Here is a 141,095-nt window from a genome sequence, read left to right on the forward strand (position 1 = left end):
TAGCTTGAGCCCTTTCCTCATGACTTTACATGTCCCGCACTCTGGGATGATCAAGAACAGATCCTGCCACTCCTCTGGAGGACAGCCTTTCAAGACTTTGAAGAGCGTTGTCCTATTTTCCCTCAGTCTTCCTTTCTGAAGGCTAAAACATGCCCAGTTCTTTCGGTTTCTCCTCTAAGGGCTTGATTTCCAGCCCCCTTGTTGCCCTCCTCTGAACTTTTTCCAATTTGCTGCCAACATTCTTGGGGTGGTGTCCAGAAGGTCCATACACCCATTTGTGCTTTCCGGGGATGAGGAATTGAGGCACGAGACTTCTTGTCAAAGTCAGACTTCGGTCGCCTCAGTGACTCAACTCAGACGCAACTCGATGACTCCAACTCAACTCCCAACTCAGAACCCACCCACACCTCCTTTTCTTCTGAGGAAAAAATCTTGTTTTTTAATCGGAACTCAGGGTACCAAAGAATCAGACACGGGACTTGGTGCCAAAGACTTAGCATCGGACTTCGGACTCAGACCCAAGGACGCTGTCATAACTACGGATGTCACCTTGAACTTATAATTGCCCACACAAACACTTTCTCCCACCACCCATCCTTTTTCCACTGGATGAAAAAAGTTCTCTATGGTGGTGAATAGCGATCTAACTGAGAAAACTTTTGAGAAAAGAAGACTGAGAGATGATGATAGCACTTTTCAAATACGTGCAAGGTTTTTGTCCAGAGGAGGTGCAGAATCTATTCTCAATCATCCCAGAGTGCAAGACACGTAATAAGGGGCTCAAGTCACTGGAAGCCACATTTAGTCTAAATATCGGAGGGGGGGATCTCAACTGTTAGAGCAGTATGACAATGGAACCCATGATCTTGAGAAGTGATAAGAATTCCAACACTTGAGACATTCAAAAGAAAATTGGACAACCCCCTGTTAGATTCCTTGATTGAGCAGCGGGTTGGACTCTATGGCCTCCTAGGCCCCTTCCAACTCAATAATATTATGATTCTATTAACACTTGGGGATGGGGAATAAACAGTTAAACAACCAATTAACTCTTTATAATATCAGTAAAGAAGGCAAGGGACTGCCTAATTTTATATACTTTATTATTCCATTTTAGCTTGCCTTTTTTTTAAAAAAAGAAAAATCTATTGATAGTTTTGAAGAACTAACATGTGCCACATCTTGTTGTACTAAACGTGCCCGAGCTGTGGTTCCCAACCTTGAGTCTCCAGATGTTTTTGGACTACAACTCCCAGAAGCCTTCACCACTCACTGTGCTGGCGATGCTTTGTGAGAGTTGTAACCCAAGAACATCTGGGGAGCCACAGTTGGGAACCACAGTTCTCAATTACAGTGGTGCCTCGCTTAGCGATCGCTCCGTTGAGCGATGAAATTGCTTTGCGATGGACTTTTGGCCATCGCTGGAGCAATCGCTTAGCGATGTCCTCTATGGCTAAAATTCGCTTTGTGATGATCGCGGGGGAGCGATCATGGCAAAGCGAACTTTTTTAAACAGCTGAGCGGCGGTTCCAAAATGGCTGCCACAAAAACAAAATGGCCACCGCTGTTTTGCCTCGCTGTAGAGGCACCCAAAATGGCCACCGCTATGGAGGAATTTTGCTTTAAGGTAAGTTTTTAGCCCATAGGAACGTATTAAACACGTTTTTATAAGTTCCTATGGGCTTTTTAAAATTGCTTAGCGATTAAATCATTTAGCGATGTTTTTTCCTGCACAGATTAACATCGCTTCTTCAGAGGTTTGGAAAGTCTTTTTTTTAACCAGATTAGGACTCATAAAATTGCGCATCCAGGCTCACTGTCATCCTTAGGGGTGGGATGTTGCTGCCAGCCTTGTGCAACCGGATGGCTCATGAGTCACCATGAGGCTGTCTGACCACCATGGCCTACCATGGTCCAGATGGCACCACGGGCGGGAGTACGTGCCCTCCCCAGTCTCTCCTCTCCTTTTGAGTATTTCTGGTGTGCCCGGGATTGCCCAGGACTGAAAGCCACCTTGCAGACAAAAATCACACCGTCTCTTCTTTGATTCCCACTTCTTCCTAAGATTTGCCTGCCCACCTAGAACCTCAGCTGTTCTCCGAGACTTAAGCCACGACCTTAAGCAAGGGCTACTCTAGGTACAACTCTCAAGTACAGTCACCTTGACTAGGGGGTTCTGGGAGCTAAAGTCCAAAAACTAACACGTTTCTTCTTCTGCCAGCCACATACGAAGACTGGCTCAGCACTACAGCCCAGGAGAGGTACTTTATACCAGTGGTCCCCAACCTTTTTAGCCCCGTGGACCGGCTGGGGAAGGTAGGCACACATGTGCGAAGGACTATACACTCTTGCGCACATGCTCATGTGGAAAGTAGTGGGGTGCTCATATGGGCACGCACATGCTAATGCACATACGCAAAGGGCGACGCAGCACTCATGCGGGTGCGCTCACACTCACGCACAGGCGCAAACGGTCAATGCCAGGGGCCGTGCATGCAGGGCCTGGCCAGCTCAGGCCACGGAGCGGCACCAGGCCACAGACCGGTGGTTGGGGACCTCTGCTCTAGACAACAGACAAATGTTTCACTCTGTCATCTCCACCTGAATCAAGGTTTATGTTCCTAGCTATTCATTGACGAGGCCTACTCTGACCTTGATTTCCATGTCTTTTTTTATAATGCTGTTTCCTTTCTTCCTGATCCAGTTCTAAGTTCATGAAATAGTCTTTATCTGAGAGCCCGGTTATATCAGCAATAAGAACTACCGTTATATTGAGTATAACATTATTTAAATCAATCCATTAATCCCCAGCCACGCGAAGCACGGGTAAACTTGATTTATTTGGATTAGAAAGCGAGGGATTTTTTTTCAACTGGCCAGCAGGAGCTTTTTAAAATACCCCAGGTTCTAAATCGATTCATTTCAATTCAGTTTGGAGGTTGTGAATTTGTGTCTATATGGATTTGGGGTGCCATGAGCTCCGCGTTTTTTCCTCCCCGATGTTTAAAAATGGTTTATTACAATGTTTAGCGATGCATTGCTTACCACACTGTTACAGCAAACAGTGAAAAAAACCCTGCTTTACCCCCTTCTTCTCTGGCTGCTCCAGCTCCATCGGCACGCCTTGGATACACAACCAAGAACCTCTGGACAGGCAACCCTCTCCATGGGATCTGACTTTAATTACAATAAATACATCAAAATAATTCAAATCAAAGTGAAAATACCTACCAATTTAAATACCATGTGACTTTATATCCATATTTTTAAAAAGATCAGAACTGGAATTCATGTCAATCGGCAGCGTGACTAAGCCCTCAAATACATCCTTACTTCATTTTACCACTGCATATGTCTTCATGTTGTATTATACCAGCAAAGACCAGCTGATGAACACCAAATGTGTCCTCTGTCAAATGTTTGGCCGAATCATCTCACATACATGTCATGGGATCATTCTTTCCATGTTCGAACACAGCGGTTCCCAACCTTGGTTAACCCAGGTACAGTGGTGCCCCGCATAGCAACGTTAATCCATTCCAGGATTAACGTTGCTATCCGGATTCATCGCTATGCGCGGGGGGGGGGGAAACCCATAGGAACGCATTAAACTCTGTTTAATGCGTTCCTAGTGGGGAAAAACTCACTGGTAAGCGAAGATTCCCCCATCTGGCCGCCATTTTTGCTGCCCGGTAAGCGAGGGCAGGGCGCGAAAACGCTGCGGCCGGCCATTTTCTGCACCTGGCGGCCATTTTGGAACCGCTGATCAGCTGCTTTCTAAACATCACAATGCGAAGATCGGTAAGTGAAACGCTTACCGATCATCGCAATGCGATGTTTAGCCTATCTAAACACTGCAATGTGATCGCGCCGCTATGAGGATTCGTCGTTAAACGGTGTGCTCGTTAAGCGAGGCACCACTGTATTCTTGGACTGCAACTCCCAGAAACTCCAGCTAACACAGCTGGTGGTGAAGGCTTCTGGGAGTTGCAGTCCAAAAACAATTGGGTCACCTAAGGTTGGGAACCACTGTTATAACACACAACTTGCATACAGATCAAACTCTTGTGAATAATGGGAAATTCCCACCCAACCGCTTCCTTAATCCTTCTTGGGACCAGCCAAGGAGGTTGAGTATAAATATAGAACAGGGGCAGGCACATTTTTTTTGAATCGGGAGCCATTTCCCTGCCCCCAGGAATTCTGGGGGGTCATTCCAGCCTTTCTAGAGAAAACCAGATCATTTCTGATCACTTTTCTTTTTTTAATTTTTAACCAGGGGAGGAGGGGAGGGAAATTTTAGCTTAAATGAATTGTAGCAAGCTTCACATGTTGGTCTAAAGGAGAAATGTGCCCATCCCTACTTTTTTAAGGGAAAAAAACCCTTCTAGTGATGCAGTGGAACAAAGTTCTGAAAGGCCCGATTTCATAGCATTTTCAGTGCATTCTACTTTCACGCAAGAACAAGACCCTAATTAATTTCTCTCACATCCTTGCTGCAGACAATGCTTTTTCAACAACAATAAGGATGTTCTAAAGTTGCATTTAAACAGAGCAGTAGGGTGGGAGGGGGAAAAAAGAGATAGAGAAACAGAGATTACACACATGGCTTTATTCTGGCCAATAAAGGATATAGAGGAGATTATTTATTTATTTTTATTTATTTATTGTCATTGTAAGTATATACACAGTATACCCATACAATGAAATTCACATAATGTGTTACACATTATGCCATGTGTAAGGGGTTTCAGACACATTGAAATAGAGGACTAACTGACTGAGTATCTGTTTGTCATCTTACACTCCCTGCATATTACAGGGTCCTTCTACAAGGTCACGATCTCCATTTCAGTTCAGTGATAAGCACCAACATGCTATGCAGGACGAGAAGGCCTTTATCGCGTAAAGTAATCCATAAGTACCACGCCAATCTCTCCTTTTAGGCATCCACGTGGAGAAAGTAGCAATATCCAGTAATGGACTTCTTTCTATTGCTTTCCTGTGCTGTGAATTGGAAATCCACAAATATGTATACCATGATGCAGAGTTTTGAATTTCTGGTAAAATTCCTTTTGCTATGCAATAGAAGCACAGGATAGAGACCAAATTGCTAACATACGCTGGATTATGGAGAAAGCCAGGGAGTTCCAGGAAAAACATCTACAGTGGTGCCTCGCATAGCGACGTTAATCCGTGTAGCAAAAATCGCTGCTAAGCGATTTCGTCGCTATGCGATTTTTAAAAGCCCATAGAAACGCATTAAAACCTGTTTAATGCGTTCCTATGGGCAAAAAACTGACCTTAAAGCAAAGATCCTCCATATGGCGGCCATTTTCACTGCCTCTAAAGCGAGGAATCCACCCGAAAACACAGCGGGCGGCCATTTTTTTTACCCGGCAGCCATTTGGAACCGCCAATCAGCTGTTTAAAAATCATCGCTTTGCAATGATCGGTAAGCGAAACAGGGAACTGATGATTGCAAAGCGAAAAAAATGCATAGGAAACATCACAATGCGATCGCTTTTGCGATCGCAAAAAGTTTGTCACTATGCGGTTTTGTCGCTAAACGGAGCGCCCGTTAAGCGAGGCATCACTGTACTTGTGCTTCATTGACTACCCAGAAGCCTTTGACTGTGTGGGCCAAAGCAAACTATGGCAACTCCTTAAAGAAATGGGAGTGCCTTGCTACCTTATCTATCTCCTGAGTAATCTATATGTGGGACAGGAAGCAACAGTTAGAACTGGATATGGAACAACAGATTGGTTCAAAATTGGGAAAGGAGTACGACAAGGCTGTATATTGTCTCCCTGCTTATTTAACTTATATGCAGAATACATCATGCGGAAGGCTGGACTGGAGGAATCACAAGCAGGAATTAAGATTGCCAGAAGAAATATCAACAACCTCAGATATGCAGATGATACCACTCTAATGGCAGAAAGTGAGGAGGAATTAAAGAACCTCTTAATGAGGGTGAAAGAGGAGAGCGCAAAAAATGGTCTGAAGCTCAACATCCAAAAAACTAAGATCATGGCTACTGGCCCCATCACCTCCTGGTAAATAGAAGGAGAAGATATGGAGGCAGTGACAGATTTTACTTTCTTGGGCTCAGTGATCACTGCAGATAGTGACAGCAGCCACAAAATTAAAAGACACCTGCTTCTTGGGAGGAAAGCAATGACAAACCTCGACAACATCTTAAAAAGCAGAGACATCACCTTGCCGACAAAGGTCCACATAGTCAAAGTTACGGTTTTTCTAGTAGTGATGTATGGAAGTGAGAGCTGGACCATAAAGAAGGCTGACCACCGAAGAACTGATGCTTTTGAATTGTGGTGCTGGAGGAGACTGTTGAGAGTCCCCTGGACTGCAAGGAGAACAAACCTATCAATTTTGAAGGAAATCAATCCTGAGTGCTCACTGGAAGGATAGATCCTGAAGCTGAGGCTCCAATCCTTTGGCCATCTCATGAGATGAGAAGACTCCCCGGAAAAGCCCCTGATGTTGGGAAAGTGTGAAGGCAAGAGGAGAAGGGGACAACAGAGGACGAGATGGTTGGACAGTGTCATTGAAACTACCAACATGACTTTGACCCAACTCCGGGAGGCAGTGGAAGACAGGAGGGCCTGGCGTGCTCTGGTCCATGGAGTCATGAAGGGTTGGACATGACTTAACGAGTAAACAACAACAACGAAGAAACACAGAGACTCACAGAGAACAGCTGTATTTTTCCCAGATAGTCCACCCCTTTCTCATTAAGTGGCACTTAAAGTCTGGACAACTCACTCTGAGATATCCATAGGAGAAAGAATAAAATTGTTTCATTACTTACCGTTATGAACAAATGAATGGCAAACAAAGCAACATTTGTTCCCACAGACTAAAAAGAGGGAAAGCAAAACACTCAGAAAGAGAGACAAGGCTCTGTTTGAATTTGAGACAAACTGGATTGTGAGAATTTGAGGATAGGATATTTGGTAGACCTGTACTATAAAGTTATCGATGTAGGTTTACTTTGTTATCAGATACATCTCCAACTTAGCCAGTAGAACCAAGTGAGCCCCTAGCTTCATAACAAGAATTTCACGGAATTTATCTCCTGGAAAGAATTGATTTAACAGGAGTGAATTCCCTTAAAACAATCATTCTGGCTATAAAAGAACCACCAGTCCCTAAAGGTAAAAGCCCTACGGCTGAACCAAAAATTTCCAGTTTGGGCATGGATTGAGGTTAGGCTGGAGCCTGTTTCCGGCACATCATGTGATTGCCAGGGAAGATATCACACTGGACTGCTCCACTGGTAATTCAAATTGTGATCTACTGGCCATCAGTACCTTTCAGCTCACGAGACCATCATCATGATCATCTTAGAACTGCAGAGCTGGAAGGGCCCCTGGCGAGATCCTCAAGTCCATCCCCTGTCAAGGAGGCACCGGTGGGGAATCGAACTCTGGCCCGGCAGTCAGCTACCTAAACCACTGAGATCCCATGCAAACTGTCCGCCACATTCCAATAATACAGAAATGCCAACGGAACCACTTCACTTTGTGGCAAAACAAATGTATTATTCAGCCGTTGTGCGTACATTTTAAGAAATTTGCTCTTGTATTTTGAATGAAAGAACTGGAAAACACATCTGAAGGAGGGCTCTCTATTTCACTCTTGGCCTCTATCAAAAAAAATAACCTTTCCTGCTTCAGACATTGCCTCAGGGTTCCTGTAAGAGAAGTAAAAAGGTAAAGGTAAAGGTTCCCCTTGACAATTTTTGTCCAGTCGTGTTCGACTCTAGGGGGCGGTGCTCATCCCCGTTTCCAAGCCATAGAGCCAGCATTTTGTCCGAAGACAATCTTCCGTGGTCACATGGCCAGTGCGACTTAGACACGGAACGCTGTTACCTTCCCACCGAAGTGGTCCCTATTTATCTACTTGCATTTGCATGCTTTCGAACCGCTAGGTTGGCGGGAGCTGGGACAAGCGACGGGAGCTCACTCCGTCATGTGGATTTGATCTTACGACTGCTTGGTCTTCTGACCCTGCAGCACAGAGGCTTCTGCGGTTTAGCCCGCAGCGCCACCATGTCCCTGCAGTGCCACCACGTCCCTTCCAATAAAGATATATCATAAAGGAAGTTGTTTCTGGCCTTTAAAAAAACAACAACACACACACATAAAGGCATCCACTCAAAAGCTTGTTGTGCGTAGTTCTTTGTTTGTATGATCCATTGGGTTTTGTGCGTGTTTCTTAATATAACTTGTCATGAAACTGCAGGATGAAAACAATCGGTAGCTGTGGAAATGAATACCTTTTTACAGTCTACCAAGGTCAACCTTTTTTGCTTGATGTACTTAACTAACCATGTAAAATATTACATCAGCAAAGCCTACAGGGCACTTAAAGAGAGGCTCCCAATTTACATAATGTCCTCTGTTCGCTGCTCTGTGGTCCTTAAGGGTGTTTAGAATAACGGGCTTGCCGAGAACATATTTAATCCAATCTCATTTTAGCTTTTTGCTCTTTTAAGATTTCAAAAATTAATAAATCCCCCAGATATTCCAAATTACCATGCGCTTTTATAAGCATAACTTTGTAACTTTAACCCATTTATGAACATACCCTTCAGGCATATGTACTAATGAGTAAGAAATAACATTAGAAGTTTAAAAGATGGCTCTCTTTATGAAGTAATGTAGGAAAATCCTGTTAGCTGGATCAAGTACAAAAGTGTGATTTCTTAAAAATAGAAAATCCTTCACAAAATTACTTGTAATTACAATAACCAAAGGATAAAAAGTAAGAATAGTTCAAGTATTGTCATTCTTTTATTGGGGGGGGGGGTATTTTGATGTATATAGGATACAACATGTCACTAAAACCTGAGGTAAAATATTATCCCAAGAGCAGCTGATACATTACACTGTAATGCCAGAGGTAGAAATCAAAAATACTTCCCAATATTTAATACTGAACACACTTTCTGGAGATCATTCCCTGCCCATTTCAACAAGTGATGCCCAGGCACAATGTACTCATTAATTGTGTTAACAGTGTCAGCTCTGTGTGCGTGCGCGTGTGTGTGTGTGCGCGCGTGCACGCGTGCGTGCGTGCGTGCCTCGGGAAAAAATTCTCTATTTGCTCCACCCACAAGGATCCTCTACCCGTCACTTTTAGTCCTTAACTAAATATATTCCTATTTCTAATAAAATATACAGCAAGTCACTTTAAGGCTTTGGATTCATCCTCTGTGGTCAAGCTTTAAGAAAAAATGAGGGAGGCCTGAGCAGGACCGGGGCATGAAGATAGCCCTTCCCACCCCCACGCACTCCCCGCTGCTGCCCTTTGTCCGTGTGCACAAGCGCGTGCCCGCATGAGTGCTGCACCACCCTTTTCGCGTGTGCACGAGCGTGCCCGCACACGCAAGAGAGCGCTCCTTTGTGCATACGTACGAGCGCAGGGGGGTGCCCCGTCTTCCCCGACCGGTCCGCAGGGCTAAAATGGTTGGGGACCGCTGCCATAGACCACAACCCAAGAGTTTCTCTATTTGAACCCCTTGGTTCTGAAGGACTGAGTTCTTTTCTCATTTACTCTCACGCTTAGCTGTCAGCCGTGAATGAGATTCTTTCACAAGGCAATATTCTTGTACAGTGATCTTGCTTCCAGACCCGGCTGGAGAACTGGCTGATAGCACTGAGTGTAGGCATCCTTCAGTCTTGAGAGACTACAGTAACGTGCTCTGAATGGAGGACTTGGAACAGCATCTAGTGTGGCTGAGGAGGCCAATTTGAGAGTGACAATTCCTTCCACACCAAAGACAAATACAATCTGTCCCTTGTCCCGCTCCCTGGTTTTCCTAGTTTTGGGACTGCCTCTTTGCCTCAGCCTGCTGGACCAGGGTCCCTTCAAATTGGGAGAGGCCATGATGCATTGCCTGCCTCCAGGCTGAACGCTCAGATGTCAGGGTTTCCCATCCGTTGAGGTCCATTCCCATGGCCTTCAGATCCCAGTTGTAGATCTGCTTGGATTGCAGCTGTGGTCTCCCTCTGGGGCGATTTCCCTGCACTCATTCTCCATGCAGGAGATCTTTTGGAATCCGACCATCAACCATTCTCATGACATGCCCGAGCCAACATAGACGTCGCTGTTTCAGTAATATATACATGCTAAAATTTCCAGCTCGTTCTAGGACTACTCTATTTGGAACTTTGTCCTGTCAGGTGATACCAAAAGTGCTTCAGAGACAACGCATATGGAAGGTGCTCAGCTTCCTCTCCTGCCGTCCATAAAGGGTCCAGGACTCACTGCAGTACAGGAGTGTGCTCAGGACACAGGCTCTATAGACCTGGATCTTGGTATGTGTCGTCAGCTTCTTATTAAGCCAGACTCTCTTTGTGAGTCTTGAGAACATGGTAGCTGCTTTGCCAATGTGTTTATCCAGCTCAACATGTTTAAAGCATGCACACATTTTTACACATTCTGTACATCCTTTCTCCTAAATGCTGCAGAGGTCTCACAGATGCCCACATTTTTAAGTAATAGTGTGTATCTCCTTGGTGAGATACAGAATTGGTATCTTACCTGACAGGTATTGGTGAGTTAGTTTTCACAAGTTGTTGTTGTTATGTATCGTCAAGTCACATCCAGCTTATGGTGACCCTATGAATGAGAAATCTCCAAAATATCCTGTCCAAAACAGTGCTACTCAGCTATTGTTGTGGATTCCTTTAGAGGGTTAGTGCATCTCATATTTGGTTTTCCTCTTTTCCCAATTTAAAGACGTGATTTCTCACATTTGTTACAGCACGGTTAACAATGGATTCTAGACTCCACTTTTCTGGAAAGGAGCCCTTTGTTTCTCAGTCTACGGGGCATGTGTGCATGTGTGAAGAAGGACACAGATTAACCCAGGTGTTTGGAGTTCTGCTTCACTGTTGTTTTTAGTGTGGTCCAGTCTGGGTAGGTGGGGCTCGTCAGCTATGGAAGGCAGCCCATCTAGGAGAAGGAAAACTCTGATTTCAAACTTCCGCTGCCTTGTGACTATATCCACTGATGGAAAAGGCTTCAGGAATTAACCTAGAGGCAAAATCAGGAGCTGGAGTCCCAAAGGCAGTTCGTGTCATTCTGGCAACTCCTGCGACGTTTCTGGAACCAGTTGTATTGGCTCTTGCCTTTCCATTGGACTATTTCAGCGACATGGAGAGGGGAGATTTGCTGCTTGGGTAACAGCCTGTCCTCTATATCAGTGGTCCCCAACCTTGGGCCTCCAGATGTTCTTGGATTTCAACTCCCAGAAATCCTGGCCAGTAGAGATGGTGGTGAAGGCTTCTGGGAGTTGTAGTCCAAGAACATCTGGAGGCCCAAGGTTGGGGACCACAGCTCTATATTATTTTACCCAGGCTTCGTGCTCTGGAGAGGACACTCCAGCTTCGCATACAGCATGTTACCATAGTCTCTCAAGACTGAAGGATGCCGATGATGATGATGATGATGATGATGATGATGATGATGATGATGATGATGATGATGATGATGATGATGATGATGATGATGAGTCCCTCCTGACTTATGACAACTCAATGAACTAATGACATCCAGAAAGCCCTGTTATTAACAGCCCTGTTTTTTCAAGTATAGGGCGACAACTTTTTAAAATTTAATTTAATATCATTTCATTTCATTTGTGGGCCACCTTTCTCTCTTAAAATTAAAAACATAAGTTAATCATTTAAAAAAAAAAAAAAACAATTAAACCAGACGATAATTAAAATGCAATTGAATAATGAAAAGCGAGTGAGCGTTTAAAACTCTCTTACAATCTTTTCCCCCTCTTGTTTAGCTTATGACCTCCTAAGATTCCCCTCAGACCCAGATCAGATCTGCTTCTGGCAAACCGGGCGTCCCCTCACTGATAAGGACACATCCGGTTTTTCTTTCCCACCCAGTCTGTTGAAGCTCCTCTAGTTTATTCCAGTTTGCGTGAGGTCCATTCAGGAGATCTCGATGAAGGGGAAGCTGTTGTTCGTGAAGGCAACGAGCTGATGGCTTTCCAAGGTGGGCTGGAACAAAATGGTGGTCTCAAAGCCGAGTGGTTGCTGTTAATAAGCCTTCGGCAAGAGATAAGGTGGGCAGATGGGCAAAATGGCACTGGTGGGGTTTTCCTGCTGCCCTGGAAACGGTTCGAACGCGCTGGTTGGATCCTGCTGTTGCCAGCCTGGGATGAATGCATCTTCTAAGTGACTTTTCCAAATTGGGGGGGGGCGGCGGCGCAAATTTATAATGCATGAACGAATGAAGCCAGCAGCTAGCAGCGTCGCTCCTTTCTCTTACAAACTGATGACCGAGGTGCGAGACAATCTGGGAGATGTGATACTTTATTTTTTCCCCTCTCTGCTGGGAAAATCTCGAACACTCCGCCTCTGAAGGAAGAGAGCGACCAGGTGGTGCCCTGCCCTTCCTTGGCCACCCTCGCCCGCCAAGACCTCTCTTGCCAGCCAACAGTTCGGAGTTACCGCAGTTCTGTTCCAAGGAAGGGAACGCCTGGCACCGGGTTGGCTTGAGTTGACACGATTGTTTTATCTAGAGGGAATGGAGTGGGGAATGTGCTACAGATTTTTTTTCTCCCCCCATTAGGTCCGTTCCAAATATGGAAGAAAGAGAAATCACAAAAGTAGGCTCGGAAAGTCCACATTTTCTAGTTCCTTACGAGCCTTCCTGTCTGCCCTCAGAGGCAGCAGGCCTGGCTTCCCTTCCGGCAGCCGGCAGCCGGCAGCCGCCTTTGCCCACGCATGTGTCACACAGTTGATAGGGCGCCACATGCGCAGAATCAGGGCCAGCTCCGGGAAAGGAAGTTGCCCCCCCCTCTCTGTACAGGTGTAGGTGTCTGCTTGGCTTTCTTATCTGCACATGCACACCCCCAACCGGTGGGTGGGGGTTTCCATCCACTTGAGACGGCCATCTCAAAGTCCTGCACTTGAACTCGGAACTCGTCACCCAAAGATTCACACTCGGGCTCAGGACTCGGACTGGAAAGCTTGCTAACAACCCTGCTGGGACCTCCTAAAGAATGGGGAAACAGAGGTGGAGATGGAACGGAGTAATGACCCCTAAAAAGGACTTGCAGGGAATGAGTGAATATCCAGATGTGGGAGCCAAGTATTACAGCACCCCGGTTCAGGATGGCAGTCGTTCCCTTTCCAGGGGTCTCCGTTCTATGCCACTTCAGTTTTCCATTTCTTGGGCTGCCAGACATTCAGTATTCAGCGGCTACCGAGCATTTCCAATCTTGATTGGGCTGTGTGTTCCCCCCCCAAAAAAACAACAAAGGTGTTCTGTGGGTCACGCATGTTCCCATTCCATTTGTGGAGCCTCTCGAGATCTCCAGGCATCTGCTAATTTTGAAACAAAGCACCCGTGTTGCGGACGAAAGAAGAGCCGCCTTTTCACTCCAGAACACATCTCGTTTTCTCCCGGGGTACCTTGATGATCTACAACGAGGGCAGAAGCAGGCGAGATGACAGCTTCTCTCTTAGAAGCGGAGCTGCCTTAAGAAGGACATTTCTTTATCATCCGATGAGTCCTCACAGCTCCACAAGTTGCAGAGTTAGCCTGCTTTGGGTTGGGGTTGCTCCCTAGGAGGTGAACAGTGGGCTTTGTTTGCATGTTGACTGGACAAACACAGTTGTGTTGAAGAAGGAGCCTCAGAAGTGACAACATTTTATCACCTACAACTCATGCATCTGAAAAGGCTCCAGGAAGGCAAACAAAGGGCGTGGAGTTGCCATGCCATCAGATCCTAAAAGCACAGTTAACAGGAGCATGGCTCCTACCTCTGCATGTGGTGATGGTCATGTGTGGAACCACAGAAGTTGTTCACCCCAGCCTTACCTGTGGCTTTTCCATTGAGAGGGAATCCACTCTTCTGGTTGTTGTGGGTTTTTCAGGCTCTTTGGCCGTGTTCTGAAGGTTGTTCTTCCTAACGTTTCGCCAGTCTCTGTGGGGCCGGCATCTTCAGAGGACAGGAGTCAGAACTCTGTCTGTGCTCTGGTGCAGTTTGTCTGGGAGTTGAGTATTTATAGCTGTGGGATCAGCTTTTGTCCTTCTCAGGAGAGAGGGTGAATCCACTCTTCCTTTCTCTGCATATGCCACTGGGAGGAGCATTCAGACATGTGTCTTTCCTCTTAACCTCCCTGTGTTTTGAGCTGTCGAATTGAAAGAGGCAGGCCTTCTAAGGAGGTCAGCTTTGCAAAACCACATGACAGCGTTGGCCCTTGGAAGCACTATGTGGCACTCTGAAGGTTTGTATTTTCCCCCCAAGGGGTAGGAACGTTATCTGAAGTTCCCTTGCCAAAAAGGGTGGATAAATCCTTCCCTTGGATACAAATTAAGCAGGTTGCTGGTTGTGCAATCCAGAGTCGGTGTCCTCAGAGGCCGGGGGAACATCATAATCCGTACGGGGTAAAGGTCTCCTGGTTCCACCCAAGATTCCTCTCTCACACACACTCACACATTGCTGCTGTCGTTTCTGTCCTGTTCATTTGAGCAGAAACCATAATTAGATGTAAGTGGTCTTGTTCCCACAGAAATGAATGGCATCATCTGGAGCAAGGCGATGGTTCCAAACACACACACACGCACACGCACACGCACACGCACACACACACACACACACACACAATTGGCTCCCGGCTCCCTGCAAGTTAGGCAGCAGAGAGCTTGAGCCAGGATCCAGACTTCCAGCAGCCTACTTTTATACTTGGTGAAACACCACACCCAATCCTGTACATCACAACAATGCAGAGAAGGAGGCAGTACAGTCTGTCCTCCAGGCATGATTCCACCAATCAAGTGAATGCACAGGTTAGCTCAGTAGTTTAGGTCTCTGGCTGTGGAGCCACTGGCTGGGAGTTTGATTCTCCCACCGGGCCTTCTGCGAGACGAGCCAACCTGGGTCGCCTTGGGCAAGCTGCACAGTCCCAAGGATGCCCCCAGAAAAAAGGAATGGGGAACCACTTCTGAATATTGTTGGTTGCTGTATGCTAGTGCAACTGGGATTCTTCCCTTTATACTGTAGCCATCTGTGGCAGCAATAATCTGTTACAGAAGGTTTCACAGTCCGCCTAGAATGGACTAGGTGTACCAGAACTGGAGCAAGTAGCTAAAGCAAGAAAAAAAATGCCCCTCCAGTTCCACCAGCATTGGATCTTGTCAAAACACACCACTGGAGTGTCCCTAAAAGTCTGCTTACTTTGCCTGAAAATGTGTTCTCCTCTTTTCTTATGGTGAGCATTGGGAAATGCCCCAACCTCTCATGGGTGAGATGAATACTTTTATTGTCACCTACATGGATGAATCAAGCAAGGATCCATATTGCTGTGTTTTCTAATATATGACACACACCTCTAAGCTGTTCCTAGAATTCTTGAAAGGATTGCTGACAAAAGAGACTCAGCCAAATGCCAAAGACATTTGAGAAATTTCCCAGAATTACCTAATGGGCATAGAGACTACCAGTTCCCTCATCTCTTGCAGCTCCCATGGAGTTTAGACCCTTTTACCTGTTTTCTCTGACTTCTTCACAGGAACAAAATCGCTAAAAGAGACTGCATTTCCCACCTCTGAGAAACTGAAAACTGCTGTGAAGACTTTAATTTGTCAGCTAAAGCCCCCCAAATTCTACCTGAGAGAAATCGTGGAGAATTTTAGGGGCTGAAGTCCAAGAAATCCAAAGGTCCCATGCCTGGTGAAAATCACAATGACTATGGCCAGGTGGACGGAGACTGTCATTTTCTGGCCCACCTCTAGCAGCAAACGTCTTGGGTTTCCCCTGCAGTTGTTCTTAACGAATCCTTCTCATTGCCCCTATGGTTTTGTGAGTGTCGTTGTACCGTAAGTGGCACAACTGTACTACATTCCTTTTGTGTAAGGGGAATCAAAGGCTGCAATTCTATATTGCAGTTGGTCCCTCCTGCCTTTGTTTGCTTATATTATTTTTAAAATGAAATCATGCAGCACTTCTAATTGTGCGTGCTAAACGTTCTAGGCTATTTCCATGTCTCCAAACATGTTTGGATCGGTTTCCCCAGATTTTGACAGATTCCTCTTCTTTTTTGGACGGCAACTCGCAGAATTCCCCAAACAGAATGGGCTTTGTAGTCTAGGAACCGCGAATAGGCCAAGCTCTGGTCTTATCCTGAGGCCTAAGAAACCCATTGCCACTGGAACAACCACTCTGATCTCCAGTCTTCCGCCTCAAAGCGAACGAAGTCTTTAAAAGCTGCTGAGCATACAAAATAAGAAGGTTTAATCTCACTTTTAGTATTAATATAATGTCACCTCGCCTCCCTTCTGCCCTGGCTTAGCACCTTTCTATTTTCCATTCTTTGCCGGAAGATCCAGAGTCAAGCACAACCTCCTTTACGGGCTACCCTGAAGTCTATTGTTTGTTTGTTTGTTTGTTTGTTTGTTTGTTTGTTTGTTTGTTTGTTTGTTTGTTTGTTTGTTTGTTTGTTTGTTTGTTTGTTTGTTTGTTTGTTTGTTTGTTTGTTTCCCAACCGTTCTTGTCTCATCAGTAGCCAATACAATAGTTGATGCCGTGATGCTTGTTTTGAATTATAGGTAAAGGTAAAGGTTCCCCTTGACATTTAGTACAGTCGTGTTCGACTCTAGGGGGCGGTGCTCATCCCCGTTTCCAAGCCATAGAGCCAGCGTTTTGTCCGAAGACAATCTTCCGTGGTCACATGGCCAGTGCGACTTAGACACGGAATGCTGTGACCTTCCCACCGAGGTGGTCCCTATTTATCTACTCACATTTGCATGCTTTCGAACCGCTAGGTTGGCAGGAGCTGGGACAAGCGACGGGCGCTCACTCCGTCGTGTGGATTCGATCTTATGACTGCTTGGTCTTCTGACCCTGCAGCACAGGCTTCTGCGGTTTAGCCCGCAGCGCCACCACGTCCCTCTGTTTTGAATTATAATAATGATCAAATCAGGCTTCATGAACCTTACATAGGGCCTTTCTCTTCTCTCTGTTAAAAATTTGCCTCCTCTTTTTTCTCTCTCTAGCTCAGCCGCTCCCAACCTTGGGCCCCCCATGTGTTTTTGGACAAGAACTCCCAGAACTACTGGCTAGGATGGTGAAGCCTTCTGGGAGTTGTAGTCCAAGAACATCCATAATTCATGGCGGGGAATCGCTGCTTTAGCCGTTAAGTTTTCCACTCCAGGAAGGAACATTTGAACTGGAACCAGAGGTTGCAGGGGTAGCGAGAGATCTTTAAATGCACACACACACACCCATCTGTTTGTTTTGTTTTTCCTTAATGGCTCTGACGAACAGAGTCCTTGTTAATGGCTACTAATCTGTAAACAAAACTCCAGGTCCAGAAAGAATCTCAGCAACCGAGCATCAATTGCAACAGCCTGCATTTAGTTGGAGTTGAATAAATCCACCACACACACAAGAAAGACAGAGAGAGAGAGATGCATATAACATCCAGCTAGCTGGATTAGAGAGGGAGACCTCGTGCTCTAAATCATGATTGTCAATCATTGCCCAGGATTAAGGGATATAGTTTAAAAACCTAAAAAAGGGAGTACTTCCTTTTAACTTCTGCCCACGGTGCATTTCGGATGACGCCGGTGTCTCGCTTGGCAACGGCTTCTTGCTCGAGTCAAGCCTGCCTCCCTTCTGCCAGAGGAGGGAAGTGCACCCCTCCCTTTCAGCTGGGTCCCTCTGCCTGGCTCCCTTTCAGCTGGAATCAAAGGAGAGGGTGGGGGGAACCCTCCATCTTGACCCCCTTGAGCTGCAGCTTTAGGGCATGGCCGCCCCCCCCCTTTTTTAGAGTCGGCAGCCAAGCAGCAACAGGGGCGAGCTGGCTTCAAACGCTGAGTAGATTCGCCTCCCCAACCTCATCCATAGCCTGGCTGCTCCTCTAAAAATGCCAAGCCCTCAAACTAAGAATCGAAGAGAAAATGTCTTAGGTTGCATCATGAATGAGGCCATGTTCAAAAGCAGAAGGCAAGGGGCCTTGGAGTGAACTGGTGCCGTGTGGCCTCTTTTAGGGAGAACAGTCCTTCTTTGGAACAGCCGTCCTCTTCTGGACGGTGTCTCCCTTTGAATGACTCTCCTGTCCAAGAATGACTTAAAGATCAAGAACCAGACTTTTAGCAACCTTTATATGCAGCCTGGAAGAGGTTTGGCTAGGAGGGACCTTTCCCAGCTAGGGAGACTGTCAATCAATCCAGCAGGAACCGATGGTTCGCTCTCTGCCTTAAATTTTGAAGAGAGCTACATCTCTCTGCTTAAGAGTATTTTCCCCTCCTTTTCTGTCTGCTATCCATTAGACTACCAGTTAGTTATATGGTAATCCGCTGGTAGCTATGCTGTTAGTCATGTAGCTATGAGTCAGTTAAGGCCTGTTCATGTAACTGGTCATTTTTCCACAATATGCTGTTTTTCATCTGTTCAGAACTGTGAGTAAATGGAAACCTTTTATTCTTTCTCTTACCAAATGTCTCAGAGTGACATATTGAGACTGTATGTGCCAGTTGATGCGACCACTAGAAAAGGGTGGTCTACTCTGGGGAGACTTGAAGCTAATTCAGCTCTACAGGTCCCTGCATAATCAGCTGTGTAGTTAGAGGTTTTTAGTCAATTTTTTAAAAAAGAGTCCTGCCAAGCTCTAAAGCCAATTCACACAACAGGTGCAATCAGTCGATGATATAGGTTTGCATTTGATCACACTGGGAAGAGTCATTTTGTGGGTGTAATCTCTCTTAAAACAACCCTTCTTTGCATACGTGGTCCAGACCCCATAACTCCACCCCCACTTTAAAAAAAAAAGAGTTGCAAGGTCCGGATTGGGCACGGAGCAGAGGCACGCTGGTCTGTGATTTCCCATGCATTATCTGGTCACCAAAAGGAATCTCAAAGGTGAGATTCAAGCAGTCCGAAACACAAGCTGCATCTCCATCCGATTGCACCCTGAATTTCTCATTCATCTGGACAGCAGACTCACCAGGTATACAGATCACCTGTGCACAGTCTCCCTGGCGTCAGTGAGACACATTCTGATTCTGTTTGTATCATAAAAACCATCTCTTGTACTATATCTATATAAATTAGCACATGAAATTTTATGCAAATCACTGCCCTCTCCTTGTCTTCCGCGATGATTGTCCTAGATTTTGATGATTTGTAAGTAGTACCAAGATTCTTTTGAGCACTGGCAGAAAAGAGTTGGAAAGTAACATATTCTTTTGTGAATAAGATGACCCCATGTATAACACACACCCCACTTCTCTAATCCATAATTAAGAAATATAAGTGGGGCTTAGCAAGTGTAAGGGGAAAAGGATAAAAGCACTGCAGAATCACTTTGATTCCTGCTTTCCCCTCCACTTGTTTTTGTTCTCTCCTCAGCTTACTTCCGTGTATAAGACGACCCTCAATGAGGAAGTGTAGATTTTAGACAAAAGTATAGTCTTATACATGGAAAAAATACGGTATATGGAAGACAGAGGAACCAAATTGGATGTTACGAAGAAAATGTTGTTGAAAGAAGAAAACTTCTTAAGTGCTAAAAGCATACCAAGTGTAATAGCAGGAGCTTTTCACATCTGCTGAAGCTTGTAAAACATTTTGCTCTGTTTTGTGATTGGTCACTGAAAGTTAACAACAACAAAAACAACAAAAACAAAAACAACATGCACTATATCCAAAAAGTAATGTGGACAGATTACATTTACCAGAAAAAATCAGAGGCCGTGGATTACTGCGAATACAGCAGGTAATAGAGGAAGAAAAAGAAGCCTAAATGATTATATCAGTACAAATAGAGAAAAATTACTTAAGGCAATGAAAATGGAGAATATTTTGAAAACAACAGAACCAAAGATTCAATATAAGAAACAACAATTTGAAAATAAACAACTGGAAAAATAAACCTCTACATGGACAACACCTGATAAATATCGATGGAAAGCATGATCATAATTCAACATGGGCATAGCTAAAACTGGGACCCATTAAGAAAGAAATCGAAGGCTAGATTTTCTCTCCACAAGAACAAGCACTCCAAATCAATGTGATGAAAGCTAAGATCCAACGAACTAGTGCTAACAGCAACTGTCGACGCTGCCAAGAAAAAGATGAAACTGTGTTGCACACCTCATCATTAAATGTGCAAGGATGGCACAAACAGATTACAAAGTTAGACATGATAGAGCGGCAAAATTAGTACACTGGTCCTTAGGCAAAAAATATAACTTTCCAGCTTCCAAATACCCATGGGAACATCAGGTAGAGAAGGTGTCAGAAAAGGAGGAAGCCAAGATTTTCTGGGATTTCTGGATCCAAGCAGAGAGACATATTGAACATAACACATCAGTCACAGTAGTAATAGAATGAAGAAATGTCTGCATCACTGACATTGCAATTCCAGGGGATGCCAGAGTTGAAAATAAAGAATTGGCAAAAGTAACAAAATGCAGAGACCTGGCCACTGAAACATCTCGCTTGTGGATGAAAAACACTTCAGTGGTCCCTGTAGTTATTGGGGCTTTGGTAACAATTATTACGAAATTTCACACAGTATTATAAGCAGTTGCAGATCTCAGAAAGAACACCATCAGAGTTATAAAAAAACAGTAATATTGGAATGGCATATATACTTAGCAGATACTTCGGTTCTTGGTTAAAATTTGTATTTGTCATATAATACCAGTCAATGTTTTTATAATTTTGATTGACTATGTCTGGTATAAATAATAATAATAACAATAACAACAACAACAATAATAAGAATAAGAAGAACAAGAACAAGAAGAACAAGAAGATAGGCGGGGTATAAATCAAATAAATAAATAAATAAATAAATAAATAAATAAATAAATAAATAAATAAATAAATAAATAAATAAATAAATAATAGTAGTAGTAGTAGTAGTATGCCATCAAATCAATTCTGACTTATGGCGACCCTTTTCCAGGGTTTTCCAGGTAGACAGTATTCAGAAAGTGGTTTGCCATTCCTTTCCTCTAGGGGGAGTCCTGGGACTGTGCAGCTTGCCCAAGGCCACATAGGCTGGGCTCTTCTCCCTGGAGGTGCAGTGAGGAATCAAACTCCCAACCTCCTATTCCACAACCAGATACCTAAACCACTGAGCTATCCAGCCAGCTTAACATGGCTTTTTATTCCATATACAGTGGTTCCTTGCTTTACGATTGCTCCGTTTAATGAAAAAAACACATTACGATGAACTTTTTGCGATCGCTTTACGGTTTCCTATGGGGGAATTTCGCTTTGCGATGATCGGTTCCCTGCTTCGGGAACCGATTCTTCGCAAAACGATGGTTTCCCAACAGCTGATTGGTGGTTTCAAGATGGCCACCGGGTAAACAAAATAGCGCCCCCCCCCCGCTGTTTTCCGGGACGGATTCCTCACTGCACAAGCAGCGAAAATGGCTGCCCTATGGAGGATCTTCGCTAGAGGGTGAGTTTCCAGCCCATCGGGACGCATTAAACGGGTTTTAATGCATTTCTATGGGCTTTTTAATTTTGCTTTGCAATGTTTTCTCTCTGCAGCGATTTCGCTGGAATGAATTAACATTGTTAAGCGAGGCACCACTATACAATTACTCCAATGCAAATGGATCCTCTCCCTGGGAGTTTATGTGTTTATAGCTCTAAGGTAAAGGTAAAGGTTCCCCTTGACAATTTTTGTCCAGTTGTGTTCGACTCTAGGGGGTGGTGCTCATCCCCGTTTCCAAGCCATAGAGCCAGCGTTTGTCCGAAGGCAATCTTCCGTGGTCACATGGCCAGTGCGACTTAGACACGGAACGCTGTTACCTTCCCACCGAGGTGGTCCCTATTTATCTACTTGCATTTGCATGCTTTCAAACCGCTAGGTTGGCGGGAGCTGGGACAAGTGACGGGCGCTCACTCCGTCGCGTGAATTCGATCTTACGACTGCTTGGTCTTCTGACCCTGCAGCACAGGCTTCTGCGGTTTACCCCACAGCACCACCACGTCCCTTTATAGCTCTAACGACATCTTATGTCTAACATACAGCCCCAGGTGGAGATGCCACATTACTTGGCTTTTAGGTCAAGCTGCAGACCATCAACCAGAGATCAGAAAAGTTACTTTTCTGGGTTTCAGCTCCCACATCTGGGAGCCACTGGCCACTATGCCACATCTCCATCTATCCCATTCAAAACCTTGCAGAGCACGGAAGCTAGTGCAGATGTATTGTACAGATTCTTGACTTTCTCTGCTGAAGCATTGGAAGACAGGGACGTTAATACCAAAAAGATTAGATAAGTCAGCTTTGAGTACTGCAGCCTTTTCTGCTTCTTGCTTCACAGTGTATTAGACTACAAAAAGAAACTGTAGATGATGTGGAAGAATAAGGCTAGCAAAACAAGCTTCTTGAATTACACAACAAGTCAAGGACTTGTGTAGTAGGATCCTCACTTCCAGATAAGAGCCCCCCCCCAACCCTCAAAGGCACTGTAAATTAGCAACAGCAAAAAAGCACTCTCCTTTCCTTTTGTGAAGCAAACACACAGCAAGCATAGGAAAACTAGATGATTGCTAAAAAAAAAAAAAAAAGACATGAACAACCCATCCAGGGCTTCAAATTCCACGCAAACATGTGAGCTGTGCCGTTTTTCACACAAGGCTGCCATTTTTGACACAAAACATCATTCCTGCCAACACAAGAACAGTATCAAGATCACTAGGAAATTCCTTGCCAGGATGAATGCTGCCGATCTCCATTCTTGCCTGAGAGGATGAGACAAGCAGTGATTTACATCCTGGGTGTGTGTGTGTGTGTGGACAGAAAAGGGGGACAGCTGCCCATAAATTAGAGTAAAATAAACCTGTGCTGGTCCTTTAAGGAAAAAGGGGAGGGGGGGCAGAAGCAAAAAAAAACACGGAATCTTATGGACGCCTAACCTTTTAATCTGATTATTGCAACAACATGTTAATTTATGGAGGGGGGGTGTTTGGCACTTTGTTAAATTGCTAACACCCTCGTGAATGGCAGGCTCAACAGGCTGCTTCATTGAATTCATGCAGCCACTTCTGGCAAAGAAATTCCAAATTTGGACTTAATTAATATTCCTCGTCCTGGTTTCCATAGTTTCTTTTTAAACATGAGTACCAGCAGAACCTTGGCAGCAACTTCACCCATATTCTCAGTAATAAGCCCCCTCTATCTGTCAATAAGTATGAAAGAGAAAACATTTTTTGCATACCTAAAGCAGCCAGTCTCGGCTCCGTCTTTTGTCCGCCTCGCGCCCCGCCACCCCACCCCACCCCAATACGTTGGCACAGCTTTCGTTTTGGTTCCCATATTGTTCTTATTATTTTTAAGCGGATCTTTCGTTAATAGATTTATTATTACTATTTTGCTTTGCTCAGCTTAATAGACTTAAAAACACACACAAGCCCAAACAGAAAAAAGAAAAATGAACTATTTCCCCTTTCCTAGAAATCTCTTGCGGTCCCAGAATGGACAGGGAATGTTGTAATTTAGGGTCCTGATGGCAAAATATATTCAGAAGAGGAATGCTCCGGCAGGGTGTCGCCATCTTGCATTCTTAATTTATCACAGCATCTTGAAGGCACCCGTTATCCACTATCCTGGACAAGGCTTTTGAGGATGGGCCCTTGTGTGGCTACTGCCCAGCCTCCCATCCCAGTGTGGCTTGCAGTGGATGATGGGCATCTTCCAGGCCTCACATCTCCCTCCTTACATTGCTTTATCTCTCCATCAGGCCTGGACTGTAGACAGAGAAGCTGAGGTCTTTCATATATAATAGAAAGCACAGAGCCATCCCACATATCTGCTGGATAGCTGAATGGTTTAGGTCTCTAAAGCCAGAGGTTCAGAGTTCGATGCCCCAATGTACAGTGATGCCTCGCAAGACGATTGCCTCACGGGACGATTAACCCGCAAGACGATTGGTTTTTGCAATCGCTGTTGCGCTTTACAAGACGATGTTTTCTATGGACGATTTTCGCAAGATGACGATTTTTCCCCACTGGAATGCATTAAATAGATTTCAGTGCATTCCAATGGGGAACCACGTTCTGCAAGATGATGTTTTCTATGTACGATTTTCACAAGACGACAATTTTTTCCATTGGAACGCATTAAATAGATTTCAATGCATTCCAATGGGGAACCGCATTTCGCAAAACAATGTTTTCACAAGACAGCGTTTTTCGCGGAACAAATTAACATAGTCTTGCAAGGCACCACTGTATATCCTGTCCTCAATAGACCTGTTCAGCATTTGCAAACTCAAGCCTGTGGGAGTCAGGACTGTCTTGTATTTGATTTTTCTCTTTTTCCTGCTGCCTTCAACTTTTCCTAGCAGTATTATCTCTTCCGGAGAATGAGAATAACATCAAAAAATAGAGATGGGAGTTTCATATTCATCTCTCGGGGGAGACAAGTATGAAGCTCATCACCACAGGGAGTCAGTCTAATCAGACCCTCCCCTCCAAAAAATGGGGGCCACTTAATATTAGTGGCACAGTAGTCACAGACGTTGTCCTTCACGCCACACGAATTGCAGAAGTAGCGTGGCTGGGGCTTCCCCGCCTCCCTGCGTGCCGACCAATCTGGCAAGGGGGCGGGATGAAAAGCTCAAGCTGCTGATTTGTCTCCCACGGGAGACAAATATAAAGCCCCCATCTTTAATGAAAACCTCTCTGGGATGAGTCACCCTTAACGATTCCTCAAATGCCCCCCCCCAATGACTGATTCTGAGAACCCGCCATTTTAATTTCCCAAAATGCCTCCACACAAGAATAAATCAGAAGCATTGTGGGAATACTGCGACGTCAAACTGCTGGCCGTTCCTTACCATCAACAAGGAAGTCAGAAGCACCCCATGCGTGAAAGCTTGGAGAATTTGAATGTATGGACAATTCTGTAATTTGCGACCCAAACATAAATAGTACGTTGCCGAGCTGTCCTCCTTACGTAGAGAGGAGCTGGCCATATATTCCTTCCCCTCAGTGGGTTCAAAATCTGCACTTTCCTTGGCCACAAAATCGTTTGCAAAACTCAAAAAATTTCTGGCAAGGTTGTCACATCTTTGGGCCTCAGTATGGAGTTGTATTGCTTTCATAGAATCATAGAATAAAGGTGTTAGAAGGGGCCTATAAGGTCATCGAGTCCACCCCCTCTGCTTTAGCGTGGGAATCCAAATGAAAACGGATCTGACAGAGGGTTGTCCAATTTTCTTTTGAATGCCACCAGTACTGGAGCACTCACCACGTCCCGAGGTCGTTGGATCCATTATCGTACTGCTCTAACAGTTAAGAAGTTTTTCCTGATAGTCAGCCCAAATCTGGCTTCCTGTCGTTTGAGCCCCAGAAAATGTCCCCATTTCTGGTGTGGGTTGCCAGAGGATCTACGTATATAACTGAGATTTATCCAATTCCTAGACCCATTTAGCTGGATGTTCCTTGTGTCTCTTGCACAATCTGCCCTTCCTTGCCACGTTTCTATGACTTGGCTAAGTTTATTTGCTTCAATCACACGAGGAATCTCCACAAAGGTCCACCCCTCGTCTCAGATGTGGCCCTGAAATCTTAGGAAAATGAGTCGCTGCTTCGCTGGCAGCGCTAATTTCCAGGCATGTTGGTCTACGTTGAGACCCTTCTCTTACTGTAGAATGTTTGAAATACCCAGACTTTCTTCAAGAGAAGGAGGAGGGAGGAAAAGGGGGGAGAAAAATCAAGGCAATTATCCTCTTTGGAAAGGAATAATGGCCGCCATGTTGCTGTTAGCCATTCTGGCCCTCCGTACGAGGCAGAGGCGACCGCAGTGAAGCGGGCAGCGTTGAGAACTGTTTCTGAAAAACACAGCACATTTAGATAACACCAAAGGCCTCAATTAAGTGCAGGAAGGCAAGAAGCCTTCCAAAGAGAAAAAGCTCACTGTGAAGGACTATAAGAGCAGCAGCAACAATCCGGGGAACAGACAGAGTCCATTCCGATTGATCGCGGCACCATTTTATATACTGTGTTTGGGCTCCGGAGAAGGTTGAACCCAATCGCACAGTTAAAGCCAGAGGATCTCCGCTTTGAAGAGGAGACTAGTAATTTTTTCCAGCTAGAATGGGAAGGCTTTGCTCTAAATTTCATCCTCCCACCTTCATAAGCCTGCTCCGACTGCTGGCAGCAATTACAGGTTTCAGTGGCAAAATGGGTACATCCTACCTCAGGGCTTCCTGCCCGTCTCTTCATTACCTGGAGGCAGCCAGGTATGATATAAGCCATCCTTTGCACCATCTTTCTGCACAAAAATGAGGTCTGTGCCCCACAAAGGGTAACCCACGCTCACAATATAAGCAGACGTTGGGAGTACCGTCTTCCACTGGAAAAGAGAACGATCCTGCTTTTGAAAGTGTTCTCTGTTTAAAGAGTTGTTAAAGTCTAAATGAAATCCAAAGGCCCCAAATTTTCTTGCAACCGTTACACTGGGGTAAAAGAAATGCCGTAACATATAGCAAACTGTGCTGCCTGTATAACATCCCATAGTGCTTAAAGCACTCTCTGGGCAGTTTATAATTTTTTTATTTATACAGCCTGCACATTGCTGTGTAGACGTACTCACTGTACTGACCTCAGAAAGCTGGAAGGCTGAATCAACCTTGAGCCGGCGGTCAGAATCTGTTGGTATCAAACACTGACCGTAAGCAGAGTTTTGGCTACGATACTACAGTTTAACCACTGTGCCAAGAGGCCACAGGTTGCTGCTAATGAAAGAACCTGCTTCAAGTCTTTGTTTGCTTTTAAAAAAATTAGGATGGCTTCTCATGTGACCTCTAGAACTGAACTGGAGACACTGTAATTAGTGGCAAGCTCATTCATGAAAGAATCTCACATGGGTGTTTTCTTTTCCTTTTCTTTTGGGACAGAAGGAAGTCAACCTTTTAAAAAACGTTGGTTGTTGGGGGAAAGGAGGAAGATTTTTCTACCCCCTCAAAGATGGATTATATAAAGCTTTCAGAAACATGGAGAATGGCAATCAATCAATCAATCAATCAATCCAGGATGGGGCAAAAGTTAGAAATAAAGATGGGCAGGAACTGGTTCATCCCAGTTCATCCCAGTTTGTAAAGATGGTGGCACAGGTGCTGCTGCTCGTCTTTTCTGGCTCCACCAGGCCCAGCATCTTAGCTTCCTGCAGCTCTTCAACTGATCTGCCAGTCCCGGCAAAAGCACAGGCTTCTCTGCCCCCGCCCTCTTGGCTGATCTGCCAATCAGAGAAAAGGGCAGGGCAAAGAAATCTGTGCTCTTGCCCATAACTGGGAGATCAGCTGAGGAGGTGGGGAAAAAAACAAGCCAGCTAGGCCTGGTGAGTGTCTAGATCACATGTGTCACACTCAAGGCCCACGGACCGAATCCAGCCCACCGGGCTGTTTCAGGAAGCCCTTGCAGTGTTGCCTGCTACTGTGCAGCATTCAATACAAAGGCGCTTACTCGGTCACCCATAATGCTCCACAAAGATGCTGGGTATCCACCTGGCGGGATCTATAATCCCAGCATTCCAAGCAGCGAAGAGTCAGAAAGTGATAGCTGAATGAGGAAGATTATATTTAATATGATAAAGAGTAGATACATTGATATAGTCTTACAACCGGCCCATAATGCCGATGCGGCCCAAGAAGAAATTGAGTTTTATACCTCTGGTCTAGATCGACTGAAGAGGTCGGAGGGAGCAGCAGCAGCAACTGTATTTCCACCTTTACGAACCAGAAAGAACTGGGACGAACTGGTTCTTGCCCATCTCTACTTAGAAACTCTTTTTTCGGGGAGGGGGGACTAGAATTCGTAATAACCTCTAGCTTATGGAGGAATGGCTAGCCCCCATATGGAGCTGCTAGCCTCCCACACTAAATGAAACAAAGAAGCTTGTAGTTCAGGATTTCCACGTTTTGTGCAAATGGTTTTACCCAAAGTGGCTTCCCTTTGTGAAGCCCAGCCCACAGGCACACAGCAAGCACAGATGGACTGTACAATGGGTTGAAAAGATGCGACTAACCCACCCGTGGCTTCTAAACTTTGAAAATGAAGCACCAGCCAAGGGGCTTTTCACCCAACGTGCACAAAAATTGTCCACACAAATTTGAGAACTCTCCATGAGAGTGGCGTGTAACACTGTGGCCTTTTACAGGTAAGCGGGGACAGGGGGAGAGATTTAAGGTGCCTCATTCATATGCACAAAAATGAGGCAACCAAGGATTTAGCTCTCTAGCCCACGGGCCACCACGGAATGCAAATCTATTCCATTATTTCTTAAATTAAGACAGAATTGCCTCTTCTCCATTATTCTTTATTCTTTCCCTTCTTTCACAGAGGGGAGAAAGAATGCAGGCTCAGAAAGATAATTCTCCGCAGCTAAGCTAAGTCTTTAATTTTTGTCTCAATGGGGTTCTTGCTTCACACTGACGACAGTTTGGTAGCAATATCAGGCTACCTTTACCTTTTTCCTTTGCCTTCCTTCTTTTCCGCAGGAGCTTTTCAAACACATGGAATTAAATTTTGCATAATCAAGCCCTCAGAAACAGGGTAGAAGTGGTTCTGGTGACAGAGGTATCTTGGAAAACAAGGTTCTTCTAGTATTGGGATGTAACTTGTGTGGGGGATTTTTAAGAGAGGCACTCCGTGGCGGGTGATCTCTGGAGTCGGAATGGTGGGGGAATCCGCTCAGGGTTTTGGTCCGAACTTTACGAGAGCCATCCAAGAGGCTAGATTTATTTGGGGGCTAGTGTTCAGCGCCTTCGACACCTCCTGTAAGATTTAGATTAACCTCCCGGCTCTGTTGCACTGCATTTGCAAAATTGGAGTCGTGGGTATCTACCATTCCTCCTATTTATGACTTATAAGCCAAATAAAAATGTTGACAGATCTGTCCAGTAGGAGAAAATGCCCGGAGGATGGGGTGAGGGAACAGTTTTTCAAGTTTGGTCAAAGATAGAGGAGCATTTGGTCAACCAAATCTTTGGAATATCAACTCCCAGAAGCATAGTCAACAATAAATGATTAAGATGCTTATTGTCCAATATACCAAAAGAGTAGTTTTCCCCCCACACCTGAGATAAAAACAAGTGGGAGCACTTAACTACAATGCAGACAGACAGGTCGTCTAGGGTTACTCTGCAATAACTAATCTATGGGTTGTTGTTGTTTTTAATCCTGTGTTTGTCTAAGACTATTCGCAAGTGACAAATATCTGAACTAGGGACAATACAGTTAAAATCAGCATATTGAAACAGCATAAAAAGTGGCTTAGAAAGCAAAAATACACATGCCATTCTGATATTTATTTATTTTATTTCATTAGCTTTCGATACTATCCCATTAGTGCAATGCTGGGTGGTTCACAACAGGCCGAATAACAGATACCCTGTTTTCCCGAAAATAAGACAGGGTCTTCTATTAATTTTTTGCTCCAAAAAAAACCCAAAAACGCATTAGGGCTTATTTTCAGGGGATGTTTTATTTTTTTTCATGTACAACAATCTACATGTATTCAAATGCAGTCATGTCATCTTCTGGTTGCTGCACAAGGGTGGAGGGCGGGGCTTTACTTAACTGGGGCTTATTTTGGGTGTAGGGTTTATATGACAAGCATCCTGATAAATCCTACTAGGGCTTATTTTCAGGTGAGGTCTTATTTTCAGGGAAACCAGGTAGATAACAAACATGCATGAAACAATAAAAGAGACAAAATCATCAGAAAGCAACAGTATAAAAGCGAAAACAGAGGCAGGGTCCTTATGGACGGCCTCCCTGGTCAATCTTGAACTCCATAGGCTTTACATCACAGGTCGAAATCTGCACCACGCTCTTTAATTTCCGCCCATAAACACCACACAGTGGGTTGAGCAAGCACAGGGAAGTAAAATAGATCACACCTGTGTCATGATCCTTCAGAAATTCTTTGATGGCAAATTCTAATAGGAACCAACAAGACAGCTCAAATTCATGTGTCTTAATTCAATGGTTCTGCTTTTAACCAATGCAGTGTGTCTTGTTTTCTGTCACCACAGGGTTTTCTATGACCGATTTCATCCAACATGTCAACAAAAAAATTTAATCGGTTATATTTCTGCCATGGTTTTGGCTTGATGATTATTCGCTGCCACCACCCTGTAGGAGCATCACATACATACCACACCGGCCTATTTTGCTGAAAATCACATTCCTTGTAATGTCATAAAGGTCCAATCCTTTGTGAGTCACAGGAGATGAAACAGAAATAGCGGCTAAAATCCTGTTGCTCAGGATAGTAAGATCCACCTAGGAGAGGGCCGCTGAATCAGTGGGGGTGAGTCAACTCCTCTCCGAGTTCTGTTGATTCAAATGGGCCTACTTTAGGTGCAACCAACTATGCTGAAATAAGTCTCAATTAGAGTAGGCTTTGGAACATATGAAGGAGTTGACATGAAAACCCCATTGAACCAAGGGCCCCACTCGCTGTGACTTATTACACTAAGGAACAGGATTTCATCCCCAGTAATGATTGACATCTTTTCAACTCATCAACCATAGGCTATGTTCTCTTGGAGGTAATTTATACATAGTATTGTGAGTTGCGCCACCCAAGGCAACAGCAGATACAAGCCATCTCTCTTGTAAAGGTAAAGGTAAAGGTTCCCCTTGACATTTTGTCGTGTCCAACTCTATGGGGCGGTGCTCATCCCGTTTCTCAAGCCGTAGAGCCAGTGCTTGTCCGAAGACAGTTTCCGTTGTCACGTGGCCAGCGTGACTAAGGAATGCCGTTTTACCTTCCCACCAAGGTGGTACCTATTTATCTACTCACATTTGCATGCTTTCGAACTGGCGAGGAGCTGGGACAAAGCGGTGGGAGCTCACTCCGTCGCGTGGATTCGATCTTACGACTGCTGGTCTTCTGACCCTGCAGCACAGGCTTCTGCGGTTTAGCCCGCAGTGCCACCACATCCTGTATTGCGTAGTAATTGAGTAGAGAATAAATTCAAAGTCAGACAAAAACCAGAACAGATGCATCTCCTTCCCCCCCCAAAAAAGAATCAGAGTCAGCAGCCTCAATTGAGTTACATATCTGTGTTTGCCGCTTTCTTTACTGCACACATATTTAGCAACCAACTGAGCAGATCAACAACCAAACAACTGCCTCCAATGGATGGAAGAGAGGGCAAAAACACTCAGCAGACTGGAAGGCACTATATTGGTTAATGCTGCATAAATAGATAATCGCCCCAGTCTATAAAATTTCCTTCCTTGTCGCTCAAATTACAGACAGCTTACAAGGTTGCAAATGAAAGTCCAATACAAAGAACATTCTCCAGGAGAAAATGATCCAAAGGGCAGGTCCTTCTTCTCTATTTCAAGTCTCAATTTAGACAACATCATCAGTGAATACTTTGGGAAAACTGGTGGTTCTGAGCAAATCAGAAACAGAATACTAACCTCTTTTTTATTTTCTCTCCCCCACCTTCCCCCTAAGGAAACTTCCCATCTTTCAATGTTTTTAAAAGTTCGATCTGCTTCCTGTATTGCTACCCCCCCCCCCAGTTTTGCATGCCCCCCTCCTGCTCCTGCAGAACACAGCAATATAAATACTGCTAACTCTGTGGAAATGAATTATTGACAATTTTAATACATGTTGCACAGTACATATTAATATAGAAAAATACATGTTATCAGCACCGTACTGTTGACTGTGTACTAATCCATTCCACCTGCTCAAATATTAGTGCAAATAATTATATATTTGTAATGCATCATTGCTGTCTAGTTGGAATCCATTCCAGCGGAATAAATGTCTCTTCGGAGATGCTGTTTGCCATTATGGGCACAATGTGCCATATTCATACTCAAATTGACTTTGGACGGATAAGTAAGTAGATTGAGGAGCAACCTTCAAAAATCCACTTGTGTGAGACTTAGCAAGTCATTTTAATGAGTTGTTTACAACCAATGAATGTTACCCGAAAAATATTTTTCTTTTTAAAAATAGGGATTACAAAAACAATCACTTTTCATCCAGATTCCTGGTCAGTCTTCAATATGGGTAGTCCCAATAGAGGCATTTACATTGAAAGTGTTAAACCAAGAGGGAGTTCTCCTCACATGTAAAAATTTGTTAACTAGAGATCAAACTGTATATTATCTCCTTGCAAATTTAACGTATATGCAGAATACAACAAATATCAACAACCTCAGATATGCAGATGAAACCACTCTGATGGCAGAAAGTGAGGAGGAATTAAAGAACCTCTTAATGAGGGTAAAAGAGCGCAAAAAGTGGTCTGAAGCTCAACATCAAAAAACTAAGATCATGGCCACTGGTCCCATCACCTCCTGGCAAATAGAAGGGGAAGATATGGAGGCAGTGACAGATTTTACTTTCTTGGGCTCCATGATCACTGCAAATGGTGACAGCAGCTACGAAATTAAAAGACGCCTGCTTCTTGGGAGGAAAGCAATGACAAACCTAGACACCCATAAAAAGCAGAGACATCACCTTGCCAACAAAGTTCCGCATAGCCAAAGCTATGGTTTTTCCAGTAGCGATGTATGGCAGTAAGAGCTGGACCATAAAGAAGGGTGACTGCCGAAGAACTGATGCTTTTGAATGGTGGTGCAGGAGGAGGCTCTTGAGAGTCCCCTGGACTGCAAGGAGAACAAACCTATCCATTTTGAAGGAAATCAACCCTGAGTGCTCACTGGAAGGACAGATCCTGAAGCTAACGCTCCAATACTTTGGCCATCTCATGAGAAGAGAAGACTCCCTGGAGAAGACCCTGATGTTGGGAAAGTGTGAGGGCAAGAGGAGAAGGGGACGACAGAGAACGAGATGGTTGGACAGGGTCATCAAAGCAACCAATATGGACCCAACTCCGGGAGGCAGTGGAAGACAGGAGGCCCTGGCATGCTCTGGTCCAGGGTGTTATGAAGAGTCGGACACGACTTAATGACTAAACAAGAAACAACAGTCTCCAAAAGTCTGCTTCTCAACCTCTTGGGGCAAAAACAACAGCGAGCTAGACCTGAAAGCATGTCTACACAGGCTCAGTTGACGTGAGCAGGAGTGGGCTAAATCAGGTTGCTAGCGGCCGTGGTCCAGTCTGTTCTTAGGTGCTATCCTCACATCCAACCAGTATAGCCAGTCTTCGATCTGGCTCCTCCTGCTCATTTGTTATAGGATGAAGTGGCTCAATTCACTCTGTCTTGCCGGACTGCTAATTGGGGCTGGTTACAGGGAACGTTCTAGCTCCCCTGTTACAGCAGCTCCACTGGCTGCCGATCCATTTCCGGCCTCAATTCAAAGTACTGGTATTTAACCTCTAAAGCCCTAAATGGCTTGAGTCCAAGTGATCTATAATATCGCACCTCCCTCTGTAAGCCTGCCTGGGCATTAAGATCATCAGGAGAGGCCTTTCAATCCCACCACCCTCCCAGGTGTGCTTGGCAAGGACACGGGAGAGAGTGTTCTCGGTGGCTGCTCCCAGACTTTGGAACTCCCTCCCACGGGAAGCCAGGCTGATCCCATCATGGCCGTCCTTCCAAAAGCAGGCAAAGACCTTTCTCTTCAGGCAGGCTTTTCCTTAAAAAAAAAAAATCTGAGACAGATTTTTAAATGGATTGTTGCACTCTGTTGTTTTAAAAGTGCTTTTATATTGACTTCATTTGTCAATTTTAATATAATATTTGTTCAATCCCTTTTAAATCTTTGTGTATTTGTTGTTTTTAGCTTTTGAATATTGTCTCTTTAATGTGATCTGAGCTGCCTTGGGAAGGAAGGAAGGAAGGAAGGAAGGAAGGAAGGAAGGAAGGAAGGAAGGAAGGAAGGAAGGAAGGAAGGAAGGAAGGAAGGAAGAGAAAGAGAGAGGAAGGAAGGAAGGAAGGAAGGAAGGAAGGAAGGAAGGAAGGAAGGAAGAGAAAGAGAGGGGGGAAGGAAGGAAGAGAAAGAGAGAGGGGGGAAGGAAGGAAGGAGGAGGAAGAGAGAGGAAGGAAGGAAGGAAGAGAAAGAGAGAGGAAGGAAGGAAGGAAGGAAGGAAGGAAGAGAAAGAGAGAGGAAGGAAGGAAGGAAGGAAGGAAGGAAGGAAGGAAGGAAGGAAGGAAGGAAGGAAGGAAGGAAGGAAGGAAGGAAGGAAGGAAGGAAGGAAAGCAATCAAGCAAGCTCTAGGGCCAAGCTGGTGCACTCTTAGTGTGATCACTGGAAAAAGGACCAGCCCAACCCAACCCTTCCGCACAGGAGGACAGATGCTCATCTGATCATACACCATGGAGAGAGTATCCTGGTGCCTAAAAATGGAAGGGAAGTTATGTAGCATTCCTCCAACCCAAGCAGGATCCTGATTATGTGACCGATCTCACAACCAGTAAAAGAATACATTTGCAAACACTCCACATTTAGGCGACACAGTAAATCCTCCTCCTCTTTAAACTGCAGAGCTGGAAAGGACCCTCTGGATGATTGAGCCCAGTCCCTCTCAAAGAGGCCCGGTGAGGGAATCGAACACCCAACCTCTGGCTCAACCTCTCAGCTTATCCAGCGGCAACTAACATAACAAGGATTATCGGGCAGAAACTTTTGTGATCTCCAGCCCACTTGCATGGAGGGAGACCTCAGTAGACAGACCTTTACACTTGTATGGAAACTGTATAATACAAATGGAAAAGGCCCAATCGTTTTTTATCTCAACAGTGGTCTTTAAAATTCATTTAACAATCCTTGGGAGATGCCAGGTCGAGATTATCATGGCGATCCTTAGGAGGCATTCAAAGGGCATTGGCAGATTAAATCCAGCAAACCCTCTTCCATTGGTCATGGGTGGACTTAAATTTAACAACGGGAGAAAAAGAAATAGCCATGGTTTGGGAGGAACAACCGGGGGGCGAAATCCGCCCGTCTCCTTTTTTCCTCTGTTCATGCATTTGAAAACTCACATTTCCCCCCCCCCCAAAAAAGAAGACTTTTGCAAATCTCAGTAAATTCTTCAGAAACCATTTATAAAAAAATGTGTTCCCACAACAGCACCAGCCAGAGACCACCAAGTTGTTTGACGTAACTCAAGCTCACTGTCCAGGGGTTTAAGGGGCCGCAGGTCCCATCAAAGCTGGTTGGAGAGCTCAGTGGTTTAGATCTCTAGCTGTGGAGCCCAGAGGTTGGGAGTTCGATTCCCCTGCTGGGCCTCCTGGGAGAAGAGCCAGCCTGTGCAACCTTGGGCCAGCTGCACACAGTCCCAGGGCTCCCCCTAGAGGAAGGGAAGGGGAAACCACTTATTTATATTCTCTATCTAGAAAATCCCGAGAGGGCTCACCATAAGTCAGAATTGACGACAGCACATGATGATGATTATTTTTAAGACCCATTAACGTTAGCCAATGTTGTTGTTGTTTAGTTGTTAAGTCGTGTCCGACTCTTTGTGACCCTATGGAACATAGCACATCAGGCTCTCCTGTCTTCCACTGCCTCCCGTTGGGTCAAATTCATGTTGGTCGCTTCGATGACACTGTCCAACCATCTCGTCCTCTGTCGTCCCCTTCTCCTCTTGCCGTCACATTTGCCCAACTTTAGGGTCTTTTCCAGGGAGTCTTCTCTTCTCATGAGATGGTCAAAGTATGGGAGCCTCAGCTCCAGGATCTGTCCTTCCAGTGAGGACTCAGGGTTGATTTCCTTCAAAATGGATAGGTTTGTTCTTTTTGCAGTCCAGGGGACCTCTAGAGAGTCTCCTCCAGCACCAGAATTCAAAAGCATTAATTCTTCGGCGGTCAGCCTTCTTTACGGTCCAGCTCTCACTTCCATACATCGCTACTGGAAAAACCATAGCTTTGACTATGCGGACATTTGTCAGCAAAGTGATGTCTGTATTTTTAAGATGCTGTCTAGGTTTGTCATTGCTTTCCTCCCAAGAAGCAGGCGTCTTTTAATTTTGTGGCTGCTGTCACCATTTCCAGTGATCATGGAGCCCAAGAAAGTAAAATCTGTCACTGCCTCCATATCTTCCCCTTCTACTTGCCAGGAGGTGATGGGACCAATGGCCGTTATCTTAGTTTTAGTCAATGGCAAAGGGATGATGGGACCTGAAGTCTGACAACATATGGAAAGAACACGTTGCTCATCTTTGCTCTCAGCTACTTTGTGGCCCTACGTCGTAGGGGCTATTTCAGAGGGAAGATCGCTTTAAATCAAAACGATTTTCTTTCCCCTCGGATCTTATCCTAGGCTCAGGGAAATTTATGTGCTTGTGTTTTGAAGAAAATGAGAACCCTATCAAAGTTGGTCCATTGTGCTCTTTAAAATGTTACGGCTGCCTTCTCCCCACTGCCGCCCCTGCCCTTAATGGCTCCCCATCAGCGTGTTTCTAAGCATTTAAATATGCCTTTCTTTCCAGCAGCCCTCCCCCATTCTCCTTCACAATAAATATGTATTTTTTTCCAAGTTGTACGATGGAGTAAGCAACCACTCTGCTTCCCGCAAACCCCCCTCTCCTTCAACTTGAGCATTCATTATTATTACCCCTTCTGTTGTGAGGGAAACAGAATGCAAATACTAAGTTGTGTTAAAAAAATTATAGGACTTGTAAAGCGGGGGGGGGGAATCACATGTGTTATTTTCTACCGTATTGCCAATTTCCCATTTTAACCAATTGGAAGGCGTATAATTACGCACGCCCCCCCTCTCAAGCGTTCACTTGATTGCTGCTCATTAAATGCCAACACTAGGAGAAGTGGCCTTAGAAAAGCAGGCACTTTTAACTCATTACCTGGAGAAAATAAAAAGGCGTTCTTAAAAAATTTAGTTTGTCGATAGTCTTTAAATTATATCAAGGTGCGACTGGAAATATTTTCCTAAATTTTATGCCATAATAGCTATAATACTAGGAAATGCACAGCAGTTTTTTTAAAAAAATTTTTTAAAAACCACCCCTGGAGACCCAAGTTTTTCATTTTTCCCCCAATAACTTTGGCATTATTGGCCTCAAGTGGGGAAGGGTGGTTTGTGCTAAGTCGCCCAGCATCTTGGCCCCAGTTGGTGGGGAAATGAAAGGCAGTTTGTGAAGAAAGGCGGAGAAAGATTACACTTCTGTAAAAATATACTTTTTCCAGTAAAAACTATCTGATTTCTCCCCTCTCTTTTACATGTTAGCATTGCTTACTCATTGCCACAAGGATGTGTTTCCCAAGCTATGTGCCCCTATTCCTCAGAGGGAAAAAAACTAGTAAGGTCACAATATGGTGAAGGAGTCAGGAAATTAAAAGTGCTCAGAAACCCCTGGCCTGCATCAGCAAATACATCAGTCTGAGGGCACATCCAGACAGGAAAATAGCTCACTCTTTGTATCATTTTTAGCGTTGTTTGGTTCAAAACCAAATTATAGCATCCACATTTGTTTTGATTCCGAGCGATCCATGCTATCCCCTTTTAGAGCTATCCCGCTCCTTCTTGGCACATCAATAAGACTACAGTTTCTTTCACATGGTTTGGAGCGCTGGTGGTGGTTCTGTAATCAGTGTGGAAGGTTCGTTCGCAGCCAAATAGAGCTGTGGATGGTGTTATCTGAGGTGACAACCTGCAATGTATGGGGTGGGTTGTGGCCCTGAAAGGGGCACAAAACAATCCTGTCCTCTATTTTCATCTACTCTGCCATTTTATTTTAATCTATTTCGCTATTGATGCAGCACTATTATACTGTATTTGCCAGCTTACAAGATGACTTTTGGCCCTGAAAAACATGCCTCCAAGTGGGGGGGGTCGTCTTATATGCCGGGTGCACTTCCAGCAAACCCTCCCTCTCTCCCAGTGAAGACACTTACCTGGTAGTAAGACCGAGTAGACCGAGCTCCTCCTTGGTAGCCTGGGAACAGCCTGACTCTAGCACTGAAGAGCTGACTGTCGGGAACCAGCAGAGAGGCAGCAGCCATTTTGAGATGCGACCACATGGCTGCTGCCTCTCAAAATGGCTGCCGCCTCTCTGCTGGTTCCCGACAGTCAGCTCTTCGACGCCGATGCTGTCCTTCTTCCAGCAAACCCTCACTCTCTCCCAGCGAAAGGAACCAAAAGCGGCAAAACAAACTCTCCCCATGATGCAGCCAAAGCAGAATCACTCATGCGGAAGAGGGGGTAGTCTTATATGGCAAGTACAGTATATAACAAACTCTACATTTTGACTGGACATGTTGGGGGGTCGTCTTATACGCCCAGTCGCCTTATACGCCAGCAAATACGGTAGGTAAATGAGTTCGATTGGTAGTATTATGTGTACCAGTGCCAGGTAGACGTATCGCTCTTGCGCTATGTCACTTACTTTGCTTAACAACAAAAAAAGGAAAGTTACCATGTCCCACTGAATGACAGCCACAGGAAAAGGCAGGAAAAGAGTGTCATTAATTGAAAGCCGAGTGATCCGAAGACCTGTCTGGACTCTTCTCAAATGAGAATATTGATCAGTGTGAAGGGAAGAATCACTCAAGTGAGAGATAAAATGAATCACACTAAAGCTAATCTTCTAAGTGCAAACCAGACCATTCCAGCTTCTCTCATCTGGACATGCCTTCAGTTTCACTCACAATTTTTTTTAAAAAAATCTCTCTTTCTCTCTCTCTTTTGGGAAAAAAAATGACATGCAGTACCTTTGGTGATGCTGTCGTTGAAAGAAAAACTGAAACAAAATTGTCTTCCATCCCTAGCACAGATGCTCACTCTAATTCTAACTGGATTCAGGATGATAATGCTAGCCCAGATGCTAATCATGGTTTGTATTCATCTACCTCTATTCAACTGGAGTGAGTGTATGGCCCATTCATTGATACTGAGATTAAGGTCTAATTTGTTTCAAGTCCAAATCTATGCAAAATGGCCAGGCAAATTGAATTGACACATTGATTTGGATCGGGGGGGGGGATACAAATCACTTTGGCATGTATGGAGGGTTGGATCTGATTTTCTTCAGTTGTAAACTGCCTAGGGTAGTGGCTGGCACTAAGTCAGCTGGTACAGAAATATTCAAAATAAAATAAACATGTGTACTTACAGCATACTGTGTCAAACCATTTGTTTAGCTAGACCGTTGGTAGCAATTCTACAAGGCTGTCCAGGGCCTGACTCTGAACCTTTGGCTGACCATTTCCTGGCTCAGATGCTGCAGAAGCCAAAATTTGAACCCAGTGCCTTCTGAGAACAAAGTAGGCTACAAAAGGATAACTTTGTCAATATGCCGTTTTGTTCAGTTTCTAGTTTGTTTTATCCCTTTTCTGCATCTGTTTCCTCTTCGTTTTAAAGCTGCACGCAAAGATCTAGGAACCCATCCACCTGCATTTCTAAAACACCATTTCTTATGCACTCTTTGCTAGTGTGCATTTTTGCAAGCAATTGGCCACAATTTTTGTCCATTATTATCACAAAGGCAAGCATTCTTGTGCACACTTGCTTCCCCTATGTACTGTACATGTTTATATACAAGGTTAAATATTGCACTGCAGAATTCAGGGAAGTGCAAATTTCGGCGTGTTTCCGTTTGTGTGTTCTTTCCAAACGTGTCCGGAGATTTCCAAAGGAACTATTCTCAGTTCAGACCAGGGGTCCCCAAACTTCTTCATGATCCCATTTTGCAATAGTCAAGTAACCTGCGGGGGGGGGGGAATAACCCATCATATTTGCATAAAAGGGCATTTTTAATGGGGTAAAGCCATCTCTTCTCAAAATGTAAAAGCTTCTTTCTCTCCCAAAGAGGAAATGGCCTTATGGGCCACAGGCACCCTGCATGGCTCCTTCCCCTGCTTGAGAGAAGTTCACTAGAATTTAGATCTGAAACATGTTTCGGTGTCCCTCTCGCTGGTCTAAAGGACCGTCCATCTCTTACTCTGTTTCTACAGAGTAACAGGAAGAACTGCAGCAAAACATTTGGTGGGAGAACGTGTCCTACGAAGCCAAGGAACACGTATAGGAAGTCCGAAACTTTTTTTCTAAAAAGGGTTAAGAATGTAATTTTCAAGTTTTCTTCTGATGCAATTTGCCAACTTGGGACTCTGGCCAGAAGCTTCTCGGTGGCCATATTGAAATCTGTACCAATTGACTCACACACACACACACACACACACAGAGAGAGAGAGCTGTTTTTTTGCAAAGATTTGCGCCAGTAAGCCAAACCACTGCTTCAAAATGCTGGCGCTCCCATTCAAGAGGTATCCGAGAGGTACCCCTTGGAATCGACATCACAGCGTCCAAACATGGCAGCCGTACAGCCAGCACCTCCTCCAGTGTCCACCAAACCCTTTGTGGCTTTGCCATGGCCAACAAAGAGAGCGATGCAACTGAACAAAGCCGGCACTCTCCCAGAATGCTGGAGAAAGCTTGGCATCCTTTCTTCCTCTCCGGTTTACTACTATAATACGGTGCTTCTTAAAGAGAGAGGGGGAGTGAGAAGGAGAGAAGAAATCTACAGCATTAGAAATCAGCCCCTACATACCAAGCCTGGAGTCATTTAAAAGCTTACGGGAGAAAGATACTCAAGAGACTGAAATGTCAAGAGGAGGCGGTCTCTCTCTAAAGAGGGCAGAGGGAAGATGAACACAGGTTCATGTTCCCCTTCGTGTCACTGATATGCTGATGATGCCCAGCTCAACATCTCCTTTTTTCCATCTGCAGTGGATGCCGTTCCATCCCTTGGATGCTGCCTGGAGGCCATCCTACAAGAACCTGGACAAGACGGAGGTCTTGTGGGTGGGGGCCTCCCCGATGTCAGTGGTTTGGGGAACTCCCTCTCTTTTTTTGGGGTGGTGGTGGCTCTCACCACAAAGAATTCGGTTCGCAGTCTTGGGGGTCCATTTTGACCTTGGCATTTACCATGGAGACTCAGGTAGCGTCTGTGGTTCAGTCCGCCCACTTAGATCTTCGGCGGAATGCCCAGCTGCGTCCTTATCTAGGCGTGGGGGCTGGTCCATGCACTCATAGTCTCAAGAATAGACTACTGTAACACTCTCTACATGGGGCTTCCTTTGAGACTGATGCGGAAGCTTCAGATGGTGAAGGACACGGCGGCCAAGTTATTAATGGGGTGAAAAGATTTCATCATATTTCCCCCGCTCTGGCCACCTTACACTGGCTACCTATCCACTACCGCATCGATTTCAAGGTGTTGATTATTACATATAAAGCCTTAAACGGTTTAGGACCTCGATACCTGGTAGCGCGCCTTCTTCCACCTAGTTCTGCTCGTATCACCCATTTCATTCAGGCCGGGTGGCTGAGGGGTCTAACACCAAGAGAGGTCTGAAGGGGAAAAACTAAAAATCGGGCTGTTTCGGCAGTGGCCCCTCGCCTCTGGAATACCTGCAGAGATCTGCCTGGCTCCCTCGCTGAGGGCCTTTAAGACTAACCTGATGACAATATAGGCAGGCCTTCCCTACAGCCATCACCTAGCCTATTTCTTTCCTCCCCCCCCCCTCTTTTTCTTTTTCTATCTTGGACTTTTTTATGTTTTATGTAAATCCCCCAGAGTAGACACGTTCTAGATGGGCAGTATATACGTTTAATAAATAAATAAATTGTCTTTGGACTGGCTTGAGTGGGATTAAGCACTGTACCCCAAAGTTGACAGTGAAGGAAGCACCCCAAAATTGGTAACCAGAATGTTTGCTGGCCCCATGTAGGTTGGGGAAATTTAGGAGCTGTTATTTTATTAAAAAGTAACTTCCCCCACCTATCATCTCCAATGACTGTACAACTTGAGTCTTTCTTACTCTAACCCTAACCCATCCTTGGCTATGAATGATCATTGCACGAGAGTGCAGCAATGTTGTCGTGCCTGGTACAGCAAATCAACATTCTACCAGGCAATTCTTAAAATGGGGGCAGCCCAAGGGGAAAAAATGTAACTTTGAAACAGGACTTCAGATCAGCACCAAATTTAGCACAGAGGTAGCAGACAGTCTGCTCTTGTGCCAAATTTGGGGAAGTTTGAGTAAAAGTGTTTTGAGTTATGATTTTAGAAATAAAAGCTGTTGTAACCCCCCCCATGCAAAAACAAGCAAGTTTAAACATCCCCAGATTTAAAACAGATTGCATAAACTGAAAAAGACCAATTTGGTTTTCTTGAAAGAGAATGGTCAAATCATGGAATTATAGAATAGTGAAGTTGGCAGGGGCCTATAAGGCCATTAAGTCCAACCCCCTGCTCAATGCCGGAATACAAATCAAAGGATATCTGCCGGGTGGTTGTCTAAGTTTCTTGAATGCCTCCAGCATTGGGCAAGGTAACTGGTTCCACTGTTGTACTGCTCTAGCAGTTAGGAAGTTTTTCTTGATTTTCAACCAAAATCTGGCTGCCCGTCACTTGAGCCCATTGTTGTATGTCCTGCACTCTGGGATGATTGAGAACAGATCCTGCCCCTCCTCAGCAGGACTACCTTTCAAGAATTTGAAAAGTGTTAGCATATCACCCTACCCTTTTTTTTATTTGGAAGGAATCCATACTGCAGGGGCTGAAATATTAATCCTCCAAAAAGGTATTTCAAGAGTTAAACAGCGACTTTCTTATAAACTAAGCATTTGTGGAACAGGCTTACCAGCTAGAATCTTCCAAAGTAGATACAATGCTGCAGCCTCATAGCTAGGAAGAGAGATGTTTGGAGGGTAATGAAAGGTCACAGAAACAGTCAAGAGAGGTTTTCTTTGACAATAAAAAAAACACCACAGGTTTGCTTTAAAGAAAGCAATGCAATCATAGTCCTCCAGAAAGGGCCATTTTGCTATGTATCTCCAGGGGATTAGCACACAACATTTCTCAAAACAGGCTACTGTACAGATACCAGTCTTCAAAGGGAAAGTCAGCTCCAGATCTGGGCAATCTGAACTTTTGATCTCATCACCCAATTAGCTGACTCTCAGGAGGAGGACTTTTTAACTCCTTCCTGGCCAAACACAGATTGGTGCTTGCAAAGGGATTCTATATCTGGCTGTAAAAATATTTTAAACAATATTTTAAAAAGAGAACAAATATTGTGAAGTTCACTTACTTAAGGTGTAAAATTACTGATTTTTGCTTTGTGGGTCGGAACGGTTTTACTTGATACTAGCAAGCTTTGTCCTGTTATATTTCAATCATTTCACCTGCCTTGTCATTATTCAATTGTCTGGTAATTAAAAAAAACACCTCAAAAGGTATGCCATCAAGTCACTTCTGATGTGTGGTAACTGTATGATTTAATGACCTCCAAAATGTCCTATCATTAACAGCTCTGCTCAGATCTTGCAAACCAGCAGCATCTCATGTTAGCTTCTTCTCTCTTCCTTTCCAGTAAGTTCTGCTCAGGTCTTGTAAACAAACAGTCTTGGCTTCTTTTAGTTAGACCACCTGCCTCATATTAGGTCTCTCTTCCTACTGCCCCTCCCTCCCACTTTCCCCAGCAATATTGCCTTTTCCGGTCAGTTCTGTATTCTCATTATATAGCTTCAGTTTTCTCATTTTTGCCCTAGTGGGAATTCAGCCTTGACTTGACTGAACATGGTTTTTTCTGCCTTTCTGGCTGGATGTGGTATGGGCAAGTTTCCCCTCCGACACCACATTGCAAATGGGTTTATTTTTGTTCCTGTCTTTCATGTAGTATGACCTTGCTTTCCAACCTCTATTTCGAAAAGTGAGGGGATGAACATCTTTTGGAAAACATGCACACATGTTCATAGAGCTTTTGGTCTGATATAGCTTTTCTTCCTCAGGTTGCTTACCCCAAGGAAGGGGTTGGAAATTGGAACAAGGTTTCACGTCTGCATTCTGCAATTAAAGGGTTTGTATGTTTCTCCATTCTTTGTGTTGACTTACTCAAACCTTTGCTTTGCCATTTCATGGAGTCCAGAACAGCCCTTCAAAATATTTTGGCACTGAGGGACTATAGGCACATGTAAGCAGTTCTCACTTCTGCCCTCTACAAGAAACACAGAACATCTTCTGGGACATTTATGTTGGAATTTGTGTATCGTGTATGTATATGAATGTTTTTAAAAGCCAGGAATTTAATTTTTTTTTTTTAAGAACCACCTCTAATTTATGGATGTGGAATATTGTGCTTCTGTATCTATGATTCCAAATGCCAGGAAATTGCCCGATAATGATGCACAATATCATGCCTGCGTTGACAGCAGGAAAAAGGATGTCAAGCTTTTTACACAGCAAAGGGCAGCGTGAATGTTGATAAAAACCAATGGCAGCAGTCCAGATGGTCTACAAGGCGTCCTCTTACACTACCTTTCACACCTGCTGAAAAATAGTCCTGACCATTACTTTGTGTTTGGGTGAGAAGTGGTGAATTGATTAGAAGAAAAAAAGGAGTCAGCTTCTGAGATTTTTTCCCCCTTGGTGGGTGTCACATATTTCTACAAAATTTTAAGTTATTCATTGAACAACATTTTGGAGATCAAATGAGGATGTGTTACACAGCCGTAAGGAGATTCAGGTCTATGGTCTGAAATGGCCATGATGTCTTGTCTCTTTCAAGGACCAGGAACTCTCTCCCGCAGGAGGCCGGCCTGGCCCCTTCTTTGCTGTCCTTCCACCCCCACCCCCCGTTTTTTAATGGACGATTGAGCCTTACAGCTTTGGAAGTGTTTTTGTTGTTGCTTTTGTTTGCTGTCTTTTTAGTATGCCTTTTTTATGGCACAGATCGACTTCACGAGCAGAATTGGAGTGTGAAGTTCTTCCTGGTCCTATCGCGGCATCTTCTTTCACGTTGGGATTAAAGGTTCAGAGGCTGGATTTTCTGTCCAAAGCACAGGAGCTCCGGAAGGAAAATGGAAACGGACCCTCCTGGCTGCATCCACCTGCCCCGTGCCCCCAAGTGTTTTCTGTGCCATCGCCCTGTACACCATGTCCTGTCTTGCCATGTCAGGATCCTCTGAACTGTGCAGGTAAAGGACACACAGCAAGAATGCAGCCGCCGGTGACAAAAGGAAGGGGAGACAAAGGGAATGAAATGTGGCCGAGGGAGGAGAAGGAGAAGGAAAGGCAGCATACACAATGAAACAGAGAAGGCTGTTAGAGAACAGGAGCCCCATGTCAGGAACAACCTTCATGCTTCTGGACAGCCACATTTCTCATGTTTTCCCACCTGAAGCACAGCAGAGTCCGTGTTCAATCAAAGCAAATGTCTCCCAAAGAGTGGAAGCAATTCGAAGAAACAATTCAAGCAACAACAAATAAAAGGTAGACAACGCATTTATGCCATGCGCTTGCCTTCACAGGGTGACTATAAAGTGCTACCTTGCAGCGGCTGAAATCCTGTTACTTAGTGTTGTAAGTCACAACTAGAGTAGGCCCACTGAAATCAGTAGAATTCACAGAGAAGATGACTCACCAAAATCCCCAGATTCAATGGGCTTGCTCCACATGCAACTTGCTCCACAAAGCAACAGGATTTTAGCCACTGGGTCCTGAGGGAGAGGTACCATGAACCCTATTTGTTTACAGTGAGAAGTATGAACACGGCCCGTTCCATTTGCAAAAAGGACAAAACAGATTTTTTTTCATTCAGAAAAGAAGTCCAAAAGGATTGTGTGTGTAGAGATGGGCACAAACCCCAGTTAAGTGGTTCGTCCTGGTTTGTTTAGCAGCCCAACAGGTGTTCTAGTGGTTCGGCGCCCCGCCCTCTCCGGAGGGCACCCACTCAGAGGCAGTGTCCGAGGATGCCACGGAACCCCTGTTGGGCCATTAAACAAACTGGTGTTTCGTGCCCATCTCTAGTTGTGCGCACTGCTTCCTTTCTCAAAGACACCGTGTTCTTCCGAACAAACAACAGGAAGCAGCTTTTCAGTGCCTTGACCTCCAGAGACTCTTTATTTCCAAGGAAGATGAAAATGAGACAATAAAAAGGCCCAGTTTAAGTTATGGCTGTTCTTTTTTGTTCTCAACTGCCCCCACCCCCCACCCGTCACAAGCCACTTTCCCCAGCCCTCAAAAATCATATATATATCTCTCTAGCCAGCCAAGTCCCAACAAAGGCTCGGCTTGGCTTCTTCTGGGCTCTCAGGTGAAGTGGCGGCCCAGACGGGCTGATCTGTAGTCAAGGCGGAGCTGTACAAAGGCATGGAGCGTGTTCTTGTCCAGGATGGCCAGCTGCTCTCCTGAGCAGACCTGCTTCAAGTTATCCGGAGCAACAACGAGGAGGTTGCAGAGGGAATGGAGCGTGTCAAACAGCTGCAGCACCAATGCAATCTGCGGCCATAGGGAAAAAACAAAACAAAGCAATACTCAAGCTCGATTTCTCATGCAGCTTCTCAAGGAAGTTAAAATCAGACTGGAAGTTATTAGCCTCAAGTTACAGCCACTCCACCTCTTAAGGCACAGGTATTTTGTTACCTTCTCCAGTGGTGCATTCTCTGAGCAGGAGTTGGGGCTGCCCTTCCCTGCCTCCTCAGGCAGCAGATCACTCAGACAAGGAGGCAGGATGGGAATTCTCCCCACACAGCCAATGAGTGGTCAGCTACCTGAACAGGCAGGGAAGGGCAGCCTGAGCTCCTGGCCCAGAATCCCCATCCTGCCTCCTTGTCAGAGAGGTCGGCTGCCTGAGGAGGTGGAGAAGGGAAGACTGAGCTGCTTGGACTGGAGAGGGAGGTCCCCGGTGGTGCACAAAGAACAGTGAGTGAGCTAGCCAGCGGGGGTGGGAGATGGTGCTGCATGGCAAGCTTTGTATGAAGCACAACAAAGCACTTCATGCCCATCTCTACCCATAATCCTAGCACAAGCCAGAAGCTTAGAAAAGTCACAAACACACCTCCAATCAAACACGCAGGGAAGGGGACCGCATCCTATTTTGTATCTGCCAAATATAACCACCACCAACCTTAAACTCTTTGGCATACTTCCTATACTCGGCCACGTCACAAATGGCCAGCATGCCACCCATACAGCTGTAGGAATATTGCTGGAGGTGCTCATAAATGAGCCGATGGAAACGGACGCCAAATTCCATCAGGACGCTGTCCACATTCTTGCCATCCATGGAACTCCTGATTTTTTCCACTTGCTTTCGGACATAGGCACAGACTTTGGCACAGGCCTGGAAGGGGAAGTGGCGAAGAAAAGGAGCTTGAAAGCCAAGAAATGGCAGGTATTGGACAACATGGGAGTACAACTGATGAAATATCTCTTTTCATTCCTGGGATGTGAAACTTATAGTCACATCAGGTACAAACACCCCAACTGAATTACTGATTTCAGCCTTTACAATAAATAGTAACCCTCCTCCTCCTCACTGTATTATGTTTGCACAAATTGGAAACAATTGAGAAGTGGTTTCCACTTTCCTTCTTCTGGGGGGCACCCTGGGTCTGTACAGCTTGCCTAAGACCACACAGGCTGGCTCTACTCACAGGAAGCATGAGGGAATCAAACTCCCAACCTCTCGCTCCACAGCCAGAGACCTAAACCACCAAGCTAAACTGCTAAATCATGACAGTAAACAATGTGGCTTAGAATACAAGAGGATGAATTTACTGCAACACCCCCGCAAAGAAAAACTGTACGTAGGTCTCGCCTTTGCTTTAAAATTAAAATGATCTCAACAAGTTATGAATGGCTGCAGATGCTGAGCGTTTAGGAACTACCACTGTTCTCCTTTGACTGAAATCACACAAATGGAACTGCATCATAATTCCAAGAACAGTGAATGACAACCTGACTATCAAAGGAGGTGTGTGTATGAGATAAAATATGTACACCATGCAGAGTCAGTGGTGGGCAAAGAAGGGTCGCCAGTGGCAGTCCAATTACCTGCTGTGCCTCTTGCCATTGACTAATCTATATATAGTTACTCACGTTAGTGTACTGAATTAGCACATTGTTCTCATCTTCTGGTTTGAAATCAGTCTTCTTTTGTTCAGCCGCCAAGATGTGCTTCATCTGCCCAATCATGCAATTCAGGGTCCTTCAAAGTTAAAGTACCAGGTGGCAGTTTTAAAGAGAGCATTTCCTTCCCTGAAAAGCCCCAAATCCCTATATTGACACCTTCTAAAGCAACAGCTCACTTGGGGCGCAGTGAGCCTTCCAAAACTGGTGGACCACTGGAGAGTACTTTAAAGGTACAAAAAGACAGTATGTTTTTCAAATGGAAAAGACACAACAAGCTTCATGTCCTAACCACAGCCGTACTGTTTTCATTACGTGCCAGAAATAAACAGCCGATGAAAAAACAGTTGCTTAGCGGTGAACTGAAATAGAAATCTTTATAATCACCTATCAATGCCCATGTCCAGTTTCACCTCCATTTGTTCCGTGATGTCTTTCTTCTTCTGAAGGCATTCAGAGAGCTTAGGGGAAGAGCTGGGACAAATTAAAGAAGAAGACAAGCATGATTGTCATCATCTACCATTGAGCACAATGCACCCAGCAGCAGCCAACACTCTTTGCATGTGGTTAAGCCTTCAAACCTGCAAAGATATGCCGGGTCATCCTTCCTTATACCCTCACCTCTCACAAAAAGAGGCTTCCACACTGCAGGTTCTCCCTTTTCGGTTCAGCTAGGCCATTCCATACCTCTCTGGTATGGAATGGCCTAGCTGAATTGGAAGCGAGAACCTGCTTTTGCATGCCTACGTAGAGGCCACAAGGAGAAAAGCTGTGCATACTTGTCACAACGCAAGAGCCCTGCCATCTAGCTCAGCATCCTGTATCACAAAATCATAGAGCCTCGTGGCGCAGTGGTTAAAACGCTGTACTGCAGCTAAAACTGTGCTCACGACCTGGGGTTCAAATCCCAGGTAGCCAGCTCAAGGTTGACTCAGCCTTCCATCCTTCCGAGGTCGGTAAAATGAGTACCCAGCTTGCTGGGGGGGCAATGTGTAGCCTGTATAATTAAAATTGTAAACCGCCCGGAGAGTGCTTGTAGCGCTATGGGGCGGTATATAAGTCCAATAAATAAATAAATAGAACAACTGAATTGGAAGGGGACTACAAGGCCAATGAGTCCAACCCTCTACTCAAGGCAGGAATCCAAATCAAAGCAGACCTGAAAGAGGGGTGGTTCCATTTTCTCTTGAAGGCCTCTAGCGCTGGAGCGCTCCCCACCTCCCAAGGTCACGAATTCCATTGCTGTATTGCTCTAATGGTTAGGAAGATTTTTTTCTTCTGATATTCAGTCTAAATCTGGCTTCCTGCAGCCTGAGCCATTATTACGAGCCCATTCTTACTGTTTCCTAAGGGAGCAATGAGACCAGCCTCTTGGTCCTCCATGACTTAGTCTAGTTTCAATCATTGGCACCAGCACCAGACGGTCCTGGAAGAAAACTGAGACTCTCTATTTCAAGACAATACACCATTAAATAAACGAAGGCAGGCGGACAGCCCACGAGTCCAGTGTCCAGCCCTCAAAGTGAATACTGGTAAGTATGTACTAGCTGAAGCTGACTTCGCATTTCAGAGTGCAAAAAAAATGCCACACCTGCGTTATTTCTATGCCTTCTGTTCCCAAGAACTCCCAGGAGTCCTGTTTATTTCTTACCTTTACTAGATTTCTTCACTACTTATCTCTGCACACAGTAACTCAAGGCTCATATGTAAACATAACAATATATCACCGGCCTTCGAGCAGCAAAAATCTGGAGACTAGTATGGCAAGTCTGTACATCGGTGTAGCCAATCTACAAAGGTCAGGGTGGCACATAAACCCATCCCTCTATTTATTTATTTGTGTGTTTTTTTTAAACTGAGGAGGCCCACCTCCACCCCCTAGTGGCCAAAAAAAGTTTATTTCAAAAAGCTGGGGACACAGTTTCAGCACACGCAGACACTCCCACCCCAAAATATCAATTGTGATCATGTTGAAGGTGCACAAGGATGCTACACCCAGTCCCCTAAGTTTGTATGCCGACCCCCTGTTCACATTTCGGCAGGCAGCCTTCAGGAGAGGCCTGTAACATATATCTTGTCTATACGAAAACTGTTTGACAGAGTATTATGCACCCCTTTTCCTAACCTCAGAAAATTCTATTCTAGAAGGCATTCTAGGGGGAAAATCATTTTTATTTTACTTCCAAAGAGATGTGTTGCTTCTTGGCTCACAGAGACAACAAACCCCCTACCTAACCAGCGGCATCAGATGGTCATTGAACTGCTTGTCAAAAAGATGAAAAATTGTGTTCGCCTGATTCACAACATCGAGGAAGTAAAGATTTGCATTCTTGGCATCTGGAGAAGGAATCCCTGGCAGCAAATAAATGACACAGGTAACAACGTTAGAATGGGGTTAAGAAAATAATTCACCCAAAGAAATCCTAAATAACTATAGCCTAATCTATCAAACTCCCTGGAAAAGACCCTGATGTTGGGAAAGTGTGAAGGCAAGAGGAGAAGGGGACGACAGACAATGAGATGGTTGGACAGTGTCATCGAAGCTACCAACATCAATTTGACCCAACTCCGGAAGGCAGTGGAAGACAGGGGGGGCTGGCATGCTCTGGTCCATGGGGTCACGAAGAGTCGGACACGACTTAATGACTAAACAACAACAACAATCTTTTCATAGATAAGAATGATTTGAAGCTGTACAAAGTAACGTTATTGATTAACTATTATTTTATAGCTTGTGTGTGAAACTAATGCAAATGATTTCAGCAGCACACCTCTTTTAAACACAGACAGACAGACAGAAAGAAAGAAGTCACATTAAGACCTCTTATTCAAAGGACCTGGTAGAATCTCTCTCTCTCTCTCTCTCTCTCTCTCTCTCTCTGTTAGAAATAAATGTTATGAACGTTGCCCAGACACAGACCAATTTTTTTTCCCAAGCCCATTCCAAGAAGCGCTGCCCCTTTTTGCTCTTATCTCGGCACTCATTCTCAAGAAACGGCAACACATTTTAAACATTGAAAAAGTCCTGGAGCATCAAACAGAAATACAAGCAACGTAGCACTTACCGGCTAGTCCGGTTTCCAGAGCATAATCAATGTGTTCGATGCACAAGAACTCCACCAGCAAAGAGAAAATCCTGAAGGCATTCTTTGGTAAATCTGACGGATCTGAAAGCTTAAAAAGAAAGAAAGCCACTTGCTAGTGTTTCTCTAGTACTGGCACACGAAGAATTAATTAATTAATTAATTAAACTTATCTGCCGCCCACACTACCCAAAGGTCTCTGGGTGGCTTAATGCTGCGCAATTCACTTTGTACGCAGACGGTTTTTCATGGTTTCCAGGCAAGCCAGTGCAACTGAGGGAAGCTAGAGCCACGGGCACACACCATGATTTTGTTCACCTTTCAAGAACCCTAGCCTTAATTTTTGGAAAAGACATTTAAGTCCTTTCAGCAAAGCTTGTACACGTGGAAAATCATCACCACCATCATCTTAGAACTGCACAGCTGGAAGGGGCCCTATGGATCAAGTCCAGCCTTTGTCAAGCAGGGCCGAGTGGGGGAATTGAACTCCCAACCTTAAGGTTCCACAGCTGGATATCTAAACCACAGAGCTATCCCGGAGTTCAGGTGAGCTACATGGGATTGTCCATAAAGCCCTCCTCATTGGTCAGGCTGGCTGATGAGAGTCACATCCCCCACCTTTGTGCTAAAGTCTCAAAACACCTGCCCATCCCATGCCACTCCTACCATGTCTCATAAAATCACACCCCTGCCCCGTCTCTCACCCACCTCTCCCCATCCCCAAGTGTGTCCCTCTTTCCAGACTCAGTGCTATTATCCTTCTCTCCAACAATTTCTCCCAGAGCTGGCAGAAACCAGTTTAAAGACCACAATACTAAAAACCTCAAGCCCAGATTTAATGCATGTCTACAACTATGGAGCCGGAACATAACTGCACCAGAGGACCTGCTTTTTCTTTTTTAAAAAAAGGGATGTGGTCTTGCCTATCCCACCTGCCTAGATCTGGGTTTGGAAAAGCAGAAGTTTTGGAAAAAATTATTTCATGGATTCCTGTTTTTTTTTTTTTTCTACAAACACCAGTTTACAACGTGGCATAGAAGCCAAGAAGATAAAAGTATTGAAGACTGAAAAACAACAAACCAGCAGAATGCAAAACATTCTAAGGTATTTTATATGCACAGACACGCTGCATCCTTGGCACAGTGGTTAAACTGCAGGACTGCAATCAAGACCCTGCTCATAACCTGAGTTCAATCGCGACGGCCTCAGGTAGCTGGCTGAAAGTTCACTGAGCCTTCCATCCGTCTGAGGTCTGTAAAATGAGTACCCAGTTCACTGGCGGGGGGGGGGGGGGGGCAAGTTGTTGCTTGCATAAATATGTTGTTAACCACCCAGAGAGTGCTTTAAGCTTTATGGGACAATATATAAGCAGCATACTATGGTTATGCTCTGGTTCTGGAAAAGCATTAGAGATACTCTGAGGAATTCTTCCACGCACATACACACCCTGTGGCACCTTTCGAAGGCTTGCTTTGTTTCTTGTAAGAGATTAACAACTACATCCTGGGACAGGAGCGTTTCGCCATGGGTATCGATACTTGGTCCCAATGGGAGATTGGTCCGTTGCCGAATTCTCTCTTTGAGGTCCTGAATGCTAGAAAAAGAGGCGCCGTTTATTTAGAAAAACATCTGTCCAAGCCAAGCATCCCCACGGTTCGTTTTTCAGCCACATACAGAATATTATCAGTACATGTTGCCCAAGAATCTGTGTGGTGTAGGGGGGAAATGTTGGACTAAGAATCAGCAGGTGGGGGTTCAAATCCCTGCTAAGCCATGGAAACTCACTGGGTTGGCAATGATAAGACCTTTCCTGGAACATCCGCAAAAAGCCCTATAAGGGTCACCAATAAGCATGATGACAACACATTAAAAACAACATATGACCCACAGCAACTAAATACTTTGAATTATTGATGGGAAACAGTAAATACCGATATTTACCATCAACACCGATCAGCTTAATTGCAATTAAAAATTTGCCCAGCATGTTATCAGGCTATAAAATCCAACCACCCCCCTCTAACCCACGTTCCATCCTCATGTTCACAGAACTTATCGAGAGCTCTGCCTTTGTCTGAAAAGAATTATGTAAGAAAGCTGGAAGGGATATGAGAAAAGGAGACCTGTTTAATGCATGTTAAACAGGTTGCCCATTGCTTTCATCCTCCTATGGTCTCTTAAGCCAACCGATTTTACAGATTTTCATACCGGCAAACCCTATTGGGACACAGCTGTGGGTGGCACATAGAATCACCAAGCAATGGTAACTTTGTGTTCCTACTTTTGTGGCTACACTCTGAAACCACCAGCCTCAATTTCCCTGCCCTGTCTGTGTTAAGTTAGCATGGGGGAGGGAAGCAGGCTCGGTAGCTACACCCCTATTATGGGAAGCCCTTTCTGCTGGAATACTGCCGCAGCCTGGCCAACATCCCAGTGGGTTATGTAATAAGGTTTTTTTAAATTAAAAAATTAGGGTGTACAGCATGCACGTGGTGTGACCGCTAATTTTGTAACATATAAACCAACCTAACAAAGATCAAGAAATTGCAGAATATATATAAATGCCAAACGGTAGAATGCATGGGCTGAATAATGAGACACAAGAAATACCGACTGTCGTGGCTGAGTATTCCAGGTAAAATAAAGGGGAAAGTAGGGTGTGCAGGAGAAGAACTTGTCTGAAGGACCTGGGAGACTGGTTTAGGAGGGACACAACATCACGTGTCAGGACAGCTACGCTGATGTCCAATCCCTGACGGGAGAGGAACAAGATGATGATGGGAGTGAAGAGACTCATTCTTCTCTTCTCCTCCAGTTATTCAGAAGGGATAATTAAATATACTGTAAATTTCAAAATAGACTAAATGAGGTGCTACAGCGGGAAGGCACGCTTGTACAAATAAAATGACTACACTGAACCACTGCAGTGTTTACAGCTTGGCAACTGGGTGTGAGATAATTTACTGGTCATTACTGTCAGTACTACCTGCAAGTTTATACTATGTGTTCGCTAGCACTTTAAGCATAAGATGTACTTGTGGTTTGAGAACACCGGATGCAGCAAAACTGCCGAAATGAAATGGAACTTACCCTCCGCTGCCGATGGCCCTCTTTTGGTGGTTCTTCGAATCATAATAGCGCTGCAAGACCAGCGAGCTCCGGCTTCTCAAATATCCCATTTCCACCTCAATGTAATTCTCCAAGTAGGAAGCGAAGATGGATTTGATAAGCTTAGACAAGAAAGTCTGCTTATCAGTGCCCAAGTTAAACTCCATCAATTTGCTTGAAAGATTAGTCGTCCTTTATGTTAGCAGGACAGGTGGGGGGAGGGGGTTTGAGGGCAGGGAGTGGGAGAGAAGGAAGCAACGTATTTGTAGGAAACGAGACACAGATACAGAACAAGCACAACGTTCATATCCTGAGAGTTCCTGGAGGGTTCTGGCTGCACGGGGCCACAAAGCATTATGAAAGCCAATGCAGGCCTGGTCAATCTCCTGAGATGACTGCAAAAGCAGGAGAGAAATTTGCTACATCCACATTTCCAGTATTTAACTGTGCCTGAGTCTTTTGTATCAGACACAGACAATAGCTTGCAATATTGGCAAGGCTCCCGACACCCTCTTGTGATCAGGCTCTATTTGCAGATTGTTTAGCACAAATTCCATGTACAGGCACTGACCACAGACGGACACATCACAACCATTCTTCATGCTAGTGGCCCCCCTTTGACCTCCCTCTCCAGGGTTCCTTCCCCAAGTGTTGGGTAGGACTGAGCTAAAACTACCTACTAAATACATCCATATCAACATTCTTATCCTGGACCACCAGTAGAGGCCCTTTTTGGTCCATTTCTTCTGCCATGAAAATATTCTGGAAAGAGAGGGTTCCAGCCCTCTACCCTTCCCCACGCCCACCTTCATCTTCCCTTTCCATAGTCTAGCAAAGATCCGCAGGGGTGCATCTGTGCACAGCTGCCTGTGCAAGCACGCAGTACCTGAAACCAACAATAAAAGGAACTCTACAGCTCAAAGAACCAAAGAGGTAACAAAGGAGGACAGAGAGGCAACCCAAAGGAAATAAGCAGAAGGCAGCTTCTCCAGCCCTTACAATTTAATTTATAAACCAGCACCAACCTTGTATATAGTTCATAAAGGCTCTGGAGATACTGTTCTGCATCTGATTTCTTGTGGTCTTCTAGCTGGTCCTTTATATAACTCTGTGAAAGGAAGGCCAATATTTCCAGTCATTTATCTCTGCTAGGCAGGGGAAGCATCTTATTTGTGCACAAACACAGTTGATCCAGTGTGGAGGAACTTCTCACCGAAGCCAACCAAAGAACTACATCTTTTCCACATAATCAATGGAATGTCTCCATCTACCCCTCTTGGTGAAAAACAAAACTTTTTCTCCCCCTGCACAACTCAAATATCACCTGCTCCAACCTGGTTATCACTCCCCCTTTACTCAACATGCCAAAGGTACCGGGAGAGATGAAAACTCACTTTTTAGACTATCCATTAATCAACAGTGGGAATCAACCTCTCAACCTCTGGCATTGTAGCCAGACATCTAAATGACTGAGCTTTACAGCCAACTTAGAATATCCATTAGCAGTGTTATATCTTTTTTCCTTGTTACAAATAAAGTGCCAACAAATCAGAATGCTGTTCTGAGACAGCTGCTGACATCCTATTGTGGAACTCCATGTGGGCAATAGGGATGACATCAGCACCAGCAGCACATAGCCAATGATTTGGGGGTGCACATGACTTCATTGCATTGCGTCTGAGTCGTGTGCACCCTAAAACTGCCTTTAATCAGCTGTGATCTGCCTGCCGTTAATCAGCAGCAGTTTACCACTGCTCATGATGTCACCCCCTCTGCAGGCATGAAGCTGCTCAACAGGATTTCAGCCAGTGAATACAGGTGTACACACAGTGGTTAAACTGCTGCACTGCAGCCAAAACTGTGCTCATGACCTGGGGTTCGGTCCCAGGTAGCAAGCTCAGCCTTCTGTCCGTCTGAGGTCGGTAAATTGAGTACCCAGCTGGCGGGGGGGGGGGCAATGTGTAGCCTGCATAATTAACTTGTAAACTGCCCAGAGAGTGCTATAAGCGCTATGGGGCAGTATATAAGCAGCACACTTTGTTTTGCTTTTTTGCTACATACAGAACGTCAAGGCTCTAAACTTAATTCCACACTGCTCCTCTGTCCTTCACCATGTTCTAGGATGCAGGCAGACAAGAAATTCCCAATCCCAGAGTTAAAGCAAACATGCCTTAATTTCAGCTTGGTTTACCATTGCCTAGATGTTCTTTTCATTTTTTAAAATTATTATTCACAGGTTTTTGTTATTTTTATTACTGTTGCTCTTAGCCACCCAGTAGAGTGCTCTGTTACTAGATGGGCAGGACAGAAATGTAATCAATCAGTCAGTCAGTCATTCTCATGTGAAAACTTGTGTCTAGCCATAGTTGTCTGTTGTCCCTAGACTAAAAAGAGTCTTGTGGCCTGTTTAAGGCCACCGGTTTGTATTTGGCACCCGTTTCCCTGGACACTGTCAAATTTGTGGACTTTGTCAACCCACAGCAAATAAAACTGGTTAGTCTGAAGAGGGCTGCAAAATTCTTTCTTACAAACTCAACTGATTCAATGGATCTAATCTAACTGAGGCTAATGAATGAATTTACCCCACTATGTCTGTGTGAAATATTGCAGAGCTATCCAGTGTAACCATGGACACATAAGGAGCTTGAACTCATGTCTCACAATTATGTTCTCCACAGAGGACTACTAAGGAAGAAGCTGGGCACCAAGTCAGAACAAGATGCTACATATCACACCATAACATGCTCTCATATCTAAAAAGCTTAAGTTTGCAGTAATTGAGGTTTGAACATTTGGTACGATGAACAACGTGCTACACACAAGGAGCAAAAAAAAAAAAAAACATCTACAATGCATAGAATAAAACAAGAATAAAGACTGAGCCAATGACTTTTTACAAAAGCATGAGTTCTTCTAAATCACCTGAAGTCTGTTTTCGAAGATATTCTGGATAAGTTTGGCCATGACGGTTTCGGGACTGCTAAATATATCTCCAACTTGTTTGTTCACGTTCTGGCAGAGAATAGCGGTTTCTTCAAATATATCGCCCCTCAGGTAGGCACCCTGAATATTGGAAAAGTCATAACAGAGTTTCTATCATCAAAACATACCTGTAAAATGACATATTTGCATGTTTTTGTGCATGTCTCTCTGTGTTATATTATATACCTACAGAGACACCTTTAAAACCCAACTCTTACCTCTTGGCACTGTTTTATATACACATCAACGCAGTGGGAATAGCCCTGTGGGAGAGAAAAATGACATCACAATTCAGAAATAATGAATTTGTCAAGTTACACTTTGGGAAGGGCAGTAGGGCAACCTTGCCCTTGGCTCATGTTTTTCCCTCCTCGGCCCCTTGGGAGATCCACAAGTGGAAGCCAGCAAAGAGAGAGCTCAAATTATAAGCTGCAAAGTAGTTCCTGCATCTTTATTCCCCTACACCCGCATATACAGTGGATGTAGATATTTAACAGGGCTGTACACTGGATTCAGTGTGTTCTTGGACTCCAAGAAGCCTTCGCCACTACCTGCTCAGGATTTTTGGGAGTTGTAGTCCAACAACAACTGGGGACCTACAGTTGGGAACCAGTGCTTTAAACAAACTGTTTGAAACTTTTCAGGTTTAATTCCCTTTTCAGGGCCCATCGTGTTTCCAAATTTTCTGTGCCACTGTGTAAAAAACACCAAAATGAGCTATATTGGTTTTCCAATAAATCTCTTTTTTTACAAAGGATCTGAGATTCAGATCAAATGGGATGGAACACAATTCATCCCAGTTTAAAACTGGAAATCCATTCTATAGCCTCAAGCCCCAAACCAGGGGAACCATCTAAACCCCAGTTCAATCTAACAAACTCAGCAACTTCTCAGAATCATTAGCACTTCAGTACTGATGGGTGTGCCACTATTTATTTACACCAGGCCCCCATTAAAATACAATATTTGGGACTCCAAACTTCTTCACCTAGAAAAAGATACAATTACAATTAAAGGGGGGGGGGAATCCCTTCCAGTGGTTCACTGCCTTTGTACTTCAAAGACAACCTGAGAGTGAACTGTCAGTCTTTTAGGTACCACTATCTTTTTTTCCTTTTCTTTTGCCTTTGTTAAACATAAAGGTACACATTTACTAAGAAAGACGTCCTACTGTGATTACTAGGTACCAGGGAAGCAAGCAGAGAATTGCACCTGTAAAGAGTGGTTCTCTTACCTTGAAGTGAAGCAAAACGGCAGCTACTTCTCTCATCCTGTTGATCTGACCCCTTCTTTGTGCACTGGTGAACTCCTGGATCAATTGGCACTCTAGATCATGGTACTTACCTAAGTGTAAGGAAGAGGGGGAAGAAGATGTGAGATGTTTATGAAACAAGAACAACATTTTCAAGTAGATTGAACAGGTTAAGGTTCACACAGATGGGATCTTACTTGCTATTTTGGATTTTACGTCAGAAAACCTGTTGAGAGAGGAAAAAATAGAATTAAAAATTAAAACCCATGCTTTAGCATTTCAAACCTTCAGACAAGAGTTATTTCACACATTGCACTCTCTAGATGCTGCAGCTTAAGTGTGCAATGTTAAGGACACTCTATCAGAAGATGCAATTGGGTGACTCTTCCCCCACTGACATATACTTGATAGCAAACCCAGATTTTTACCATCCCAGTGCATAACATACACAGAAGTAGATAGGAAGTGGACCAGTGGCTCCCTAGGGAACAATTAGTTAGTCCTAAGAGACCAAGTTTAAATGATCATGACATCCCTGAAGGTATATCACTAGTGCTAAGCTCCAGGTCTTCATCTGAAGAATTCCACAGACTCTGGTTAACCTTTTTTGCAAGGGGAAATATTGTATGTGACACTGAAGGCTCAGAGAGACTGCTAGCAAATGCAAAAGGTAAAATCCCACCGGGTGCAGAATTACCAAGTGAGTTAATTAGTTTAAATTTTCAAGGGGAGGTTGATTTTGTTAGATCATTACAGCAAAACCAACAAAGAATGTCATACTACCTTAACAACTGACACATTTTATCTGACATAAACCTACGTGAACTGCGATCCACTTCTTCAGATGTTTCTGATGAAGTGGGCTTGCAGTCTGCAGAAGCTTCTGCCAAACAGATTGGCCAGAATCCTACTGGTCTTCACCTTCAGCTCATACGTGAATTGTGAATTTTATCTGCTGTGTGACATTACCTGGACAGAAACAACCTCGTTACATTGATCCACTATCAGGGAATCCTCAGCTGGACACTTTCAATACAGTGGTGCCTTGACTTAACGAATTTAATTGGTTCCGGAATATGGGTGTAAGTCGAAATGGCCGTAAGTCGAAGCACCATTTCCCATTGAAATGTATTGAAATGCAATTAATCTGTTCCGGCCAAAGAAAAAAAATCACCAAAAAAAAAAATCACTGCAAGACTCATTGGAAAGCGATTAGTCCCTTCCAGCCAAAGGGGGTGGGGGAGAGAAAAGCAATCAATGCACAGAGGAAATGCACAGAGAAGAAAGGGAGCAGTTCAGAAATACACAGAAAACAAAGGGACCAGGTCGGAAATGCACAGAAAACAAACTGAGCATATCGAAAATGCACAGAGAACAAAGGGACCAGGTCAGAAATGCACAGAAAACAAACAGAGAAGTTCGGAAATGCAGAGAACAAAGCAGCAGTTCAGAAATGCAAAGAGAGCAAAGGAAAAAGCAAGGGAAGCATGCAAGACCCATTGGAAATGGGGAAAAAACCCAAAAAGCAACCAAATCCCCCAAGACCCATCGGAAATTGGGGGGGGGACAAAAAACAAACAAACCCTCCAAGACCCATCAGAAATGGGGGAAAAACACTCCAAAAAGCAACCAAACCCCCAAGACCAATCGGAAATGGGGGGAAAACCCAAAAACAAACCCCCCAAGACCCATCACAGCACAGAAACATAAACCCCCCCAGCTCAAAACCACACTGCAAAACTGACCCAGAACAGTTTATAAAAAGCAGAAAACAGCACCTAACCTTACCAGGCAGTCTGAAGCTTTCTCCGATCGCACACTCTCTAACTGCTGGGGCAAAAGAGCTACAAAGAAGCAGCCTCGTCGCCACCAACGGTTAACAATTTGAATTTCCTGCCTTTTCCCCCTGCCTGTTGTGTTCGTAAGTGGAAGCTCCGGCCGCAAGTGAAAGCAAAATTTTGTGGCCGGAGCGGGTCGTAACTCAAAATGGTCGTAAGCAGGGATGTTCATAAGTCGAGGCACCAATGTATTTATGTGAAACTGCCGTTGAAAATGATTTGGAAATTTATAGCAGTCCAACCTAGGAGAGCCAGTTTGTTAACTGGGACTAAATGTTACAATTGCATTTGTGCCAATGTGTCACCATTTTCACTGTCCAAGATCCACCTTTTTGGGCCACCTTCAAGTGACAGATTTAACTCTCACGATACCGAACAGCTTGAAACCAGTGATTTAATCCAACGGATAGTTCCAAAGAGTACAAGAGATCAAGGGGATTTTCATAAGTGTTGACTCACTACTCATCAACTGGATCAATGGTCTACTGTAATTGGAATTACCAAGTTCTCCCACCTGAAGTGAGGTGGGTTGCTATAGATACAGGGCCTTTTCAGTGATGATGCCACAATTATGGGATCCTGTCTAGAGATGGGCACGAATTTAAAAAATGAATCAGCAAATTTGTTCAAAAACTGCTAATTTATTGACTCGTATTCGTATAAATCAATGCCCCTGATGAATATGAATCAGCAAATTTCTAGCAGCTTTTGATTTGTTGGGCTATAAAATGATTCCCCTCCCAACACCTAAAGACACCAAGTTCACAGGGAAGCTTCTCCTCACTCTCCTCTATAATTCCTTCAAGTTTGGTGAAGATTGGGTTTCAGATGTCCAAGTTATACAGCCACAAAGACAGCCCCTCTAAGAAAGTTTCCCCCAGGCATTTAGAGACACCAAAACCACAGAGAAGCGTCCCCTGATTCTCTTCTACAATCCTTGCAAGTTTGGCAAAGATCGAGTTTCTCCAAGCCAGCTGCTCAAGGGCACATTCCTGGAGAGACCCACTTTGTGGATGTATAACTCAAATGTCTGAAACCCAATCTTTACCAAACTTGGAGGGATTGTAGAGGAAGGGGAAGCTTCCCTGCGAATTTGGTCTCTCTAGGTATTGGGGGGGGGGGGGGTTATAGGGTTCTAAAGGCAAAAATGAATCAACAAATTGATTCATTGATTTATCAGGGGAAAATGTAAATTAATTATTTGTGATTCACTGATCTCGATGAATCATGAATCAAAATTAATCATCATTTTTCTGATGCATGCCCATCTCCAATCTTGCCCCCACAGACACCTATTTGGTACTTATGCTGTGGTCCCTTCAATACCAAGTGATGACTTTTTTTTTATTCTACTAGGCCTTTCAATCTTTCAGCTTTAGAAATGTGGCTTTAGATCCTCTGACAGCTGTTGTCCTCTGGTAATTGTTCTGTCTAGGTTTCGATCAGTGTTCGTTTTAATTTGTTTTAGTTTTAATGAATGTCTTATTAACGCTATGTATCCTTTACATTTCAGAGAGCTTCAGCATCCAGATACCATCAACAATATGTAAATCCAATAAATGAAAGAAAAGCAGGTCAAATTTATTCAAATGTTAAGGGGCTTAGGTAAAACTGCTTCCTACCAGTTGAGTAAGACTGTAGTCATTTGCCCATTTACTGGAAGTAAGCACCACTGAGTATAGTAGGAATAAACAGCATGGGCTTGCACTATCTATCACCCATCCTGCCATATCCTGTGCATAAGTGAAAAATGTTATTAAGCAGAGGATAGATTATGATTCCCAAGTAAATGATACTTCCTTTAAGCATAACATTTCTTCCATTAAAAGTATCACATCCTCAACTCATTCGAAACTTTTCCCCCATCTTTAAAAAACTACTGAATGAGTCCATCGGAATCCAGCCTGAAGAAACAGGAATCACAGACAATTGTCAATTACACTTCACCTGTCAAAAGGTAATTCCTGTGCTATTAGATGCAACTTCTGGATAATATCAGCTGCCTCTTCAATCTAGAAGGGAAAGATATAAAATCCATTGAAAGAAAAAGCTGTAGACAACTTGCCCCTCAAATTAATCATATTCCCCAGTGTTCTTGCTGATACAGTGGTGTCTCGCAAGACGATGTTAATTCGTTCTGCGAAAAACGTCGTCTTGTGAAAACATTGTCTTGCGAAACGCGGTTCCCCACTGGAATGCACTGAAATCTAATTAATGCATTCCAGTGGGAAAAATCGTCTTGCAAAAATTGTCCATAGAAAACATTGTCTTGTGAAACGCGGTTCCCCATTGGAATGCATTGAAATCTATTTAATGCGTTCCAACGGGGAAAAATCATTGTCTTGTGAAAATTGTCCATAGAAAACATTGTATTGCGAAGTGCCACAGCGACCGCAAAAACCAATCGTCTTGCAGATTAATCGTCCTGCAAGGCAATCGTCTTGCGAGTCACCACTGTACACACAAACCATATCTGCAACCTTAAAATATTTCTGAGAACTATTTTGATAATAATTCACCCAAGCAGCATGAGTAATTTCCTCTCATACTTCTCAAAACAGGTTTGTAAAGTATTTATTTAAATCTCTGGCTTCCTGTATACTCCCATGTATACAGATTAGACTGATATAACTTTGTGGGAAGTTCATACAAGCTATTTAAATTGAAGGCACCACTGCTTCTTTTTGTCCAGCTGCCTCATTTACTCAAGCACACAGGATCAGCTAAAGGGGAATATAACAGTTCTCTGACCGGTGGAAGTATACTGGAGACCAGTTGTTCCCAGCTTGGATGACCCAGGGGTTCCTGGACTACAACTCCAATAAACCCCAGCCAACACAGCTGATGGTGAAGGTTTCTGGGAACTGCAGACCAAGAACCCCTGGTTTACCCAAGGTTGGGAACCACTACTGTTCAACTGCTCAGAGGCCACACTGTTCTTTCTTCAAGATAGCCATCTTCCAATTGAATGACAGACACAGTGTAGTTAGATCAATAACTGGAACAAGATGGGAGATGCTCATTTTCAGCACCAAGCACATGAGGAGGAGGAACATCACAAGTTCGAACCCACCATCTTGGATGCTGGGAAAAATTATAAAATCCTAGAAATCTGCTGCTAGTCATTATAAGCTCTCAATCAGAGAGCCTGACATCCATACTCTTTACTAGAGAACGTTTTAGATGGCCCTGGACAAGTCGTTTGTCTTAAGCATCACAGGATTCTTGAGCGATAAAAGAGTGAGGGGGAGAAGGGACTCGGGTACCCTAAACATCTTGGAAGAAGTGCAGAATAAAGGTATAATAAAAACTAGTACATAGCTCTGTGGATTAAGTATTTGGCTGAGAGCCAGAAGTTGAGACTTTGATTTCCCCACTGGGCCTCTCTTGACAGGGGCTGGACTTGATGCTCTCATAGGGTCCCTTCCAGCTCTGCAGTTCTACGATTATTGTTATTATCATCATTATTAATAAGTACCTGTCTGAAAGCTTAAAGAGGCTTTTAAGATCTATGGAAAGGAGGAAGTGCGCCAAGAAGTTAAAAGTAACCCCTTTCACTCAGAGGCATAGTTTCCAACTGTTCAGAACTTGAAGGAAGAAAATTGTCAGCTATCATCCAAACAAAATTTTAGTAATAAAAGAGATTCCACAAAATTCTACGCTTTGTCGAGCAGGGCGAGACAGCTGAGCCTAACACAGTGAAGGAAATGATCTGTCTCTTCATGACTGCTTGTCATGACAGGCAAGGGTAACTGAGCAGGTTTTATCAGCCAGGCTAGCAAGATCTGCAAAGCTGAGTTAAAAATAGGGGGAAATTACAGTTTCAGAAACTGCTAAGATTAGGAGGCATTCAAAGCCCTTTGAAGTATAAAGTGGCCCCGGAAACAGGATGAGACGTATGGACATTTGCTTGCAGACAAAAACTAGAGGGCATCCATTATGCAGGAAAGGATGAAAATCCTTACCGAACCTCACGAGGAAGGCAAGTCTTGAAAAATAAATGGGATTGGAAAGGGATGTGGGGCAGCTGCTCCCACACTGGCTGCATTCTGGCAGAAACAGCACATCTGCTCTGAGCATAAATACTTCAAATTGGGAAGAGAAGGTACACACAAAGCTTGTATTCTCCCCATGCTGTTACAGAGGCATAGTGTGAATGGGATTCCGTTAAACCCTGCTGGGATCATTTATGCACTGATGAAACTGGGATCCACAAAGGGGCATCATCAATATAAAACAATAATAATTGATAATACCAAGAAAAATCAAAGATGACCCCCAACTTATAATACCTCCTGGGAATGGCAGCTATGTTTCACTGAATGACAGCACTTCAAGCGTTTGGAAGAAACGAAATATCTGTGTTCTGGACTACAGATCCCAGAATCCCACAGCCAGCATGGCTACAAAAAGCAAATCATACCCATATCTCTGCTCTTTCAGCAAAAACATCCAGTACTTGCAGAGAGAGTGGCTCTGCTGTGTCTTTTCAATGAGAAGGACAGGTGGAAACAGAGACGAACTGAGCAAATGCCTTCAACACCGTGGCCTCCAAACCCTGCCCACCGGTGGCGTCTCCTGCTCCAGAGCAGAAAAGAGAGTTGGAGGGGAGGGGAGAAGTGCCAGCCTATCCCCACAGGGTCAACTATTGGCTACACAGCCATCCAGCCATGCCCAGCCTTTCTCCCCCAACGGTCGAGCTGGCAGGGATCCCCACCAAGGGGCTGGCAAGATCTCTGCCCGCTTCGGCAGCTTCAAAGTTGGCCGGCTGGCCGCTCTTCAGAAGGCAGTGCCGTACCCGCCGGGGCAAGAGTCAGCTGGACTTATTTCTAAGCAGACTCGCACAGGACTGCAGACAAGGGAGTGGAAAACTCTCCTTTTAAAAGACTATAAGAAGGCAGGGACACCCAGATGATAAGAGATGATGGTCTGAATCGAATGCTTGCCTTCCATCACTGTACATGCCAGTCATGGAAGGTATACCTTTCCCCTTGTGCCACCCCTCACCCCATTCAACAGGGGCCCCTGGCTCTCTGCACACGCTCAACCAGGTGCTTCCGGGAGGAGAAGAGGGCAGGCAAGTCCTCTTCTGCTAACCTAGTTGCATGCCATTAAACCTGGAGCCATTCCTATAACATTTTTTTCTCTTGCTCTCCTGGGATCCTGTTCCAGGGCAGAGTTTTAACCTTCATGCAGCACAATGACATTTCTAAAATGCATTCAGTGAATTTTGGTGTGTATTTTTTTTCAGCCCACTGGAATTCTAACATCCCAAGGACTACGAGCAGGGGGATTAGGGATGAGTTCGAGGCCGAGACAAACAGACACAGTTATATTTCCTGGATCCACTAGAAATTCCAGCTCATGCCCCTACTTCTCATCATCACTGTTCACGGAAAAAGGGGACGGGACATTTCCTATCCCAAAGTATTACAGTGGCCAGAACAGAAATGTACTCCAGGAGGAAAAGCAAAAGGCAACGAATTTGCTACGACAATTTTTCTCTCAAATATTGTCTGCATTTTTAAAAAACCTGTATGAATTTGACTGAAAAACAGGCACACTTTTTATAACTCTTAGGTGACAACATCCCAGGACACCTACTTTGCAGGCCCAGTTCTATGCAAACTGTATACAAGAGAGAATTTAAGGAAAAATGCAACTGCAAGTGAAATTTGCCATAGGACGTTGCAACATGGCAATACTTTTGTTTACAGAATACAGTAAGACCCTCATATCCATGGGATCAGTATCCACTGATTCACTTAACCACGGTCATTCATGGTCAATGAAACTGGAGCACCTGCAGCAGATTAAACTCTGGTGGATCCATTCCTTGGATCCAGGCCCAATTTTCAGAATGCTTCCAGCAACAGAGCACAGAGAGGGGAGGGATTCTGATAGGAAACAAGTTCCTTTCACCATACAAGTCAGGAATTCATAAATTCAATTTTTAAAACATGTTTGCTATGTGTTTGCTATGCATTTGCTACTATCCACATTTTTTCAGTATCCATGGCAGGGGGGCTTGGAACCGAATCCTTGTGAATACAGGAGTCCTACTGTATTCCATTTCAGTTCCCATGGTTTTCTGCATTCCATAGGACCCCAAGCATATAGTGCCCTCTGAAGCCCACTTTAGTACAAGAGTTTTTATTTAGTTATTTTTAATCTTCTGCAAAGCCAGAGATTCCCCTGAGCTTAGCGATTCATCTCACCCTTAATCTAATTGTCCTAGCAGGAGACTGCTTCACCCTGCAGTTAGCTTCCTTTCAATTAATAACTGGCCATTAGAAGGAGGGGAAATCAGGCTTCATTTGCAAGTTCATTGCTCAGACATGGAGCTTTGAAGAAATGACATGCCTGGAGAGCAGATCTGCCATGGTAGGAAATATGCATTTCTATGAATGTGTGATTGGACCCTCAGAGGAAAAAGGTTCACTGCCATAATATATAATAGAAAATGGGGAATAATGTTAAAATTGCATTGGACTGCAGGGAGAAGGAGCATGTCATTCAAAGATTACACGTTTCTGACTCCAAAAGCGTCCTGCAAAGTGCCCAGTGTGACCATTGGTCAAGCAGGAGGTATAGAAATTGAATGAATGAATGAATGAATGAATGAATGAATGAATGAATGAATGAATGAATGATGACCAAGAAAAAATGTTACAGGCATCCCTTCCTGTAACAATAATTTAACATTCAAAACTGCATCAGCTTGTGGGACTAGACAAGACTGACCATCATCACCACAGTTAAGTACAGTTGCTGTTACGATAATGAATAAGTCTAGAAGTCTAAGTGTTTAGGGGGGAAGGCTTTTAAAAATTAATTAAAAGAGAGCAGGGTTTTTAATTCCTATCCAACCCAAGTATTCACCAAAATTTAAAAAAACAGTAAAAGAATTGGTGAAATACCTGGATGTACTACAGAACTACTGTAAGTTTGAGATATTATACTTCTGCTTCACTGACACAACCCTCCTAACCCTGGGTCCCTCCAGATATGTTGGATTATAATTCCCATCATTCTTTACCAGCATGGCAATTATATGGTATGGAGACTATATAAAAGGTATATTCTAACATATCTGGTTGGCACAACTCAGAGAACAAAACCCAGAAATGCCTGTAAGACCATGGCTTGAAATCTTAAGTTGCTCCTGTTTTCATGTAGGAGACGGAGCTGCTTGTTCTTCTTCTTTAACCAAATACACTCTTCCCAAAGGATTTCCAACCTCCAGGAAGCAGAATGTCAGGGCAGACAGGAGACTGCAGAAGGAAGTTGGGAACCACAATGGTTGTGCTCAAGAAAAGTCAGGATTCAAGCCTTCACATAAAAGCAGGAAGGAGGCATGAAAGATCGTAGCAATTTCTCTCTATTACTACACAAACTGTTCAGAAAAAAAAAAGACACAACCGTGTAGCTAGATTCACAACCACCTATGTGGGACGTGTCTTTCCACAACATGGCTCAGTGCACAGAGTAATCTAATAACATCTTCCGGGAATCTAAAGACTCATCTCAAAAATACTTATCATGACAAAGAGAGATTTATCTATAGGGAAAATACCCTCCCCCCCAAAAAAAAACTTCCTGCCCCAGTTCTTCTCACTTATGAATGAGTAACTGGGGCGGGAAGTTCAGAAAGAAAAGAAAAGAACACAAGAGATTTACGAGACCTTCTAAAGAGTTACTTTCTCAGCATTCTTTCCAATCGCTTATGGTTTTGCAAAATGAGAAAGTGACAGCATCCCGGCACTGAGAATGGCTGAATCGGCAGGTAAATGGAAGTTAATCTGCACTCCAGAACAATAGCACTTGGACAAGTCACTCACTGGGGAGCGAGGCTGGAAAAGTTACCCACAAGCGCTGTAATTAGGGCAACTCAGCTTACTGCGCACAAAGCTTTTCAATCCCACTGACGGGCTTTTACCTTTTCAGGGTTGGTGAAAACATCAGATTTCAGCTCTCCGTCCAAAAACTCATTAAAGTACTTCATCAGTTTGTGAGCTTCCACAAGCCGTTGTCGGGGCGTGTTTACTCCCTCCAGCAGGTCACCAAGGTGACAGACTTTGGTGGCCACATAGCTGACGTGCTCATCAAGTTCCTGGAAGTGTTGAAAGGCAACCTAGGAGAAGCAAACAGGCCACAAAGGCATTGTTTGTGTTTACCGTCTTCGAGGAAAGTTAAGCTACTCGCCGACATTCAAAAGAACAAAAAAGTACCAGAGCAAGTGCAAGGAAACACTTAGCACCCAAGCAAACGCGCAAATATCCACAGACCTCTAAGCAAGCTCATGAAAGAACAGAAGGCCCAAATCACACAAACCAAACTAATTCCACACAAATGCATGGTATCAACTGAATGGCCTGGAAACCAGCAAAAGATCTGGTACAGGTAGTGCCTAACATGTGTATCTACCTAAATGCTCAGGAAGGTTGATTTGAAGAATTTAATGAGATACACAGACTACTTCATAACACTTAGCTAAAGATGAAATATGCATTACATATAAGCAATTATTCTGTCCTCACCGTTGGTCCTTGCAGGTTTCCATTTCTCGTCCCACAGTTACAGGCACATGAATAACTACTACAGCTAGCCATTGATCAGTGGCGGACCTACATTTTGGGGGACCTAAAGCTTGAACTGTTCTGGGGGCCCCTTTGTAACTGGCAATGGACACCGTACTTTGACGAGGATGCCAACAAACTGGAGCAAGTCCAGAGAGCAACAAGGATGATCAGGTGACTGGAAACCAAGCCCTAGGAGGAAAGACTGAAGGAAATGAGCATGTTTAGTCTCACAAAAGGGGCCTATAAGGCCATCGACTCCAAACTCTTGCCTAAGGCAGGAATCCGAATCAAAGCAGATCAGACAGAGGGATGCCCAATGTTCTCTTGAATGTCTCCAGTGTTGGAACACTCACCACCTTCCAAAGTAATTGGTTCCATTGTTGTACTGCCCTAATAGTTAAGAAGTTTTTTTCCCTAATATTCAGCCTAAATCTGGCTTGAGCCCATTATTACAAATCTTGCACTCTGGGATAACCAAGAACAGATCCTGTCCCTGCTCTGTATGACTGCCTTTCAAGGATTTGAAAAGCACTATCCTATCACGCCTCAGTCTTCTTTTCTCAAGGCTAAACATGCTCAGTTCTAGACCAGGTCTATCTGCATGAGAGCAATTTATGGAAGAGTTTACTCACAAAATCTGCACTGACTGAATGTGACTACTCTAGCGTGATGTACTATGCCAAGCAACAGGATTTCAGCCATTATCTTGCTGTCCTTCCCTTGACACACTTCAGCTTCCTAACATGCTTCTCAAACTGTAGCACCCAAAACTGCACATAGTATTTAATGTGAGGTCTGACCATAGCAAAATAGAGTGGTACTATTAGTCCTTTGTCATCTAAACACTACGCTTCTGGTGATGTTGTTTAGAAGTGCACCACCTTTTCTCTGTTTTATCACATCTCTAATTCACTTTTAGCTTGTGGTCTAATATATATTAAAACATTCAGGGGATCGGAAAGCACTAGGAATGGACGTCAACAGATGGGAAACCTTGACCTCCGAGCGTTCAGTCTGGAGGCAGGCGGTGCATCATGGCCTCTCCCAATTTGAAGAGACCCTTGTCCAGCAGGCCGAGGCAAAGAGGCCGTCTGGAAACCAGCAAAATCAGGGAGCTGGACAGGGGACAGATTATTTTTGTCTTCAGAGTGGAAGGGACTGTCATTCTCAAAGTGGCCTTCTCAGCCACACTAGACACTGCTCCAAGTACTCCATACAGAGCATGTCACCATAGTCTCTCAAGACTAAAGGATGCCTAATCTAATTCAGAGGACCAAAAACCAATCTCAATGGATCTAGTGTATGAGGTCAAGGCACTGTGTGTCAGGAGATTCTCTTGTACAAAATCAAACTGTACAAAATTGTACTGCTGGACAGCTCAGTGGTTTTGGTCTCTGGATGGGGAGCCAGAGGTTGGGAGTTCAATTCCCCACTGTGCCTCCTTGGCTGGACTCAATGATCCATAGGGTCCCTTCCAGCTCTGCACTTCTAAATGACAGCAGCACAAGAATATGAATCACATCTCCATCACCCACCTGGTTGCTCTTCTGCAACTCTTGAACTTTCTTGGCAAATTCCTTGGCTTCTCTCTGGACTTGCTGTTCTAATCTTTCCACCCTTCTCTGGATGCGTTCATCCAATAACTTTAATTCATTGATATGATTCACAAATTCTTCTTTTAATCTGATGTTGTTTTTCCCCAAAAAGAAGAAGTTTGATGAGGCAGATTTTAGCATGTAAAAGTTTATGCTATGACAACAAAATGTAATAAAATATCATATAATAAAAATTGTTTGAGGATTATTATGTTACTACAGTGCTGAAGATAGGTATACCCAATGACATATGCAAGACTAGTGAGATTAAAAACACACCCACTCTTCCTTCTATATCATTTTACCACTGTTATTCTAACACCATGTCCATCTTACTCTCCTACTCTATATCCCCAAAATGTCCATTCATAGTCTAACATAATCCTTAGAAAACCCTCAGAGGACTTTCACAACATAAATTAGCCTAATTTCTGCAATATGGAGTGAGGAGATCTGCCCCATAAAATGTAGACTTAATAGCACAAACCACTGAGTCTCGGAAATATACAGTGTGGAAAGCAAGTCTTAGTCATATCTCTTGAACTGAGCAAGGGTATCAACATACATTCCATGTTTACCAGTTATATTCCAGAGAAATCCCAATGTGGGCAGAGAAGCATATAGAGCTTACATACAAGACCCCAAGTTCTAGCCCTTGTTCAAAACTCTCAGATGGACTAGGAAAAATCTCTGCCCAGATGAAGTTGGAACAAGATTTAAGACCTTTCCTTCCAATCAAAAAGCCACGCTGCCAACCTTGTGAATGAGAAACCCAGGTGAAATTCAATCTGCCTGTTAAAACCCATGCAAAGATGTCTGTGAAATATTTAATGTTACTAAAACTTGCTCTAACCACATACACACTCAGCAATTGCACCATAATGATATATACTCCAAACTTGCAATAATTGGTACTGGAGGTAAGAAAAGCCAGTGAGGAGATTCCTCCTCATATCAAGCTGAATCTTATTTTAGGCTATAGTGAATTAAGCATTGGACTAAGACTCGGGAAACCTGGGTTCAAATCCCTGCTTGGCCATGGAAAACTCATGGCAAGCCATTCCTTGATTATCTTGCACACCTCAAAAACCATCTTATGGTCAAAGTACATCAGAAGTGACTGGGTGGCAGATAACAACTGGAGCTCCACACCAGATTCATCCACAATGCTTCTAATGGTGCTCATAAAAAAGAAAAATGGCCCTGAACATAAGGCATATTTCTTCTCCAGTCTGGGCTATCAGGAAAAAAAATACTTCTCTCCCGTTTCTCCCAGCAACTCACAGCTTTCTGTGTTATAAATTCCTACCCCTTCCTGCCCACTCCTTACTTTGTCATTCAGAAAACTAGCTAAGGAACCTGGATGGTGGCGAGAGGCAGAGCTAACAAAAATCCAACAGCTTTCTCAGCAGGGATGCTTAAAGTAAATGTGTGCTGTGAAGCCGATTCCGACTGACTACGGCCCTTCTCAGAGTTTTCAAGGTATCCAGTACTCAGGTGTTGTTTTGCCACTGCCTTCTTCTGGGGGTGCTCCAGAACTATGTAGCTGACCCAAGGCCACATAGGCTGGCTCTTCTTCTGAGAGACAGAATGGGAAATCCAATTCCCCACCCCTAGTGCTGCAAGATAAGGAGCTAACCAGCTTACTGGTATTTACTTGGCTTTACACAAAGTCCGTTCTTTGCTCAAGAGTGTTTTTTAAAAAGGAACCCACAGTACTCTTAAATGATGCTGCTGACTGCTGACTCTTACCTTTTAGGATCAAAAGCTTCCATGCCACCTCGGGAACCTCCGCCGGGAGTCCTCCATGCGAGGCGTTCAATGTACTCGTCAGCCACAAAGGGTTCCTAACCACGTAAGAAAAAGAGATGACGTAAGAAAGGCCACCAAGCCACAGCAGAAAATATATGATACATATTGTTTGCAGCTCACCGAGAACACCATTAAAAGCTTTTTCTGCAGCGAACGCTTTGCAAAGCATAGAGAAAAGGGCAAATAGCTCTTTTCACATTTGTGCCCCTAATCTTAAAATGAGGTATTTTGAAAACAGGGAACATCTCATTCATGGTGTGCAAAACTGGTCTGCATAAGCTGTGGTTTTCAGCCTCCCACATTCCAGGATCGGTTATTTGCTTCAAAGCTCTATCAAGGTCTAGGCCCAGCACATTCAGAGTTGTGCGTTCTCTCTACAAAACACGAATACTCCGCATGTAGGATTCTTCCCATCCAGTAACTGGAAGGGAGACTGGATTAGACAAGGAGAGATGCAAGTAATTCCTTTATCTAAGCTCATTTGACTACACTGACATTTTTCCAGGTACTGGTCTTCTTCATTTTTGTCGTGCTGCTCCTTCTGCACAAAGAAGCCAGAGTGATACAAGCACAGAAATACCCAGGTTTATTCTCAACCTTTAGGATCTTGGCTCTCTGCAAAATTTCAGCTCTGCTGCTACTCAGATACAACTAAGCTAGACAGATGGCCCTTCTCATTGCAAGGCAGTTCCTATGTTCCACATATCCATTCACCAAGTGATTTTATTCCAAATCTACAAGAACAAACTTGCTAGCGCAGAACAACATCCACTGTTTCTAACAGCAGGTCGCTAGATACTTGTAGGAATTTCACAAGTGGACCACTCAGCATGTGCCTTTCCAAAGCTTATGCCAGCGGTGAGCTTAAGGAATTTGTTGTTATTCGTTCATAAATCCCAAATCCTGAACACTTCTATAAGCTACATAATTCGTAGGGATGGCAAGGCCTGAGGGAAAGACTCCATGCTTTCCATTTTGCACCAGGCACACTGCCACCATGATAGAAAACCTAGAAGCATTTTATTGTTATAAAATCCAATCAAGTGAATTAGCCTGGTGAATTTTAGATGATGATGATGATGATGATGATGATGATGATGATGATGATGATGATGTGTGCCACGGATAATTCAGTGGTTTAGGCATCTGGGTCCAGACTCGGAGGTTAGGAGTTCAATGCTCCACCATGTTTCACTGACATGGGCTAGACTCAACAACCCATAGAGTCCCTTCCAGCTCTGTAGTTCTAAGAGTTGTAGTCAAGACAATATTGACCTATGGTGATTCTCTTCAGGGTTTTCTAAATAGAGAGTATACAGAAGTTATTTATCATTTCCTTTCTTCTGGGGAAGCTCTGCAACCACCATCAAGCTTGCCCAAGGCCACACAGGATGACTCTTCTGAGATGCCCGATGAGGAACTAGATTCCCAACCTCTGGCTCTACAGCCAAATATCTGACTCACCAAGATGTAAAACAGAACTAATTTTAATGTTTGAATTTTAAAAAACTACAAAAAACATTCCAATGTAGACCTTTTAAACAAGCCAAGAAAAACATATACTAGAGAAATGCTACTGTTTCTTCTACCTAACATAAACATCTACAGTAGTCTACTTGCAAGAAATGCAATATTTTCAAAAAGGCAGATGAAAGTCATGAGGCACTAACCGTCTTTTTCTGTTTCACCAAGCATGACAGGCAAGAGGTGCTGTTTACCAGTGACAAAGCACACTTTGCTTTACAACTGATATTCGGTCTTGAAGTACACCAGCTCTCCCCAACTTTTTTGGGGCCATGGACTGGCTTGGGGGGAGTGAGCTCCATGCGTGGGGGGGCGGGGGCTGCCCCGTGCTCACTCGGTGGCCGTGCTACGCTTGCACACCCGCATGCGTGCACGAGGGTGGAGATCCGTATCCGTGTCCCAGTTCCGGCAAGCCCACAAACCGGCACCAGGCTGGGGGTTGACGACTGCTGAAGTACCCCACCTGGCTAAGCGCATGAGTTCTTTTTCCTAATGACACAACATCTAGCAGCACTGCAGGCTTGCTCTGTTCACACACCAACCAACTTTTAGTCTTTGATTTGACTTATCCAAAACTTGGACAAGTTAAAAAAAACTTTGGCTTTTGAGGGGTCTGGGTAATGCAATTATCACATAAAGCAAATCAGAAATATCAAAATAAAGTTAGCTAGCTACAGGTGGCTCAAACAAAAGTTTAAATCTTGAATTCAAAACCCCATAGGATCATACAATAATGGAGTTGAAAAGGGACTATGAGGCCATCGAGTTCAACCCTCTGCTTAGAATATCTTCAGCGCTGGAGTGCTCACCACTTCCTGAGGTCATGGTTCTATTGCTATACTGCCCTCTTAAGACGTTTTTCCTGATAGCTTGAGCCCATTATTACGTGTCCCGCACTCTGAGATGATTGAGAACAGATCCACAAAAAATCATCTTGACAACCACAACATATATCACTGCTACTTTGAAGAATTCTATCAGAATGAACCAATCACTGATTGGTTCAAAATTGGGAAAGGAGTACGACAAGGCTATATATTGTCTCCCTGCTTATTTAACTTATATGCAGAATACATCATGCGAAAGGCTGGACTGGAGGAATCCCAAACCGAAATTAAGATTGCCGGAAGAAATATCAACAACCTCAGATAAGAAGACTCCCTGGAAAAGACCCTGATGTTGGGAAAGTGTGAAGGCAAGAGGAGAAAGGGACGACAGAGGACCAGATGGCTGGACAGGGTCATCGAAGCGACCAACATGAATCTGACCCAACTCCGGGAGGCAGTGGAAGACAGGAGGGCCTGGCGTGCTCTGGTCCATGGGGTCACAAAGAGTTGGACATGACTTAACGACTAAACAACAGCAATAATCATAATGAAAACTAGTATGCACTTACACAACACCTTTATCTACCAACCTATCAGGCACTTGTTAGACTTCCAACTGGTTTTACCAGTGCGGGGCAGGGGAGTAGAAAAAGTGCAGAATATGATGCAATATAATACTGCCAAGGATACCAGTGTGATCAGGACACACAGCACTACATCCCTAAGAGGTGCAGTGACGGATGTGCCGAGCCACTGTTTGGCTTTAATACAGTGGTCCCCAATCTTGGGCCTCCAGTGGTTCTTGGACTTCAACTCCCAGAAATCCTGGCCAGCAGAGGTGGTAGTGAAGGCTTCTGGGAGTTGTAGTCCAAGAACATCTGGAGGCCCAAGGTTGGGGACCACTGCTTTAATAGACTCAGTGAGGGCCTATACATGCTGTAAGGCAGGATGGTTTCTCTGTCCAGATGGGGAAAGTAGAGCTATATTAGGATCACCCTTCAAGTTCACATCCCTTTGAAGGACCAGTTTTTTAGTTTGTGGATACTCTAGGGCCGGCCATGATTCAGTCTGGTGGCTTGTGTGCCATTGAGTGCCTTCTTCCAATTTTGGCTGTTTGCCCAGCTGCAACTCTAGCTGGGTGGGAACAGTTTGGCATCACTAGGCTGGATATTAATGATGCCCCAAATGTTATGGACCACTTTTAGTTTGTTCATTTTACATTGTGAACAGGCTGGAGAAGTCTGTTGATGCTTTGAGGATGTACTGTACTCTTAGCACTGTACTAGTTCTAGCTTAAGCTTTTATGGAATATACTTTTTATTTACTGTGGCTTATTTGAATTACAATTTATCTAAAATTTGTCTTTCTTGCTATATTAATTATGAATTTCTGCATTTGTGTTGTGCATCTTCTGTAAATTACTTCATGATGACTTTTTCTGGTAGGGCACAAAACATAAACTGAATAAATATTATTATTACAGTACAGGTACAGTATTTAGTTAAAACAACAACTTGAAGCAAGATGCTTTAACCTAAGTGGCATGTATGCCACATTTTGTCTTTAATGAATTCATTATAATGCCAATGTTCACTAGTTCACTATGATGTGCCTGTTGCACATCAACTATGACACAGACAGGTCATTATTATTTGTGCTGTCTGTCATGATCTCTAAAGCAGACTTTGACTATGCATTGCCTCTGGGATTGATTTTGAAGTCTTGCATGAAATTTCCATTAACACAAATACTTTGCTATGTCAGTCACATACGGAAGCTTCCTTACACAGAGTCAGACCTATCTAGACCAGTAATATGAATGGCTCAGCAGCAGCAGTTTTCTAGATTTCAGGAAGATGCTTTCTCCAAACCTTACATGTAGATACCTAAGACTAAACCTGGAAGTTCCATATGCAAAGCAAACAGTCCCTGTAGCTTCAGGAAATATATCTTGCCAATACTTAAAATGGGAATACACTTGTTACTGACGTCACTCAAAACCTGGAAACATCAACAACTTGAGAGCTGACTATCTGAAAGACTGACTCTTATGGTTTCAATTTTGTATTCTTTGTCCAAGCCTTCCTGCAACAGGAGCAAATTCTGAAAATCAAACCCTGTCTCTTCTCCAAATGAACTCCTGTCTGAAATACAATACAGTAATATCAACTGTGTGTCCGGATGGCAATTTTTAGAGTATATAATTTATTTGTAGTTTAATTGTTTTATCTTTTTTATTGTATTTTAATTGTTGTAAGCCGCACAGAGACCTTTGGGTAATGTGGGCGGCATATAAGTTAAATAAATAAATAAATAATGAAGGCCCAGCAGCCCTGCCAGGCAAAAAAGGTGTCAACCTTCAATGAGCACTTAATAAAAATCAGCATGTTAGGTGCTTAAACAGTTTAAGGCTATAATAAACATGACTCTCCAAACCAGAGTTCAGCAACTCTGACTAGTCTGAAAGCCTCACAATATCCAAGCTAGGAAGTAATAATGGAGGTGAGGGTTGGAATAGGCTGAGGATATTTATTCATCTATTAAACTTTTAAGACACTTTTCCCTATAAAATCAGGGACAGCGGTATATAAATACTGTAATGTATACAGCACTGGTCCCCAACCTTGGCCCTCCAGATGTTCTTGGACTTCAACTCCCAGAAATCTTGGCCAGCAGAGGTGGTGGTGAAGGCTTCTGGGAGTTGTATTCCAAGAACATCTGGAGGCCAACGGTTGGGGACCACTGGTATACAGCATATATTTTGGGAACAGCAGCACTTTCAGTTCCGGAACACTTGTCATTAAAGTTTGTTTCCCCATCTATCTAAACACAATCCAAAGAAGCAAATCCCTCCTCCAGCCTGCATGCACCCCAAAAATCTCCTGCCATTCCAATGCCACCTCCATACTCCCATCCATTTACCATCTCTTCTGCCAGCTTATCAGGACTCCCAACTTTTGCTGTTCTTATCATTAAGTTTTGGCAAATCACCCCAAGGGCTTCAACAAGCAGATAATGCAGCAGGCATTTCTTCTCCTCACTCCTCTATCTCCATGTCAGGAAAGCGGTGTGTGTGTGAAAGGTACCAATCCCACAATCCTCCCCAAGATCCCAATAACAATACATACAGTACAGTATTCCTATTATCAAGATACAGTGGCTCTTCTCTCTGCAAACAAAGATCCCATATTTCCAACTCCATTTTTACAGTACTCTCTTTAACATTTATCACCCCAGAAATGACACCTCGGCTTTCCATAGCTGGCCTGACATATTTTCACCTCTAACATCCCCAACCTATGTCACCATTGTTCATAGATATCATAGAAAAGTGAAGTTGGAAGGGGCCTACAAGGCCATCAAGTCCAACACCCTGTTCAATGCAGGAATACAATCAAAGCATATCTGCTAGGGGATGGTGTCAGTTTTTCTTGAATGCCTCAGCAACTCATGGGTTCCCAATGATTTTTCTTTCCTCCAGTTGCATAGTGGCTAGGATCCTATTACTAGTCTCAAATAGACCTGCTGAGACTTACCAACATATGAACTTCCCATTCAACAACCCATTCAGTGGGTCTAACTGGGACTAGCAACAAGATATTAGTGGCTGCCTGGGTTTCTTAACCATTTGGGGGCCATGGACCCCTCTGAGAATCTGATGAACACTATGAGGCCCTGCTCCCCTGGAAAACGCAGACAGAATTCAGCTTGCAATTTACAGTATTTGAGCCAAAAAGGAAGAAATCCGGTTTGCACAGGGAGGCAGACTGAATGCTGCTTGCAATGTCTCGGACGCAAAAAAAGAAATAAAAACCAACTCGCCCAGGAACCCAGCCCGAATTTTGCTTGCAACGTCTGGGATGCAAAAAAGAAATAAAAACCAGTTTGTCCAGGAACACAGCCCGAATTTTGCTTGCAATTTATCTGATACAAAAATAAATACAATAAAAACTGGTTTGCACCTCCCTCACCCACCCAAAGCTCATCCACGGACATACACACAAATACACCCAGATGATGAATTCCTGCTATAATAGAGAGCCCCCTCCCAAAAAAAACGGGGCCTAGACCCAAAGCAGAGAGCCCCCTTATTCCTCCCCATTCCACGGCACGCACACCCCACCCTCATCACCTTTTGGGCCCCTTGTGGGTAGAAATGCGGCATAGAAATAAAATTCATAATAACAGGATAATAATAATAATAACCTCCCAATTAGCAGGCACACCCCCTTCCCCAGCAGGAACATCTCACCCCCACCCACCCCCAAGAGAACGTGTGTGTGTGTGTGTGTGTGTGTGTGTGTGTGTGTGTGTGTGTGTGTGTGTGTGCTCCCCACACCACCCTCCATCCTTCAGGGGGCCCCCAGCTTCCCCTACCCCATTACTGAGAGGCTCCAAGAGACCCCGGGGTGACCCCACCCCACATTCCCGAAGGCCGAGTGGGGTTCCCCCCCACCCCATGAGGAAAAAACAGAGGTGGGGAGGAGGGGGAGAGAGCCCCCTCCCCATATACAGCCCCCTCCTCTTTTCTTTTCTTTTCTTTTTACCTCAAAGAGCTCGGGGGAAACGGCGGCGCCCCCTTCGTCCCTCAGGCGCCCCCTCAGGCCGCCCGGCCGGCGCCCCACCGAGGCCTCCTCCATGGGCTCGCCCTTCAGGTCCCGGGGCCAGGCCGAGGGACCGGAAAGCCACCCGAAGGCCGACCTAGCTCCCCTCTCGAGCGGCGGTGGAAATCGCAGGCAGCCGCTCCGACCGACCGCCCACCCGCCTGCCCGCCTGCCAACCACGGCCCGGCCTAGCCTGGCCTGGCCCGGCCTGGGCCTCCCTTAGGTGGCTCCGCCCCAGACGGGGAGGGAAAGAGGGAGGCGGCCCGCTCGCCTGCCCGCCCGCCCGCTGCTCTCTCGCTGCCGCTTCCTCCTGCTCCTCCGGCTAAGCAGGGCCGCACAAGCCGGGCCCGGCGCTCGGAAGAGAAAGGGGCTCTTTTTTTGGGGGGGGGGGTGTCTCCTCAAGCTCTGCTGTTGGGGGGGAGGAGAGCTGCAGGTGGGGAAGGGGTCGGGCCTGGTTGTGAGGGGAGAGAGGGGGCCTGTGGGGGGAGAGAAGAAAGGGGTGATTACAAAGCACGAGGGGGGCCCTCGAAATATATTAATATAGGATGATATATTATCCTGGCTTGAAATCTGGGGAGATGGAGGGGTGTGGTCCTGGGGGGTTAAAAAGCATATACTGTATATTTTTTTCTTTCTAGCTATAGATATATATAGGGAAGATTGAGGGGGAGTGGTCCTGGGGGGGTTAAAAAGCAAATATATCTTTTCTTTCTAGCTATATATATAAGGAGGATTGGGAGGAGTGGGCCTGGGGGGGGGTTTAAAACATATATATATATTCTTTCTAGCTATAGATATATATATAGGGAAGATTGAGGGGAGTGGGCCTGGGGGGGTTAAAAAGCAAATATATCTTTTCTTTCTAGCTATATATATAAGGAGGATTGAGGGGAGTGGGCCTGGGGGGGTTAAAACATATATATATTTTCTTTCTATCTACATAGGAAGGATTGAGGGGAGTGATCGGGGGGGTTTAAAAACATATTTTCCTTTATAGAGAGATATTGGGAGAGAGTGGTGCTGAGGAGAGGTGTAAAGTAAAGGCATAATAAGTAAAGGTATATTGGGGAAACTCATAGCCGTTGGGGTGCATGGTGTAGAAAAAGGGGGCTCCTTGATCCAAAGGGGAGGGGCTTTGAATAAGGCAGGAAAGGGTCCCAGTTTGTAAGTTTTGGGAGAAGTCTAGGAGAACAGTCTTGGGAGTCCTTGCCAAAAGGAGGGGGGAGTTCTGATTGCAAATTATTGGGGTCCCTAATTTGGGAATCTCTTGGTGTGGGGCACACGGGTGGGGTTGCCATCGGCAGAGCAAGAGGGGGCCAAAGGTTGGGGTGTCAAGCCAAAGACCCAGCCTTTTTGTGGGTGTGGGTGGTAGGGTCTTAGGAGAAAATACAGAGGAGGGGTTGGTAGTTAATCAGTAAGGTGAAAGCAGGGGCAAAGCCAGTCAGAGAAGGGGTGACAGGATAAAGTCCAGTTTGGGAACAGGAAAAAGGAAAAAAAAGGAATCTGCTCCTGCAGTGAAGCATCTAGTGATAGTGTTGAGCCGGAGGAAGAGGCGGTGGTTCTGAGCACCCAGAGGCTCCCTGCAAGAAGTAGCTGCTCGCCATCACGGAGATGGTGATCGGTTTGCAATGGCTTTGAGGGGTCTGTGGCTCATCAGCCACGAGCAAGGGGGCCAAGACACCGTGCTGTTCTCCAGGTAAATACACACACTGTGTATCTCAAACCAGTATGAGATAGCCAGTATGTTACTTTTCCCATACAGGTTGGCAGTATCCCTGTGGCCATTTCCTAGAAATGGAGAAAGCTGCTTTGCTTTGAGTACAGCTTCTGGAATAATTAGGGAGTTGTGGACCTCTCTCTGTGCAATCTTCTTACCCAGTTCTGACCCATATTCCTGATCAGAACCATTGTGGGACATCACATAGGGAGAATCGGCCATTGTTTAGGGAAGAAACCATAGCTCAGTGACTGGGCATGTGTTTTACACACAGAATCACAGGCGATGGGAAAAAGCCAGGCAATACTGGGCTGGATGAGCAAATGGAGGAGGACGGAAAAATTACTTTGGGCAACTGTAACTCTCAAAATCTTCCATTTAATTATTTAGTTAACTGTTCTACCAACCCATCTTATTGAGGGCACATGGCTCCGGGCAGTGGACAAAGGAATGGCCTTTGGGTGTGGGTGATTCTAAAGAGCTGTAGACTTCAAAAGTAACTTTTCCAAGCTCTGATTTATAGTCTGACCTGATACAAAGCAGCTTTCTCTGTTCTCTGTATTGACTTTGTGTAGTCCACTTTATCCTATTTAGTTATTTATTTAAAGTATTTTTTATCCTACCTTTCTCCCCACGTCAAGGTTGTGTACCTAATTTTAAAAAATAAACGGTATAAAAGCTATAGACAAGAAATTATTACAGTATTTTAAGAGAATTAAACAAATGCCATATCAAAACGCATAGATAAAAGCAATACAGTGGTGTCTCGCTTAACGAGCGCCCCGTTTAACGACAAATCCGTATAGCGATGGCTTTTTTGCGATCGCATTGCGATGCCCCATTTTCCCCCAGCTGAGCGGCGGGAGCCTCTGAAGGACCACTCCCGCCGCTCAGCTGGGGGAAATGCCGGCGGTGGCCTCGGAAGGACCCTTAGGAAGCGTCCTTCCGAGGCCACCACAGGCATTCCCCTTCGGAGGGAGCATTTTCCCCGAGCTGAGCGGGAGCCCCGCCGCTCAGCTGGGGGAAAATGCCAGCGGTCGGCAGCGGCCTTGGAAGGACCCCGAAGCCACCGCCGACATTTGCCTTCCGAGCTCTCAACCCTCCCCCCCCCCGGACATTGGAGAAAGCCCCTTCCGAGGTCACCGCCGGCATTTTCCCCCAGCTGAGCGGCAGTTCCAAAATGGCCGCCGGCTGTGTTGCCTTGCTTTAGAGGCACCGAAAATGGCCGCCCCTATGGAGGATTTCCGCTTAGTGGTGAGTTTTCCCCCATATGAACGCATTAAACAGGGTTTAATGCGTTCCTATGGGGGGTTTTGCCCCGCATAGCAACGAATCCAGATCGTGACAATTTATCCGGAACGGATTATCGTTGCTATGCGGGACACCATTGTATTAAAAACACATTGAAAACCAACTGGTTCGTTCCAGTCAGGCAGGAGTCTGTCTGGAAGAAGATCAAGTCAGAGCAAGGACTCATGCAGAGATACAATGGGCATCCAGTATTAGAGCGTGCATCTTAGAATTGATGGAAAGATGCAGTCACATATGCCCCTTCCTGGAAGAGGAAAGCAGTGCATTTTATGATGTGTTGGAAGACTACATTCACAGGAGGAACATCTACCTTTTTTATTTATTGAAACATTCACAATAGTTCAGAAAGTGCTGGTCTAGATGCATAGTTCCCATTTACTCATAGTACCCTGCAACCAATTGGCCTTCGCAGGTGCTGTGGCTGAAACATTACTCCTACCATATGGAGACCACTCAAAATTAAGCTTAGACACAGTGGTGAGTGAACTCCATAACACCCTGTCCTCAACGGCCTGCTCAGTTCTTGTAAACTCAAACGTGTGGCTTCCTTTATGAAGTCAACCCATCTCATATTTGGTCTTCATTTTTTCTTGCTTCCTTCACATTTTCTAACATTATTATCCTTTCCAGAGAATCTTCCCCAAGTATGACCACCTCAGTTTTGTTATTTTTGTCTCCAGAGAAAGTTCAGGCTAGGATGCACTGGTTCATCTTTCTGGCAGTGCATCAGCAAAGATATCTTCCAGCACCATATTTCAAACAAATCAATTTCTTTCCTATCGGCTTTATTGACTGTCCAGCTTTCACACCAATATTGTACATAGTGATCGGCAATACAGTAGTGTAGATGGTTTTGGTCTCCAGTGACACAGCCTTACACTTGATTACTTTTCCTAATTCCTTCATTGCTGCCCTTCCTAGCCTCAGTCTTCTTCTGATTTCTTGGCTCTAGTCTCCATTTGGATTTGGGCTGATGATAGAACCAAGGCATACAAAATCTTTAACAATTTCAGTTTCTTCATTGCCAATATCAAAGCTATGTAGTTCTTCTGTAAGTATGATATTCGTCTACTTAATGTTCACCTGAAAGCCTGCTTTGGCACTCTTCTTTCATTTTCATCAGAAATTGTTTCAAGTCGTTGCTGTTTCTGCCAATAAGATGCTGTCATCAACACATCTTTATATTGATGTTTCTTCCACCAATTTTCACTCTTCCTTTATTTAAATCTACTCCTGCTTTCCATATGATATGTTCTGCTTACAAATGGAAAAGATAAGGAGATAAAAATGTACCTGCCGCCCAGAGTAGACCTTTGGGCGCCAGGTACATTTTAGATGGGGTGGGTAGAAATCTGATATGAATAAATACAGTGGTGCCTTGCATTGGGACGTTAATTCGTTCCGCAAAAATCGCTGTTGCATGAAAACGTCGCAATGCGAAATAAAAAAGCCCATAGAAACGCATTAAAACGCAATTAATGCGTTCCTGTGGGCTTAAAACTCACCGTTCAGCGAAGATCCTCCATAGCACGGCCATTTCTGATGCCTCCTGAGCAAGGAATCCATCCCAGAAAACAGCTGGCGGCCATGTTTTTTTCCCAGCGGCCATTTTGAAACTGCCAATCAGCTGTGTGAAAATGGTCACTTTGCCATGCTCGGTCATCGCAAAGCGAAAATACCCCATAGGGAACATCGCAAAGCGATCGCAAAAGCAATCGCGAAAAGTTCATCGCAAAGCGATTTCATCGCTAAACGGAGCGATCGCTAAGCGAGGCACCACTGTACCTTCATCTGACAAATTTGCATATGGGAAACCATTCTATTTCTCCCTATTCACCACCACGTCCTAATGATAGCTTCTTGTCCACAATACAAGTTACACTTCAGGACAATCAAGTGCCGAAGGACAGGCATTTCTTTCAGAATAATCCATAGCTTTTTATGATCCACGTAGTCAGAGGCTTTGCTGTAGTCTATAAAACATAGACTGATCTTCTAAAATTCTTTGGTGTGCTCCAGTAGCCAGTTGATGTTTGCAATCTAATCTTGAAGCCTCTTCCTTTTCAGAATCCATCTTGAACACCGGGCATTTCTCACTCCATATAAGATAAAAGCCTTTCTTGCGACACCATAAGCATCCCTTGTCTTGCATGGGAAATTAGAACAATGGTTATTGAGCTCTTTCGCATCTCCTTTCTTTGGTTTTACCTTTAGCCAATGCAAAATTTCTGGTCACTGGTATCCTGCCCTTGTTTTTCTGAAGGGCAGTCTTGTTCCTGATCTTAATCTTTATAATACCTGCCCCTCTCCAGTTCCCAGGAAGGGAAGCTTGAGCTGATGATGAGGTAGTGGAGTACTTAACAGCAACAGCAAGCAAAACTGTGGAGCTCTCTCCTAATGTTCTATCAAGGGGCCACTATCTGGGTGATGAGATGTCAGAAACAATGCAGAAAACTTGCTAGAAGAATTATATTGGAGACCATGTTGAGAGCTGTCTGTTTCCCAAATATAGTGGATTGCTGTTCTCATGCCTTCCTATGTTGCCAGACTCCTAAGTAAGTCTGGAATGGACACTGCCATAATTTCATACATTTTTGTGTGGCAGAAGAAGTCAAGAACCCTTCCAATCCAATATGAAGTCATGTACGATGCATGCGTCCCATCAGGTTGCATGACCATGCTGGATCTGGCCCTTGAAAAAGTGAGTGAGGAGGGGGAGAATCAGCATGAAGGGAAAAACTTCATCGTACTGTGCTACTCAAATACCCAGCAGATATGTAAAGAAAAGCATGCTATTTCATCCAGAGATCTCCTCTTCTGAAAGCGATCTTCTTCTGAATCAGTTCATTAGCCCACCTAGCCCACAACTGATCGCAGTTTTCCACCATTTCAGGCAGCTTTCTTCCTAAGCCCTTCCAGGAGATACTTGGGATTAAATCTAGGACCTGCTGAATGAAAAAGAGTTGTTCTGCCACCGAGCTGCAGCACTTCATGTAAATTTTGGTAAGGTGGAAACGAGAAACATAAAGAGGCTGAATTGCTTCTGTAAAGATCGGTACACAAACTGTGATGGTGATTATTGAGGTGTAGCAATAATTGCAGTCTGTACGGTAGACTTAAGAAACACTTCAGCCGTCCTTCAGCCAAAAAGGAAATTAGTGACAAATGAAACCTTCTACCATGCCAGGTTCAAACACCGAGTCCACATAATGCCAATTATCCTCTTTTGTTCGTTTCTACTGTACTTTAAAGTGACACTGTCAACCTGACATTTTGAAATTAAATTTATTTGGGGGCAGGGGAAAACCTCACTTCTGACATTGGAGTCTTTTAAAAATAATTACTGTACAAACGTAGTAGTTAAATCAATCCATTTGTTTAAAATATGCAGTTTTCTGTTCTCCTGTTGTCAATGCAAGAGTTTGATATTTTAACCCTTTAAATAAAGGGAGAATGAAGCCAGAGACTGTGGTTTAAAAGGAGCCATTGTTTGTTCTGATGATTTGAGCAGGCAGAGATAACCCATTGTTTCACCAGTATAAGAGAGGACAGGAATGATGCGAGGATGGAGTTCAAATGATTTATCTGTTTTATTGGTATTAAACCTATCAACAGGAAGGGCTCTGGATTTCTCAGAATATAGTGTCCTGATCGGAGGAAGTGATTCAAGACCACTGAGGATCCTTTTTGCATCAAAAATGCCATATACTGTGTCAGTACCTCAGTCTGTCTAAATCACTCTGCACAATTATTTTCTAGCCCTTCTTGGAGATGTAGAATGTCCCAGGTACAAATTCTCCACACGAAAAACATGTGCTCTGCCACTGAGTCAATCTTATGGCAAGATGTTCTCAGTATACGTATGTGCATGACACTCAAACGCTTGTGTGTAGAACGCCGTGATTCATGCTGTTATTCCCCCTTGGAAAAAAATTGAGATGGGGGACGCAGAAACACTTGGACATAACAGCCTGGGCACAAAATTGTTGCAGGACACGAAACAATGAGCTGAAGTTAAAGGAAGCCAGATTTCGGATGAATATCAGGGAAAACTTCCTAACTGTTAGAGCAGTACGACAATGGAACCGGTGACCTCGGGAGTTTGTGAGTGCTCCAACAATGGAGGCATTCAGGAAAAACTTGGATCATCACATAGCAGATATGATTTTATTGTATTCCTGCGTTGAGCAGGGGGTTGGACTTAATGGCCTTCTAGGGCCCTTCCAACTTCACTTTTTTTAATGATTCTATGAAAATGCTGATCTGACATGTGAAGGTATATTAAGGAACCATGAGAGAACCTGAAGCATGTTTTGGTGAACAAACTTCATTGTTGGCCTAATGTGTGATTGGTTTTCTGCCATGTATCTAATCATATAGAACAGTGGTTCCCAATCTTGGGTGAAATAGACATGCTCAGACAGGAACTTCCAGAAGCCGTCACCACTAGCTGTGCTGGCCAGGGTTTCTGGGAATTGCAGTCCAAGACCACAGGTTACCCAAGGTTGAGAACTACTAATACAGAATGATGATAGAGAAGTCTTGAATGGCCTTCCATGTTACAAAAGAATTCCTTTGAGCCAAGCTCTGAGCAGGTAGCCATCCCGCTGCATGTATGGATCTATTAGCTGCATTAGAAGATGTTCACCCTGCTGATTTTACCTCTCTTTCCACCTTGCAGACGTTACCCCACCGTCGAAAAGCGAGCAAAAATTTTCAACGGATCAAGTTATGTGCCCATGCCGGAAGACGGTCCTTTCCTCAAAGCACTGCTTTTTGAACTGAAGCTGACGGATGGGGACCAACATTTCATAGAACGCAGAGACGGCTGTTCTCGGATCAGTAAGACATCCATCTATGCCCTGCAGGTGGATGGAGGAGGAGGAGAAGACCTCTGGCCTGTGGTGGCTTTCCAAATGAGCGGCTTGATTTACGCCAGCGTGCCGCTGGTTGAGCAAACGGTAACGCCCCGCCCACCTCTCTTCAGTATCAGCGGGATCTCTCAGGCCTTGGGCCTCTTGGCCGGGCTGATGGCTTTCATGAGCTGCAGTCAGAAGAGCGAAGCAGAGAGGAACACCAAGATTGGCCAGCTTCCAAGTCTGCTCATGCAGGCCTGCCCGCTCGGCACCCCGCTAGACACAAACCTGAACAGCTTATTGTGGGAAAACCATCCTGGGGCTCCCAGTAGTCACCCTCAGAAACCGCCCGCCTGGAGGAGCTGCACTTATAAGGGAAAACCTCAAGTGAATGTTTGTATCACCGAAAAAGTCAGATCTGTGCAATATGACAAAAGGGACGTGGTGGACATGTGGCAGGTTTATGGAACTGTAACTTGCAAGGTGAGACGATTTTTAGTGCAAATCTCTCTAACCTATTTGACACATGAATGCACCTGGAAAAGCAGAAATTCAGCTCATTTTTATCTCGGCATACGGGGAAGCGGAACTTAATATTTTTAATGCTTCAGCATGCTGCAGAGAAGATACTGCTTTTTTTAGATTGGTGAATTAAACCAGAATGAAATCCCTCTGTAGTTATGCTGTTGCACACCTAGCTCCTAGTTTTGATAGCTTAAATAAGAATTGAAAGATGCTGCTACTAATATTTTATCATTCCAGTATCACTTTTTAGCATGCTTTTTTTTTTTGCTTGCAATCTTAACATTTATCCTCGTAATTACCCGTCAAGATAAATTACACTGAGAATGGTAGCTCATTTCAAATTTGACTTTAGAGTAAAGAAATATTTACTGTTGCCTGTCATGACATTTGAATTCATCTACCATTGTGTTTGTTGGCTGCAATCAGCCAGCAAACAAGATTCCAGAAACCATGATTTGAAGTCAGTTTGTAAACAGGAACTTCCATCCGATGCCTAGAGACAGGCCGCAGAACACCACCCTGAACACCACGCAGTCTGGTATGAATTTGGAAGGTAAGTGGTGCTGGGCCTGGTTAGTATCTGGATGGAAGACCAACAGGGAATTCCAAGAATCTGCCTGAAACCCTGCACTGGCACGCAGAGTTGGCAGTGCAGGGCTAGACTGAGTAAGCTTCCTTTCTGAATGGTGAGCAAAATACTGTGGTGAACCATTCCAGACTGGATGTTGCTGGAATACCACTTCCACTTTTCATTTTTGCAGGCTTTCAGAGTAGGCAGGAAGATCCTGCACCCCAATTTATGATTTATTTATTTATTTGATTTCTTTCTTTGATTTATATCCTGCCCATCTGGTCTATGCGACCACTCTGACCTTGGAGGCTTCCAGAGCATACATTATCTCCCCCCACCCCCAAAATTCTTTCTCAACAGGTGATACCTGAAGGCTAATAAAAGTTGGGGAAAGGGCATAGTTGAAAAATAACCATGTTTGCACCATTGCACATTCAAAGCATCCATTCTGCAACTGATTTTGTTGTTACACCAACCTCTAGTACACATGTGAGAAATGTTCTCTGTCACACTTCTAATCCTTTGAAAGCCTGACCTTAAATGGATTTTTTCAAGGTGTGTGTGTGGGGCCCTCCCCCAGACCCACTGCCCTAGACTCAGTAGACTTTGCTGCCTTGTAACATGCAGAAGCAAGTACACATTTGTAACAAATGGCGAAATAAAACGGCAGAAATTAGTTTTTCTCTTGTATTTCAATGTAGTCAATTCAACTGGAATCCCACGCAACGAACAACTCAGCCCACGGTGGGTAACAGGCAGGGGTGTCTTCCTTCTCATCAGTGCAACTGCCATTTTCAGCTCTCAGCTAGAAAAGAATGTTCTCAGCCCACTTGGCATTAAAAGAGAAAAATAAATGCCCACTGCTGCTGTTCAACAGATGCCTTTCTGCTGGACTGGGACCTAGGGGCGTGCCCACTCGGGCATAAAACTCGCTGGGCGACTCTGGCCCTGGCCATCTCTCCCTCTCCACCTGGCCAACCTCATAGGGTTGTTGTGAGAGAGGAAACAGGGTGGAAGAAAGATGGCCTTGTATACAACTTTGGGTTCGTGGTGGGGGAAGGCGAGATAGAGATGTAGATGATCACGATGACGTTCTGAAGCCCAGCTTCTGCTTTTTCCTCTTTGAAGTGTGACATCGAAGGGACGGCTCCCAATGTGACTATTGGCCTCAACCTGCCTGCCAACGGCTCTCCGCTCCAGGATGTTTTGGTTCACCCTTGCGTGACGTCCCTCGACTCGGCCATTTTCACCTCCAGCAGCGTCGATATAACAGACGACTTGGCTTTCAGCGGACCTTACAAATTCCCTTTAATCCCTCCTCCGGACCTTTTCAGCCTCTGCTTTTATACGTCTCAGGTAAAGTCACTGATTCTGCTGCCTCTCTTGGTCCTGGCTGCCTGTCACCTCACCCCTCCTCCGGCCGTACCAGCAGGTGAGCAGCATTGGCAGCAGGGAAGCCGTGGCGGTGAGCAGAGAGAGCAATATCTAGAAGAGGTTGGGGGGACCTCAGGCCATGGGGCTAAACCTGGTCCTCCGAGAGCCCCAGGTGAACACACTGTCTCCCATCATTTAGCACAGCAGCCCCCAACCCCCGATCTGTGGCCTGGGTTGGACCGGGCCGCGGAGACAGATCTCCCACCCACCTCGCACGCACTCCCATCTGCACAGCCCCTTTGCACATGCGCGCGAGTGCCCCCCAACCCCCCGCGCAGCCCTTTGTGCATGTGCGTGCCCACACGAGCATCCATTGCACATGTGAGCATGGGGGGGGGTGCCCCGCCTTCCCCAACTAGTCTACGGCATTTAAAAGGTTGGGGACCACTGCTTTAGCATGTGTACAAGCTTTTTCCTTCATCCAGAAAAGTGGAAATAGATCTCCTAAGGCTTCGTTACTGGTAAGGAAGACTCTCAAGCTATTCTTTTCTAGTACTTTTGGCCCCCAAGAATTTTGCCTAATTTGTATTTGGCCCATAGAGAGAGAGAGAGATGTCCCTGCCCCTGGTTTGCCAAGGAGTCACCTGGAAACTGGAAAACTGAGCTGCCCAGGCACCACCCCATGACCTTTCCTTGAGCCAACAGTTTTTAGGAGGTGAAGAATATTTTTACAGCAAGCTTACTAGGAAGATTGCAAAATGCCTTCTTGGTGTTGCTGGTGGACACCGTGTCACATGAAATTCCTCCCTCTGGAAACTGGTGGAGTCTCGGCCAGAAAAAAAAGTAGATTCAGCAGGAGAGAGCCTGCCAAGAGCCCCCCTAGAGGATGGGTTTGGACACAGACAGGAAGGGGGGGAAAATCCTTACCCACAGCCTGAGTAGGGGAAATGTGGGCAGGGGTTGATCCTTGGGCCCGTCCTATAACTATTGGTAACAATGGGAGATATGAAGAAGGGTCCCCCGGAAGGCCAAGGTGTAACATGCAGCACAGAGAGGGTAGCTAGTCTTTAATTTCCTTACGAGGAATAGATACATGCTAGCTCCTGGACACTCTTGAAGCAGCTTACAAAAGGCTCTTAAAATAAAGAGTCGCACTAACCACTGGTAGAGGAGCGTTGAATTACATGGAGTTCATATGGAAGCAAGATTATTTAGGCAGCCTGCACTTAACAGGTTGTGAAAAGCAGCAGCAACTGCAGAGGAATGACAGCAGAGGATCAAAATACAAAAATGTTTTGCTTTTAAAGAAATACTGCTTTTTTTCCTTCGTGGATAGAAGGCGAAATAGCCATCATACCTCACTGTAGCACAATGTGGCCTCTTGAACAACAGAGAATCCCTTCCCAGTGATGTGATTCTGAATGGCATCTGTAAGCAGGCAATGGCCCTCCGGCTCATTACATGCTTTGAGTGGGCGAATTTTGGCCTTCATCCTAGAAATATTTGCAGCACCCTGCTGTTCAGTGGTTTTAGAGAATCTAGCTTGCAAATGAGTAGTTAATTCCTATTTTCCATCAGAATTAAACAGTTTCTGCCTAATTATCTTACTGTTTAGCAGTCAGAGAGTTTGTATCTGACATCTGGAATACATTTTAATGTACTTTATTTTAGAATTTGCACTCTTATCACATACCTCCAAAGAAGCCTCAGGGTAGCTTACAATATACCAAAAATACAAAACAAATCATTGATGAAACACATCAAAAATGATCTTAAAATAGGAACATAAAGAGTCCCACTTTCTGCCCAGGTGCCTGTTCCACCCATTTTGGGGTTTTACCAGCTGAAAGAAGAAGAAACGCAGTGGAAGTTCTCCGTTCATCTGAAACTTCACGAGAGTGTGAAAAACACTTTCGAGTACTGTGAAGCCCGTGTTCCTTTTTTCAACCAGTAAGTATAACTCTGTCTTCCTTTTTCCTGCCAGTAGAATTTCAAGCACCTTGGAAGGGTGAGTTTGATCCCAGCAGGATCGAACTCAGGATAGGAGCAGAGTCTTGACTGCAGTGCTGAAGTTTAACCACATCACCAGGCCTCTTCTCTGTCTCAAGGAGCAAGGGGTGATAAGCCTCTGATCGGCCCAAGGGCGATTGCAGCCGGGTGAAGCTTCTGTTTGAGCCTACAGTGGTGCCTCGCTTAGCGACATTAATCCGTTCCAGAAAAAATGTCGCTAAGCGATTTTTAAAAGCCCGTAGAAACGCATTAAAACTTGTTTAATGCGTTCCTATGGGCATTAAAACTAACCTTATGCGAAGATCCTCCATTGTGGCAGCCATTCTCAGTGCCTCTAAAGCGAGGCAATACAGCGGGCAGCCATTTTATTTTCCGGCGGCCATTTTGGAACCACCGATCAGCTGGCCAAAAATGGGGGTTTTGCGGTGATCGCTTCCCGCAATCATCACTATGCGATTTTTCCCCATAGGGGCCATCGCTAAGCAATTGCTCTGGTGATGGCCAAAACCCCTTCGCTAAGCGATTTCATCGCTCAACGGAGTGATCACTAAGCAAGGCACTACTGTACTTACAATCCACAATGTTCAGGGCAGCCAAACGAGCAGAAAGAACAGACAACTTCAAATTGTTGCTGAGTAAGAAAGATGGCTGGTGGAAACATGGGTGTGTGCGTGCACAGCACTAAGTCAGCCCCGAAACAGAACAGGGTAGGGGGTGGATGGAACATAGATTGCACCTCAGGATACTCCCAGTTCCCTTTCCAGAAGCCTTACCTAATGGTGATCCAACAGTTGCTTTGTCACGATCGGCTGTGTGCCTTTTGATATGTTCAGCTTGATGCAGCCCTTGCCTGTGGCCTTAAATGCATATTCTCTCTGTTTAATATAGTCGCTGAAATTCTGTTGTGTAGCTTACATCTGCAAAGGGGGTGTGAGTGTTGTTGTTCTTTAATTTTTGTATACTTACTGATCTTTGCCTTAATATTGCCTGTTAGTGATGTAAGATGTCTCCTTATTCACTGTCATTTTAAATACTGTTTTTAAATAATGTTAACCACATTATTTTTTTTCAACTTTAATTATTGTCTTTCATTGTTTTAAGCCACCTTGGGTCCTTTTCAAGGAGAAATACAGGGTAAAATATTTTAAATAAAGAAATAATACGAGTGAAGCTATCACAGGCTGGAGGCGATACTTGGTGATTAAAACCTTTCAACTGATACATATCATTCAGAGTTTCCAACTTCCATGTAATTCCTTTCATTGCATGGAAACCAAAGAACTGTGGACAGAAGAAGTCCTTAATTACTGGATGTCACTGGACGCCGTTACCAGTGGAGGAGATTTTCAAAAATTGAAGACTTCCTTCTTCCATCCTATAGCTTCCACATGATGAAAGGGTTTACGTAGGAGTCAGAAAAACCACAGGACAGGAGTAGGAAGTGTTTTATTGCTAAAAATTGTCCCCTGCCAGTGACATTGTCACCCTTCCCACAGGTGTAAGCTGTGCAACAGGATTTTAGCCAGTGAATCACAATGAGCAGTGGCAGGCCATTATTTTGGCTCAGATCTCCAGTTTGCACGCTCCTTTTGCTCTTACAGCAGGAGGTGGGCATTACGTAGCTCACAGAACACAGCCAGTTGCCTAGTGGCTTCTACAGCCAGTGTAGAAAACACCATCATGTTTCAAGAAAACAAACTGCTATTACATGCTGAAATAATATGTTAGTGCACGTATCTTGCTATAGAGATAAATCACACCCTCCGATTCCCCCAAGAAGCACAATTCTCCTCTAAAATAAGGTGTGAATGACTCCCTCTTGCATGCACACACTCTCTTCTGTTATAGCATAAAAGGATGATCTGGTATTCCTCCCCCACCCATACAAAGAGAGAGAGGTTGAGAGAGACTTCCAGTTGCTGCCGTACCACCACTGTTTGGCATTAGGTGGTGGAATTCAGCTAAGTCTAAAATTGGCCCTGGAGACACCAGGATTATCCACCCATTTGAAAGACGGCCAGCCCTGATATAAGACAGGGTGTCCCTGTTTGTGCTTAATAAGGTAAAGCCCACAAAGTCCACTGATGCATTATTCGAAACAATTTGATTCAGAACAACATAGAGGTACGCCTTGTGCGCCCTCCTTCAGTTAATGCCCTTGTTGCTTCACAACAAGTGCGCCTCAGATAGACGTGGTGGGTTTTTGCGTCAGTTTTCCACCATGTAGCAAAGCAGCTCTGAGCCATTCAGATGTTCTTTTGATGGCAGGGGTCCCATTGCACACCTGGAATATAAAGTCAGCCACGGACAACTTGAGGTTTTGAAAGAGAAGAGCTTGCTGGTTTGGGTCATAGGTAAGCTTGTCCTTTCTTTTCTTTCATCCATCTTTATTAAGCTTGTTCAGGAAAATCCTGCCTTTTAACCCACATCTGAAACAGTATTTCCTGGTGGTTCCTCTCAGATGGTCTCCTGGCTCCCTACCACCCTCTCCCTGGTGAGCTGAACCTCTTTCAGTATCCTTTCCTTGCTTCCTATACACCTAAGAATTAGCCCAGAGCTTGCTTTGAGTATGTGTTGGAATGAGGGCAGACAGTGGAAGGGTCAGTTACAGGTGGGGGAAAGACTGGGTTCCTCACTTGCACGCTCCTTTTGCTCTCTAAATCGAGCTGTTCACCCCTCTCCCAACGTTATCAAGCAGATCTGGACTGAGCCGTAGGATTCTGCATCCATTCTGCCTGATTTGACCCCTGATGAAGTTAAGGTTGGAAAACCCTTTCAGCCTAAAGGCCAAATTTGGTTTCAGAGCGCTCATCCTGGTGGAGGGGCATCTGCCTTGGTGGGACGGAGGGCCAAAGGCAAAAGCAGTGTATTTAAGGTGAACCTGAGTGCATTTTAAGCTGAACTCAAGTGATTTAAATGTCACCCGAGACCTTTCAGCCTTTTAGAACTGGAGGGAACGCTTCACGCCTGAAAAGCTCCCAAACAGTAGGGTGGTGGGAAGGATGTGGCCCGCTGGCTTCAGGGAGGTGCCACAAAAATACTAAATACAGTAGTACCTCGGTTTGTGAAACGGATCTGTTCTATGTGACGTTATGTAGTACGGAAATTTCGCAAACCGAAAAACCAGTTGCACTACGAAAGGGGTGGCGCTATAGTCACAGTGCACCATGGGAAAACCCTTTCGTAGTGCGAAAAGAAAAAAACAAAACAACATAAACCAGGGCTTTATTTCTTACGGATTTCGGTTTGTAAACCGAAAATTATGTAAACAGGCTGAGGTACAACTGTATTGTTAATGACCGCTCTAAGTCTTTTCTTTTCCTCTTTGAAGGGCAAAAATTTCCCAAATCCCTGGAAATTTTCCTTACTGGGAGCATCGCTTTTGGTCCTGTGTGCCAGGGGCAGCCAGTGGATCCGGTGTGTGCTGGGACCACCGCCTACGTCAAAGTAAGTCGTCGTCTCCAAGAGATTCTATGGATTGTGGCTATTCAACGGGAGTAGTACCTAAGAAGGGGGTTGTCCTTAAAGGGTAGATTCTCCCAGGGACGGCTTTCATTCGGAGGGGGGGTTGGAAGCTTTATTTCTGGATAAGAGCAGACGCCGGGGAAACCATTGGGCCCCTGGATCTTCTCTTGTCAGACAGTGGATCGCTTCTCCTCTGGCGTGCAAGGATGCAGAGTGGCAATGAGCACATCCTCCGTAGCCTGGAAATTTTACTCTTCCGTTGTACTAAACACAGCCGGCTATAACATTCTCAGCTTACTGTAAAAATACAAAAAGGTAACTTTTTCAGGCTCTCCTTTCACTAGAAATAACCAGCCCAAGGACCACCTATGGAGGCCGAGCTTTATTCCTAACACCGTTTGAAGTACCATTTTTCAAGCAAAAAACAAAAAGTTCTTATGTTAAGTAAAACAAAAAGTTCTTATGTTAAGTAAAAACGGCTGAATGAATTGCAGTGCTCTAGCAGCTAGCGAACTCAGACATACTAAGATTTAGATGTGGAGAAAGGCAGAATGAAATTTGAATGGATGCATGCATTGTACTGGGCCGTAGACTGGCCTGGATGGGTCTCACCAATCTGCTTCACTGAGCAGCAGCCTCTTTTGCTGCTACTCTTCTTGCGCACCACAGTTTGTTTTTCCGTTGGAAGCAAGAATCTGTGCACCTCCATCCGTGTTTTCTGCTTGATTGTCCGCAGCTTTACTTTAGAATCCTGGACTTCACCCTGACTGGCTGTTATACAGATCAGCATTCGATCCAGGTCTTTTCTTCAGGAAAGCCGAAGATCAGCACAGGTGAGCCGCACATTTCATAACTGCCAATTTCAGGAGAAACCAATAAGATTAGGAAGCAACCCAGGTGAGTTTGCCACTCACCAGCTACTTCACAGTTTTTCCCCCTGCAGAATTGAACTTTACCATTGTCTAGGTAAAATCTTACCGCTTTTTATTACATAGCACCCTACTCGCTGGATGCAGAGATCTATCTGATTCAGAAGCTAAGCAGGGATGGCCCTGATCAATACTAGAGTGGGAGACCCAACAAAGAATGCTAGGGATCTGCAGATAAGGCTTGGAAAGGATCCTGGACCACTGCTGCCAATCCAGATAGCCTTGAGCTGCATAGAGCAAGGGTTTGACTCTGGATATGGTTGAGCATCTTCTTATGTTCCTATTACAGTGGTACCTCAATTTACGGAGTTAATCCATATTGGAATGGCGTTCATACATCGAAACGTTCGTAAGTCGAGGCAGTTTTTCCCATAGGAATGCACTGAAAACCATTTAATCCGTTCTGGGTGTTTTTCATTATGTCGAGGCGCTCTTCACAACTAGAGGCATTAGTTCCCATAGGAACTAATGCAAAGCTGGTTAATCCATACTCTACCACTAGGGGGAGAATTTTTTTTATTTTTTTCTTCTTTTGACCTAAGATCTACTTAGGTCAAAAAAAGGCTAGGAAAGGGTTTTTTTCGTTCATAAGTCGAAGCTCTGTTCACAAGTTGAAGCTAAATTTTGCAGACAGAGCCATTCGTAAGTTGAAATGTTCGTAGGTAGAGATGTTCGTAAGTCGAGGTACCACTGTATGTGATATACAGGTGCAAATATTTGAAACTTTAAACATGAAGGCTGGAAAATCATAAAAACACATAAAATTGCAGAAAGCTAGACTACTGCAGTCACATCACTAGAAACAAAAAGCACCTATTGTTTCAGCTGGTTATTCATAAGAATTGTAGAAAGGAGGAAATAACCTATAGAGGAACTTTGTGATGGGCTTGGATGCCATCCAGCATCATTATAGCCACCTGCCATGTCTGATGTCAGAGTAGCCACAATGACATCCAGTCTCTCGCAGGAGATAAATAAGAAGAAGAAACATGTTCCTTTTTATCCATCATGCCATTTATGTATTTTAAGATGAAATCTAAGAACTTTTTTCCTGTCCTTTTCTTTTAATTCCAGCTCGAGAACTGCTTTCTTCAGATTACTACATTTGGAATTCCAAAGCTCCTGCACCTGTTGTATACAGAACTTTACTTTTCTAATTCCCCTTCATTTTCTACTTCCAATGGGAAAAAAAATAAATTTGCTGAAATATTTGAACCTGTGCATCTGTTATTTGAAATGCTTGTTGGGAGAAAACGGCAACTTCAGTCACCACATCTTGGTTGATAAACGTTTTCCTTCCTCATTCTATAATGTGTAAGACACCACTTGGGCCATTTGGTGAGACAACTCCTCAGTAAATTCCACTGATTCAAGTGAACCTACTCTAACTTTGACTTATTTTAGCACAGTAGGTTGCAATAGAGTAGTGCCATTTGAAACAATGAAACTTATGAAGAAGTTGACTTAGCAAATTCCCATTGGTTCAGTGGGCTTACTTGAGTGTAATGTATTTCAATGAGCAATAGCATTTAGGTGATGGTGTACACCTGGCATTGTCCAGTCTCTGAATAGCCAAAACTTTGTTGTTGTTTAGTCATTAAGTCGTGTCCGACTCTTCTTGACCCCATGGACCAGAGCACGCCAGACCCTCGTATCTTCTGCTGTCTGTTGGGTTAAAGTCATGTTGGTCATTTCAAGGGCACTATCCATCTCGTCCTCTGTCGTCCCCTTCTCCTCTTGCCTTCACTCTTTCCCAACATCAGGGTCTTTTCCAGGGAGTCTTCTCTTCTCATGAGATGGCCAAAGGATTGGAGCCTCAGCTTCAGGATCTGTCCTTCCAGTGAGCACTCAGGGTTGATTTCCTTTAGAACGGATAAGTTGGTTCTCCTTGCAGTCCAGGGGACTCTCAAGAGTCTCCTCTAGCACCACAATTCAAAAGCATCAATTCTTCGGCAGTCAGCCTTCTTTATGGTCGAGCTCTCACTTCCATACATCGCTACTGGAAAAACCATAGCTTTGACTATGCAGAACTTTGTCGGCAAGGTGATGTCTCTGATTTTTAAGATGCTGTTGAGGTTTGTCATTGCTTTCCTCCCAAGAAGCAGGCGTCTTTTAATTCCGTGGCTGCTTTTACCATCTGCAGTGATCATGGAGCCCAAGAAAGTAAAATCTGTCACTGCTTCCATATCTTCCCCTTCTATTTGCCAGGAGGTGATGGGGCCAGTGGCCATGATCTTAGTTTTTTTTAAAATGTTTAGTTTCAGACCGTTTTTTGCACTCTCCTCTTTCACCCTCATTACAAGGTTCTAGAGTGGTCCTCACCGAGTGCTGGGGACCCCTCAGAACATGGCAAAATGGTCCTCACATTGGCTTTTAAGGGGAGTTTCGGAGGTACACATTTTTTTCTTCTAGAGTGAAGAAAAATGGGGGAGGGATTCTGCCCCCCCATGTTGCCCACCCACCCTTGCAGTAGGGCACCATCAAAGTTTGTCTTTGTAAGTATCTGGAAGCGAGTTCAGATCCCACCACTCATCCAAGGCTCATTGATCAGAAAAGATTCTTGAGGTGGTTTCATTAAAACACGAATCTGGTTTTTATAACGCACAGACTGACACTGTATTTTGATTCTCCATAAACGCCTAATTGTATTTGAATTCCTATCTTTGAAGGCCATTTCGCTTGTTTCAAATGGGCTTATTAGCCCCATTCTCCACAAACCCTTTGAACACTGGGAATAATTCTTAAAATCTAAAGTCTATTAAACGGGAAGCTGTATCACTGCTACAGAAGTGCTAACACAAGCCAGCAAACAAAAGAAACCAGTCTGAATTTTAAGGCGTGAGGAAGCTGGAGCAGTTACACAATCCATTCTGTTTGGTTTGATTCCCCCCCCTCATCTGCCTTCAATGGTATCTGTAAGCATAATTGAAATAAGAGTTCTAGCAGGTTATTAGAAAACGAGCAAATTGGTGAAAGGTGGGTGGCAGAAAGGAAGAGGCAAACGGCATCATTCATGTGGGACACAATAGCATAACTTTTGTTTAACTACGCTGTGCGATAAATAAGATCGGCAGTTTTGCACAGTAGAGAAGTTTTTAAAGGGTAATTTGAAAAACAACCCAGGTTCAGATAGTAATCTAACCGCAGGTTAAACTTCATAAAGAGTGCCTTGATTAGTGCAAACCACGCGGCTCGATGCAAACGGCTTGGCAAAACTTCTGAAAAGACAGCCAGGGTGAGCTGAAATTAAAAGCCCCGGTTTCTCCAAGATACTATCTGGGAGACAGTGTGTATGCAAATCCTAGAGATGGGTTAGGTGTTTATGCATGGCCCCCCACACATTCCATTTAACTCTTACCTGCGCACAGATTTGTTCCCGGATTCTTACAAATTCTGATTCTTACAAATAGCGGTCAAGAGCTCTCAACTTGATTCTGGATTAGGCTGCTGAAGATTCACATAAACTTCTTACTGCAAAGACTCTCAGGCAAATTGAAAATTATAAGCTAGCCTATAGGATACATGGGCCCCCGCACATAGAAAACTAGCATGGTAGGAAGGGTACGTGTAGGCTAGTTTTCTATCTGCAGGGAATGTTTCCTTTTTTGGGAAAGACAGCTCAAACATGACATTCTCCTTCCTCTATATACAAATTGAATACAGTAGAGCTCTAGTCATAAAAAGACACATCTACTCATAATCTAGAGATTGTTAAAATGAGAGTCAAAACAAGATTAACATGAGATGGTTCTCATTTAAATGCAGCCATGGAAGAAGGGCCTGAAAATTGTTGTTCAAAAACACCAGGCACAGTCAATCGGAATTATAAAAACATTGACTGGTATTATATAACCGATACAAGTTTTAACCAAAAACCTAAATATCTGTTAAATATTGGTGCAGTATGTATGATGTTCCTAATATTGCCATTTTTGTAGCTCTCATGGTGTTATTTTAGAGACCTGCAACTGCTTACAATACTCTTTCATGATGCTATCGTTTTGAACTGCATGGCCTGAGGGATTCCAGGATCTATTGTCCAAAAAAGTAACTTTTCTAAGCTCTGGTGAGGGTGATGGAAATACAGGAAGTTATGCTTAACGTTTCACTCCCATATTGCTTTCCAAGTGAAATCTTCCCCACTTTTAAAAGCCCAAGAAAATACTGTGTATCTTTTATAAATGTTTGTTTGTTCGTTCAATTTTTATACTGTCCATCTGAGCAGTGGTCACTCTGGGCAGTTTCACAACACACAGTATAACAAAGTGCGGCAGCGCTAGTAACAGCTTTTAAGAAGGGGGAACATCAAAAAGTTAAAACACCCAACGGCAAAGCTATACACTCCTCTACCATGCAGTAGTCTGTAACATACGAGAATTCGTATCGGAAAATGGTTAAACAGAGGCCATCCTTTCCACTCATCCTATTTTATCTTTCTTTTTCTTTCTCTCTTTTTCATTCTTGGGAGACTTAGGGAGAGTCCTCAGAAGTGGTTTTACCCTTCCCTTCCTCTAGGGGGTGCTGTGGGATTGTGCAGCTGGCCCAAGGCCACCCAGGCTGGCTCTTTTTCCAGGAGGCCCGGTGGGGGAATCGAATTCCCAACCTCTGGCTTTGCAGCCAGAGACCCAACTCACCCATCTCTCACGCAATCCCTGGCCAAATCTTTGAATTTTGCCTGATAGGCTTGAACGGACGAACGAAGGCAAAGCGACCTCGTCGAGAACTATGCTGTAGAAAGGAGTGAGGGGCAACGTTGGCACAGAATCACAGATGGCGAAAGAGCCATTGGCGAGACCCTGGAGTGGGCGAATCAGGGGTGCTGACGAGAGAGGAGAAGATGCCCTCTCGGTTGACACCCACCGTGGTCTCTTGGTTGGGAGGGGAGAGTCATCCAAGTCCTTGGGCACCCAACCACCCACCCTGTGATGGGGCAAAGCAAAGCCACCCTTGTTTCCATCCCACTGGGGGAATCAACTGGGCGGCTTTTGATTCCGTCTAGGAACCTCTATCTTTTCGAGATAATTTCTTTCACAAAACGGGGGGGGGGGAGAAGAAGAAAAGGAGAACGGGGAGGTGGGGGAGGTGTGGAGAGACAAAAGTCTGTTTCCCGTTTGGTAGGTGACCTGTTTAATGTTTTCTCTGTGTCTGGGAACTCCTTCGTGTAATTACCGACCTTTGAACTCTCCAACTAATCCGGAGCTATTTTGTATTCCTGACTCATCTCGAAACCTGGACCTTCCTTTTCTTCCAAGTCCGCAGCCACAATTAAAGAAGAAACAGCTGCATTTCAAAGAGATTCCGATTCGAAAAGCTTAATCGTGATTGACACGTTCTTATTCTAAGCTATAAGAAACTCTTAAGAGTCCTTTCTTGGGTTAAAACTTCAATCATTTTCTAAAAAATTATCTCAATATGGGTTTTATTCATTTTCTTTGATAGCCATTCTTCGGCTTTTTTATATATTTTTATTAAACAGAGATGGATACATACATATATATATATATATATGTATGTATAAAAACCTTGGGAAATGCACTGCCTTGGCAGCGCATTTGAACTCTGCCAGCACAACAGAATCTCAGGAGTGTCAGACATCTTCTGGAGACAGAAGTGGGTAAATTCCGTTTAGTGTCAAAAAATATGATTAGGAAATCGGACACCTGCCATATAGGCCTAGCATGTGTCAGAATATCCAAAAAAGATGAAGGAAGTGGAACGCTCATGGAGCTGGCCACCAACGGGGACGTCTTGTCATGAACCTCATGATAAAAGCCAGCCCAAGGAGAGCATATTTCTTTACCAATTATGGAACGTATAATCTGTTACTCCAGTTTAACATAACTTTCCGATCCCTAACCCAAATGGCATGGGCTCTGCAGAGAGATCCCTAATCATCTTTTTTTTCCCCCCAATCTCCGAAGGGTTGCTTTGAAATGATGAGCAAAACAAGCGTTCCCTGACAAGTGATTTTTAAGAAGAGATTAAGGAAGCCTGGGGATCAGAACATGGGTAAACGTGGCAAGCCCAAACCGTGGTCTTTCAGGGATGGTGGCAACAACATTGGAGAACTAACTAAAAGCCCTGAAATCGGGGCTGTAGATTTAAGAAAGCAACACTTTGTGGAATGGAGAGGCAGAAATGAAACCAACGCCCTTTCCAGATTGGTTTCTGACAATACACCTGTTTATTTAGGAAATGCAGGGTTTCCACGTCTCGTGGAAGAAACAGCTTGCCGGAGTGAATGAAATGATCTTTAATTACACTTTCCACTCTACAGTCCTGCCAGCATCTAATCCTCCTGAACCACGTCTACAACGAAGGTATGTTGGAGTCACATATTTGTCCCTGCAAAGAACATGGGCAATAACTCCCACAAAGAAGATCACAAGGATTAACTGATCAAATACTTCAGTCAACTAGCTTAAAATAGCCAGGATGCTGTAGGACCAGAAGCAAGAGGCCATCGGATATTCCTAAGGCACCTTGGCCACAAAATATACAAGGTGAGACTGGATCTGGAGCAGCTGGAATGGCAGCCTAGGTCTGGATTCAAACCAAATTGGCCCCAATGGAGGACTCCTTGATATTCCAATGCAAAGCCTCAGTCCAGAGGTGGGGTCCTGTGATTTCCCAAGGCAGGGCTGGGGTGAGTTAATACAGGGGAGTCCTCACCACCACTTCCATTCCAGGCTTTACAACTGCTTCAAGCAGGGTTTGTGGACCAAGAAGTCTTCTGAGTTGGGGTGCTGGTGCTTCACCTGCTTTGACCCCACATACCACCATCCTGCCAGGAGCACAAAGGAGGGGACTGAGGAGAGAGCAGTGTGCAGATATGTGGGCCATTCAGAGCAACACCCTTGCACAAATACCTTCATCCTGATGCAGGGAGCACTGTTGCTAGCTGGCAACGTGGGGAGAAGGGTGCTTAGGTATAAAACCCACCTAATACGCCAAAACCTAGCGACGTCCTCTAGTTTGTCTCTCTGCCTCCGGACCTGGGGAAGAAAGCAGTTCCTTGGGATTTCAACAGTGCCCAGAGACCCTACCCAACAGAGTTCTTTCATTAATCTGTTACTTATCTCTCTGACTCAATTCAATACAGACTCTGGGGATGGTGACGCCATAGAACGTACATCTGCACAAACTTTTTCATTTTCTCTCCAATGAATGGCTGAAACCCATGAAAGGAAAGTGATGCAAGTGAAGCAGGCATTCAAGGTAGGTGTTATATGGCATCAAGTTGATTCTGATTTATGGTGACACCAGTAGGGTTACTTATCTCTCCGAGAGAGAGAGTCCCCTGGACTTCAAGGAGAAAAAAAACCTATCCATTTTGAAGGAAATCAATCCTGAGTGCTCACTGGAAGGACAGATCCCGAAGCTGAGGCTCCAATCCTTTGGCCATCTCATGAGAAGAGAAGACTCCCTGGAAAAGCCCCTAATGTTGGGAAAGTGTGAAGGCAGGAGGAGAAGGGAACGATAGAGGACGAGATGGCTGGACAGGGTCATCGAAGCGACCGACATGAATCCGACCCAACTCCGGAAGGCAGTGGAAGACAGGAGGGCCTGGCATGCTCTGGTCTTAAGGGGTCATGAAGAGTTGGACACGACTTAATGACTAAACAACAATACAGCCTCAGGTCCTGTGAATGTCAGATTACAAATGGCCCTAAAGTGGTCAAATGTAAGACACATGCTAGGATCTTTACCCTATCTCTTCACCTGATCCAGTGTTGCTACCATCTTCCTGCTGAGCATCAGGCTGAAGCAGAGTTTAAAAGAGTTCCTTTTTTTTCTGAATCACAACTCCAAGTATTGTGAGATTTGGGGTACAAAAAAAAATTGATCTGTCAACTACCTCAGGAAAGGCATCAACCCATTCTTGTCAAGACAAGATGGATTTTTGAGGAGGTGTCTTCTTGTCCTCAGGCCTTTCCCTCAGAGGCTGGAGGTGATACTGGCTGAAATCCAGTAGTAAGACACAACTAGAGTAAGCCCATTGAATCAGTGGGGACGTGGTGAATCAACTCCTCCATACATTCCATTGATTCAATGAGCCAACTTGAGTTGCAATTTGCTACCAGATTTCAGCCATTCAGATACAGTGAAAAACTGGAAGTTGAGATACCAGTGATTTAAGAGATACAGATGACACCTTATTACTGGCAGAAAATAGCAATGACATGAAATGACTCATGATGAACGAGAAGAAAAAAGTTCAAAAGCAGGAGATCAAGAAAATGACATTAATGATTACAGAAAAATTGCAGGACTTTAATGCTGACAATGAAGAAATCAAGGTTGTTAAAGACTTCATATACCTGATTTATCAATCTAAATGGAGACTGCAGCCAAGAAATCAGAAGGACTGAGATTTGGAACAGCAGCTTCAAAGGAACTAGAAAAGGTTTTTTAATCTAAGGATGTGTTTTTGGAGACAATGGTACTTCTGATGACTACTATGTTTAGTGTGAAAGCTGCATAATGAGGAAAGCTGATAGGAAAAACACTGATTCATTCATATCTGGTGCTGGAGGACAGCTTTATGGATACTGGGGACTACCAAAAAGACAAACACAGAGTTCTTGATTAAATCAAGCCTGGACTCTTCTTAAGCAGTAAAAAAGAGTAACCTGATGCAGTCATACTTTGTATATGTCACAAGAAGGCAAAATTGCCTGGAAAAGACAAGTAAACTGGGAAAGTGGAAGGCAGCAGGAAGAGAGGTTGCCAAGATGTGCAATTTTATATACAGAGAGTGTTGAAATAATTAATGGGACTATGCAGGGGGCGAGCCTAAAAATGAATTATTATTTATTTATTATTATTTATTTGATTCATACCCCGCCTATCTGGACTACCAGACCACTCTAGGCGGCTACAATAGTTATAGTTATAAAGGTTACAATAGTTATAAACAGTTTTAAATAGTTTGCAAAAGTCATTGCAAAACAATCAAGCAACTCTCCAGCTAAGCAAGGTCACTGTACCATAACATTCCTAACAGTTGAATGTGTTTTACAAACAAGAAGAAAGCATAAATGAAAGAGAGAAGTGAATGTATAGTCTACATTAAATGGCACTTCATTCTTCCAGGCTTTGTAACATAACGATGTTTATCATCGTAGTGGCAGCTTGCCATATTTTGAGTTACAAGCCTTGGAGTTAAAGTAGGCGCAGCAACAATAGAGATTCCTATTAATTTGCATCAGAAACCTATAACTTGTAAGCCCTGGAAAAGTGATTGTTTACGGTTGGAAGGGAAAGGTAAACAACTGAAAGAATTATAAATATAGGGAGGCAAGACTTCCACGTATATTCACATCATCATAACAAGGTGACAGCATGCTATGCCACATACACTAGATACTAACAGCAGTCATCATGGGTTTCCCTCCGTAGATGCAAACCGGCACAAGGTTGGCTTGGCTAGGTGTCAACATTATTTAATAATTTTTCTTGTCTGTCCAGTAATGTGCTTGAAGTCGAAATATTACTTAGGGTTCCAATGCTTTTTACTTTTAAATGATGTGTGTTAGAGATGTATCCTCTGTCTTTTGGTCGGGGTTTTTTTTTCCATTGTGCCTTGGTAAAATATAATGAAGGCATGTTTAGCCTTGAGAAAAGAAGACTGAGGACACGGCAGAACTTTTCAAAGATCTGAAAGACTGTCATCCAGAGGAGGGGCAAGATCTGTTCTTGATCATCCCAGAGTGCAGAACATGCAACAATGGGCTCAAGCTACAGGAAGCCAGATTTCAGTTGAATATCAGGAAAAACTTCCTAACTGTTAGAGCAGTGTGACAATGGAACCCATTACCTCGAAAGGTGATGAGTGCTCCAATACTGGAGGCATTCAAGAGAAACTTAAGACAGCCACCTGGCAGATCTCCTTTGATCTGTATTCCTGCACTGAGCAGGGGGTCGGACTCGATGGCCCTATAGGTCCCGTCTAACTCCATTATTCTATGATTTTATAAGCTCCTATATTTATTTAATTCTCATTGATCTTTTTCTACTCTTAACATATATCTCAACTGTATTCTGCAGTACATTCTGACTTAAGTATTTGCCTAAAATAAGTTTAACTTTCATATATTTTTAAGCATTCATACCTACAGTTTTTCATACCTGTAGGACGTTCGTATATGTTCAAACTTGTAAGCATTTTTGTTCATATGGAACATAAAAGCAATGTAGGTAAATAAAGCTTGTAGAATTTGGCAAACTGAAGTCGCCTGGACTTAGTGCAACAATGCAAGAACTTATACCTTGATGCTCATATGTATTTTGATATGAGTGGAAATGATTGGCTTGTTTCATTCTGGAATTAACCCCTTTTGGGGATAAAACACCAGCAGGCTTCTGATTCCCCCAACCCCCTGCCTTGAAGGTCTACAAAATTCTGGAGGGCTCTTTGACAGATGTTCAGGCATCAGATTCCCTGATCTGACAAGGTGGGACAGGAGATGGATTGACTCAATAATACAATCCGTGGATTTGAGTTTGCAAGATCTGAGCATGATGGTGAGCAACAGGCCCTGTCCTTTCGGAGGTCATCCATTCATAGGGTCACCATAATGACTTGAAACCACACAACTTCCACAAGTGTGCCCATAACAATTTGGTTTTCCTCTGCAGCAGCAAGAGAAAGGAGCTTGACAACTCACTGCAACACCCTCTGCCCAGCCGCACATGCACACCAGTCCTGTTAATGGGTCCCTTCCCTGACAAGGGTCATAATAAAACAGCCGTCCATGTCCTCCTGCTGTACAGGGTCAGGAGGGTTCAGCAGATAACAGAAATTTCATGGGGGTGGGGGGGAAGGGCCTCTGGTACTGGGGAAACCAGCGATCCCCAGATTTTCCAACTTCATACTGATTTGCAAAAAAAAAAATGCCCTTGATTTGATTTCTACCTCGAGCATTACTGGTTATGGATACTGATGGATTTAGGGATGATGAACAGCGCATAAAAATCTGTTATTTTGCACACCTTTTTTTGGTAAATATTTGTCAAATCCATCCAGATCGCATCTGATTTCACTTTTTCCTACAAAGCGTTCCTCCCTTGGCATGAATCAGTCTCCGTGCAAGAGACAGCGATCATCATCCCCATCATCCGTACTGTATTCTGATTATTCTCTTTTTGGACTTTAGTAATCTCAACACACGCACCTTTCGGGAACAGAAAAGCCTCTGAACAGGTTGTGACAGCCTTGCCTCCCTCACTTTCCAAGCCCACCCCGATTCCTCACTCATTTTATCTCCTTCCTCTCCTGTACGCCCACCCACCTAACCCCCAAATTTAGGGAACGTAAGCAAAGCAAATACATCGGCAGTTTTGAAAGGGGGAGAGAAAGAGAGAGAAAGAGTGTCTTCCTTTCACTATAAACGCATGAGATTAATCGTTACACGTTTCCTTAACCATCTTAAAGCGCTCTTCCACTTGAAGCAGGAGACGGCAACCTAGCTAAATATTTTCACCTATTTTCCAGACCGTCTTGGTTTCCGTGGCTTGTTCTTTCCTCCTCTCCGCCCCCCTTCTGCCCCCTGGGCCCTCCGAACAGCCGAGTCAATCTAATCTCAGGCCCACCGTTCACTTTCTGGACTAAAACTGGCTTTCTAACTCAGCGGGGGCTAATCCTTTAGCCACCGTTGCATCATGGAGAAAGTACTCTTTCTGATGTTTGTTTAGCCCTTGCTAGACGAGGTAAGTCTGCAAGAATACATGTGTAGGACCAGGATTAAACGGCATCTTTAGGTCTGTGAAAACCCAAGCCAAGCCTTTCTTCCAAGAAAGCGAGAGATCCTCCTCCAGAGGAACCAGAGCCAAGCCTACTCTCCAGAACTTGAAAAGCCAAAATCTGACAGAAGGCCCCCCCCCAAAAAAAAACCTGGAAGAGGGTCTGGCACCTCCTCCACCCATAGCCATGGACGGTGGGGCCTCTAGTCTCGAAAAATGTGACTTTTCTGATCTTTGCCAAGGAAAAGGAAACCTACCAAAATAAATGAAGGTGAGCAAGGTCAAAGTCAAGGTCCTTTTGCAGGGCAGAATTTTGCTTACGTTTTCAAGCAAAAGAGGAACAAACGAGCCCAGCCTTCCAACAGGTAAGAAGGTGTAAATAAATTATCCTCACAGATCCGGCTTCGGCATTGCCTGCAAGGGCCACAATTAGCCACTACACTTCCTTGGCATCAGGTATATATATATATTGCTCAGCGGGCAGCTGAACAGGGCAAACCAAAATTCGTTTCAAATGGGAAATATCAATTCATGAACAGTACGGTGTAGTGGTCAGACCGCTGGACAAAAACTGAGGACAATTCACGAGACCCTAAAAAGTCACCAGAAGACTTCGAACTAGTGGGCATAACTTACATTTTAATTCATCCTAACTTTTAGGGCCGCTGCAGTGATAAAATGGGGGTGGGGGGAGAGGGAACAGAGCTGGCAAATATTATATATTTTTATATTACAATTCTCAGCACCCACCCACCCCAATCAGCATAGTCTCAAATTCAAAGAATTAACTTTTCCAAGTAAGGAAACTTCTTTGAGGAAACGGATAAAAATTGTAAGCAAAGGCATAACTGATTTACATTTTTTGGGGGAGGGGAATAACATTTTAAAACTTCTAAAACCCTCTCATGCTTATGCTGATAGATCACCTTTTAACAGAGGAGCTCTGAGAAATTGAGGAGGAGGCAGTTTTTGCTAAATGTCATCCAGAACGTTTCTGAGACAAAGTGGTAAAAAATAATAATAAAGTCAAACTTTGGACCTCTTGCTGCATTTTCGTGGCATCCGCACTCCCAAAATTTGCCACCAAATTTTGTCTCAAGTCCAAACCCGTTTTCTCCCTATCCCCAAAATATACATTTTATTATTATTATTATTATTATTATTATTATTATTATTATTATTATTATTATTATTATTATTATTATTATTATTATTATTATTATTATTATTATTATTATTATTATTATTATTATTATTATTATTATTATTGTTGTTGTTGTTGTTGTTGTTGTTGTTGTTGTTGTTGTTGTTATTGTTATTGTTATTGTTATTGTTATTGTTATTGTTATTAGATTTATACCTCACCCATCTGGTCTAAAATACCACTCTAGGTGGCTACATCTCTAATTTCCTCGCCTTGTAGCTATCAGAGGAAGGAAAAATCGGTTTTGAATGTGGCCGTGGTAGAACAGCAAAGCAGAAAGACCAGAACAAGTGTTTGTAAAACAAAGGTCAACTGGGGGGAAAAAAGGAAGAGTGTTAATAAACAGCCTTTTGGTTTAAAGCACTTTCTTCCTCTCTCTTTTTTCCTTCTTTTTTTCTTTTTAAGGATTACATCTTAAATTCCGACAAATCAGATTTAGGAGTTACTGAAACCGAAATTGATCCATCCCTCATCCAAACTTTGCAGCGCTTGGGGGCTTGTCTTGACATCATGGCGTGGATCTCGCAAGCGGTATTATCAGATTAAGAGAAGCCCATTGTAGGGGGAGCATGAAAAGGGGGAAAAAGGGGGCCAAAAAGCTCCCCACGGCTGGGGTGGAACGGATTCGGAACCTTTTAACCTGGCTGGAGTATGTTTTAGGCCCTGTTATGCAAATACGGCCAAGCCACAGCTAAGTTCACTGGAAATAATTTTCTTGAATGACAGGTTTATTCAACGAGGATTCCGTTGGTGATTAATCCCCCTTTGATCTAGGATATTTCACTTAACTAGCAGTTACCTCGTTCTGACAAAGTGCAATTGAGATGGGGAGGGGTAGACGGCCAGGATGAAACCAGGGTGTGCATTTTATTTTATTTTATTTTTGCAAACCCCCACCCCACCCCAACCCGCTGGTCACGCCACCTCTTCTACGAGAAAGGGGGCCCAAGAATCGTCTGTTGTCCTCCATTATCTGAAGATGGGCCCCCAAGTTAGGAAGTCAACTGAATTCCAAATGAAGTTGGGTTTGCACCCAAGAGACAGCCCCCCCCCCAGTTACAGAGGAGGAAGGAAAGCCCTGTTTTCTGAAGGACATTTTAAGTCTTTTCTCCTCCTTGCATACTTGGAAATCCCAGTGTTAGCGATGCTGCAGAGCACCAGGGATCTGCGCGTTATCTTTAACGCCAAAATGACTTAGACACAGATATTTCTGGTTCGGTTGGATGCGGGATGTCAGTCGGCTGTTAGGGAATGGGCACCGGCTCCCTTTCGCATGGCTGGATCGCAGCTGGGACCAAACAATGGGGAATCGCCAATCCCATTGGTGTCGTCTTGTCCCCTGCTAGGTTAGGTCTCATTGCTGTTAATGAAATTTCTCCTCAATGCCTTCAGAGCAGCTCATCGTTCGTAGAGCACCATCTACGGAAACCCCGTTGGTCGATACAATTTTGAATACTTAAACGCCCACAGTATCTCACAAAGCTGCCTCTCCCCACAAAAAAATCACAAAATTGGATTTGTTTTCCTGTGGCTGGCACCACCGCCTAATGTTTTTTTACTGCTTTTCTGAAACAGGGGAGTGAGGTGGGCAAACAAGCCTCCTTAATGCAGAGAATTTTGTTCCATAGGTAGGGAGAGCAAAAAGATGATCCTCGTTGCTGCCCAAATAGCTATCGGGTGGGAACTGTCAGAGCTTCTTTTTTCTCGCTTTTGAATTTCTCACATCTCGCACTTCTTTCTGCGAATGGAGGAAGACATTTGCAGATTTGGGAAAGTTCTCATCAAAAATGAAGGACATGAAGTTCTCAGTTATCTGCGCTGGCCACATTCAAGAGGGGTAGCTATTCCTAATATTTTTTTTAAAAAGAGAGGATGCTCAACAAGCCTACTATGTAGCTGTTACAGACGGAGGACTCTTAAAATTAATGTTTTTACTGTTTGGTGTTTTAATTCTGTATTGTTTGATTTCCAATTGTCTTAAATATCTTCTGTTTTACAATTGTTTATATGGCATCCTGTGATTATGTATGTATGTATGTATGTATGTATGTATGTATGTATGTATGTATGTATGTATGTATGTATGTATGTATGTATGTATGTAGGTTAGGTAGGTAGGTAGGTAGGTAGGTAGGTAGGTAGGTAGGTAGGTAGGTAGGTAGGTAGGTAGGTAGGTAGGTAGGTAGGAAGGAAGGAAGGAAGGAAGGAAGGAAGGAAGGAAGGAAGGAAGGAAGGAAGGAAGGAAAGAAAGAAAGAAAGAAAGAAAGAAAGAAAGAAAGAAAGAAAGAAAGAAAGAAAGAAAGAAAGAAAGAAAGAAAGAAAGAAAGAAAGAAAGAAAGAAAGAAAGAAAGAAAGAAAGAAAGAGTGGGGCCAACACTGGCTCAGCAACAGATGTGGCCAGCTACTCAGAGATCCAAAGTTAGAGTGTATGTATTCATTTTTAAAAATCTATTACATGTTACATGCACGCACAAACATGTGCACACACAGAGAGAGAGAGAGAGAGAGAGAGAGAGAGAGAAGAACTTGAAAAAGAGGGACAAAGACACATAATGTAAAATAAGGCCATGCATCCTTTCTCACTGAATCCTGAATCACGAAACGAATCTGCCTGCAAATTGATTTGTACAAGGTTGGGATGGAAACATGATAGGAGCCAAGTAAAGCCACTCATGTTTGACTCCCAAACAAACTGCACCAGAGCACCGAGTGCTACTCCAGTCCTCTGAAGATGCCAGCCACAGAAACTGGTGAAACGTCAGGAAGAGCAACCTCAAGAACACGGCCAGACAGCCCGAAAAACCCACAACAACCACTCAGGTTGACTCAACGATTCAGACGCCTCAACTAAGAGAGGGAGAGCCAGACTGTGAGGAGGGGTGACAGGGAGGCAAGAGGGTGGTGTGATGAGGAGGGGAAGGAGTTTGCCTGTCAGCAGCTCTCACATGCAATTTCATACACACACACTCTCTCTCTCCAGTGTGGTTGTCAATGGCAAAGTTACACAGCTCTTCCGTGATTCCATGGTGAGTGCAGGACTGAGCAGAGAACCGAACTGGTGGGGTGGCTGACGGTCCAGAGTTGCTCTCTCTTTTCGCGACCCGGTGATTTATCTTCGGAAATGAAGGGAGCTTGGGTCTACCTGAAGAACTGCATTTCCCCCCTGTGAGTCTTTTGGCCCATGAGATCCTCTTGGTTTTTGGACCCTGAAAAGTCAATGGCAGAGGAGGCTGCTGAGTGGCCCGCCGTAATTTCTAAAAACCATGTGGGAATCGAGTATAGTTGTGAAAAGACCATGGGCCACGATTTGGAAGTAATACATGAGAAAATCATTTCCAATGTGCCAGAGCAAACCTCCACATGTAATGGGGTACTCAAGCATATTTCTCCTGAAGATGAATAGATCTGTCCTGATTTCTCCTACACTGACTCTTTTTTTAAAAAAACAAAATCAAGTGGTTTTTTTTTTGGTCTCCTTTATGATGAACTTCGAAAAATTCAGTAAGTTCTCCTCAAGACGCAAACCAAACAAAATTCTCACCCATTAATTTCTAAGGATTAAGGCATCATCAGTCACAGCCTTCTCTGATCTCAATATATTTATTTATTAAATGTATACCCCGGCCATCTAGACCGAAGTCTATTCTGGGTGGCTAACAATAAAAAAATAAAATAAAAACAATATAATAAAATTTAAAAAATAATAAAGCACTGGGCATGTTGTAAGGGAAAGGCCGTAGATAGAAATGGGAAATATTTATTTTCTGGACCACATCTCTTGGGATTTCTCAACCAACATGCCCAGCTTGAGTTAGCTCATAAACAATTCTAGGCTGGAATCCTGCCTCGTGATCATCCACATCGCCAGACTCTCATGGAAAGTCCAAAGAACTGCTGGATAGGTTTAGATCTCTGACTGTGGAGTTTGATTCCCCACACTGGCCCTTCTAGACTGGGGCTCCACACAATGATCCATAGGGTCCCTTCCAGCTCTGCAGTTCTATGAGGATGATGAAAATGCAGGTAGAGACATAGAGCAATATCAACAAACCCAGTCCTAAGAGGTTTCATTTCCCACTAGGATCGGGTCTTTTGTAAAGCTAACGAATCTTGACAACCCATTCAGGAACACCTCAAAACACCCTGGATTCTAGAAGAGGTGTTTACTGGGCTCAAGGAACCCATTTAGAGAGGAGCTACATAGGGTTGGATGGAAAAGTAGTTTGTACTTTACAGGCAGAGATTTCCTTCCATCGCCTGTGTAGGATCACATGGATAGGAATGGGAAAACCCTCAGCCCGGCAAGATGGCTGACTTTATTTTCAACCACGCACAACATGGTTTTGAATTGTTTCAAGGCAGTTTAAATCATGTTAACGGTTTTAATTATTTCCTAGAGGACAAGGCATATACAAACAAATAATCTGGCTTCTTCTAGTTCTCCTCATCCAGCGCTTGGAAATGTTAGGTGTTTTGGACCGTCGTTCTCGAAATCCCCCTGCGAGGGGACTCTTGTGAGGTGTAACCCAGAAATATTACATTTCCGAGCTCTGCGGTACCATCACCACCATTGATCTTCCCTTTTCAAGGCTTCCCTCTGAACCGATCCGTTCCTGTTGTACCAGAAACCTCTGGATGATTTCCTTCTGCCTCACAGCAGGATCGCATCCGGCTTGACACGGGAGGTTGAAGAAGGTCCACGGGCCTCGTCGCCATCGTTTTGGGTCAATAATACATAAACTAAGAAGGATTTAAAACCTCAACGGATACAGCTTAAGGCCTATTACAGTGTAGTGGGCTTTGGAAAGAAATCCCCTTTTCGAGAAATACCCACGTTTAGAGTCTTGTGACAGTTCTGTAGTGGCGCTGTGGAGAAGAGCTCAAGGAGTGTGCAGTAGAGAAACTCTCATACACTCAGCTCATTTCAGACGGTCAGCCTTTGGGGGACCTTCAGAGAATCACAGAATCATGGAGTTGGAAGGTTGCCCATAATGTCCAACCCCTTGCTCAAGGCAGGAATCCAAATCAAAGCAGGTCTCGCGGATGGTTGTCCAATTTTCTCTTGAAGGCCTCCAGCGTTGGAGCGCTCATCACGTCCCGAGGCCATTGATTCCATTGTCGCACTGCTCTAATGGTTAGGAAGTTTTTCCTGATATTCAGCCGATATCTGACTAGCTTGGTGGCACAATGGGCGCAAAAAATGGTCTGAAGCTCAACATCAAAAAAACCTAGGATCATGGCCACTGGTCCCATCACCTCCTGGCAAACAGAAGGGGAAGATATGGAGGCAGTGACAGAGTTTACTTTCTTGGGCTCCATGATCACTGCAGACGGTGACAGCAGCCACGAAATTAAAAGACGCCTGCTTCTTGGGAGGAAAGCAATGACAAACCTCGACAGCATCTTAAAAAGCAGAGATATCACCTTTCCAACAAAAGTCCACATAGTCAAGGCTATGATTTTTTCCAGTAGTGATGTATGGAAGTGAGAGCTGGACCATAAAGAAGGCTGACCACCGAATAATTGAAGCTTTTGAATTGTGGTGCTGGAGGAGACTCTTGAGAGTCTCCCGCCTGCACCCAAACCTTCCTGCTTGTTCCCCGCATCTCCCCGCTATTTAATATCTCAGTTCACTTGCAAAACGGATCAGGGCCCTTGCTTAGTGACTCTTTGCCCTGCTCTAGCGGACTAGCTGGCAACATTTCCCCGAGGCAAGAAAACACTGGAGTGGCCCCTAGAGGCACGCTGGCCCAGATTCACTACAAGCCCCAAGGTTTCCACGGCAGGTGTTTTGTGAGGAAACCTCGAGCTCCTGAGGGCGGTTTCCAGCCGCGCTGCAAAGGCCACGTTGCCCAGGTGTGTGTAGGTCATTCCTCCAAGCTGCCAGATTGGTACAGACAAATAGCAGGTTAACCGAAGGAGCTTGGAAATGGCAGTCATAGGAGAGAATCTGTCTGGTGGATCGGGCACCCTTTGCAAGGCGAGCGCCTCGTCCAAAGGCCACGTCTGCCCCCTGGTGGCCAAAACCCACCCAACGGCTTTCCTCTGATTTCCGAACTTCCAGGAGTGAACATGGAACCTTTTCTGCAGCTAAAACAGCAGCAAGTGCGTGTGAGAAAGATGTCTCAGCAGGCCTGGGAAAAATCCCATGTTTCGCCCAATAAATAACAGCAGCAATAATAATGCCTCCAGACAAACACACACAGAGAGAGAGACCCATCTCCCAGGAATGTTCCCTTCCAAAAGAGCTTAGCCAGAGCTGGCTGCTAGTTTTCACACTGAGCAAAAGGACATCTTACTGCACCATTTTGTTGCAGAGCCAGCCTAGAACAAACGTTCTGTTTCCCATTCCTAAATCGATTCACAAGCACCGGACTGTATTAAATTAAGGCAAAATTAGCTCAGATTGTGATCCCCGGGGAAACAGGCCACATGTAATCTATTTCCTGGTTGACCGCAAGACATGGCGTAATTGCACCCCGGCCTGACCCCAATCTGTGCCCGAGCTGGTAATTTTTTGGTCCAGCAGTGGAGCTACTGCTCTTGGGATCTGCACAGGAGCAATTCCCAGAGAGAGAAAAGGGTTGCTTTATGGGAGATCGCTCCGTGTGAGATGACCCTTTCCATTGTGATCGGATGTGTATCTTTCCCGCCCTCTGATCACCTTCAAAACGGGACTCCCAGAGGTAAAACTTGTATTTCGGTTCATGGGGCTTTGCAGCCCTGTTGGGTAACCTGGGGGGGGGGGGTGTCACGTGAAATCAGCATTTGTGGGGAGAGAAAGGGGGAACGTCTGGGTCTGAGCGCATGGTGGCCATACAGCTTGTGTCCTCATCCCGCCTGTTTTGCATTTCCTTCTGCCGACTAGAAGGCTGGGTTCAATGTCCCGGTGATTCTGCTCTTCATGTCCTCCCATCCATCTTCTGCCAGGGTACGAGGTCCGTATAATCAGCTCCCCCTGCCACCAAGATTAGATTCCCTTCACTTTTCATTCAGAAGACACTCAATACTGGCTTGCTGGCGCCAGTTCCTAAACTTCCTATGGCTTTTTCCATCCCGTTTAGCGATGTGTCTGCATAGTGACGATTAATCCGGAACGGATTAACGTCGCTATGCGGGGCACCACTGTATCCTTACTCTGCTGATGTTATGAGAATACTTCCCGATTAGGAGTTCCCGATTAGGAATTACAGAACTGAGTTTGTGGTGGGTAACGCTGTGTAGTTTGTAAAAGCAGAGAAGGGTCATAGAGCAGATGGTAGACTTCCTTCATTGGAAGTCTAGTCTTCTTTCAAAAGCAATCTCCTGCAGTGTAAGGTGGCTTGGGCACAACCGGCTGCCATGCAAAGAATTTTGGCACAGCTTGGTCTTGAATGAGGCAATGAGGACCCCTTAGATGTACAAAAGACCCGCCCCTGGGAGCCGACAAAGCCTTCTCTAACAACTCAGGACTCCATCATTTTCTTTCTACTAGGACTCAGGACGAGTATTGATCTGAAAAGATCCCAAACAAAACAACAATTGTTGACTTTATGGTTCAGGGAGCAGGGGCTGGAAAAGGGAGGGATGCTAGGAAAAGTGGAAGGCAGCAGGAGAAGAGGAAGACCAAATAAGAGAGGGATAGACTCAAAAATAGAACCCCAGCCTTGAGTTTGAAAAAACTGAGAAGGGGCTGTTGGTGATAAGATATTTATTTATTTATTTACAAGATTTTTTTGTTGCACCAGTGGTCTCTGAGCGACGTACAACAATATTAAAACATTAAAAATACTGTAGGCAGTATTATAACAATATCCTATATTTAAAAAAAAATCATTAAAACATTAATATTAATAAATCCTGCTGCTCACATGGCCAGCTCGAGAAGACTGTTTAATTCAAATGCTGACTAAATAGAAAGGTCGGTAACAGGTGCCAAAAAGCCAAAATCCAGGCCGATATCTATAGGGAGGGTGTTCCAAAGTCGGGGGGGGGGGGCAACAGCCAAGAAGGCTCTATTTCGACATGCCATCCCCCGTCACCTATTTCAGTTCTTTCATATGGTGGAGATAATTCACTCGTAAGTCAGAGGTGACCTAATGGCACATAATAGCATCGACAAACCAGGTGCTGGGAATAGTCTGGCCATATGAGAGATGGCTAGACACTCAGAGTAGCCCATGGGTTCCCAAATTGGGTGGGTGCGTTCCCCACCCCAAGAAGGGTGTGAAGCCATTCTGCGGAGGGGGGAGCATGAGAAATTTCCGCCATCCTTCCAGTTATGTTTGCTTTGTTTCTACTATTTCTTAGGTTGAATATCTTTTTAATTAACTTTTTGTGTAACAAGAAAGACCATGTGTGTTCATTTTTCGTTTCAAAAATGTTTTTTTTTTAAATTTTGATTATAATGTGTATTCTCATAACATCAGCAGAGTAAGGATACAATGGTGCCCCGCATAGCGACGTTAATCCGTTCCGGATTAATTGTTGCTATGCAGAAACATCGCTAAACGGGATGGGAAAAGCCATGGGGACGCATTAAACTTCATTTAATGCGTTCCTATGGCTCCCAAACTCACCATTCAGCGAAGTTCCTCCATAGCGCCGTCATTTTTGTGCCCTCGGTAAGCAAGAGCAGGGCGTGAAAACACTTGCGGCAGCCATTTTGGGCACCCGGCAGCCATTTTGGAACCACCGATCAGCTGTTTAAAAAAACATCGCAATGTGAAGATCGGTAAGCGCAACGCTTACCGATCATTGCAATGCGATTTTCAGCCATAGAAAACATCGCAATGCAATAGTACAAACAATCGCAAAATCCGCATCACTATGCAGATTCGTCTTTAAACTGTGCGCTCGTTAAGCGAGGCACCACTGTATATCGGTTAGCAGAGATACTTATGACACTGAGACACGGAGAGAGTAAAGCCAACAACTTAGTCTATTTACATATATACATAGAGAATAGACATTACTCTGGCAGCATAACATGACATGAAGCAACAAGGCATAGCACAGGAGAAAGTGATCTGACTTACAGTAGATAAAGACATTCGTTTTACATATGACTTATGTACAGTTCTGGGACCAATCAGAAAATACATGACTTCCTTTTCTGTTGCACAAAGTTTCATCATGTACCACAGCTCCTGCTGTATCTTAAATTCACATTTTAAGATCTTGGATTTATTACATTAAATTAAATCACTGACAAACTGGCTTAGCTCTTTATTGATCTGGGATAAAGTACTGTACCATCCTATGTTAAACTGTTTGCCTGCATTCTGGGCCCCCAGCAAAAACAGGCGTTGCTGATAAGCTGTCGTTTGAGCCAAAAGCATGTTAGTGCTGGAAAAAATGTTCGTGCAGGTAGACTTTCATGTCTGAGAAATCAGATGTCAAAGGAAGCCCATGCTTAAGTATGAAGAACAATCACAAAGGAAAGCAAGCTGACTGGCAAATTATAAAAGGGAGAAAAATGCCTGCTATTGCACTCAGATGCTGTCCGCACTTTTTCCTAATGATGGATTCTCTGTAAGGTTTGTTTCTGGCATAGGGATATTGTGGTATTCCTTGGCATGAGAAATGGGCTAAAAATGGGACAGAATGGTGGGCCACTTTCCTTCTCCCCCCCCCACTTTGACACAGGAATTCTAAGGCATTCCGCACTCCTCTTTAAGAAAAAAAGAGAAATAAAAACTGCCCTGTGACAGATTTCCTGGCCTTCTAACATGGGGTTCAAGACGCAGTCATTCGTGGTTTATACACTTTTCCGAATTTTGAGATATGGTTGATTTAAAAAAACAACACCAGAGCAAAAGCACAGAACAAAATGAATTTTAAAAATTCACTTTTCAGTTAATGTGTGCTCAAAAATCCATTCATTCCATTTACACGTACTCTGCTTTACTCCAAAAGGCGACCGGAAAAGTTTAAAAAGTAAAATATCCTTAAAAGACAATAAATGACAATATATTAAAATGCCAAATATAAGACTTATAAAACAAGAATAAATAAAACAATTTTAAATAGTTCAAAACCATGTTGAAGATTATATATACATCTTTAATGTGGTTTTGAACTATTTTAGATAGATAGATAGATAGATAGATAGATAGATAGATAGATAGATAGATAGATAGATAGATAGATAGATAGATAGATAGATAGATAGATAGATAGATAGATAGATAGATAGATAGATAGAAACAAGAATAAATCAGTATATATTGCTCTCTACTGAAAACATCCCCGCCCCCAGATTTCTTAAATCTGGTGCTTGCCCAGGAGGGGCACAACCTATGATGGGTGTGGGTTTAAGACACAGGCATCCCTCAAAGATCTTATAATCTTATAAGCAGCCTGGATGTGAGACATTTAAAGCTTTCTAGGTCAAAACTAGGGACGTGGTGGCATGGCGGGTTAAACTGCAGAAGCCTCTGTGCTGCAAGGTCAGAAGACCAGCTGTCGTAAAATCGAATCTGCACGATGGAGGGAGCTCCCGTTGCTTGTCCCAGCTCCTGCCAACCTAGCAGTTCAAAAGCATGCAAATGCGAGTAGATAAATAGGTACCACCTCGGTGGGACGGTCATGGCGTTCCATGTCTATTCGCGCAGGCCACGTGACCACGGAAACTGTCTATGGGCAAATGCTGGCTCTACGGCTTGGAAACGGCGATGAGCACCGCGGCCTAGAGTCGGACATGACTGGACTCAATATCAAGGGGAACCCTTAACCTAGATCAAAACTAGCGTTTTGAATTGCCCGAGGAAATGGCGCAGCAGCCAGGGAAACTCTCAGAACAAGGCGTTTCAGTCTAATCACCTCCGTTCAGCAGTCCAGAGAGCCTGTTGAAAACATCCCATAGTACAGGCTATGATGCGGGCCATGTGCCACCATGGACCCAAACAGACTTCTCAAGCCCACCGGTTTTAATGATGCCAACACACCAGCAGCAGCAGCCACTGCCACCGCTTGGACATCCGGTCTTGGAGACGAGTCCGGGAGAGAAAACACATCCAAGCGATGAACCTGTGTTTTCAGGGGAGCGTCCCTTCCTCCATGGCAGGTTGAGCCTTTATTCGGTGATCTGCCTTTTGATGGACACAGAGCCCCTACGAAGGGTCTGGATTACCCATCAGTTCATTGGCTCTTGTCCAGTCCGTTACTGACACCAGCCACGCAGGTTCGGAACCGAAACAGGTTCCTTGAATTTGGATGGAAAGGTGAAAGAGACTTGGCGGTCATCCATAGATTGGTGGCTTCACGTGTACGTTAAATGGTGTACGGGGAGGACAGAACAGAACTCTGAGGTTAACCCTACGCCTGGAGGTCCACAGACCGGCGCATCAGATAGGAGTTACCTCCACCAGCACCTTTGAGTTCAAGTTGTCGTTCTGAGCCGTCAAGTTGAAACCAACGTATAGCAGCTTACAGGGCTTTCAAGGAAAGTCAGATATTTATGGAGTGGTTTTTACCTGTTTCACTCCCCCAGTTAGTTTCCATGGATGAGGAGGGATTTGAACCCCAGTGCCCAGAGTCTTAGGTCTGTCCTTCGATCCACCACACCACACTGTTGTGAAACAGGGGCCGTTCAGCGCTGCTCTTTATGCCATGGCACTTAGGCCGATGCACCTAACAGGATTCTGACCCATATTACAAGCGGACGCAAAAAAAAAGTGGACGGAATTGACTTACAAAGAAAAAGGGATAAACCATGATCAAACACCCTCAGATTGGTTCACCTCTCCTTTTAAACCACCCCACTTTCTTCCGATGAACCCCTCTTCCTTCTCTCACAGTCTTGAAATCCGGGGAGGAAAAATAAGCGATTTCCACTTTGCCTGCTTTTTTAATCAGAACGACCGTGACCTGCATCTCAGTATTCTTCCACCACATCTTGCCATCTGTGTAAACCCAATTTCAATTGAACTGGGAAATGCCAGAAACACAGGGACTCGAGGTCCAAGATTATATTAGGTAATTAATATATCCCTTTTTGTGGTTCTTTTATCTTGGACTGGGCAGCCCTTTAAATGGAAGGGACCTTGTCCTCCAGCAGCCCATGAGGTGGAGAGAACTGTATTTCCTTTAAAAAAATGATGTACACCCACTTGCTATGTACGTACAGTCGTGCCCCGCTTAACGATTACCCCGTATAACGATGAATCTGCTTCACGATGATGTTTTTGCAATCGCAATTGCGATCGCAAAACAATGTTTTAATGGAGTTTTTCTCATTACGACGATCAAAACAGCTGATCATCAGGTTTTCAAAATAGCCACCGGCTGCTCAAAATGGCTCCCCGCTATTTTTAGGAGCCATTTTTCGCTTAACAGGCACCTGAAAATGGCCGCCGTATGGAGGATCTTCGCTGGACGATTAGGTATTTCTCCCACTGGAAGGCGTTAACCAGTTTCAATGCGTTTCAATGGTTTTTTTATTTCGTTTGACGACATTTTTACTCTACAGCGATTTCGCTGGAACGAATTAACGTCGCCAAGCGAGGCACCACTGTATGTAGAATCAAAAGTGAATCACATTACAGTCAACAGAACATATATGCTCTGGATCAAGAGGGAGCAGTCACTCACTTGAAGAACTCAGAGAAGTTTCCTCGGGGGAACTACAACAACCAGCATCCATCAGCCAGCAGAGCAGTAGGGTCCTATGAACTCTAGTTCCCAAAGCAACATGGAACCAGTTGGGTTCAGCCAACCTGGGTGAAAGGAAAGGACAGGTACCCTGTTATGGAAGGAAGGAAAGAGGCGTTCATCTCCAGAAGGTGAAATAAAGGGAAGCAATATAGAGGAATCCCCTGAAACGGGGCCCGCTGCCTTTCTCCAGCTTTTCAACAGGTGCAGCGCATCTGTTGCCAGAGCCGAGCCGAGTTCAGGTCTAAACGTGAAACTGTAGACTCTCAACCTGGGCAGCAGCACCTTGGATTCAATTTAATTCGCGGAGTGGAACGGCCGGCGAAACTAAATCTCCGTCAAACAAGAGCAACAACCGGGCCCAAATTAATAGGGCGAGATCCGTTTACAGGCTCCCTCTGCAACCCTGGTCGCCTGCCTCGAAAAGCAAATTGGAGCACTCGACGGGGTGTTGAAAAATTCTTTCAGCACCAGCTTGGAGGGAGTCAGAGGTTGGAAAGGGAGGAGATCCCCCCAGTTTGCCCTCAACAAAGGGGACATTCTTGACAGAGAAAGAAATCTGCCCATTCCGATACCGAACGCCCGTGAAATGCATCTTTCAATTCTCAGGCTCAACGACTCAGAGCCATGGGTGCGGATTCTGATAATGCATCTAAAAGTTGGCTTTTCCTAAGCATGGCTTGCTTTTAATGGATGGAGAGGAAAGGGGAGTCGCGTGCTTCCCTACAAGACGGACAAATTGGAACACGTTCAGAGGAGGACAATAAAGGTGATGGAAACCAAGCCCTGTGAGGAAAGACTGAAAGAACTGGGCATGTTGAGCCTTGAGAAAAGAAGACGGGGGAGGGGACGATAGGATAGCACTCTTCATATACTCGATAGGTAGTTCATGCAGAGGAAGGGCAGGATCTGTTCTTGATCATCCCCGAGTAGGCAGGACACGCGACAATGGGCTCAAGTTACAGGAAGCCAGATTTTAGTTGAATCTCAGGAAAAACTTCCTAACTGTTAGAGCAGTGCGACGGTGGAATCCGTGACCTCGAGAGGTGGCGAGTACTCCAACACTGGAGGCATTCAAGAGAAACTTAGACAACCACCTGGCAGATCTCCTTTGATTTGCATTCCTGTCTTGAGCAGAGGGTTGGGCTTGATTTCATTAGTGTATTATTCCAATTATAAAGAAGGCTGACCACCGAAGAATCGATGCTTTTGAATTGTGGTGCTGGAGGAGGACTCTTGAGAGTCCCCTGGACTGCAAGGAGAACAAACCTATCCATTCTGAAGGGAATCAACCCTGAGTGCTCACTGGAAGGACAGATCCTGAAGCTGAGGCTCCAATCCTTTGGCCATCTCATGAGAAGAGAAGACTCCCTGGAAAAGACCCTGATGCTGGGAAAGTGTGAAGGCAAGAGGAGAAGGGGATGACAGAGGATGAGATGGATGGACAGTGTCATCGAAGCGACAAACATGAATTTGACCCAACTCCGGGAGGCAGTAGAAGACAGGAGGGCCTGGCGTGCTCTGGTCCATGGGGTCACAAAGAGTCGGACACGACTTAACAACTAAACAACAACAAATGATTCCAATCTACAATTATTCTACAATCCAAGATTATATTTGTAAAAAAATGAATGAATGTTATGGCAATTCAAGACACTGTAGAGCTACGTTCTCACCAATGAGGCCTCTCCTAGGAATAAATGGAACCTCCATGATCAGAGGCAGTCCATCACCACTTCAGGCAGTGGGAGCAAACAATGAAAAAATGGCTGCCTGCTTACTGCTTTGCTTGTAAGTTTTTCTGAAACCTCTCGCTGTCCCATCTCAGAAATCAGGTCCTCGATAAGACGAATTTTTTTTTGTTAGATCCATGAGAATTCTTCTCAAGATCTTCTTCTGTTCTAACCTCCCAGAGGAAGCTCCGCCACGTTCTTTTCCGGCCCGTTTAATCATTTTTCAGCATTTTTGACTTATTTTTAGGCCCCCTTTTTTTCCCTTCACCCACTAACATAGCTGAAATAATTACCCCTCTTTTCCCTCTTATTTTCCCCCCCAAAGGCTTATATTTACCTATTTGTTAAAAGGATTTCTCCTGCTGGCATGCTGTTGCTGTGACAAGGAGACTCTGAGCACACAGTAGGCGAAATCATATTGTATATTGCACGGCAAACCCCCTGCGACTGAATGTTAATTTAACCAATAAAGTAACGGCACGGCAATTAAGGAGAATAATCATTTCTTATCTCTTAACGGGGTTAAAAGTAGAAGTCAGATTTACCCTGTAGTGCTCACCAGCTCAGAAATTATTTCGCAAGTCACTGGAAGAAGGCAGCCCCACGCCTCAGCTACTACGGTCGGCTAATGCAAAATGCCAGGACAGGAGCCCGAGTGTGGCTTCTATTTATACCCGCTGCTTTGCCATCTCCTTCTCCTCCTCGGATCTCCATTTTTAGCCGAATAATAAGATATTCCACTTGAAGGGGAGGTTTCAAATAAATTCACCCATGAATTTCTCCAGCATGGTTTAAAATCTTTGGGTTTTAAGCAACAGGACACATGGTTTAGAACACATCAGGGGGATGTCGTGGATAGACCGACGGAGTAGGGTGCAGAAGGCCCCAGTTCGAATCCCCACTCAGCCATGGAAACGTACTGAGGGTATGGAACTGCTAAAACCGCTCCTCAAGTATTGCTTACCTTGATAAACCCCATTTGGGTTGCTAAAAGTCGGTTCCAGCTTGATGGCATATCGCAATGCATAGTTTATCCTAGAATCATAAAATCATAGAATTGGGACTCCAAAAGTCCAGCTTTCCTCTAAGTGTAAGAAATGCTATAGATGTCATATATCTTGACTTCTCGTGGCCAGATTACTCATAAACTACTTGCTTATGGCTTCAAATGTAGGTTGCAGAGAACATGTGAAATATCATAGAAATCCTCCCCCCTGTTAGCAAGCTAACTAGGTGTGGGCTATACAGTATAGAAAAATTGTCTGGTCGATATAGCGTTGCTTACAGAACTGTGCTTATAAATGGCTCCTTCTCAAACTGGGTGGAGGTAACAAGTATGGTGCTACAAGTCTCAGTCCTAGTGCTCGTAAACATTTTTAATAATGACCTGGATGAGGGGTTGTGGGAATCCTTATCAAATCTGCTGATAGCCCAAAATTGGATGAGATTGCGAATACCCTGGAAGAGACGGAGGGAATTCAAAAAGACCTTGATAGGCTTGAGCACTGGGCTGAAAAGAACAGAATGAAAGTTAACAGGGATAAATGCAAGGTTCTACACCTGCCGGGGGGGTGGGTGGGGGAACAAACCAAACACACAGTTAAAACTTGGCTTGGTAGTACTGCACATGAGAAAGATCTTGGAATTGTTGTAGATCACAACCTGAGTATGACCCAACAGTGCGATGTGGCTGCAACGAAAACAAACGCTGGAGGCATTCAAGAGAAAATGGGACAATCAACTTTGATTTTTGGAGTCCCGCACGGAGCACGGGATTGGACTCGATAGCCTTATTGGCCCCTTCCAACTCCATTACTTTATGATTCTGTGATCTGAACTGCCTTTGCTGGGGTTTTGCCTCTCCGTCCAAAAATGTTGCTCGAGCCAAACAGATCAGTTCATTAGCAGGACACAACTAATCTCACCAGAGGCCACTATCGCAGAGACAAAAGTCAAGACAAGACGGGTGATCTCTCTCTCTCAATCTCATTATTTTAAGAAAGCCAAAGCTAGAAAGAGAGACCATTTGTCTTTCACAACACGCCCAGATGTCCTACTTCCACATCTGATAAAAAGCTTTTTGTCTTATTAGTTATTCATTGTATGTAGGTCCTGCTTTTCCCTCAAGACAGAATGGAAAGCAGTGCACATCGTGGATCGGTCGTAAACAAATTGGCCACATCACAAGGACGCAAGATTCACTGGGAAAGACAATAATGCCCAGAAAAGTTGAAGGCAGCAGGAAAAGTGGAAGGCCAAAGATGAGATGGAGTGACCCAATAAAAGAAACCATGGCTTTGCATCTGAAAGAGCTGAGCAGGGTTGTTAATGACAGGAGGTTACTAATTCATAGGTTCTCCACGTTGGAAGCCATGGGATGGAATTTGCCAAGAAAAAAATGCTGCACAGAAAACTTGAAATCCTGTTGTGTGCTTAGATTTTAGAAGCAAATTTGTCTTAAGGTAGGAATTATTGGTATGCATTACCTGTTCCACACTGAGTCATGTGACTTGGTGTGCAACAGGCAACGCCTATAGAGTTTTCTTAATTGACAGCAACCCACATCTAGATATTACACCATTTGCAAAGCAGAAGGGCTTTGCCTGCAGGAGGAAGAAAAGCAAAGGTGCGGTCAGTCAGTCTAGCCTCTCTGGGAAAGGAGTTCCTCCACCTGGGAGCCACCACCAAGGAGGACCTGTTGTGTTCTTTCCAAACATGCTTGGAAGGACAGTGGGCATGAAGGGTAACCTGCCTAGATTTCATAGAGTTTTATCCCATTTCAGATTGGAAATCAAGAGATTTACATCAGAGAAAACTTCAACTTCTGTAGTGGCCCTCTTCTTATTTCAAGTGAGCTGTCAGCCTTTTAAAAAAATCTTTATAAGTTCTGTAAGAACATTTATCTATTCATTTATTACCTTATTAATGAAACAAACACTCTTTTTTTTTTCAATCCTGGAAAACTCTCCCAGTAAGCAAAAGGTTTTTCTTGGTGACGTCACAGGCAGCAACCAATCAGTCCTGATCAAAACTGGTCCGTCCCCAAAACTGAAGAGCAAGGTTGTTGTTTCTTTGAATTCTAAATTCCCATATAGAAGGGACATTTCTCAAGACGCCATGAAATAGTGCAAAAAGCAATGGCTTCTCCTTTCAAAGTTTGAGCCAAAAAAAAGGGCTGTGCACATACCGTTTAAATGCTGTGTACCGAAAATTCACAACTGGCTTCACTAAATGTCAACATTATTAATGGATTTTTAATAAGATAATGCAAAAAAAAAGAAATCCTAGACAGATTGGAGCAGCGCTAGTTTCTGAATGAACTAGTCACAATAAGCACTTTTTTGAGCACTTAAGAAAACATGATATAAATAAATACCGCACAGTAAGAACGGCATCCTCAGCACATCACATTGTGTTATTGTCCATGTTTTCCATTTTAATCCCCTTAGTGTCTGGATTAGCTTCACTGGCAGCGGTCTTGAGCGCAAGGATGATAAGAAGACATTTGTGGTGGAAGGAACACAGCAACCATGACGGACGTTTAATAAAAGCATATCAGTAAATTCGGTTTGTAATCAAGAGGGATCTATTTCTGGCTGGTTCCTGCAATGCCCTCCCCAAGACCCACAAGGTGAGGAAGGTTGCTAGGTGAGAAGGAAAGAAAGGAGAGAGGAAGCCATCAGTGAACTGGACTTTCTAAACCCAAACATAGGGGTTTTTCAGAATTGGAGGTTGTTCATGACTTTGTGTACCTTGGCTCAACCATCTCTGACACCCTCTCCCTGGATGTCGAGCTGGATAGACGCATTGGCAAAGCAGCTACCATGTTCTCTAGACTCACAAAGAGAGTATGGCTCAATAAGAAGCTGACGACACATACCAAGATCCAGGTCTATAGAGCCTGTGTCCTGAGCACACTCCTGTACTGCAGTGAGTCCTGGACCCTTTGTGCACGGGAGGAGAGGAAGCTGAACACCTTCCATATGCGTTGCCTCCGACGGATTTTTGGTATCACCTGGCAGGACAAAGTTCCAAACAGAGTAGTCCTAGAATGAGCTGGAATATTCAGCATGTATACATTACTGAAACAGCAACATCTACGTTTGCTTGGGCACGTCGTGAGAATGGCTGATGGTCAGATTCCAAAGGATCTCCTGTATGGAGAATGAGTGCAGGGAAATCGCCCCAGAGGGAGACCACAGCTGCGATACAAGGATATCTGCAAGCGGGATCTGAAGGCCTTAGGAATAGACCTCAACAGATGGGAAACCCTGACATCTGACCGTTCAGCCTGGAGGCAGGCAGTGCATCACAGCCTCTCCCAGTTTGAAGAGACCCTTGTCCAGCAGGCCAAGGCAAAGAGGAAGTCACAAAAGCAGCAAAACCAGGGAGCTGGACAGGGGACAGATTGGATTTGTCTTCAGTGTGGAAGAGATTGTCACTCTCAAGTTGGCCTCTTCAGCCACACTAGACACTGTTCCAAGTCCTCCATACAGAGCACGTCACCATAGTCTTTCGAGACTGAAGGATGCCTAACCAATGTCACTGAAAAGCATGCACGCATGTACACATACCCACACTCACAAAAAACCCTGCTTGTTGATTCTGGAAGCACTGCCCTCATCGTTGGCTTTGTTTGCCCTTATGAACATTGCCAGGTGACCAAATCGGCTTGGCTAAGTGGTATCATGTTTCCACCCTCGTCCAGCTGGGATGAACCCAGATGACATCACAGTCCTGTTAGCAGAAAGTTGCCCCAGGAGCGTCTTTTTTTTTAAAGTCAACTAATCACAGACTTTTAAATGCTACTTTTACGACAGATGGATATAATGGCTTGCGGGAGAACAAGCCTCCACTGAGCCGAGGCAGGAATTTACTCCGGGGTCCACCGTCATCCTATCCATGTTCAGTTATAGCTGATTTCAGCGTGCTGTTGTAGCCACCTGTCTTACAATTTTCCAGGCACTGCTTTGAAAGGCAGAAGACAGGAGAGGTTTACTGTTTGATTCCCCCTCCCTGAAAAAAAACAACAACACTCCTTCCCCATAAAAGTCTGGTTTCTGGACCCCGAAAAAATCAGTGTCGAAATCTCTTTGGTGTACTCTTTGCCAGAATCACAAGGGCAAACAAAGCCAACGATGAGTGAGGGCAGTGCTTCCAGAATCTTCTTCTTTTTCACATACAACCAAATAGTTTTGGTACAAAAGTGCCTCCTTTTGCACTGAATATGGTTCGTATTTGCTCCAGTCCTACATCACTAACAGGCACTCCCCCCCGCCCAGTTAATAATAGCTTTTGGATCGCCCTTACTCAACCAGAAAGCCAAACTAATGCAACGCTCACCACCGTTTCTGCCACCGGCTAGGCGTTGTCAAATCGGTCATAAATAAACCGACCCCCTTACAGGAAAGACAATGGAATTATTTGTACTCCTACTACCTCCAATTACCGTAAGAGCAACAATTATAAGGTTGTACTCCTACAGCCACCCTAAGGAGAAAATGGGAGGAAAGTGTTCCATTAGCCGGAGCGACAGTCAATTTTTCTCACTATTAGTCCCAACGGTGTGCCACTATCGCACAAGGGAAGCCGGGGTCATAGGGGAACAATTAAAGATTCTGACAATTAGCCCTTCTAACGCGCACCCCTCCAGCCTAATGAGAGAATTAAAACAGGGAAAGAAAGAAATGTCCTGCATACTTGTTCACGCTTCTTCCTTCGGCAAGGAAGAGTGGGTCGCTGGCAGGAGAAACTACAGGAACCCCCCCCTTCACAAGAAAACCTACACATTTAACACCACACATCAAGAGTCAATGTACTGGCTTTCTGTCTTTTGTTGCAAATTGAAAGAATTCTTTTATTTTTTGAGTTTGCATCTACAGTACTTATTCCGGAGATGAATGGTTTTGTGGGTTTTGTTTTGTTTTTTAATAAACTAGGGGCAGGGCAAGCGTGGAGAGTTTTTCTGGTTGTTTTCTTTTCTTTTTTTTAACGGATTGATGGTTGAGGTTATATGACTGCAGAGCCAGAAGTTGGGAGTTCGATTCCCCCACTGTGTGCCTCCTGGGTGAAGAGCCAGCCTGGGTAGCCTTGGGCAAGCTGCACACTTCCAGGAACTATTCTCCTCGGTGGATCTCTGTACTCCAGCTGTGAATTTTTGCCAGACATTTTAAATTCTACAGTAACTCTCCTCACTCCCTGAGAATCCTTCCTAAATTTCAACCCTGCCTTGAAACGGGAAAATAAGCCTAGTTCAGACTCCTTCAACCCTACCACCACTCACAGGGAAAGGGCTGCTTCGGACAGTTCATTTCACATGTCATTAAAAGGGATCCAAAGGTAGATGTTTTAATTAATGTCTATTATTGCTCTGGCCAGAATCCTACTTGAGATTTAAGCTGGCATAGATGTTGTTTTATGCATCACGACAGCAAATTGCCGCTTAAAGCTGACCGCCGAAGAATTGATGCTTTTGAATGGTGGTGCTGGAGGAGACTCTTGAGAGTCCCCTGGACTGCAAGGAGAACAAACCTATCAATTCTAAAGGAAATCAACCCTGAGTGCTCACTGGAAGGACAGATCCTGAAGCTGAGGCTCCAACACTTTGGCCATCTCATGAGAAGAGAAGACTCCCTGGAAAAGGCGTTGATGTTGGGAAAGTGTGAAGGCAAGAGGAGAAGGGGACGACAGAGGACGAGATGGTTGGACAGGGTCACCGAAGCCACCAACATGAATTTGGACCAACTCCGGGAGGCAGTGGAAGACAGGAGGGCCTGGCGTGCTCTGGTCCATGGGGTCACGAATGACTTAACGACTAAACAACAACAAACATGTTCCCACTTGCGTTCTTTGTGGTACACCAAGGCACACAGCTATCAAGAATACAAGTGGCAACTTGTTAGTTAGCAACAATTTGCTAATACAATTTACAGAATTACAATTACACCAGTATAAATGATGCTATTTGTTTGACGGCCACTTGCATTAAAAAAAAAATTCCTTTCCCCCTCCCCCAAATAATTTGACTAGACTTAGATGCAATGCAACTTAATCAAGGGGGAGAGGGGGCATGATTTTCTGTTTCATCTCCTGCAGCAAATTGTCTGAGACTAGCCCTGTTCTCTGAGAAAATGTATTGCACAGAACAAGACAGAGGAGAAAAATGTAACATGTTTATAACAAAACATCATCCTTTTCTTTCCCAGTTTATTTAACAAGTCACTTTGCTAATTGAGAAAAAGTTTAATGAATTTTGGGCCTTTACACACACATCCGAAAAAAAGTAATTACGTTATGTTACCAATGTACTCATTTGAAAAAATTCATTAGATTTCTGTTTTCATGTAAATAGCTCTGCCAAATTGCATTAACAAAGCCCAGCCTATTAGGGTTCATGGTTCACCTAGTATCTGAAAAGGAATAATTGTATAACTGCTCAGTGAAAACAAAGTAAATGTTCCTCTTGAGCTTCTGCAATTAAAAAATGGGAAATTAGAACTATTCAGGCTCAAAAATGCAAATATGTCATGTTTCCTACTCGCAGGAAAATAAAATGATAATGTGCAGCCGGAGAGATGCAGAAGGTCTGGCATCGTCTTTGAAATGGTGTCTTTTCTGAGCGGCTGATTGTTTCACCATCAGAGAGTATAAGGAAAAGTTTTAGGTTGGGGAAGAAGCAGGTTTTCCTTCTAACTGGTGGAGGGCGTACCGTAGTGTTGTCATCAGAAAACACGGCCTTTTTATTTATTTTATTTATTTATTTATTTTATTTATATCCCGCCTATCTAATCAACCAAGATTACTCTAGTCCCAGAGCTTCAGTCACTTGCCGTTTACAGATAATATCTTTAAGACAATGAAAATGTCTGAGATTTCATGGGGGGGGGGGAGACTGTTCAAACTTTCATTCATTCATTTCATTCATTCATTCGTTGGTTGGTTGGTTGATGGATTGATGGATGGATTGGTTGATGGATTGATTGATTGAATAATTGATTGATTGATTGGATTGATTGATTGATTGATTGATTGATTGATTGATTGATTGCATTTATATCATGCTCCCATTAGTTCCAAGTGACTACTCTGGGTGGTTACATGCAATATAAAACAGACAATAAATAAAGGCAAAAACAGCAAAATAAATAAATAAATAAATAAATAAATAAATACATTGCAGATGACCATAAAAGCAAATGGCGCAAAACAATCATGCAGGAATTAAAGCGGGTGGAAGGAAAAAGGGAAAGGTGATCAGCCAGGGAAAGCCTCCCTGAAGTGCAATGTCTTTAATTGCTTCCTAAAAGTCCACAGGGAGGGGGCCAGGAAGAGCTCCTCTGGAAGCTGGTTCCATAAAGCTGGAGCCACCGCAAAGAAGGCCCTGCCTCTTGTAGAGGATTTACTGGCCTCCTTTGGGGTGGCCACTAGGAAGAGCCTCGACTGAGATGATCTTGTGTGTTTAGTCGTTTAGTCGTGTCCGACTCTTCGTGACCCCATGGACCAGAGCACGCCAGGCCCTCCTGTCTTCTACTGCCTCCCGGAGTTGTGTCAGGTTCATGTTGGTTGCTTCGCAGACACTGTCCAGCCATCTCATCCTCGGTCGTCCCCTTCTCCTCTTGCCATCACACCTTCCTAACATCAAGGTTTTTTCCAAGGACTCTTTTCTTCTCATGAGATGGCCAAAGTACTGGAGCCTCAGCTTCAGGATCTGTCCTTCCAGGGAGCACTCACAGTTGATTTCCTTCAGAACGGATAGGTTTGTTCTCCTTGCAGTCCAGGGGATTCTCAAGAGCCTCCTCCAGCACCACAATTCAAAGGCATCAATTCTTCGGCGGTCTGCTTTCTTTATGGTCCAGCTCTCACTTCCATACATCACGACAGGAAAAACCATAGCTTTGACTATTCGGACTTTTGTTGGCAAGGTGATGTCTCTGCTTTTCAAGATGCTGTCAAGATTTGTCATCGCTTTCCTCCCAAGAAGAAGGCGCCTTTTAATTTCAGGGCTGCTGTCTCCATCTGCAGTGATCATGGAGCCCAGGAAGATAAAATTTGACACTGCCTCCATATCTTCCCCTTCTATTTCCCAGGAGGTGATGGGACCAGTGGCCATGATCTTAGTTTTTTTGATGTTGAGTTTCAGACCGTTTTTTGCACTCTCCTCTTTCACCCTCATTACAAGGTTCTTTAATTCCTCCTCACTTTCTGCCATCAGAGTGGTATCATCTGCATATCGGAGGTTGTTGATATTTCTTCCGGCAATCTTAATTCCGGCTTGGGTTTCTTCCAGTCCAGCCTTCCGCATGATGTATTCTGCATATAAGTTAAATAAGCTGGGGGACAATATACAGCCTTGCCGTACTCCTTTCCCAATTTTGAACCAATCAGTTGTTCCATGACCAGTTCTAACTGTTGCTTCCTGTCCCACATATAGGTTTCTCAGGAGACAGATAAAGTGGTCAGGCACTCCCATTTCTTTAAGAACTTGCCATAGTTTGCTGTGGTCCACACAGTCAAAGGCTTTCGCATAGTCAATGAAGCAGAAGTAGATATTTTTCTGGAACTCTCTGGCTTTCTCCATGATCCAGCGCAAGTTAGCAATTTGGTCTCTAGTTCCTCTGCCTCTTCGGAATCCAGCTTGTACTTCTGGGAGTTCTCGGTCCACATACTGCTGAAGCCTACCTTGGAGGATTTTGAGCATAACCTTGCTAGCGTGCGAAATGAGTGCAATTGTACGGTTGTACAATTGCACTCATGATCTTGAGGGTCGGGCAAATGACATTAAGGAGAGATGCTCCGACAAGTCACATGGGTCCAAACTGTGGACAGCTTTGTACATGAGTGTCAGAACCTTGATCGGGTACTACGGGCAACCAGTGAAGGTGAGCTAGAACCAGGGTGATGCAGTCAAATTTGCTCACAACCACCACCAGTCTGGCTGCCACATTCTGGATATGTTGAAGTCTCCAGACTGCAGTTATTTTGCCATTAGAGGTTGTTGTTTTTGGTTTTTTGTGCCTAGCCATTTAAAGTACAGGAACAAAAACCAGTCCCAACCTATTTTTTTCTGGAAGCCAAGGTTTCAAGGGCATGACTAAACAGCCAAATTATTCCGGCCAAAGGGTCACTTTGAGATGCAGGATGTCATTTGGGGGTGATTCTTATGTCCACATGCAAGGACTGACTACACTCAAGCGGCCCTATTTAACTCAATTTAGACCAATCTCCTCTGCCACTTAACAATCTTAAGAAATAGGAAAGTTCCTTTCCACCTGCGTACTAAGAGGAATAAAGAGTAAATATCCCATTTCTTCTTTATTGCTGCTAAGTGACACAGCACACCAGCAATGCTTTAAAAAAAAAAAAAAGCTTTTCAAAGCATTGCTGATGCATTAGCAACAATTAAACAGAAATGGAAGACTTCCTCTCCCTTCCCCTCTGCAGACAAGCGACCAGGAAGCTTCCCACTTCTCAAAACAGTTAAGCAGCATCAGCAAAGGTAGCCACTTTGGTTCAATCCCCGGAATCACAAACGCTGAGAACAAACCAGTAATCCCTGAAAGAGACCTAAAAAGGTGCAGGTAGGCATCCACAAGGGACAGGCTGGTTAATGATGGCGCATACGGCATGTAGTCGCTGAAAAAGGATTGAACCAGCCCACCCCTAACCAAACAGTGGGCCCAATGCCCTCCTGATTGCACCCCAAGAAGTGGGAGTTTGAAATGGGGATAAAATCCACACTCTTTAGAAATGTCGATACTATCCTAACTATGGCCTTTTAACGATGCAAGCTGCAGTGGGTCCTTTTAAAGGAGGAAGGCGGGATAAACATATTTTTAAATAAATAAGTAAAATTAATCTGTAAAAGAAAAAAAAGAAGATTTCAGCACACAAGTGTTGCACTTCTGGCAGGCCTATGGTTGTAGCAGTAAATCTGCCTTGGGCTTTATCACTTCAGATTGCAGCTGAGATGTTTGTCCAAAACAAAGTGCTTATATATACTGCCCGATAGCCTTTAAAGCACTCTCTGGGTGGTTGACAATTTAATTATGCAGGCTACCCGTTCCCCATCCCATCCTCTGCCAGCTGGGTATTCAGTTTACCAACCTTGGAAGATGGAAGGCTGAATCAACCTCGAGCCAGATACCTGAGCCCGTTAGAATCGAACTCAGGTTGTGAGCAGTCTTGACTGCAGTACTGCAGTTTAACTACTGTGCCACAAGGCTCTCTTGTACTTTGAAACAAATCTCCCTGCCATGCCGGTTTTACCACATGCACTTCTTTAATTTTTTTATTTGCACGAAGAAGCATTCCATCCTGCGTCACAGAATGAGACCTCCCGAAGACAGGTAGACCACTTCAGTGAGATCCAGGTACATCTGAAGAGGCCCACAGCTTTGTCACTTCTCCCAACAAAGAGCCGACTCCAAGCCAGGAGGCACAAGTTACATGGTTCATTTGCCATCCACTACTTTTCCTCGTTTAGAAGGATGATGCTCTGCTTTAGGAGATCTCCAGCCAGCCAGGAGGTGCATTATATTGCAATGAAAATGCATAAGAACACAGACCAGCATGGTCTGTGAGCCTGCTGTTTCCACACAGAATCGGAATATAGGCTCACTGTTTCTCTTGCTTACAGAAAGCGTAATCACTTAGGCACAGCTGGAATAAGTCTGGATCTCATTCAAAAGTAAATAAATAGCTTTTTAAAAAAAAGGAAGCAGCAGATTGTGGATTCTTCCACTCACTGCATTGCCATAGAAACAAAACAGAAATATAAATCAAACTGGTTCTTCCGAACGCTCAGTTCATTTATCCAGAAGTCACTGAAAGGCTGAAAGGAAAATCGGAGATGTAATTGAAGAGAGATTGATTATTTCTCTGTTGTCTTCACCTCTTGGAGGTGTTCAGGTTACACAGAATTCTTCGCTAGATTAAACTTACATGCTCTGACATCACTTTTATGAGCACTTTTTGGTGACTCTGAGGGCCTTGATGTTGCAATCCAGGTTTCCTCATGTATGTGTTTAAGACAGAATTGCAGCCAGTCTTCTTCCCACAGTGGGTATAACCGTATGACACACTTGTTTGGCATGTGCATTTCCGTGTCATAGTTGCAGTTGTAATATGTCTTAGCTGCACCAAAGTATCAAAGAAACATAGAATAACTGAGTTGGAAAAAGGCCATTGAGTCCAACCCGCTGCTCAGTGCAGGAATTCAAATCACAGCAGATCTGCTTTGAACGCCTCCAGTGTTGGAGCACCATTCATCTCCCGAGATCATTGGTTCCATTGTTGTACAGTACTACTCTAACTGTTAGGACATTTTTCCTGATATTCAAGTGAAATCTGGCTTCCTGTTAACTTGAGCCCACTGTTGCATGCCCTTCACTCTGGGATGATTGAGAACAGATCCTGCCTCTCCTCTGTATGACAACCTTTCAAGTATTTGAAAAGTGCTATCCTATCTCCCTTTGGTCTTCTTTTTTCAAGACTACACATGCCCAGTTCTTTCAGTCCTTCCTCCGAAGGCTGGGTGTCCAGTCCCCTGATCATCCTTGTTGCCCTTTTCTGAACATGTTCTAGTCTGTTGGCATCATTCTTAAAGTATGGTGTCCAGAGCTGAATTTAAGTTCTAAAAGTAACAGCTTATAGCTAGGTAAAGGTAAAGGTTCCCCTTGACAATTTGTCCAGTCATGTCCGACTCTAGGGTGTGGTGTTCATCCGCGTTTCCATGCCGTAGAGCCAGTGTTTGTCCATAGATAGTTTCCATGGTCACGTGGCCAGCGCGACTGGACACGGAATGCCGGTGACCTTCCCACCGAGGTGGTACCTATTTATCGACTTGCATTTGCATGCTTTCAAACTGCTAGGTTGGCAAGGAGCTGGGACAAGCAACGGGAGCTCACTCCATCGTGTGGATTTGATCTTACGACAGCTGGTCTTCTGACCTTGCAGCACAGAGGCTTCTGTGGTTTAACCCTCAGCGCCACCACGTCCCTGCTGCTTATATCTAGTAGTAGTAGGCATCCTTCAGTCTCGAAAGACTATGGTATCGTGCTCTGTATGGAGGACTTGGAACAGCGTCTAGTGTGGCTGAGGAGGCCAATTCGAGAGTGACAATCCCTTCCACACTGGAGACAATGCTTATATCTAGGGAACTGAATTATGACCAGACATGCTTACTAGGAAGTAAATTTGTCTCAGCACATACAGCAGATTGAGAATGGAAGGAGACTATAGAGTCCTATGGACAACTGTACCACTTTGGATTGAAGGACAGATTGTACCACTTCAGACTGCATGGTGGAGGGTCACATTATTCATTAACCTGAGCAGCACATAAATCATTTATTTTTGAGTGGAGTGACTCGCACATGCTACAGGACAGGCCTAGGTTTACTATGAAACATAGTACATCTTGCAAATAACTGAAATTGATTCTAGCCCTTTCCATGACAGAATCTGCACGAGTCCCCTTTTTGCAAACACGTTTATCCCTTTCACACTTGGACCCGAGTGCAAAAGTATTGTGCAAAGAGGGACTTGAAGCGATATGATTCTGGTACCTGTTGTGTCTTTGCTTTGTTGTGATGCTGCAACAGGACTGGGATGCAGCCACTACTGTGCAACATCGCCCTCTAGTGAGACTTCTTTGTTAGCACACTATCTTTTAATCTGAATAACTACAAATAGCAGTACCTTCTCAAGACATGTCCATCTGCATTATGCTTGCTCCAACATCTTGCCTACCAAGCTAAGGACAGTTTATTCTGACTGGCAAAAGCTGAGGGAGATCTCCATACCCTGGACTGCCCCTTCATGGATTGCTGCCTTTTCGTGGCGAAGGGGCTTGAGTAATTCAGAGAAGCTATGGGCTATGTCATGCAGGGACACCCAAGACGGACAGGTCATAGTGGAGAGTTCAGACTAAACGCGATCCACCTGGAGCAGGAACTGGAGGCCAATTCAGTATCTTTGCCAAGGAATCACCATGGACAGAAACAAAAGGCTAAAAGATATGATGCTGGAAGATGGGACCCTCAGGTTGGAAGGCATCCAACATGCTGCTGAGGAAGAGTGGGGGACAAGTAGGAGTAGTTCCAGAGCTAATGAAGTGGTTGGGCCAAAGCCGAAAGGACGCTCAGCTGGAAGTGAAAGGAAAGTCTGATGCTGCAAAGAAAAATACTGAATAGGAACCTGGAATGTAAGACCTATGAACCTTGGTAAACTGGATGTGGTCGAACAGGATATGGCAAGAATAAACATTGACATCCTGGGCATGAGTGAACTAAAATAGACAGTAATGGGCGAATTCAATTCAGACAATTACCATATTGTCTGAATTGACATGGTCTAGAGGGGCGGGGTAAAAATCAAATAAATAAATAAATAAATAAATAAATAAATAAATAAATAAATAAATAAATAAATAAATAAATAAATAAATATCTACTATTGTGGGCAAGAATCCCGTCGAAGGAATGGAATAACCCTCATAGTCAACAAAAGAGTGAGAAAAGCTGTACTGGGATACAATCTCAAAAATGATAGAATGATTTCAATATGAATCCAAGGCAGACCTTTCAACATCACAGTAATCCAAGGTTATGAACCAACCACTGATGTGGAAGAGGCTGAAATTTACCAATTCTATGAAGACTTACAACACCTTCTAGAACTGACACCAAAGGAATATGTTCTTCTCATTATAGAGGACTGGAGTGCTAAAGGAGGGAGTCAAGAGATAAAAGGAACAACAGGAAAGTTTGGCCTTGGAGTTCAAAACGAAGCAAGGCAAAGGCTAATAGAGTTCTGTCGAGAGAACAAGCTGGTCATCACAAACACTCTTTTCCAATAACACAAGAGGCGACTCTATACATGGAAATCACCAGATGGGCAACATCGAAATCAGATTGATTATATTCTCTGCAGCCAAAGATGGAGTCATCCAGTCAGCAAAAACAAGACCTGGAGCTGATTGTGGCTGTGATCATCAGCTTCTTATAGCAAAATTCAAGCTTAAACTGAAGAAAGTAGGAAAAATCACTGGGCTAGTCAGACCTCTGGGTAGAGTGGGCGGCATATAAATTCAATAAATAAATAATCTAAACCAAATCCCTTATGAATACACAGTGGAAGTGAAAAACAGATTTAAGGAACTAGATTTGGTGGACAGAGTGCCTGAAGAACTATGGATGGAGGCTTGTAACATTGTACAGGAGACTGCAACGAAAACCATCCCAAAGAAAAGGAAATGCAAGAAAGCAAAGTTAGCTGTCCAGTGGGGCCTTACAAATAGCAGGGAAGTGAAAAAAATGCAAGGGAGATAGGGAAAGTTACAGAAAATTGAATGCAGACTTCCAAAGAATACCAAGGAGAGACAAAAGGGCCTTCTTAAATGAATAGTGCAAAAATAGAGGAAAATAATAGAAAGAGCAAAATCAGAGATCTGTTCAAGAAAATTGGAGCTATTAAAGGAACATGTTGTGCAAAGATGGACATTATAAAGGACAAAAATGGTAGGGACATTACAGAAGCAGAACACAGCAAGAGGACTTAATGATTAAACAACAACAACAACCCTGGACTGATCCACTTGCAAAGCGGACTCTATAAAGCCATCTTCCAAGACATATACACAAATCAAACTGTCCCTTCTTCCATTCTTTATCATGCCTATGAGAACACAAACCTTGATCAAACAAAGATTTAAGAGGAGATGCCGCCACTATGTATATAACAAGCAGTCAGAGCGTGGACGTTGTTGCTCTTTCACACTATAATCCCCCAACTACAGTCTTCAAGAGTTAGAATCTCTTATCTCCCCAACAAAAAAAATATACTTCCTGTGCTCTACAAGAAAGATTGGTGCTTTGAAGTTGCCCATCATCCACAGTGACCTGGACAGCAATCCCAGACAGGTCACCTGGTCATTGTTTTTTTCCACTTGATTCTTTTTAATTTGCAGATTTTTTTTCCAATTTTGCAACTGTACATATGATGCACATTCAGATGCAACATGGACAAAATGGAGAGAGAGAGAGAGAGCGAGAGAGAGCAATCCAAAGACAACAGGCTAGTTAATTAGGTCAACTGCTATGTCGATTGTGGTTTAAGCAACAAACTGATAGCCCTAACTAGGCTTTTGATTATGTGTGAATGTGCTCATTGTTGGAAAAACCAATAGAAACAGTGAGTTTAAAGTATCCCCTGCAAACTAGCAACTAGTTATCAAACACTACTGAAACCACAAAAGAAAAAGTAGCAAAACCAACACCAGGTACATCTATTGGAAAGAAAGTACCATAATTTGGGCATCACCACAGAACAGGCACTCTCTCGAGTAGACATGGTCTAGAGGGGCGGGGTATAAATTTAATAAATAAATAAATAAATTAAAGAAATAAGGTGCCCCTCTGGCTGAAGGATCCTGGAAATATGTAGATCATAATCTGGGTGGAAATCCACATGGGAAAGGTGACTCCTTTATCTCACCGGTTCCCAAATTCAAGTCCCCAAAGGAGAAGTTTCTGAACATTTTTCTAACTCAACCCCAGCACAAACACATCCTTTGCAAACCCTTTGTGTCCAGTTCTTGAGGCATCTCCTAAGCAGCAGCCAGTTCTGACATCACTGCCAGCTTTATGACTTCAGGCAGAGAGAATGTGACTTCTTGCATCCTTTATCAGCTTTCCACCCCCAGAAGAGGTTCACTTGTGGAACATCACAGGACTCAACGATGCCTGGCCCATTTTGCAAGTCCCAGGACGGTATGAAATTCGCAAGACCAAACCGCATAGAGGCACTATCCTATTAAACAACCAGCGAGCTGTCCAGCAGCTCTCCCCAACCTGACACCTTCTGAATGGGCTTGGCTACAACTCCCATCAACCATCCATCATAACGATGTTTGCGGGGAGCTGAGACTATGTGGGGGCCACTTTGGATGCAAGGAAGATGGAAGAGGACCTAATATCCTCTTTCCTTTCCTTCTTTACAAATTATCATAAGCAGACGTCAAAAGGGACAGGAAAGCCAGGCTGATCATAGGCCTGCATGCTGGCCACTCACTCCCTTGGTCCTGCTTTAGTATAAGCAAAGCTGCGGTTGACCAATTTTTGCACACAGAGAGATTTGATTCAGTTCATTTTAATAGCGGCATACAGCTTTTTTTTTTTTAAAGCAAAGCTGCTTATGGGATCATAGAGAAAAGGTCTATGAAACCTTATGCTGTACTAAAGTCGATGTAAAAACAATATAGTAGTCGAGATCCTGCTGGATATCGTTACATGCATGCAAAAGGAACAGGGTGGGACGTTGTGGCTAATTGCAGCTATTTGTTAAGATGCCAGATTGCCAGACCAATGCCAGGTGTGTGGGATCAGGGGTATAACTAGGGGACATGACGGGCACGCAACCCGCGCCTGGATTTGCCATGGCAACTTCCACAATCGCTGTTGTGTGGCACAGACCTTTAAATATCACACTGAATTCCGGAGAACAGATTCTTGTGGCAACTTAAAAGGCTAACAAATTTTATGAGGCATAAGGTTTCACACACCATGGGCTGCTTCAAATCAGCAAAACTTATGGGAAATAAAACTTGTCAAATCTTTCTTTAGATGCCACAGGACTTGTCGTTTCTTCAAGAGACTAATATGGCCGCTTCTCCTGAGACAAAATTGTGGGGAGGAAAGAATTAACCAAAGGGACTTCGCCCCCCTCAGAAAAGTTGTTTAAATTTTTTTAAAAATAGGCATGACAGTAATTAATCAGTAATTAATTACATAGGGTAAATGCTTCTTCAGGAGCAATTTGTGGGGAGAGAATGAGGACTAAATAGGTTGAGCCAAAGGCCTCGCCTGAAAAAAAAATGTATTTTGTGAAACACAATTTTGTACGTGTGTACGCTGCACACGCGTCCGGTCGCCTTTGGTCTCGCGAGAGCGCCTTCAGGCC

At 44.2% G+C, this 141,095-nt stretch overlaps 2 protein-coding genes across 3 annotated transcripts; one reads left to right on the top strand and one right to left on the bottom strand.

The window, feature by feature from the left end:
* Positions 1-45,817: 45,817 nt before the first annotated feature.
* EXOC5 (exocyst complex component 5) lies at positions 45,818-79,254 on the bottom strand. Its single transcript, XM_072986845.2, has 18 exons — positions 79,008-79,254; positions 72,050-72,144; positions 70,238-70,385; positions 68,060-68,254; positions 62,068-62,132; positions 58,480-58,508; positions 58,265-58,374; positions 57,249-57,293; positions 56,971-57,111; positions 55,074-55,156; positions 54,031-54,240; positions 52,387-52,534; positions 50,923-51,031; positions 50,089-50,209; positions 48,245-48,331; positions 47,828-47,936; positions 46,854-47,069; positions 45,818-46,225 (listed from the first exon to the last, which is right to left on the bottom strand). The coding sequence occupies exons 1-18, from the start codon at positions 79,098-79,100 to the stop codon at positions 46,037-46,039; spliced, it is 2,193 nt and encodes a 730-aa protein (XP_072842946.1). The 5' UTR covers positions 79,101-79,254; the 3' UTR covers positions 45,818-46,036.
* A 636-nt stretch (positions 79,255-79,890) lies between these two features.
* Positions 79,891-97,037, top strand: AP5M1 (adaptor related protein complex 5 subunit mu 1). Of its 2 annotated transcripts, XM_020815114.3 has the most exons (8): positions 79,891-80,760; positions 86,774-87,431; positions 89,173-89,400; positions 91,229-91,368; positions 93,697-93,782; positions 94,760-94,875; positions 95,630-95,726; positions 96,897-97,037. In XM_020815114.3, exons 1-8 carry the CDS (start codon positions 80,693-80,695, stop codon positions 96,977-96,979), a joined length of 1,476 nt encoding a protein of 491 aa, XP_020670773.3. In that variant the 5' UTR covers positions 79,891-80,692; the 3' UTR covers positions 96,980-97,037. The 2 variants fall into 2 exon arrangements, with proteins under 2 accessions (XP_020670773.3, XP_078240164.1); XM_078384038.1 differs by lacking the exons at positions 93,697-93,782; positions 94,760-94,875; positions 95,630-95,726; positions 96,897-97,037 and adding an exon at positions 93,824-94,009.
* The last annotated feature ends 44,058 nt before the right edge of the window (positions 97,038-141,095 follow it).

The sequence above is a fragment of the Pogona vitticeps genome, chromosome 1 (genome assembly GCF_051106095.1).
Source record: "Pogona vitticeps strain Pit_001003342236 chromosome 1, PviZW2.1, whole genome shotgun sequence".
Lineage (NCBI taxonomy): Eukaryota > Metazoa > Chordata > Lepidosauria > Squamata > Agamidae > Pogona > Pogona vitticeps.

Coding starts and splice junctions, on each gene's coding strand:
- AP5M1 (XM_020815114.3), top strand. CDS start 80,693: ATGGCTTTGAGGGGTCTGTGGCTCATCAGCCACGAGCAAGGGGGCCAA. Junction 93,783..94,759: donor CTTGCTGGTTTGGGTCATAG/GTAAGCTTGTCC, acceptor TCCTCTTTGAAG/GGCAAAAATTTCCCAAATCC. Junction 94,876..95,629: donor GGACCACCGCCTACGTCAAA/GTAAGTCGTCGT, acceptor GATTGTCCGCAG/CTTTACTTTAGAATCCTGGA.
- EXOC5 (XM_072986845.2), bottom strand. CDS start 79,100: ATGGAGGAGGCCTCGGTGGGGCGCCGGCCGGGCGGCCTGAGGGGGCGC. Junction 51,032..52,386: donor CCTTCGAAAGGTGCCACAGG/GTGTGTATGTGC, acceptor TTTCTTTTTAAG/CTTTCAGATCCGTCAGATTT. Junction 50,210..50,922: donor TCTGGAAACCGGACTAGCCG/GTAAGTGCTACG, acceptor ATTTGCTGCCAG/GGATTCCTTCTCCAGATGCC.